Source organism: Colossoma macropomum, unplaced genomic scaffold, assembly GCF_904425465.1.
Source record: "Colossoma macropomum unplaced genomic scaffold, Colossoma_macropomum, whole genome shotgun sequence".
NCBI lineage: Eukaryota > Metazoa > Chordata > Actinopteri > Characiformes > Serrasalmidae > Colossoma > Colossoma macropomum.
This window is the reverse complement of record NW_023494806.1, coordinates 26,676,651-26,820,829: the sequence shown is the minus strand read 5'-3', so window position 1 is coordinate 26,820,829 and position 144,179 is coordinate 26,676,651. Positions and strand designations below refer to the sequence as shown.

Below are 144,179 nucleotides of genomic sequence, written 5' to 3'. Positions count from 1 at the left end.
TGAGATCCCATATGCATCACACCATAAATGAAACTCATGATGTATGATGAAAGAGCTGACAGTGATTATTGATTGATCTTTTCTAATATGTCTGCCTTTGGAAGGTGCCAGATTCCTTATGAAGTCTGCCTTAAAGCTTTTCTCTGAAGTGATGTCCCAACCTCCTTTGTTAATTTAAGCATAAGCTCTCATTGGGAAGCTTAAGGGGGTATATGATAAAGTTTCATGGGGTTGGAAAGAGCAGCATCTGGTGTACAGCCAGATCATCAAATGACATTGTAGATGTAAAGTGGGTTTGTGAGTCATACCCTTGTATTAAGGAATGCTGTATTTAGGAAAGTACCCTAGGAAAGTTGAGCTAGCAACCGGAAGGCTACAGGTTCAAGTCCCAGGGCTGACTGGGTATTTCTGGTTGTGCCCTTGTGCAAGACAATTAATCCTCCGCCACCCCAGGTGGCGCTGCTGCTTTGCTGGCAATGCTGTGACGCTCCCAGGCTGGCCATAGATAGGACGAAAAATGGCATGTTTTCCTTGTAGGATCAATAAAAAGTATAACATGACAGTGCCATTTATTTAGCCCATATGGAAGGCTCATATATGACCAGATATGTACATATATCTTAAAGGGTCAGGCATATATTTCAAAATATGTTATCTACACACACATACACACACACACACACACACACACAAACACACACACACATATAAGTATCAGAGATGTAATAATATATGGACCACACATATACACCGATAAGGCATAACATTATGACCACCTCCTTGTTTCTGCACTCATTGTCCATTTTATCATCACTTACTATATAGGTGCACTTTGTAGTTCTACAATTACAGACTGTAGTCCATCTGTTTCTCTGTATACTTTGTTAACCCCTTTTACCCTGTTCTTCAGTGGTCAGGACCCCCATGGACCCTCACAGAGCAGGTACTATTTGGGTGGTGGATCATTCTCAGCACTGCAGTAAGACTGACGTGGTGGTGGTGTGTTAGTGTGTGTTGCGCTGGTCTGAGTGGATCAGACGCTGCAGTGCTGCTGGAGTTTTTAAACACCTCAGTGTTACTGCTGGACTGAGAATAGCCCACCAACCAAAAATATCCAGCCAACAGCATCCTGTGACCACTGATGAAGGACTAGAGGATGACCAACACAAACTGTGCAGCAGCAGATGAGCTACCGTCTCTGACTTTACATCTACAAGGTGGACTGACAAGGTAGGTGTGTCTAATAGAGTAGACAGTGAGTGGACACAGTGTTTAAAAACTCCAGCAGTGTTACTGCAGTGCTGAGAATGATCCACCACCCAAATAGTACCTGACCACTGAAGAACAGGGTAAAAGGGGGCTAACAAAGTATTCAGAGAAACAGATGAACTACAAGCTGTAATTGTAAAACTACAAAGTGCACCTATATAGTAAGTGGAGCTGATAAAATGGACAATGAGTGTAGAAACAAGGAGGTGGTCTATATATCAGATCTTGGACGTATATGTGTAATATATGGACCACACATAACACATATGTCTGATATGCCTTATATGTAGATCACATATATTCTATCTGTCTGATATATGTCTGTCATGTAAGGACTTTTCTGTGAGGTCAACTTTTTTGAATTTTCCATTTTCAAATATGGGACATACTTATACATATGTAAACATATTTGTAAACATATTTGTTAACAAAATATGTGATAGAAAGCATTAATATATAGGTGGCGTATTTTATTTATATATTCTAGCTGCATGTTATACAAGGTTTTTTATTGCACGTATGTTCATGGTGTATTTTATTTTTTGCTTTAAAAAGTATTTTGGTGTTTGTATCAAATGCAAATGATGCATGTATGATCCATGTATCAGACATATGTCTCAGACATATATCAGACAGACAGTATATATTTGATCTATATACTATGCATATTGTTGCTGTCCAAAGAAAACCAGGTATCTCCATTTTTGTTGATTTTTATTTTTCTAAATCATTTCAACACACCAGCTGTGCTTTACGTCATGTGAAAATTTTATGATAAATGGACCAATAGAAACACTCTAAAATCACTTGGAATAAAATCTCTTTACATTAACTTACATTGAAAGGTACGTGTTTTTGCCTTCTCTTCTAAAGTTACTATTTTGGAGATACTTGTTCTCCTTTGACAGCGACGATATGTGTTCACCCACCTATCAGACATTTATTACGCATATAAGTCCAAGATCTAATACTTATACAAGTACAAATATGACATATTAGTACATATTTATTTCACTTCTATCTATGTATGCTAATATATGTCATATATTTTAATCCATATATTGCCATATATCCTAGATTTCTGTATGGGTAGTAGTGCTTAAACAGCTTGGATTTTATCAATTTGTCTCCTCTTCATGTCAAAGACTTTTTTGAAGAATATTTTTTTTAAGAATATTTGGTCCAGTAGAATTAGATTGTGACCAGGTAGTGTGGTCACATGGCCAACGTAGGTTCAACATTCAGATGTGATTAGATTATAATGACCACATAATAATTGTGATTAATTCATGGAAGAAAACCTATGGTTTATTTACTTAAACAAGTACATATTATACATATAATAACACCAATTTTGTTAAAGATAAATGTATAAATTGGTGGAGTCCTGTGCAACCTAACAGATGTTATCATTACTAGAAAGCTAGAAGAAAAAAAAAGAAAATTTTAGAATGAACAGTCATACATGCCACATGCACATTTTAGAATCTTGAATTTATACACATACATGTATAAATTCAAGATTCTAAAATGACTAAAATGACAAAGCTGTATAACATCAGCAATAAAATTATAATTCATAAATGAATATCCATCATCTGACCAGCAGTGTTCAAACTTGTGCATGTGACTGTATTATTGTATATAAAATGACAATGATTTGACAGGAATATGACAGGTTATTCCAAACAGTAGTGTATCACTGGTCAAGAGCCCTAATTCATGAGTTGAGGGCAACAGAGGCAAAAGAAACTCCATAAGAGCATAAAGAAGAAACACTGAGACTACTGAGGAACCCACACTCAAAACAGTCCATCCTTCCCTAGTCGACACATGATTGTGAGTTATGATTCAAGTTTATCTAAGTATTTCAGAGAATAATGAAACCAAGACCAGTACTGAAGAGTCCAGAACATAACAGATAGTTTAGCATGCCAGATAGTTGTTTATTTTCAGACCTTTTATGACTTACTAAGACATGGCAGTGGATTTAATGGAAAGTCCCGGTGACTTCCTCAATCATAGCTATTGATGGAAGCAGGCACCCACGTCAGAAAGGTTATCTTCCATGCAGATATGCTGAAACAGGTGGCTAGTTGCCCAAATATTTACAACAGGAAAGACCCAATTTTTAAAGATAGCAACGTGTCAGTCATGACCTCATTTAGGAAATGTAGTAACATAGCTGTGATGATAGAGCTGCACCTGTTAGGTCTCCTCTTCTCGTTCAAGGGCTGTGATGGCTGTTTTCTTCAGCCCTCTGCTTCAAGAAAAAGCATGGAGGAGTATGGAAGCTTGTTTCCACCACTGGAAAAAAATATATAGACATTTAGACATTATTATCTCATAATAATGACTCACTATATCATATGGCATGCAATCTCATAAATACGATTTACTATATCATAATTATGACTTAGCATTTCACTAATGACTGTCATAATTATGACTTGGTATCTCATAATCTTGACTTTCTCATTATTATGAAATAGTAAGTCATATTTATGAGATATGAGATAGTAAGTCATAATAATGAGATGCTTTGCTATGATTATAGGTTAGTAAGTTATAATTGTGAAAAACTTTGTCTTTATGACTTAGTAAATGGCTGTATATTTTTTCTCCAGTGGTGGAAACAGGCTTTCATAGAGGAGTGTAGTCTTGTACAAAAATTTTATATTGATGACAACAAATACGTAAGTGTCACTTCCTAGTAACATTTCAGTGCTTGAAACTGTATGGTCTGATTTTGTGAAATCTTGTAAAAGGTATGCTTCATAATCAGGATTGGATATCATGCTAACTTTTTATCTCCTGGTTGTTACTGAAAGAAAAATGACATCTTCACTACCTCCTTTTTCTCTGCGAGGCACCGGACTCATTATGCAAACTTCACACTGGGGGAAGAGCTTCATTTGTGTGAAAAATGATGCCCATAAAATGATAGAATTTCCCCAGTGTAAATTATAATCAGTTTTATTTCCGTGATCAAACGTATCGCATTACTGTGTACACAGTTTCAGAACTGCCTGAGGATCTCAAATGTGCAGCGGTTTGTTTTTCGAAAGGAGCATATTTTAACGGAATAGTTCAGCAAAACATCAGAAGTACACAGTTTTCCTCTTACCTCAAATGTGCTTGATCTGCCAATAGTATTTGCACACTTTAACCATCTGAGCATTGGTAAATGTTAATGAAGTTCTTTAGGCTGCTTCATAACTTGAAACAATTGACGTTGTGGGGCTGGGTTTTTTTCTTACAATGGCGGGGAGCTCATGCTCATTGATGGGATCAAGAACTCAGAAGTGTGCAAAGTCATTTTGGATGCAAACCTGGAGACATCTGCAAAGAAACTGCTAAAACGATAATGATCTGAAACACACCAGCTGCCTTTCGAAAGAACAGAAAGTGAATCTCGGAAAAGTCTGTTTAAAATACTGCTTAGTTTGACAATTTTTTTACAAACACAATTAACTAAGTACATTTCTATTTAGGGCACAAATGTCCAAATTTGGTCATCCTTCTTGTTGGAGTACTAAGCGTGCCGAGCTGGAAGGTATTGTTGTAGCTAGATTCGCACAAGAAATCATGTGACCACAAGCTAACAAGAACTCCGCCTACTTTTGTGGTTCAAGAAAAAGAACACAGCACTCAACCAGGATATGGATAGTTCTGGGTTCAGGCTTGTAACTAATCCCACAGCCTTAAGCAGAATTTTGTGGGGGCCCTAAGCAGGATTTCTGGGGGACATCCATCTCGCTAGCTGATGTTCTGTAATATTGGATGCTTTTTTTTGTTCTCCCTTTTTCAGCTCCAGATGTGTACGTTCCTTTTGGGGACATGACTAACCAGTTGCTTTTTTCCTTCATTCTGGAATCTTAGACAGCATCGTGGTGGAGTAAAAGTTGTTAGGGGGCCCCCTGGTGGCAGGGGGGCTCTAAGCAACTGTCTCGCTTATTAGGTAGGTAAGTACACTAAGTATCCTAGTTAACCTCATAAGAGTTAAGCTGTGCTGTTGTCCCCCATGAGAAAATGACATTATTAGCATCATACAAACTGCAGGCCTAAATCATGACTAGCTTCCCTCTAGCGACTTATGACATTTCTGACTTTGTAAGATATGCTGTCCCTCTATGGAAATTGACAAAATACAGCAGCCATCTAAAAGCCTGAATTTTATGATGATGATTTAGACATGTAGTTTGCACAATGTTAACTGGTGGAGCTACTTATTAGCTACATTAGCCTTGTAGCTCTTGTACAAAACTAAAAAATCAAACTACAAAGACCGAGCATGTCTTGGCAAGGAGAAAGCTGTTTAAATTAAACATTTCCACAAACTATTCTGTAATATCCACATGAAGGCCTTTTACTGGTTATGCTTTAAAGAGCTATAGTGTAATATAACTGTTCCCTCAGAATGACGTGCAGTGATCGTTAGTGGAAAATGTCACCAGAGGGAGTGTGTAGTTCAAGCATGTTATTGGTGTTAAGGGCGATTAAATCTAGACGGCATCTGTTGAGAGTACTCCAGTCTGTCCCCATGTTCTGTCGTCATGGCTACCGTCATGTGGTTCTCTGTTTGGGCTGCATTTCATTGCTAGCTCTCACATTGCTCACTTTGCTAATTTTGTGACCTGCCACCTCTCTGCCCCCTTTCTGTCTTTCTTTTCCTCTCTCGCTCAGTTTCTCTCTGTCCCCCTCCACGCAGGATGACAGTCTCCTAATTGTCTGTGATTGCTGAATAGATGTTAGGTAATGGTACTGGGATAAAACTATTGGCATTCTTTCCTCCATATCTTGTTTATGTGATTCATTGTGACTGGCTGATGTTTCTGAACTATTTACATGTTTTTAGCATTTCTACAGCATGGATGGATGCTGGATAACCCCTCTTTACTTTTGGAACCAGTCAAGTTATATTAAGAACAGGATTCTAGACTATTACCACTATAGACACAACAGTCTCAGTTTATTTGATAGTCACTGGAGCTTTTCTACCATTGCTCACATTGTTAACTACCTATTTTTTTTAAGAAATAATTTTATCACTAAGATGTGAGCAAAGTCATACAGAGTGGTTTGGTCCTAGAGAAACATACCGAATCAGAATTGTTCACAGCGATGGTGGTAGGAACCAGAGGCCTGAAGCATTTAATGCCTCTAAAAGCTGCCTCACAGAAAGTTATACATGAACTGGATACAAATAAATAAAACTTTGTTTTATTATATGTTTTTGAGAAAACATATTTTTCAATCTACATTTATAGTTGAATGGTGCATGTGATGTAAGGCAATGAAACTTATTTGTTCAGATCTACCACTGTTGTATCATTATTAACACTACATATAACAACTCAGAAGACTTTGCAGGTTCTTCGTAGGTTTTGCACAGTAAATAAAATGGCTATATTGGAGTTCTAGACATTGCAATTCCCCTTTAAATTTAAGGGTTAGAGTGAGCATTTCATTTGGGATTAAGGAAAGGTTGAATGGAATTCAATAGATTTTAATATTTCATAGATAAGAACTAAATATATTTTTAGTTTAATGAAAGATAAAGACAATGTGAGCATCTTTAATGGACCATACAGTGGTATTTTACCTGCTAGGCTAATTCAGTCTCTCACTGTCAGGGAATGCTGGTGTTAAGTGAAGCAGTGCTCCTTTTCTCTGCCTCCATTAGAGGAAGCTCCCTGTTTACCATCCCTACATACCCCCACACACTGCCACTCAGGTCACTGTCTCAGACATGTGAGTGGGATGGTTTGGGGAGCTGAACGAGTGGATGGGCTGCCAAGGTACGCTCTGTAAGGCCTGTTACCATAGCGAGGCCCATCCATTCGTAGGCTGGGTATTTCTGGAGTGAGCTGTATGTGCCTGCAGGGAAATTCTGAGAGGGAAAAAGAGAGCGAGAGAGAGTGAGAGAAAACGAGAAAGGGGAGGAACATTGAGCAGATCTCATACGCCTACTGTCTGCCATGAAGAGGTTCTCTGGTGAATACAATGAGAAATGCTTCCATCATTTCTCACAAAGGTAGAACATTTTTGGAAACCACGGATGCCTTGTCCTGCAGACTCAAAAGGAGTGGGACCATCCAGCTTGTTATCAGTGCACAGTTCAAAAGCCTGCATTTCTGATGGTATCGGGTTGCACTGGTGCCTATGGCATGGGCAGCTTACACATCTGGAAAGGCACGATCAATGCTGAACAGTGTATAGAGGTTTTAGAACAACATATGTTCCCATCCAGACAACGTCTCTTGCAGGGAAGGCCTTGCATATTTCAGCAAGACAATGCTAAACCACATACTGTATCCATCACAACAACATGGCTTCGCAGAAGAAGAGACTGGGTGCTGAACTGGCCTGCCTGCCGTCCAGATCTTTCACCAATAGAAAACATTTGGCACATCATAAAAATGTAAAATCCAGCAAAGAAGACCCAGGACTGTGGAGCAGCTAGAATCCTACATCAGACAAGAACGGAACAACATTCCTCTCCCAAAACTCCAGCAATTGGTCTTCTCACTTCCCAGACTGTTTAAAGACTGTTGTTAAAAGAAGAGGGGCTTCTACACAATGATAGATACGGCCCTGTTCCAACATTTTTGAGATGTGTTGCTGCCATCAAGTTCTAAATGAGTTAATATTTTTCATGAAATGGTAAAATGTTTCACTTTCAACATCTGATATGTGCTATATGTTCTATTGTGAATAAAATATGGGTCTATGAGATTTGCAAATCATTGCAAATGATTTTACACAACACTGTTGTACACTTTCTTAGTGTTTGTCCCTGTTTTGTTTTAACTAACCCCCCTTTAGCTTTTCACCAACTGTGACAAAAGGCATCTAATGAGTCAGATCCACCTGAGAGTCTGAATCTGAACATGAGCTTCAATAGAAGAGATAGGGCCTTTACAAATCTGACCTTTTTGTAGAAAGGTCTCAACAATGACAATATCACAAATTTACTTAAATTTGAATAGTGACCAAGGTTGATAAGTTATGCTACAGCGGTGCAACTATTAAAGGGGCAGGGTTAGAACTAAGCTCCACCTTCATTATCAAAATCCTGTGCAAGAAGGATTTGCTTCCAAATTGTCTGTGCAATATGGAAGCATATCATAAATATATAAGCTAAATATATAAGTGACCCCAAGTGATAACACTCCAGGACCAGAGTTAGAGGACAAAATTACAGAGCATGTTTGTGTGTTTTTAAATGCTAATTTAATGAGCATTTACAAACTCAGTGAAGGCCTGTGACTGGATATCAGGGATCATTTTTTGAGCTGTAAAGTAGGACCATACCTGCACTATTCTAAGTCTGAAGATGAATAGCAATATGTGGATGAAAACACAGCACTGCTTTCTTTAACATATAATTCATAATGGTGTGTATGGAAAAGGCCATCAGAGACACAAACATTTAAGTGCACAGAGGGGCAGTTAGCCTAGCTTTTTGAGAGCTAAAAGCATGTACTCTTCTCTATTAGTCACTGTTTTTTTCCCACCTCCCCGCCACCCTCGTGTGATGGGAGGATGACTCAGGCCACACTCATCTGTAGAAGTCCACCACTTCCATCCCTCCCTTGGTTTGCCTTTTATTCTGGTTCACTAAAAGAGAGCTTGCTAACATTATATAAAGAAACTACCACTGCAGGATCATGAAATGGGTTTTCATGAATATACATGAATAATGGAGCTCTAACATTGCAAGTTTAGCACCAAGACCTGTAGGAGTTTGTCCACAATTGTTTGACACAAAGATCAACACTAAAACTCCAGAAATGTTTTACCTATAGTGTAACTCCAGAGAGAAGTGTAAATCTTGGACTTCAGTGCATCATGAAATCTTAAATTTCACCATTACTCTATTTAAACTGGTTATTTTGATTCATTTTTAAAACTTTTTTAAAATGTGACTCAAGAAACTACTTACATAGAAGTGGTGTCACAATATATGGTGCTGTAGAGACACCATTTGGACCTGCCCAGTCTGGAATGGCTCATTCCAACTCCTGCTCGCTGGCTCCTTACTTAATCACACACACTTGCAGATAGTATATGGACGTTATCACTCCCATATAGACCCCTTTGTTTGGCCTTGAGCCTTGTAATGTCTCTGTGTTCCTTACCTAAGAGCACAGTCATGTTGCTTTGGATTTTGTTTTATTGTGTTTTGAACTTAGTTTTGTTGCCAGGTTTTCATATCATGGATTTGCCTGTGATCTGCATGTGATGACTATGAGTCTTGGATTATCTATATAAGCTACTGTGCACATGCAGCCTGCCTACCAATCCCAGTTGTTACAAGTGGAACATAGACAATAAAAACCATATGACCAATTTGGGGGGACTTTTATACTTGAGAATAGCATATGAACCTTATTTTGGCCAAAAAAAGAGTGCATTCTTTATAATATTATAATCAGCTATGATCGTTTCTGTCATACCAAAATTAATACAGTTGAATGACCACATTCAAACCAATGTATTTTTACACCCCTACTAGAAACCTAACTAACCTACGATGCAGTGGTGTCTTCGATACAATTTTTAGTACATCAAAAATAAGAAGTGGCTGAAAATGTGCATTGCATTAATGTTAATGTTTCCATTTTCAGTTTATTAAAGTATTCATCATTATAAATAGACAGTTTTTGAAACAAAAGCAGTGCTTTATAGCAGGGTTCCTCAGACACGGGCCCTTGGACCACTGCAAAGCCCCTTTTTCGGTCCTTCAGCCAATACTGAGGAGGGCCAGTGATCTGTAGTGGGACAGTGAAGGCACTTTGTCATAAAAATCGATGAAAAAGTAATGTAATGTTGTGCTTTCTAGTGAAACATAGGAGGGCCTTGAGGTAGAAAAGTTTGCATCCTGATCGATTGCTCTAGCCACTGACACAAATACGACATGCAATTAGATTAAAATGCTGTGTTATATTGTTACATCAATACTAGCTAAAACTGCTCACATACATTCTGAAAGCTCGAGTTTAAAACCATGGCAACCCCACCACTGAAAACCTAAAACACTGAAGAAAGAGGTTGAGGGCATGCTGTCTTCTTCAGATTCACACACTGAGCTCAGAATGCAACAACTGACACTAAACAACACGAAGGAACACATGTCAAGGACACCTACACAACCCTGACTGTAGCTGAAGTTTCCTAATGGTCTCTGTAATGGTGGCCAATTCTAAGCCCACAGGGCTACACTGCCTAGTGATGTTTTTGTGCTGTGACATGTATGATTCAACTCATCAGGGTCTTGATAATTAGCTGAGGAGCTGAATCACATGCATTACAGTGGAGCTGTCAATCCCTGCTCTAGCTGTGTGGTTATATTGTTATTTGTAAAGGGCTGAATGAAAGCTGTAGTATTTTGGCCAATGATAGGTGATGTGAAAAGTGTCATTTTCGGTAGTGAATCAGTATGCAGCCAGTGGGAAACTCTCAGGACCTTCAAAGTTATGGGAAAGGCCTAAAGAATTCTGCGAATTAAAAAAATACATGTCTGAATTATTTTTGTTTAATTAATGGTGGTCTCTGCCCTTTCTGTATTTTTGAAAAAATACAGATTAGGGGGTGGATCGCACGTGTGTGTATGTGTGTGTATGTGGATTGTGGCACTGTCAGAGACCAATGTAGGGGGAGGGAGAAAGAAAGAGAGAGAGGAAAAATCCTTACTATTTCATCATGCATCATGCAGATTTATCCCTATGGACCATTTAAACTCTGGCAGAGTGCAAATTGTGATTTGACTGGTAAAAAGCTGTTTATTGACAGCTTGAATGTGTTTAGAGCTCAAATATTTAAATTTCTATTTGATTTCCTCTTTAATAGAATAACTATGCTTGTTGTATTCAAATTCTGCATGCATTGTAGTAGTACATATATTTTAATGTTGAGTTTAAGTTGGAAACCAAAAGGTTGGTTTGAAACTGACAATGAAATATTATCCAACCATTTTTTTCTGTGGTATCTAGGTAAATACAAACAAGAAGAAGAAGTTGTTAGAAATGGAAAACAATAGCGCTAACTCTATGTTAGCCCTCTTCACTGAAGGAGTCACTGTGAACTGCTACTTTCAAGGAAAAACAAATGTTAATGTCCATATACGTAGGGGTGGGCAATATGGCAAAAATATCATATTGTGATACTGAAAGACATTTTCAGGACACACAATACATATTATGATATTTTGAAACACAGCCAATAGTAGTGTCACGTTTGAAAACAGCCATGAAGAAAATTTGGGCACAATGTTTTTCATACAACCTTTCACATTCTGTGCTACACTTAAACCAGTTAAACATGACTAATGACTCTCTTTGTAATTAAACATGCAGTTGGTCAGTGTTCTTTAAGTACTGACGATCTCTACAATAAGCTCAGTAAAGAATATTGTGTATCACGATAATAAAATTCATTACGATAACAATAGAATATCGCCATATTGTCCACATCTAGTTATAAGCTCAAAATAAAACATGGCCAAAAGTATGCTAACATACAACAATGTTAGCTTAGCACTAACATACTACTAGAAATCTCATAGATGTCGTGCAGACATTACAAGTTTTTTTTTATTGTTATGTTTTGGCATTTATGGCTTAGCTCTAACAGTCACAGTTCACCACAGTTTTAGCATCAGTGAAAAACATCTCTGAATCTGGTTGGATAAAGATTTTAAAAAGGTCTGTGATCGTCTTATTGATGTATAAATGGTAAAAATGTAAATGCTGAGTATCTATATTAAGCTTTTATCAGTGTGTATGTTTGAACTGAGGTCTGAATAACAATGCTCATTATAAACAGCCACCAATGGCACTGTCTGTTGGCACTAAGCAAGAATTATCGCTGTTCAGAGCAAAGTGTCTGACTATAACTCAGGGAAAGCATTTTGGAACCTGTTCAAGTGTGAAAAAGACAAAAGAGAAGTAGCACATCTTGGCACAGAATTAAAGACTTTTCTGTGATGGTTTATAGAAGTTAGCCCACATCCATATGTTTCATGAAAAACTCCAAATCTCTTTCCATTTTGATTCATTTGAAAGACATACACAGAGCTCCAACTGGCCTGTGGTCAAGTCGGTGTTGGCCAGAAGGCAGACAAAGGCCAGAATACTCTTCCAGCACACTTAGTCAAGTGTTTCCCTATTCTAAGCGAAGCTTAAGCTTTATCCTTCAAATTGCATATCAATCTTTTTTATATGTGCTGTTTTATGGAATATATATGAGTATTAAGTTTGCAATTTATGTTACTATTAAAATGGACCCTATTCATGTTTGAGGAAGGAAAATACAAAAAATCTGCAGATCTACAGAACAGGGACTGAGAAACAATGCAGAATGATGAGCTAATATGTAGCTGGTTAATGTCTGCCTAGCGAATGGGCCACATACAAGAATGAGATGCAATGAACCACAGTCAGAAAGTCCACTAAGAGATTAAATATGTTCTCATATTCATGTGTTTGATGAGCATTTCTGCTCTAGAAAACTTTACCTTTAACTGAATGTTGTCTATGGATCATTCTACCAAATTTGTTCAAAATCAGAGTTGAAAACACATTTCAGACTTTAACTGACTTTGACTTTAGACTAAACTTTTTATGGAGTGACCTTACACCTTAATTATGTTTATTATTATTAAAATAAATGATCACTTTGTTGAGTCTTGTAATATATCCTAAGTGTTAGCAAATAGCAGTTTAAAGCATTGCTTTGCTAAACTGATTGCCTTTATCAAACTAATAATGTGACATGGAAGGCTTTCACAAATGTCTCTGAGCACAATGGCCAGTGCCAGAACTGAGACAAACTTTTCACCAGCATTAATAATGCACAATCAGAATAGGTGATTCATTATAATAATCTCAACCTAGTATTTTGCACTTTGAGAAGGAAACTCTTATTATGGGCGCTGAAGCACCATTACGCCTATTTAGTAAATTGCAACAGTCACTTTTTAATGGCGAAATAGGGGCTGCGATGGTGCGAAGTTTAAACTTTCTGAAGTTTTCAAAACTTCTTAAACAGTCATATTCACAACACTGATATTCTTTTTTATGCATTTCTGCATAATAAACTGTCCCCCAGCTCGAGATGATGCATACAGTAAAATTAACGTTAATCGCATTTTCCCTCTGTGCAGTGACATACTGGCAAGTCAAACACAGTATTGAGGAGGGTCTCTGAGCTAGCTAAGTGTTTTGTCTCAATATTAGGTGGGGGTGGCAGGAAAGGGAGTTGAAACATGTACCAATAGTATTATTGGTTACTATTATTTTTCCACGCCCGCTGGTTCATCATGACACAGCGAAGCCAAGTTAGAAAATGTTTTGAGGCGGGTAAAAGTCATAGCACTTAAATCAAAGATGACAGAAAAACAGCAATTTCATCTGTAAACAATATGATATGATATATGATGATATTGTGGTGTCAGGTGTAGAAGAAGACACAGGAAACATTTCAAATGAGTGCTCTTTTATTGAACATGCAGCAGAGGAGACCTGCTGCCAGCACTGACCCTAACACAGAACACAGTGGGGCATGACACATGTAGAGTGGACAGCTCACATACACAATGCCAACGCTCCACAGATACAATTACTCCAACACTAAAGTCCACACAGTTCAACTATTTACAATTTAAAGTCTCTTGCTTACCACGACCACAGCACTCCCGTGCATCCACAGCCAGTATCAGGTCGCTACACTATGATACAATATTGTAGTATGTTAAAAAATGTTTTTGACATGTTATTGTAGGTTATTTGTTCTACAGCTTTTATTTGCTAGATTATTATATAAGGATTCTTATTGTGAAGGTGGGACTAGCCCACTGGGTTTATATGTAGATCAGGAGAGAGAGAGAGGGTAAGATGAAGCAAGGCTAGAGCAAACAGTTAAAGTGTTAAATATTATATTTTTCTGCACATTTTACTGCACAGTGTGTACTTATTTGCAGAGTTTAACTTACTGGCAAAAAATAAAACATAAAATATAAATCATGCCATAACTTTTAGGCCACATTTTATGCTTTATTTTTTCCTGTGTTCATTTCAGCAAATAAAGAGTACTTTTTCTTTTTGTTTACTTGGAAAATTGACAAAACCTGTTATTTGACTTTTGCATACGACATACACATCACAGCATAACAAGCACAAAACTGCTACTTTTTATGAACATTGCTTCGGTTGGACACCATAATATCTGCTTTTATTCCAGAACTGTAAATCAGCCACCTAATGGGCTAAAGATTACAGAGAAAAAGCATGAGGGCTTACATAATGTCTTTCAGGACTTCTGTCAGGACTGGTATCTCTAAACTACAGCAATTGACTGAAGGCAGCAACTACATACTTTTTTCAAGTACTTTGTATTTCAAAAGCATAAGTGACCTTGAAAAAGCCAGATCTGAGGCATCAGCAGGGAGCCTCGTTCCCAGGAGCTTTAAAGAAGGAGGAATAGGCAGCCAAGAGTGCTATGGCTTCCTTTGAACAACAAGGGACTGGTGGGCAGTGGAGAAGGTGAAAGAAATGGAGGGTTATTAAATGTTCTCCAGCAAAACAAGATCTGTCGCCACTCTGTCCTTTCCTCTTTACCTCTGAATGTCCTTTAACAACTCTTTAACACCTAACAGTAATTATAATTCTGACCATACATATACTGCATTACTCAATCTTAATGCTGCAGATGAGAGGTTTAAAGCAAGGTCCATTGGATTTCACAGTAGGTAGTCTATTTTTATTTTTTTGAAATGGTACCCCCTCTGACAATTGTAGGGACCATTTACTAGCTCAATACACCACTCTCACCCACCCTCTCTCTTTTTCCTCTTGTCTAGGTTGAGTCATTGTGGCCTTTTGGTGTGAAAGGATAAATGCTGCTTTACTCACAGCGCTGACAGGGACACAGTCACACTGACAATAATCATCAACTGCATAAGCAGGAAGCAGGATTTGGAGGAACGTTAGATGTTTCTTATTTTTTTTGCGTTGTTCCTTCAAGGCTTGATTATTTATGTGGTAGACTGCACTGCAGTGTAGACTAACTCCAGTGGACTATCTAAACAAGTGTGGATGCTAACAGTGTGTACGTGTTTGCAGTATGTGATATATCTACCACACTGTTCATCAAGGCTCTCGTTAGTCCTTGGTTAGCATGACTGTGAACTGTGGAAACAGGCATAAAAGAAAAGGAACAGGGGCATAATAAGTAGCATAGAAGACGTTAGTATCGACACACTGAGCCAAGGCCGAGGCCTGAAGTGGCCAAGGCTGAGACACGACTGAGGCCAGATTAAGATTTTTTCAAAATATATATATAAAAAAAGAAGTTTGTAGTTTGTTTGTGTTCATTGTACATTAATGATCATTCATTATACATGATACACACACACATCGAGCACTTTATTAGGAACACCTGTAGATCTGTGGCATGATTGTTGGTGCCAGACAAACTGGTTTGAGTATCTTATAACTGCTGATCCCCTGGGATTTTCATGCACAACAGCCTCTAGAGTTTACTCAGAATGGTAGAATAAACAAAAAACATCCAGTGAGCAACTCTTCTGTGGATGGAAATGCCTTGTTGATGAGAGAGGTCAGTGGAGGATGGCCAGACTGGTCTGAGCTGGCGGAAAGGCTACGGTAACTCAGATAACCACTCTGCACAATTGTGGTGAGCAGTAAAGCATCTCAGAGTGCACAACATGTCAAACCTGGAAGCAGATGAGGCACAGCAGAAGACCAACTCGGGTTCCAGCCAAGAGCAGAAAGCTGAGGTTGCAGTGGGCACAGACTCACCAAAACTGGACAGTTGACGTAGGCTAGTCTGATGAATCTCGATTTTTTGCCGAGGCACACAGATTGTAGGGTCAGAATTTGGCACCAACAGCTTGAATCCATGGATGCAATCTGCCTTGTGTCAACAGTCCAGGCTGGTGGAGGAGGTAAAATGGTGTGGGGAAGGTGTTCTTAGCACACATTGGGCTAAAAATACCAATCAATCATCACTTGAACACATCCTCTTCAAGTATTCATAGCCACAATTTACCACCTTCTAATGGCTACTTCCAGCATGATAATGCACCAAGTCACAGAGCAAGAGTCATCTCAAACTGGTTTCATGAGCATGACAGCAGGGTTGGGATAGCTACTGAAAAATTAGTAGTTAGCTACTTTGTAGCTACTTTCAAAATTTGTAGCTAACTACAATTTAGCTACTTTTCCAGAAAAAGTAGTGCACTACTTTTTAGCTACTTTCAAGGCACGACTGTCAGAATGTTTGTGAATCTCCACCTGACACACCAAACAAGCCCAACTGAAAGTGCGAACAAGACACTGCATTTAGTCATGTGCCAGAAAGAAACATACAATTGAAAAGCTGAAAATATACAAAAAGATCACCAAAAAGTGAGTTTAAGTCTAACCAACAATCAAACTTACACAACCAAAGGCATGATATCCAACAAAAATGTAGACTGAGGGCAAAGTCAATCATTCCAGGTTTTTCCTAATAAAAATCAACCCAAATAATTGTATACAAACCAAACAATTTTGTGCAAAGCACTGTCAACTGTTGAAATAAAACTGCTCCAATTTAAACATTTCCGCAAGATGTACAGACATTCAGAGTCCTTTGTTAAACTTCAGCAACACATTAGCCTCAAAATTCTCATCAGTGACTCTGGTTCTGTTTGGGGGTGAAAATCAGGCCTGAATAATCTCTCCACTGCTACAGAGCTGTTGCGGCTCCACAGCAGAACTAGATTTTTAGGTAAAATAACATAATCCTCCTTTGCTGTAAAATCGTTCTAACAGTTCTAACACAGTTTTCACAATAAATGGTCTTAAACGCTGGAGTTAACGCATAACTGCTAATTCACCAGCCTGAAGCACTGAAGACTGACGCGCAGACTGCTGGTCACACAGCAACGCAGACAACGAAAAGGCAAAGAGAAAGATTTAAGATGAACATCAATAATTTGGACATGAATGGACTTATTTGCATTTATAATCACTCAGCTGGTTTCCTGATACGTTTAATCTGCAACAACTCGCAAAGCTGAAGTCAGCTTCTCATTCTCCAGCTTCTTGTTTTCCTGTTCCACCTTAAATGGCGTAGCAGTACAATGTGGCGCCTCAGGCACCATTTAAGGTGGAACGGAACAATTCGAACAAGAAGCAGGAGAATGAGAAGAGACTTCAGCTTTGTAAAAAGTCAAACATTGAGAGACATTTTACAAGAAACTCGAGGAGAAGTTTCCTGACTGAGATGCGAGAGAAGTGGCTACTCTAAAGCTTAAAGCAGAGCAAAGTAAGTCTGCATTTTCATTTATATTTGTTAGCCAATACTAGGACATCAGCACATACTGAGACTTATTCACATTCAAGATGGTAAAACACACATAAAATGTTGTGCCTCCCAAGGTGGTTTCATTTTTGTTGAAAGGAAAAAATGGCTCTTCTTAACATTTCGGTTGCCGACCCATGAGCTAAGCCTACTCGTTGGGGTGATCAGTGCGTGACCGTTTGCTCGAACTGTCCGCAGCTCAGTCAGGATTGCACAGTCGCCACCAGCACAGTTAACGACTGTGTTCTATGATTCAGATATGCGTGGATTGCCTGAAGCCTGTAGCAAAATTGTAGCAAAAATTTTTGCTATAGCTACACAAAAAATTGTAGGCGCTAAAGCTATTAGCTACATTTCATAAAACTGTAGCGGCTACAGCTATTAGCTACAAAGATTTGTCGTTAGCTACAAAAAGTATCGTGCTACTTAGCTACTCCCCCTGCGTGACAGTGAGTTCAGTGTTCTTCAGTGGCTTCCCAGTCACCAGATCTGAATCCAAAAGAACACTTTTGGGAAGTGGTAGGGCAGGAGATTTGCAAGGTGAAACTTCACCTGAAAAATCTGCAGGAATTGCATAATGCAGTCATATTAACATGGACCAGAATCTCAGAGAAATGTTTCCAACATCTTGTGGAATCCATACCACAGAGAATTGAGGCTGTTTTGAGAGCAAAGTGAGGCACTACAAAGAATTAGTATAGTGTTTGTAATAAAGTGCTAGGTGAGTGTTTATTAATACATACTTTATATTTTAAAATATATTTTGTTAAACATAATACAAATAGTATTAATTATTATTATATTATAATTTTAGTCCTGCATTGTAATTTTTGGAAGCAGATGATGATGAGGTTATTCTGTCCCTTCTTCTCTGAATCTTTATCAGAATCACCACCTAAAGTCAACCGAATGTAAACTAAACAACTTACATGCATTGTTAATATTTATAGAAAATAATCACACTTAAAATTGCAATATTGTTCCAAAAATCGCAACAAGGTATTTTGCTCAAATCGTTCAGCCTTGGTTTACGATAGCAATTTGTATTTGGCCAAAATGCAATGTCCATTAGCCACTTTGCAGATTTGTATGTCTGAAGATTGCAACAGCAGGCTGGTGGATTGTGCTACTTAACTTCTCTGAGACATCCTCATTCTGAGCAGCCTGTCCTCCTCAATAATTGATCCCGTTCTCAGGGAGGTGTCTACACTGGGTGAACAAGTGGATCTGGGCATCAACAGCATTATTGACGTCTACAAGCAAAAGGCTTCTCCTCTGGGTAGGGCCAGCTGTAGTATGATTTTTTGGGGGACCCCATCTTGCTAGCTGATGTACTGTACAGTTAGAGGCTAACTTATAACAATGATTATCACAAGTTGTCTAAATTATGTTCATTCATAACTCTAATTTGTGTATTGCTGATGATTGGATGCTCATTTGGGGTTAAAAATAAGTTGCAGTTTAAATTATTGATAATCCAGGGGTCCATCATGCAGGATTTCATGCTTAACCAGCTGACTTTATACTTAATTGGATCTAACTGTGGTGACTGTGGTGACAGTGGTGGCAGCGTTGATTCTTTACTGTTATAAATTCTAAACTTTCTACATATTTAGATTATATGATATCACTCATCTCTGGTGACTCATGTTTGATGGGACTGGTTGTTTATAATAAACATCTGGCTTTCATGTGCATGTCCCTGACAGTTAATCACAGCCTGAGTATCTAAACCTGGATTAACAGAGAAAGTTGTTAAGTGCTATTGTAAAACAAGTTAACCGCAGCTCTTTGTCAGAAAAATTCTGTCTAAGTTAAACCTTCTTTATTAGACAGACCACAGATCCACTACCTCTTGTTGTCCAACTGCAAGCCAGAACAAATTACATAATGTTAACATGTTATCACAAATAAAACATATATTGATATCTTTAAGCTTTCCTCCTCACCCTTTGCTCTTTTCAGGTTTTCATGTCTAGATGCATAAGTTCTTTTATGAGACATGATTATCTAGTTGCTTTTCTCCCTCACTCAAGCATCTTAGACAATATAAAGGTTCAGTAACAGCACAGTAGATTAGAGGACCCCGTGGTGGCCCTGGGTCCTAAGCAGCTGCTTGTGTTAATTATTAGGTAGAGCCAACATTGCCTTCAGGTAATTCTTCCAGTTCTCCAGAGTTCATACTACTGCTAAATGCTCATGCTTTGTAGTAGTTTCTCTCAGCTTGGTTAAATGTCCAGCATGAGCTGGAATTAGAGTGGGTGATCCAAGGCAGCACCTAGTGGATCATTCAGTTTCTCTTGAGAACTTTTAGGGGCTCTGGAAAGAACACATGGTAATAAGCCTAGAACGAATGAGGAAAGTACTTGTGCTCTTTGTGTTTTTTTTGGTGTAGTAAAGCTTTACATGGCATCTGGCTGGTTTTGGTTGGACAAGTTTACGACATGCTCATGTCAAAGTGGCTTAGGAAGATAAAATAATACCCAGTTACACTGAGCAGTACTTTACAAGGCAGAGTATCAAGTTCACATCAATCACATGGGAGTGTATGAGTTCATTTACAGACACAAACATGAACCATTAAATCTTAAAAAAAAATCTGAACTGCAACAATAAGGATTGTAATGTTAACAAAAGGTGATTCAGTTCATTTTTTGACTACATTTCTGGCTTTTATGTACCTTCATCTTTAAGAGGGATGGACTCCATAATCCCATCAAAAAAGGTACAGTAGACACAGTCACACCTACACACTTCTAGTAAACAGCACCAAAAAGGGTTCTGCTATTGTTATGTTGTCAAGCTTGTAACAAAAGAACAACCCTCTTTGGTTCTATTTAGAACCATTTTCAAAAAGGTTTGATATAGAACCATCTACAACAAATTTTCCATGAATCTGAAGAACACTTTTACATTGCAAAGAACCACTATGCAGTTAGTGCTTTGAGTGTTTATGGTTCTATATAGAACCATGGTCTTTACTGTAGAATCATTGCAGAACCATCTTTTTTAAGAGCATATTGTTTATGTGATGGTGACGGTCTGGTAGTCTGCTGGCTCTCGCATGGTTGTAAATAGTCTCAATTTCTTTTTATTGTTCCTTTCTTTATACACATGGATTTTGTATCTAATCTTCTCAGAAATATCTCCTTTAGCCTTTTTAAATGCACATGAGAAAGAAATGTGAAGGCAGCTGAGGTGTATTTGTGTAGTTGCTTGTGTGAATGTTAGTGCCTCTTCAAAGGAGAACATAATGTAAGTGAGTTCTTTGGGAACGGCCTAAAATTAAACAATAAACAAAATAAATACTGATAAGCTTGATATTATACTTTGTGTTGGAGGCTTTTGTGTAATGTTCTTTTAAATATAAGTTTCCTGCTGTTTTTCTAACACTGAAATATAACTTATACTTAATGACCGTTTGACTAGAAGTTAAATAAAGAGTGGTCTTTAACTTTTGCACAGTACTGTTTAATAGTGCCTGGTTGGTTGTGATGGCTGTCAATGCTTGTCTGTCCACAGAAGGTCCAGACTAATGTTTATGACCACCCGAACCGAGTGCCCCTCAATTAGGCCCCTGTAGGAAATATGTGAAATAATTACTACACTGTTCTTCATGGCTCTATTTTTAGTCCTTGATTAGAATCAGATATAGTTTGCTGGGTGTTTAGTAGTCACAGTAAAGTGCAGACATATGTTCTAGTCAATATTGAGACAGTAATGGATATTAAAGAGTAAATTTGACTTTGTCCTTTCCAAGGTATGTCAGATTCATTTGATTATCTCAACAAGAGATTTTGTTGTCGAAGCTGCTGACTTCCAAATAAGGATAAGGCTTTTGACATGTTTGCCAGGGTTTTACAGTGAAGGGTAAATGTTTGATTTATCGGACAGGGTTACCCATAGGGAGCCATTCACATGAATCCCTGCTCAAATTCCCACTTCACTTTTCTCACCATGCACTGTATGATTCTGTGGCTGTAATTCTGTAGTAAATAAAAAGAACCATTGTTCTTCAGAAAAGAGGGCTGATTTCACAGCAGTGAGTGTATGAATGCAGGTTAAATTGTGCTGTCTGAATTTTGAGGTGAACGCACTTGTAAACTTTGGCTTTTTCCAGCGTGGCCAAAAGCCAAGCAGATCAAATTTAAGACCCAGTTCTGGCAGAGAAGAGGACTGAATCATGAGAACATGTCCACAGGGATGGGCAAAAATACATCAAAATGACTGCTTAACCAAAATATGAAATACCCTAAATGTAAAGGTATCAAATTACACTACAGCAATACTGCAAAACATATCACTGAGAACTTCCAGTGTTCTGAAAAAGATCAAATATTTGGTGCAGCTGGAATCCCAAGGACAGCTACAAGAACTACAGCTTTAAATTTTAGTATATAGACCATTGTATTGAATTAGCAGCCTATAGTTAAAAAAAAAAAAGAAAAAGAAATAAAAATAAATATTCAGAGCTTAGATATTTACAGTGATTATGTTATGATCTGTTTAAACACATCGCTTTAATTATAAATCATCATTTATAGGACACTTTGTAGTGGGAGGTGTCTGTCCCAAACTCTAACAGTAGTAGTAACATAAACTCTATTTATATAAACCAAAACTTTTAACTTGTGAAACTAAATACTTTTTTTGCATTTTGTAAAATTCAGTGCTGTTTTTTAAAGATCTTTTTAATTTCATTTAATGTGAAGCTGAAGAAAAATGCTGTGCCATGTTTTAATGTCATTACTGAAACACAAAGAGTTTTAGTCCATAGGCGGGGCCTTATTTTAGCTACACCCCTGTGTTTTAGAGCAGGAGGTGAGACTGCATCCTTGTCTCTCATGGGCACATGATGAGCAGTTATTGAAGTACATGTGTCACAAATTCTGAAAATCAGTGCGTAACATTGAATTGTCACTCCTGACACTAATTTTCTGCAATTAAGTAACTTTTTTTCTGTTTTAATGAAAAATATTATGATTTTATGTGTGTACAAATGTTCAAAGTTCAGTGTATTTCAAACATTTTCACACCTTTTCTTTGGGGTAGCAAACTTTTCAAGATTTCAGGCCCCGCTGTTCCTTCCAGCAAATAATCATGAGGACAATATGACTGTGAACAAAGAAATTTAAAGGGGTAGTCTGGCCTAAAACTAAAGTTCAGTATGTTATTAGTCACGTTACTGCAATATTCTGTAGTGCAGCATTTTATCCCTCAGTCTCTGGAGTTTGACAGAATTCCAAATTTTATATTATATTGATGTTTTCATTCAATGTTCTCTCACTACAGAAGCCTGCATACGTTACACAAATACACAATACAGCCATTAGAAATCCCTGTGGTGGGATCCTGACATCTAGTCTTGCCACTGATCAAAAGTATAATAAATACAACCAAGCAAGCATTACTCTAAATCTTACCATAGAATCAAAGACTCTACTATTCAGCACAAAATGGACACCAGAGACACATTTACCTTTAGAAAGATAAAGAAAAAGCCAAACTAATGTTAGTTATTTAAAAAGCCAGCTACCTTTAGCTTTTAGCTTGTTTTCCTCCTCATCTGGCAACTAATTTCAGGCATTGGATTATTCCACTTTCTCCACAGTACTGACAATTTATCCAACAATTTATAAGATATTCTGCTACCTAGATATTTGCAGCCTTCACTGAAGGGAAAAATAAAGAATTCAAAACAGCCCACCACTCAAAAATCACACTTGAAGCAGTTTAGTTTTTAAACGCTCTCCCACCGTCAAGATCCATCATCAGAATGGGGTTTTCCCAGCCTTTAAACCGGAAAATCTCTCTCTATAAACTACTGCAGCGCTGCTGTAGGATGTAAGTAAGCATGTTTGCAACAGATGTAGCAATGGTTACATTTGTAATTTTGGCCAGAGCGCCCCTTTAATGAGTGGATTTTGTTGCAAGGATGACAGCTGCCTTCTTTGATCTTCCAAAAGGCACTAGGTCTCTAGCTCTGCCTGGAATAAGCAAGCTTTTCCAAAATGTTCTCTTCCAAAAGGACAAAGAATCATCCTCTGCATTAACCTGTATTACTCTCTGCATTACTCTACACTGTGAAGGCAGCCTCTGCATTGTGATGTAAACAGAGATCAGAACTATAAAGTTTACTTAGTTGATTTCTGGTCTAACATCTGCAAAGTTACTGAATCGGTTTTGAAAACCATCAACTGATGAAAGCAGAATTGCAGTTTGAGGCTTCAGATTTGGTCTTGAATAAGCATGATGGGTGTGAGTCCGTGTAATTAATCAATGACCGGTGTAGTGGGCCTCAAGTGTTTGGTATACTCATCCAAGTAGTCCATCTCTGCATCATTAAATGTGAGAAGATGCTGTTTTCCTCTCACAGCAGTCAGTCAGTTCAAAGTGTTGCTGTCTTGTGCAGAGGCATTATATAAGGCAGAGCATTAGCACACTGCAGCGAGGCTGAAATGGGAAGAATGTTCCTCCATTGCTTTATTGGTATCTGTGGTGGCCGTTAAACTTTAAAGGGCCCATATCCTACATTTTTCTTGTAGTATATTTTTTCCCTGGGGTCTGCTTATGATGATTGTGTAGGTATATGTTCAAAAATCAGTCATAGTTCACTTTTAGGCACTTTACAGTAAGCTGACCCTTATAAAGCATTTATGAATGGTTTAAAATGAGTTGAATCGTTATTACTTAGGTCATAAAAATCATTAGTAAGCAATTACAATGCATTAATAAAAAGGGCAACAGTGACTTTTTATATCTGACAAATATATATATAAAATATATTTGATGAAGCTGACAGGTAAGTAAGATACGTTACCAGCAAGATCTGAGGCTTAACAGTATAGACTGTTCACTATTGGGCTCAATATTTGGCAAGCAACAGGTCTCTGTTGCCCTTTTTGTTTATGTATTATAAAATCAATTCCAAAAAGGTTGGGACAGTGTGTGATGCTTGTAAAAACAGTGATTAGTAAATTCTGTTGAACTGAAAATAGTGCAAGGGCAAGATATTTATGTCTGACCTTATAAATGTCATTGTGTTTTGTAAATATACACTCATTCTAAATTTGATGACTGCAATACGTTCCAAAAAAGTTGAGACGGGAGTATGTTTACCTCTGTGTTAGGTCATTTTTCTTTTAAACAATGAATCCAGTTTTGAAAGCACAAGTTTTGCCATTCTTCTGTTATTCAGCTGTACAACAGTACAGAGCCTTTGTTATACTGCTTTGAGCTTAATAAGGGACACGTTTTCAATGAGAGACAGGTCTGGACCGCAGACAGGCCAGTCTATCACCCGCACTCTCTGATTACGCAGCCACGCTGTTGTAACACATGCAGAATGTGGCTTGGCGTTGTCATGTTGAAATAATGCATGGGTGTCCCTGAAAAAGATGGGGTATACAAGGCAGCATATGTTGCCCCATGTGTTCAGCATTAATGGTGCTTTCACAGATGTGCAAGTTACCCACTACCCCCCCGACCCCATACCATGACAGATGTTGGCTTTTGAACTTTACGCTGGTAACAATTTGGATGGCCCTTTACTTCTTTGGCTCTCAGAACACGACATCCATCATTTCCATAAACAATCTGAAAGAACACAAAGCACATTTTCACTGTGCAACAGTCCATTTCAAATGAGATCAAGCGCAGAGATGTCAACAGCATTTCTGGACATTGTTGACATATGGCTTCCAAAGTGTATAGTACAGTCTTAACTTGCATTTGTGGATGTAGTGATGGATGGTGTTTACTGACAATGGTGTGTCAAAGCATTCCTGAACCCATCACAGAAACATGCTGGGTTTTAATGCAGTGCCCTCTGAGGTGTCGAAGGTCATGGGCATTCATTTGTAGTAGATTTATAAATCACTATTTTCTGTTTTATTTGCATTTTACCTACTGTCCCAACTTTTTTGGATTTGGGTTTGTCCAACTGGGTATCCAAATCTAATACTTTTATAGTACTGAATTATTTCAGCACTACCTAATCATTCAGTACTGAATATTAGTGCCAATATTGTTGGTCTTAGCATCCAAAAGCTTAATAAGCAAGCTTGTTTTTAAATCGAGACTGCTGAGTTTTGTTGATTTTCTAAGTGAAAATAAGTTAACTTACTTAAATCTGGTATTTTTCTGCAAATTTTAGTGCAGAAAAACACCAGATTTAAGTGTGTTTATTTGCTGAGTTTAACATAATGGAAAACATTAAAATGTAACATTTTGTAACTTTTGCACAGGCAAAATTTGTTGTTTTATTTTACCCCCAGTATGTTAAATTCAATAAATAAACAGTGATGAGCATTAAGTTTGTTCTCTGTAGAGGATGTGTTCACTTCTTTTTACTTAGAAGATCAACATAACATGTTATTTAACTGGGGGTGCCTAAACTTTTGCATACAATTGTATATCTGGTTTTATCCAGTGTATTCTGACCCTGGGAAACCCATATAACTCTAATAGACCAGACATTAGCTGTGTTTCTCACATGTCCGGGTTTCTTTGAAGCCATTCACTTTTAATACAGTCATTGTCAATTCTTCTCCACAGCATTACAGATGTGCATTGGCTCAGCTCCTGATTCAAATCAGTAAATTACTTCTTCTCAACAGTTAGTTGATGCATCTCTTGAATTACATATGAGTAGTAGAGTTGGCACCTGCCAGTGACTGAAGGCCCATCTCTTTGTAAAAAATTTAAGTAACACTTATCTAGCACTTATTAAAATGTATTGTACTGCACTTATGCTATGTCTTAATTCTGTATTTTGTATTTTTTTTCTAGGCAGTATCTTTGCTCAAGGGTAGTTTGGACTTTAACCTACTAGCTGGAGTAGCATGATTGCCTCCTTTTAGATGTTTGTCTTGAAGAGAAATTCCAATGATTCTTCAAAATCTCTGAATAATTAATTATACTATTGAGATGTAAACAAAGTTATTCAGAGTGGTTTGATGTGAATGGTTCATTGTATAGAATCTTACAGACTCAGATTTCTTTACAATGGTGATGATAGGAACCAGAGGTCACAATGTCAATGTCTAAAATATTATATATATATATATCAAGCCAAAAGCTGATCCCAAAACCATCGGAAAACAATGTCTCAGACATCAGGCAGCGCATTTATAACCAGTTCACTTAAATGCTTTCTATAAGGAACCCTTTAAAGACATTAAACACTTTAGACATCTGGTTCCTATCACCCCTCTGTGAACAAATCTGACTCGGTAAGTGTCTCCAGGATGGAACAAACCACTCTGGATGGCTTTGATTACATCTCAACCATTTAACTAGGCAGAAATCTAAAAAAAAAATGTGGAATTCCCCTTTAAGTGAAGTGCTTCAATTAAAAATAACTTATTTTAAAGCTTCAGATTAAGGAGCAGATTTCATCATTTCATATAATAAATATAGTTTTTGGTGAGTATTAACACCTTCAGAATCCAGAGGAAGCTGACAGGCCTAAAGCTTTATTACACACTTCAATAAGATTGAAGTCCCTGTAGTTACTGAATAATTAGCCTTAGTATGTAATAAGCCTAGATTTTAAGGGGTTTGACTGTCATAATTCTGATGTATTAAGTCTTGAGACAATTAAATCATTATTTCTTTCTATACCTCGAATAGGGATCTGGGCAGGAACAGAGTTTGTGTAGACTTTAAACCTATGCAAAGTACTGGAGTCAGACTGTAACCTCACAGGAGTCTCACGACAACAAGGATTACGGTTTAAAGTTACCAGTCACCCTGACATGATCATGGGACCAAGCAAAGTTAGCTACAATTACTAATTGAAAAGGTTCAACATATGGAGAGGTCATACATGGTAATCTGGACACTAAATCTTGTGTGGTTAAAATAGCCTAATCTTTGGTGGACACTTGAGAAGTCTGCAAAAACAATACAGGCTTCATGCTTTAGTCCAATTTGTCTCACTTCTAATGTTCCCCAAGTCCCTCTGTTGGCAAACTGCTGCTATGGTGATATCATACTTACTGTACATTGGTCTGGATAAGTTTCCTACCACACTGTGCCAAATAGGACTGTGATTAAGCCCATTTAAATGAAGGACCACAGCAGATGTTCAGAGCTTCATTTGCTATTGCCATTAGATACTGTATGTTTACACAAAACATCTACAGTCATACTGACTTCAAAACACATTGTGGCTTTGCAAATGTTGTGATCTCTACTAACATAGAGTGCAATATTCGCATGTAGACAAGTGTGACAAAGAAAAAACTTCCAGACAGGTGTACTACATTGGACAATCAATGTGTGAAATACATGGGATCCTGGGGTAGTCCAGGACCTACTAAATAACCCCTCAGTGTCTCAAAATGAAACTTCTGGGGGGTCCCTGAAAAAAAGCTCATTATAATGTTATGTAACCCATTTGGGTAAAACAGATGCTCAAATACAAATTCAGGGAAAGCTCATTATTTAGCTGCTTCACCCACAACCAGCGAGCCTCTATCTTTGGTATTCTTAACTAACAAGAGCTGCAGCACTGGTCTGCCTCAGGGTGGCGCTATAGCAGATGCACATATCTATAAATTTGAAAACGTACCCAATTTCTAAAGAGTTTAGTGTAAAGAGCTGCTACACATTTCTCAACCTGAGGACAAAAGAGGAAAAATGCAAGATTGCAGTTAATGTGTGGAAGAGCGCATTACCAAACTAGAAAAGAGCATTTCCAGAAGAAGAATTGTTAAAACAAACATTTTCTTGCAATTGAGGCATCAGTGCGCTGTGGTGAGTGAGTTAGCAGCTAGCTAATGCTGGAGTAGTCAGCCAAAATGGGAATTTTGTGCACTGTTAAGCAGTTAACATCTTATCATGCTCTGTGGCATGTTTGAAAATACTGAACAGGCCCAGTTGACCATAATTTTGGAACAAGATGGCAGTCACAAAGACGGCTCAACTAGCTAGTGTTTCAATAGGAACCATGAGCACAGTGTTTTTAGATCTATCAATAAAGAAAAACATCCTATGACAAAGCGTTTTGAGGTCTCTACGAAGAGTGGTCTCTTCTAAGATGACAATGCCCCCTTCACCAGACAGAAGGGGTCACTGAATGGTTTGATGAGTATAAAAATGATGTGATCATATTGTATGGCCTTCACTGTCACCAGATTTCAACCCAACTTAGCAACTTTGGGAGATTTGGGACCCACGTGTTATACAGTGCTCTCCACCACCTTCATCAAAACACCAGTTGAGGGAATATCTTTTAAAAGAACAGTGTTTCATCCTCAGTACAGTTCCAAAGGCTTGTAGATCCTATGCCAAAGTGCAATAAAGCTGTTCTGGTAGCTCATGGTGGTCAGACACCTTTCTAAGACACTTCATGTTGGGTTTTATTTCATTTGTTACCCTTATGTATTGTAGCATGGTAACATCCCAAATTATGGCACTTCATTTTAAAAATGTTCATAGGTTAAACAGTTGATACGTAATCGATCATTGCTTTCTATTTGAAAATAATGCTTCTAGCTCATTCTATCTGTCTTTGTGCATATGAGATATTGATGCTGTGAGAATATCGTTGGTTTAATAGTGACAGAGTTTTGTAAAGTCATGTCACTTTAGTCTGGAAGAAATCTCCTCAAAGAAGCTACAATCTCTGTGGTACTCTTTGTTCCTTTGTATTCCCTTCTTCCTCTCTGCAGTGATCCCTGTGACGTGGAAGATAATCGAACCCAACCAAATTTGTCTTCATTTCCTCCTCGCCACAGGGTTTCCTTGACTGCACTATACAGTGGGTAGAAGAGCCAGGAAGCATAGCCATGTTTGTCACTAAAAACCTTCATTCAGCTTTGTGAGGAAATGAAGGAAATGAATGAAAGTCAGGGTTAGTGTTATGTGCACTAAAACTGCATATATATATATATATATATATATATATATATATATATATATATATATATACATATACATACATACACTTAAAAAAGATGGTTCTTCAAGGGTTCTTTAGTAAAAGCAATGGTTATATGGTCTGTATAGAACCATTTTATGCTTAAACGGTTCTCTGCATGGTGAAATAATTCTTCAGATTGATGGGGAATGTGTTGTATATGGTTCTAATGCACCAAAAAGGGTTATTGTATTTTTACAAGCATGGCATTGTAACAATATATGGTGCAATGTAGAAACACATACAACACATTCTCCATCCTTTTTACGTGTGTACATAACGAGATATCAGACTTCACTTTTACAGCCTCTGCATGGGGGGATCTCTGGGCTTCTTCTGGCTGTACTCAGCACCCCTCGATTAAATATGACATGCCCCGAGATTTGGGGGCGGGGCCTGGGACGCTCAGTGGGCGGGGCCAAGTGAGTGGAGCTGGACGGCAGGCAAACTGCAAGCGCCAGTCAGCGGGGAGAAACTCAGACACGGTAAGCTTATAGATTCCTCTACAGTAGCAATATGAATGCTAACCAGTGGGTTTGGACACATTTTTGCCTGGAAGCCCCTCGTTCTGAAACATGAGGTGCGTGTAGTAAGTGGTGTTTTGGTCCTGAGGGTGAGGTTTCAGGTAGGCTATATCTTTCTTGTAGCCCCTTTTCAGTTGACACTTCGAATTTCATTCAAATTAACTCGTCGATATTTAGGCGACCCCGGTCCGTTTTACTGAGCTCTGTTTACTTCCAGTCGGTTTGAACGGACACATTGACCTTTTTTTCAGAGAATTCAGCGACATTATGAATATAATGAGCTTCTGGAGACACTGGACACAAGTTAGTAACTTCATGTCGCTGACTGACTGAAATATGTTAAGTCTGCTCTAATTGTGTTCCAGGCTGCGGTGCGAGGCGGGGGCGACTATTAACACTTCAGCTATTATTACAGCTTCAGCTATTATTACAGGCGGTGTTTTATCTAGACTATCGATAACGGCGGGCGGTGACTTTAAGAAGGCTGTGCTGACATTTTTGAAATCTGGTTTTCGAGCTTTTTGCTGTATATACTGAGGAAAGGTTCACAGTGTACAACTCCATCATTCCCCTTTTCTCTCTCGAGACTGACCGACTGTGTTGTATCCGTCTTCTCCGCTGCTGTGGGGGGAATCCTTTGTCATAACGACACTGTGGGTGAATATATAGCTATATATACTCATGTATAGGGCGGAATGCCAGGAGACCACCGTAGTCTCTGTTTTAGGCGACCGTGACGTCAGACATTTCGATGTCACCGAGCGAATTCCCCTCTAATATTTATTTTTTATCAACATTACTGCTCGCCATGACATCATTAAGTGCAGCAGTGGAGGAGAGTGAGGTGGGAAAAACAGCGCTGGCTGCGGCAAACCGGCTCCGTTCTGCAGAGCATCACGAGGCTGAGGCTGGGTTTAGCTTCCCATTCGCCAGCCTCTTAATCGAATGTTCCGTTCCACCTTAAATGGAGTAGCAGTCAAAGGGGAACTCCACCGATTTAAAGAAAATTACGTAATTAAATGGATGTAAGCCAGACAGAGTGATTTGGTGGTGATAGGAACCAGACGTCTGAAGATTTAATGCCTCTGAAATCCTCCTCACAGAAAGCTATTACATGAAATGGTTATATATATGCGGCCTGATGTCTGACACATTGTTTTAGAACAGCTTTGTGATAAAGTTTTTGTTTAAAATGGACTTTAATCCATTTATTTTAATCCACTCATGGCTATATTTTTGTTGTAGACATTGTGACCCCTGGTTCCTATCAGCACCACTGTACAGAAATCTGAGTCTGTAAGTTTCTCAACAGTGAACCATTTTTACCTCAAACAGTCCAATGACTGAAACTGGTGGATTTCCCCTTTAAGTGGTGTGCCTGTACAGGCGCCTGGCAGTAACTGCTGCACCGTTTAAGGTGGAACGGAACATTCGATTAAGAAGGTAACTTCAGAGGGTTTTCTAGGCCCTAATTCTTTTCTGTGGAGTTCATTAAACATTCAGAAACGAGTTCATCATTCGTAGCAAAGCGTCTACTACAGAAAATGTATTGCAGTCGGTTTTGTTGAGCTTTAGTCACACTCTGAGAGCGTTACAGGGGAACTCCACCGATTTTTCAAAATTGCTGTATAATTCAGTGGTTGAGATGTAAACAAAAGTCAATCAGAGTGGTTCGGTTCATTTGTAGAGAAACTTACCAACTCAGATTTCTTTTTAGTGGTAGTAATGGGAACCAGGGGTCACCGATGTGTACATTGCAAATACAGCCATTTCATTTACTATCCAAAACCACCAGTGAACCTACACGAGTCTTCTGAGTTTTTATATGTAATGTTGATGATGGTAAAATAGTGGAAAATATGTTTTCTTTGGGGACTATTTTGCCTTCGAACACTTAATGTATCCTTCCACCATGTATGGATTAAAATAAATTGAATAAAATTAGTTTTTAATCACAAGGCTACTGTGAACAATGTCTCAAAGTTAGGAAGTGTATCCATAAACATTTCATGTAATATCTTTATGTGAGGGAGCTTTTAGAGGCACTATACTCCTTAGACGTCTGGTTCCTATCACCACCACTGTGAACAATTCTGACTTGGTACGCTTCTCTAGAACAAAGCATTTCACGCCACACCACTCTGAATGACTTTGTTAAAATGTTAGCCATTTAATCATACAGAAATTTTAAAAATGGGTGTAGTTCCCCTTTAAGGAGGACCAGTGGTTTGAGCAACAGCCCCATTTGGGGAGAGATTCTGAGTAACCTAGTTTCCAGTTTAGACTGGCAGCTTGAAATTAAAACACATTGAATGATGAGATCACTTCTATTTAGGCTACAGGTAGCACATATGGTGAAATAAACTTGTTTGAAAAATGATGACTGAGATTGACTGAGTAAGAAGCATAAATATTGGCACAGTAAAAATTGTCAATTTGTTCCATGTTCATGGCATTTGTACTTCACATTAAAAGATGAACGTAAAGCTGAATAAAATGGCAGCTTTTGTATTATTAATCATAATTTTTCATACAAGTTCATACAGTTTAGCATAAATACTGGGACAAATACATTTGACCCCTTAAAATCCTAGACTGATTATTCAGTAACTAGCCTACATGGAAAGTAATGCAAGATATTCTTAATTTATAGCAGTAAGAAATAGAAGCTTGGAGCCACCAGCAGGTCCTGGCCATTTAAGGGATTAAAGCCAACTATATTTATGTAAAGTTAGTATTTAGTTGGATTCCTCTTAGATTTAATAGCTGTTTTAAGTATAGGACATACTGGCATCTTTTCATGTAGTCTTTGGAGATGCTCTGCCAAGCCTCAACTCCAGCCTCCTTCAGCTGTTTGGATTTTTATTACTTCAGATTCCTGTCTGATTTTCTATTTAACAACTGAAATGAATGTTCAACTACAGGAGACTTGGTCAGTTGAGAGCACTGACACGTCTTCCCCATCTAACATAGACTTGGCCAAAGCAGTTATAGCTTTGTGCAAATTCTATGTAAAATAGACAATTAATATTAATATCATATACAATTACTGATTCATCATTACAAATTAAAACTTACAATACCATCATCACTTGCTTGGATTGGTTCAGAAACATAACTAAACACAGTGTCATTGGTAAGATTTAGTCAACAAAGACAGTGTCAATCATGAGCATCTCAGTGAGACTCAAGGCCTTGAAGGATCAAAGTTCATGAAGGTCACCTTTCATCCAGTTATATGATGATGGAAAAACCCAGTTCCAACTCCTGTACCATCAGCTGCTGCCATTTCTGGTAGGATCAACAAGAGTTGGGCAAGAACAAGTCCTTATCTCATGTCACAACGTCCTTCTCAAAGAACATAACAAGCCTCACGGAGACACAAAAGACAAAGAGCTATTATTCCTAGGTGTAAGAAATATATTCTTAAGGAAAATGTTCTGTTGTAAAGAGATTCAGATTTGATTGTGGGATATAATCTACTTCCCTTCACACTTGGTTCAGTGTGCACCAGTTTTTCTGCCTGATGGGTTTGGAGGCATTTTTATGGTCATGTTGAATAGATGTTTTTAGTACCATACCATTTAGTACTGCTAGTACCATCATCATTTTTGCATAATCATTGAAGATCAGCTAGCCAGTTCCAAACGCTGCTGTACACACCCAGGATACAATACGGCCTTGTGCGCTTAAAGGGGAATTCCACAGATTTCCAGTTCATTTGTTAAGATGTAAGCAAAGTTTTTCAGAGTGGTTTGATGTAAAATACTTAATTTTAGAGAAACTTAGAGTCAGAATTGTTTACAGCAGTGGTGATAGGAACCACTACCACTATCTTACCATGATCAACATTTAATATAAAACTCAAGACACATGTAGGTTCACTGGTGGTTTTGGGTAGTAAATAAAATGGCTATATTTGCATTGTAGAATTGCAACCCCTGGTTCCCATCAGCACCACTGAAAAGAAATCTGGGTCGGTAAGTTTCTTATTTCACATCAAAACACTGAATGACTTAGTTTACATCTCAGCCATTGAGTTACGAAGAAATTTGAGAAGATATATAAACCCTGTCTTTCCCAACACTATTCTGTTTCCATTTTGATCTGGTTTATCTTCACATCATTTGTCCATGAAACGATATTGAAGAAGTCCCCTGGAACTCGTCTGCTGCTGTAGCCTTTCTTTGAATGAGTTGGCCATTGCAAATTGCTTTCTCCTCCAGGATTTTCTATTTCAAGTTGCTCCATACTGTTGATTATGTGATGGCCAATTGCTCAGTAATGGTTCTCCTTGGCTTGCTTTTCCATCACAATTAATTTCTAGTTTTTTCATCTTGCTGTATGCCTTTTAGCTCAAAGCCAGACTCACAAGCCTCACTTGAGGGCTGAAGTCTAGCACAGCTAGGTGTTTTTCCTGCTCTGACACTCTAACTAAAGCTGGCAGTGAGTTCAATCATGAAAATCACCAAACTGTGCAAGAATCTGGCCCTCCAGGCCTGGAGTCCCCTGCCTCTGCTCTCTGAAAATCCTCACCCAGAAATAGTTGGTATTCTGTGCTTTACAGATTCTGACACATTTTTAAAAATAACCAACAAAATAATCAGTTTTACTACACTAAGCTAATAAATTTCCACAAAGCCAATACTGCTAAAGTTTATGCATAAAAGACAATTGTATCCACTCATTTCCATGACGCTGAAGCTGTCATTGCTGTTCAAGATAGAGGGATACTGTCAAATAGTTGCTCACTTCCTAATCCAAAGCTGCAGTATTCACCGCAGTCTAATTTAACCCACACTTCTTTATCCACATTGTCATCTTGTATGTTCTGAAATTGCTCTCTAAATTTACTTTGCTGTTTAGTCACCGGCATGTTTTTATTCTTATAATTTATTCAAGCACTTCATTTCATCGTTAGTGGTGTAACCATGTCTTTTCTTTCCCCAGATAATGGCTCTCTTTTGAATAGTCTGCTTAGCTGTCAGTCATTCATGTTCAGCATGGGCTTTCTTTGGTGTAAGGCTAACCTATGTTCTCCATTGTCTCCCAGAAAGAAAGGGTGGTTCCGGAAGGACGCTATCAGTCAGCACCATGGGAAAGGATTATTACAAGATCCTGGGCATTCAGTCTGGCGCCAATGAGGACGAGATCAAAAAGGCCTACAGGAGGATGGCTCTCAAATTCCATCCAGATAAAAACAAGGATCCTAATGCTGAGGAAAAGTTCAAAGAGATAGCAGAGGCATATGAAGTCCTGAGTGATCCAAAGAAGAGGGTCATATATGACCAGTATGGAGAAGATGGTAAGTGGAATAAGAGCTAGTATGTTCTGTTCAGGACAGCAGTCATTATAATCTTGGTAAATAGCATTAGACAAAAAGGAGATAAATCTGGACCAGATAAAAATTATAATAGTTGTTCACAGCATCAAAACTGTGAAGGCTCTTAGTCTTGGATGAGAAATAGTTGAGTTCCTGTCTTTAGTTCAGTTGCAGATGAATGTGATCGTTATTATCTTGGCAAATCTCAGCACACTGTATGGCTTTAGTGAGATCTGTACTAAAACTGAAGAGGACACACTTGTGAGATTACTGTAGTCTTTTGCTCTGGAGAAATATCTGAGCAGCAGGAGACTTAAGCAGAAGTATTCTTGGTCTTTCTATCTGATCTTATTGTTGTCCAGGAGCAACTACAGAGATGTTTTTTAGTTTTCTGTCCTATGAGAAAAGTAGTTCAACTCTAAATTATAGTCATGTTTTTAAGTGTCTTTGTGGAATATAGTTATTCTTAAAACCTTGAAAGCGATTTAAACATTGGAACTTGATGTTTAGGACTGGGTAGTGTGCTTTTAGGTCTGCATATCTATCTGCAGTGGCTTAAAAGAATAGGTCTGTGGAAAGAAATCTAATTCGCACAGTCTTCTCGTTTACCTCAAATGTAGTCGATCAGCCCAAGATATGTTTGGTGTCTGAAGTTCACTGCTTTAGTTTTGCACGGGAGCTAAAAAGGCTAAAAAGTAACTGAACAAAAAGTCTTTTCAGTGACATAGATCTCTATTACTTGTTAGGTACATTAGCCTCATAGCTCCAGTGCAAAGCTAAAGAAGGAAACTTCAGACGCCAAACGCATCTTGGCTCATCAGCTACATTTTGGGTAAGGGGGAGAATAAATTTGATTTTTAGATCAAATTAGATTGAAAATGAGATTTTTCACTGAATCATCATTTTAAAATGCCATATCCCTGTTGTTTGTACATCTTTGTCTATGTAATGGATGGAACATCCAGAGCACTAACAGGAGTCTGCACACTGTTTCATGGACCAAAACACAGCAGTGTATTTACATAAGCACAAGACATGATGTCTCAGTCCATAAAAGGATCATCTTCTTCTTCATGTGACTCCACAGCTGATTTTTACACTCTGTACACATATTTAAAGCCAATCCAATTGCTCCTTAGAGATCTCTGGCACTTCATGCTGAAGTGATAGACATGCCAATGTTTTAAAATGAAAAGCAAAATATGTCTGTGGCAACAAAAGGATTTCAGCTGATTCCATACCCATATACATAACAGGCCACGTGCCAGCATGACTCATCTGTCTTTAGACATCTGCATTTTCTTGGTTTTCAGATGTGAGCTGTGAGTTAGGGATATGTGAGGAATGCTTTGATGTTTTTTCTACAGGATCCTATATGCTATACCTTTTTACAGATTCCACGAAACTGTCAGAAAGCCCACAGACCGTTCCAAGAAGTAGTGGCTGCAGCTTGCAGATTTGACCGTAGTGAAACAGATTCTCTTTGAGGGCAGCCTTGCTTTAAACCTCTCCAGCCATAACGCCATGCAAATCCTTCAGGCACTGAGAGTTTGATACAGAGCTACAGAATAAGTAACATAGTGCATAGCAGCAGTTTGATAGGGTATAGCTCTCCAAGGATCCAGCACTGGCTCAGAAGCTCCTTCAACTCTGCATATCAGTTAAAAAGTCAACCGTCAGATTCACACTGCTGAGAATCTGTTCTGAATGCATCCAATGTCAAATATCATCTTAAAAACACCAGGTCTGTTTCTAAACAGATGGGAATATGGTTATTCCCATATGACCCACTTGCAGTTCTAATGATGGTTTCTCATTTTTTGTTTTGGCCAGAGGAGCTAACGACTGTTTTCAAGGTAATCCGCGAAGCGCGAGGAAGATGCATATTTAATGACGAAGCCGTATTAAGTATTCAGAGTGGCCTATATTTTATATGAGAAGATGCAAACTTGGATGACTCAGCCGTAGTCCCAGCAGGGTGTGCCTTTATCCTTTATTACAAGCCATCAGTCATCCAGCTTAGCAAATGGATGTTAATTTTACAGGACTCTACAGAGGAACTTTCAGTGCTGTCTTAATAGACTTGTAATCCCAATTGTTAAAGACGAAACATGCTACTTAGCTGTACTTTAATCTCTTCTGAGGAAGATATTATCGATGTCAAAACTTAAAACTTATATCTTGAAAAAAGGAAATTTACAGGAAGAGGGAAAAAATATTCCTAATTTATAGTGGAAGTTAAAGACTTTTTGCAAGTAATTATGGACCATTTCTACTGGCCCATTTATTATGTCATTTTCACACAATGTAGGGGGCAGCAGGTGTTTACATTTTTAGTGAAAAAAGTAAGATATATGGTTTTGTCCCAACAGCAATGACATGTATTAACCCTGTTCAGATCATGTTACTGAGGGAACCCTTGTTCAGTCCATCATCCGCACTGGATGAAGCTATTTTCCTTTAACTTCCTTTACATGTTCTTTCATTTATGTTCCACACGGCAACAGTAAGTTCTAGGCTTATTATTCAGTTGTTAGTCATTATACTATAAAATAGGTTTGGGCCATATGGCAAAAATAAAAAAAAATACTAAATATCACAATTTTAAAAGAAGAGAAAAAAACTTTCTTAACTTAATCATTTTGTTGTAAAACAAAAATCCCAAGTAATTATGGACCATTTCTATTGGGTCATTCCTTAAGAATCACAGAATGTAAAGGGATGTTAGAGGTTGCAAATTATGTAAAAATAAAATGAAAAGCCTTGGAAATAGAAGGTTTGTGTCCTGTCAGTGACAGTATGGCTTAACACTGTTTAGATCCCGTTGCCGAAGGAACCCTAGTTCAGACCATCATCCATATTGAATGAGGCAGTTTTTCTTTAATTTCCTTTCATTTCAGTTACATACATTACATAAGTTGCAACAGACAAAAAGCACTAATATTGCCACATTTTACAAAGACATTTTACAAAAAAAACTAGTACAGTGATTTTTGTTCTAAATGTGCTCTCTTTGTAATAAAACATGCAGTTAGTCAGTGTTCTTTAATTACTTACGGTAATCCACAAAGAGCATGCTCAGAAAAGCATATTGTGATGTAATTCATCACAATACTGATTAAATATCGTCACATTGCCCACTCCCACTATGAAACCTCTATGTACCGAATGTCATTAAAAGTGTGACGGATGGAAGTCTGCAGACAGGTTCTTACAGCATAAAGGGTTAAGCTTGCGAAGGGGCAAGAATAGAAGTGAGGTGGGCTGTTTGTGTAGGAGAATGTCTGTGTACTGTACCCATCTGTCTGAATTTATGTTGTCTTCTTTCAGTATCTAAATACAGAAAGAGAGCAAGAGAGACACATTTGGCAGGCTGCCTGGCAAGCTTTACACTTCAAAATGGCGAAGTGTGAGCAGTTGCAATGAAATTAAATTCACTGCGTGTCATGAACTCACCCCTGCTAACTGGTGTCCTTAAAAAACTGCCCATGAAATTATCATCTCAGTGGGCAGCTGCAGTTGGTTTGCAGTGTCTGTCATTAATATAGCATTATATTGCTGGGTGACCCTGCTTTTTCCTCTTTACAGAGGTAGAGCTTAATTGTGATGCAAACTTGATTTGCTTCTGTCTAAACTGCATTCATATGGACATTTCAGGTGTAAGGTCATGTAATCGTGTGAGTCCAGCAGTAATTGCCCTTGCCCTATTTTTGACTATTTCAGTGGGAGAATATTCATTTTTTTAATCGGCATGACAAAGGTACTGTTCTGCAAGCAATCTAGTACGAGGATGATATGTTGAATATATGATGAGGCTGGCCTTCGGAAGCCTTGTGTCATAACAAGAACCAAGTTTTGTAGTACCAGGTTTCATGTATCAATCTGTTCACATCAGAAAAAAATAATTTAAACTCGTAAACCCCCAAGGTAGTTAGCGCAGAAGAAGTACTGTCTTTTTCTCATTCAAGGAAAATGTCCCTGAGCTGGTATAGGCATTCTGCAGTTTCCTGCAGGCAAACAATTTTTCATTAATTACTAGGGATGCATCGATATAGGAATTGTGTGCCAATGCTGATTTATCATTTGCATACACTACTGACCAAAAATTACAAACTACCCTTTCATTTATTTAATTTCCAATCATTAAGTATGTAATAAGGTTTTTATTCTGGAAAAAAGCACAATAACATTACACAGAACCACAATCAATACTTTATTTAGTTTGTCCATCCTTTGCCTTTATTACTGCTTCTGTTCTTTGTGGGAGACTCACTTTCAGTTTTTCAAGGAAATTTGCAGGATATTTTGCAACATCTCCGAAGTTTAGTCTTAGAAACTGGGTGCATTTTCTACTTCTTCTGATCCAAATAATCCCAATTACAAATTTAGACTCATCCATCCATAAAACCTTACTCCACATCTCAGATGTCCAGTTTCTGTGTTCTAGTGCAGATTTTTCAATTGTAGAGCTACAGATGCAGTGAAATGTGTAATATGCAAATATTTTAACATGGTAGCCCAGTGTCACCTAAACTTTTAGCTCTTTTACAGTACAATAAATACATCATTAAAGATTGGTTTGAAATGTTGGTTAAATATAAACATCTGTCTGATGCCAACAATGTTTTTAAACAAATATATGCTGATTCCGATATCGTTGTGCAACCCTAATGATTACATTATCATACAAGTCATTAACTGCACAAAGTAACCCTGCAGGAATAGAACTGGCCTTTCCCATTTGCAGACTATGCAAGTTGACTAGGGATAACACTGCCAAACCTTTATTTTTGGATGAACAGTCTGAGAAGAGCTCTCATCTGGTTTAGCATAGAATGACCACCTTAATTAAAATAAGCTTACAAGGGTATTTGAAGAACTTGAGGGGTAGAATAACCACTCAAAATGGATTCTGTTCAACTCTTTAAATTAACTACAAAGATAAAAGTAAGCAGAATACACATAGATAGAGGAGAAAGAAATTTGGCTGACTTGTTGGGGTGAAGCAAACTTTACATATTTCGACATGCATTAGAGGTTCTCCTGGTGTCTTTTGTCAGTACTGCATATTTTAGAATGAGTGATGTTTTACAGTTATAATGGAGCTGTTCTGAAACCTGTTTGATATTTTTAGTAAATGATAGTAAGAGATTCTTATTCTATTTGAAGTATTAACTCATTTCATTTGTTTTCTCAGGACTCAAAACTGGGGGATCTGGCTCATCAAGTGGACAGGGGACTACATATCACTACACCTTCCATGGAGACCCACATGCCACTTTTGCCTCTTTCTTTGGAGGTTCTAACCCCTTTGATATTTTTTTCGGCTCTGGACGTCACAGGGGAAGCAGCAACGGCTTTGCAGACCATGGGGATCATGACATGGACATTGACATGGATGGAGATGATGACCCTTTCAGCTCCTTCAGCCACTTTGGCTTCAATGGCATCAATGGTTTTCATCATGGCAGACGGCACCGCAACGAGCCTTTGCACAGTGGCAGAAGGAAGGTCCAGGACCCTCCTGTGGTGCACGAGCTGCGTGTGTCTCTTGAGGAGATCTACCATGGATGTACCAAACGCATGCGCATCACTCGCCGCCGACTCAACCCAGATGGAAGGACAATGCGGACAGAAGACAAGATCCTTAATATTGTCATCAAGAGAGGCTGGAAAGAAGGGACCAAGATCACCTTCCCCAAGGAGGGTGACGAGACGCCTGAGAACATTCCAGCTGACATCGCATTCGTGCTCAAAGACAAGGGGCACCCGCACTTCAAGAGGGATGGCTCCAACATCATATACACTGCCAAAATCAGTCTTAAGGAGGTATGTGCTCTGTTTCACTTGCTTGTCGATGTATTTTAATTTCACATATGAGTACATTTAGTACATAGCAGTACGTTTAAGTTTTACCTCACACCCAGGACTCAGAAAGGGCTTGTTAATTAGCTGATAAGTTGGGTTATGTTTCTCCAAGCAGGGAAAACCCTAGAATATGCAGGGCAGGGGGTACTCCAGGGCCAGGGTTCAGGACCATGCTTGTGTATAATATGTTTCAGGGCATGCTTGGTGAGGAGTGTATCAAGACTGACTAATTCTTATCTTGTTAGTTCATGTCTCTGATCATATTAAGCATGATTCAAGCATATCATATCATTTAAAACAGGAGGACCCCATATTTTTGCTCTGTCTCTGTGTTTCCAGTTGTGTTGGAGCAAAGTCTGGACCGCCTGGATCACTGATTTAAAAGACAATTTTATAAAGTCTTGTTGTCCTGTAATCCTCCATCAAAATGTCATGATTTTCACCTGCCTCTAAAACAAACTCTCATTTTTGATCATTTCACCATGCGCCAACAGGCAGGAAAAATAATATTAACCATTAATATCATGTTTACCCTCCCCCTCTCACCACCCAAACCTACAATCTTAAAAAAGATGGGTCTTCAAGGGTTCTTTAGTAAAGACAGTGGTTCTAGGTAGAACCAAGAACACTCAAAGAACCATGTGCAGCAGGTTATTTGCATCGTGCAAGGTTCTGCAGATTGATGGAGAATGTGTTGTACATGTTTCTGTATAGAATATTTTAAAAACTTGTCAAGCTTGTAACAATAAAAGAACCCTTTTGGTGCTATATAGAATCATTGTCTTTACTACAGAACCATTGAAGAACCATCTTTTTGAAGAGTACATCATTGAGCAAAAAAACACTCAGCTAGCTCAGACTGTTCCTAAAGACCTCTGAAGTCAGGTCGTCGTTCTGTGGTCGGCATCATGCCTATATTAGGAATTCCGAATCTAAACAGTTTTTCTCTAAGGGGAAAAATGAAAGGCGAAAATCGCTGCTATCACCCACTGTGGTAAACACAAATGTTCCAGACCCAATATGTTTTGCCCCCTGAATGTCACTGGATCCTTATGGGGGTCATTAAAGAGTCAGTACATCACTATTCCTACATGCAGCCTAACACTGTTGTGCATCGAATTCACATCATCAGACTGGAAGCGTCACCAAAGGTATGCCATACTGTTAAATTTCAATACTATTAGAAAAACTCGAGCTACTCAAACTGTGGGCTGCTATAGGCAAAGAAACTTAAATAACACTTTTGACAAACCTGGTTGTCAAAGCAACCAGCTTTGTTGAATGTGATATTTTGAATGTGGTGAGTTGCTTTGGCAGTAGTAGCCCACAGTTTGATTAGCTAGTGTTGTTCTGTAATAGTACTGAATTTTAATAGTAGACTTATTTTTTTTATTTGTTGTCATACAACAAATAAAATAATACACAAGAGTGCTAGTGCGCTTGTAGCATGCGTGTGGCATTATTTGTATTTTGACTGCTAAATGACCTTGTAATTTAGAGGATCCAGTGAAACGTTTCATGTTTGGAACATTTTTGCTTACCACACAGCAGCGATTTTTAAAAACGCAATTCCGTTTTCCCATTGAAAGTAAGTGGCTTAGACATGGAGTTCCTAATATGGGCATGATTGCACAACTTTAGAGTTCTGTACTGTGTTTCATTTGGAAATATGTCATGGTACGGATGGAAAATGTGTTACGATTTCTGATTCATGCTGACTTTTAATAATATTATGCATATATTCAGTGCACAAAAGCCGTTGCACCTCGAGTTAGCATTTCACCATGCCAGCTATGATTCTGGACCTTTGTATTTAAAAGTAGGTGTCCACAGAGGGTATTCCAGTAACTCAATCAAGAATTATAATTGTCCATGTTCTAATGGTTTTTCTATAGCCTGCTCTTTTTTGCTGCTGTAGTGCAAGAGAGAGACTCAATAAGCATTCAGAAGGAAAAGAGTGGGGAGAGGTCATGAGACATACATGCCATCAGACATTAGAGCTGCAGTATTTGAAGCTATTCATAGTGGGGCATCCCCAAAACAGCCAAGTTCTCCTGTATCACTACAGCCCTAAATGTGGAAGCAAGGTTCTGCTTGTCAAGGATCAATTTAATCTGAGGGGCATTAATAAGTTGAAGATTTAAAAAATATGTTGAACAATACCTTATTATTAGGTGGAACAACCAAAAAAGACCTTAGTACTTTCCACATTAGAGTAATACTAGGCTTCTTAGGTACCTAGGAGATTAATCTGTAAAATGAGATACTAAACCTTTTGTACTAACGTCATTATCTCCAGAGGGAATTTAGGAAGCATTCAGAGATATCTTGCAAAGAAGGATGACAATGTGAATAGATAGGATGAAAGATGTTGATAATGTTCAGGGTTTCAGCTAACTGTATGCATCGCTTTAGTCAACCTTTATGAGGGTATGGCTGAATGGGGCCTGGAGAAATGCAGGATTGTGGTATACAGAACATGAAAAACCGTTCACGCTTATGCTTGCTTTCCTTCATGGGAGTTTCCTCCATAGTTTGAAGTGATTCACAATGTTGAACTCCTTAAATGGAGGCTAAGGGAATTCCAACAATAAGTTCTGCAAAATTGAGTTGTAAACAAAGTAATTCAGAGTGGTTTGATGGGAAGTGTTCTGTTCTAGAGAAACTTGCAGAGTAAGAATTGTTTACAGTGGTAGTGACAGGAACCAGATTTAGCATTTAATGCATCTAAAACCTACCTTTTGAATGAATACATTGTTTTGCAATAGTTTTGAGAACGTTTTGGCTAAAATATATTTTTAATTATTTTAGTACACTAACAGTGGAGAGGTACATGAAGGGTATTGTGAGGCAAAGTAGTACCCAAAGAAAATTAGTAGTATTTTAGCAGCATCAACATTATGTATAAAAACTCAGAAGATGTGTAGATTTAGCCTACTTGTCATTTTGGAAGTTAAATAAATCTGATGTGTTTTCATTGTAGACTTCATGACCCCATCACTGTAAAAAAAAAATCTAAGCTGGTAAGTTTCTCTAAAACGCACCAATGAATCACATTGAATAATATTGTTTACCTCTCAACAATTGAACTGTACAGAATTTTTTAAAAAGTTTGATGGAATTCCTCTTTAACACCAACACATTTGACATGGTACATAACTGTCATCTCACTTCCATAAACTTTGGCATACCAATGGCTCATCCTATGTATTGTGAATAGAGATCTGTACTGTACCTTGTTTAAATTTTATATTGGATTATGGGATCATGCATGCCTTGCAAAGCTTGAATATCAGCATGCTCAGAAATTCCATGATCTGCCTTTCACACTTTGGTTCTTCTGAGCCAATGAGTTTCCACCATTCATTCATTCTCATTAGCAGACAGACAAAGTGAGCGTGGTTGTTTTATCAGTTGGCTGCTGCAGTCCTGTGAATCAATGAGGCGCAGACATAGATTAGACAGGTTTACTGCAGTCCTGTCACTGGACCACCATTTGACAACAGTCTTTTCATTTGCATGGACTTGCAGGGTGAAACGGAGGGCTTAGCTGGCACCAGCCCATTGTGTCCAAAATAACTTCTGACCTTGTTAACCTCCATAGTCACTAAATTTACCCAGAGTGTGGCCTTATTTTCCACAAGCAGGGCATTGCTGCTTTATTTTCTGTACACTTGTGGCTTAAAAGCATTTAGAATTGATTTCTAAAAAACTCAAATTACCAAATGTGCAAAGAAGTAAAAAATGCCTTATATTTCAGTGCAAAACAGTGATTTTGCACCATTTGTCTGAGCCTGCTGTACTCTATTTTGTCCTCAAGACAAAGGGTATATATTTAAGTTATGAGGCCTGTAATGGTTTTAAATAATAGCATTGTATCAAACATCTTAACGCTGATGTATTGTGACACCAGTAACATGCACATAAAGAAATTAAGGCTATTACATTTCACTCAAACATTACTCTACAAATATCACCATTTAGGAAGATTGCAAATGCAAAATAGACAATGCACTGACAAAATTCAGACTTCAGGATAGCTGCTAATACTATTTTAGCTATGCAATGTACTTTAGTCTATGAAATTACCTGATGCAGAAGTGTGCAATGATTTAGAGCGGTTAGCACTATGCTAAGGGGGCTATAAACTTCATGATGTGTTTACTACATTAGTCTTATAGCTCATATGTCTAGGCTAATCATCATAATTTTGCAAAAGAAAAGTATGTAAATTAAATTTATTTTCTTCAAATTTTCACCTTAAAGACTTCCAGAGATGGGTACTTGAGTCAGATGCACCCTTTACTGGCTCAACACTTAAGACTTAGGACAAAATTTCAGCCAAATAAACTGTAGTCACTGCTGTGATGTAAAATGCTCTGTTTTTGTTGTTTCTTCTTGGTGTCACTTTCTCTTTTTTTAATAAGTGAACTATCGGCAATAAATGCCAACATGCTGACATTTCAGTCCAGTTTATCCTTGTGGAAAATGAAAAATGGTAAAAGAGTGACAGGAAAGGTAAACTTGCTTTGGCCCTGGAGCTAGTTATGGGAAAACCACAAGCTGCATCCATGGCCTGGAGGCAGAAATCAGGAAAAGTGAAAAGCATGAATTACCGTAATGTCGTTCTTCTCGCAGAGTGTAACAGCATCACGTTCAATACAGCATCACATAACGAGTCTTTCATTAAAGAAAAACCTTCAGTAAAGCAGCAAATGCAAGGAGGCAAAACTAGCAATAGCTAATTAACCCTTAGTTGTCAGCTAATGTAGTTTAAATTTTAGTAATCTACAGATCACATTCCTTTAATACTTATTAAAACTTTAGCTGGATTAACTATTATGCCAAATAGCAAGCATACTTACAAACTACAGACAAAACAACAATTTCAAGTTTCAAAGTCCCTTAATTTACTGCATGTAGCTGTTCAGCTCTGTTCTTCAGACTGAAGGTTTTTCTGTTATGAAAGGCTTGCTATTTAAAGCCATGTTAAATCTGACAGGTGCAGCTAATAACAAGAATGATACTGTCTAAAAAAGTCTCAAGACCCGGACTCACACCTCTGGGACTCAAGACTTGGCTTGGGCTCGCAAGAAGCCATTTGTGAACATCTCTGCTTGATATTAGGGCTGAAATTACATGGACGTTTTGTATTTTTACGGTACCGACGCAATTACTTAAATACTACAGAGTATCAAAAAATGTAGTCATTCAGTACTTTAATTCAGTACGAAGTGGTCAGTTTTAGTAACCATAAGCCAGTAAACATGCTTGTTCCAAAATCTAGACTGCTAACCCCTGCCTAAATTACATTCTGAATGCATGTTATTAATGAAAGTGCTTATGGTTAGTCTGAAATCCATTACAGTACCAATACCCACTTCTAAAACCTCACACTAATTTCTAGTTTAAGCCACACCCACTTTCTATTTGTAATTTACAAGATGCTTTCAAAAAAAAGTGTCGCCCAGGAATCAGTATTGAATTAAGGTATCGATATCAATATCAGTATCTGAATTTCTTTTATGATACCCAGCCCTACTGGACACTATAGTAGTGAGCATTAATTGCCCTTTCCTGTTCTGCGCTGTGATTCTTAGGTTAAGTCCAAATGTATGGGGCATATCATGGCTTTGAGCCGTTTAAAATGCAGTCCATTCTTTGCCTGGTCAAGCTTAACGCATGATTTACCCTCTCCCACTACAGTGTGAGCACCCAAGAATGTCGTGGTACGGTGTCATGTGCCGGGGCACACAGTCCTTGCTCTGAAAAGGCAAAGCCAGCAAAGCCAAGCGGTGCCGATAGAATTGTCATGCAAGTGCAGCAACAGCCAAACGCTGTGTATTTTTGGTTGCAGGTTTAATTGCGAATGCTATTTTAGAGCGAGCATTCTGCATTCTGAAACAGCAGGAAAGCCAATGTAGAAGATACATAGTGCCAATAAAGAAAGAAAAGTTAGCAGGCATGGAACAGAAGAAATTGAATGGATGAATTGGAATTAGTTTGTTATTTCGAGAAGCAAGGTATGCTGGTCCAGAGTATCTACTCCTTAAAAACCTATGCAAAACCACACATAGTCATCCAGCTTGCATTCAGCTCAATAGGACTACATATATTAATTGATAGATTTTTCCACAATATTGGCCTTCTCAAAACTGATATTTTAGAAGGCAGCAGTATACAAACACACCCTCTAACCAGTGAGAACATTTGTCACAAGTTTGTTTTTTAATACAGAGTAATTAAAAAAGATTCATGCGATATTAAAGCGCCATAATTTTACAACCGTGAGGCACCTAGGAACCAATCACATACCGGTTGAAAGAGAGGGTTTCTGTCACCAGAAGATGGCTCCCTTCAGTCTGTGAGGAGATGGTGACTCCTGAGCAGAAAGCGTTTTGCATTCTCCACTTCAATAAGAGTGAATCTGAAATAACTACAACATGATCGTTGGCAGTGAACCTCCAACAGCTCAGAGCCTTCGTTGTTGGTTCCACAACACTAGATGATCTCCAAAATCGCTTTGAAAGAGCTGTGAGTACAGTGACACCTGACATGCTCATTTGAGTATGAGATGAATTTGACTATCGCGTTGATGTCTGTACAGCTGGAGGAGGCCATATTGAGCACTTTATGCTCACTTAAACCATTTAGAATTTACAGCACTGTTCTGTAATGATTTACAAGTGAAATAAATCATTTGGAAATCAGATGAATCTTTTTGAATCACCCTGTATATTGCAAGGCGTATCACAATAATAATATGTAGCAATATAATTGCAGTACTGGTATCATGTCCATATTGTGCAGCCCCAGTTCACATTCATCTGCAGACATAGATCTGTTCATACAGTGTCATATGACCTTTTACCTCCATACAACCCAGTAGAGTGACAAGCTACTGTTTATTGGTGCAATGCAGACCAGTGCTGAGTCTATCCAGTAAGCTCAAGCTTGCCGCCAACTAATCCCAAGATCTTTGTAAACGCAATAAGGAAAGATGTTACTGACTGAGCTTATTTGACTGAAATCTAATCTGTCTGAAGTATGCTCCTGACCTAGAAAACAAATCAGATATCCCTCACAGCCTCTCAATGAACCCCAAAATAGCCATAATCCGCATCCTGAGTCACCTTGATGCGTTTCATAGCCTCGCCATCAGCGTTTAAAGGGATAATAAAAAAGTGGAGAGTTTTCCTCGCCTGGCTGTTTCAAAGCTTAATAATTTGCTGTAGTCAAGGGAAATATGACTGGGTCAGCTCAGTCAAGCTAGCTGATCTCCTGGGCTATCTAATTTACAGAAATGTCCGCAGGGCTGCTGTTTTACCTAAAATAGATTCACATTTAGTTTAGCTCTGATGTGGTCTTCAGAACCAGAGTGCAGTGAAAACATGTTTTCATTTTGTGGAGCCACTAATCTGGGACAGTGTTTAATAACTTTCCAGAGGATGGCATAGATATGCTGTTCCTGCTCATCATACTCATTAGATGCCCACATTGAAACTTGATGAGAAGCTAGTGCTGCTGTAATATCACAGAGGCAATAAAGTGTTCTGCCATCTGCTGCTCTCTCATGGGCATGCCAACTCACCTCATAAATCTTTGTCTGCCCGTTTGTCGTAAACACAAATTTGGAGAGAAAGACTGGAGGTAGGCTACACTTGTTTCAGGAACACATCGCCTCCAAATGAAACTCAGCATTTTACATTTAAAGAGAGCTTCTTCGGTTTACTTTCGATCGAAATCATAGAGAAGCCTTAACTTGGTGCTAATTTCATCTCGATAAGCTCAGGCTGATTGTGGTTCTATACATTGTAATCTTATAGCTTAAATCACACTTTGTCATAATTGTAATTAAACCAAATCTGTGTCGAAGCTGATTCATTTTAGCAGCTTGCCTAGTTGCTGTTTGGCGCTGTTTGGGAAACCTTCACTCTTCAGCCATTGTTCCACATTAGGTCAGCCATGGAGATGCCTGGCATGCGGTCAAGGCCAAATGTTTGTGTTAGCCTCAGCCACAGCCTTCTTTCCATGAATCCCCCGCTTGTTGCTGCTGCCTGAAGAAAGGAGCTGATGTCATTGCCAACACATCTCCTCGTCTCTTGGGGCAGCTGCTAAGTAGCCTTCCGAGGCTGTATGCTTCATCATTAAGAAAGCTGATGATAAGCTGTGCCTCCATAAGCTGAGATGAATTAATGGTTAAAGAATGCAGACTCTTGGAAACTGGAATTGCATTGAGTGCTGCCACAGATTGAACTTCTTGGATTAGCCAATATACCTTCCATATCCTGAGTTAGGAAGACAGTTGAGATGGCAACTAATGCTCGAGGGTTTGATTTAGTGTGCTGCAGGGGAGATCTTGGATTTAAACTGAAAATCCCAGAAAAAGTTAGCCTGTCTTCTTAAAGTCAGTCGCTTTAAACATTATTAGCTCTGTTTTTCAAGACTTCAGCCAGGTAATGATTTGAGTCACACTCCACAATTGCGCCTCCATTTTAAACTGTACCTTCTGTTGACTGTCCTAAATGTAGTTCATTATGTGCCTGCCATCGATTAAGGGAAATGCCAGGAGTCCAACCGAGGAAAATTCTTTGTAGTCATGGATCGGTTTAAACCTCTCTGACAAACTTGCCAACTATTTACGACCTCTGCTGAATCTTCAGTTACTCCATCAGTGCAGCAAAACGAGAGCAGCAGCTAAAATTAGCTTTCAGTACGCACCATTAGCTCCCCCTCTACCACCAACCGACACACTCACTTAGATAGCAGACATCAGACAGTCACTTATCCACATTTACGTAAGCTTAAACTTGCTCATAGACATCAAGAGTCCCCCTCTAGTGAGTCATACTTAATTACCTTCTACTTCTGTACTTTAATGTTTCTCGTCTTGCTCAGACTGTGCTGTTTTAGCCACAGTCTTACCTTCACAACAGTGTTTCAGCCTTCTGGACAAATCTTGAGGTGATAAAAAGTCATATGCTGTGGCAGAGATGAATGATTGATGGAGTCCTAAAAGTAATAAGGAAGTTTCCATCAAATGAGATTATTAGCCATCACATGTCAGTGCAGTTCGCAGTTCCTGGTACATTTGTTTGTTCATTACCTGCATTTAGCTTGAAAAGAAAAAGGAAAATACATTCTCTTTAACAGTAATGACCAGGTCAAGGGGTTTGGCCTAACCAAGCCAGCAGCACTTTGATCAAGTTGTTCTAGATAGGATTTTCATTTCAAAGGCTAAAATTTTGAGTCCTTCCTGGCTCTTGTTCTTAACATTAAGCTTGTATGATCAAGATAGATGGTAGATTATGGCAATACCCTTTATAATATCTAACATCTGCACAAAAATACTACCGAAGCTAGAAGTTTGCCTAGGTTTTGAAGGCAGACATGATACAAAAGGCTATTATTGACTCCACATTTGTAAGTATCAGCAACAAATATTTTTGACACCAGCTACACAGTACAGTCTAACATATCATTGGCTCATGTCATGTGTGACGAAACGGTTGACAACACTAAAAGACACTAGACCTAGTATCTGCTGTCTTCAAGCAAAGCACCTAGGGCAGTTTAATAATTAGCGGGGGTTATGCCTGGCCCACTCTACTGGATTTCTAAAATCCTTACTGATGCTGAAAATGTTAGAGACCCCACATATAATGACTGTTTTCACAGACTTTTTGTCCTTCATTCATTAAAGCCCTGAACAAAAATTGCCCAGAGCAAAACACCATCCTCTTTTACATCACGCTGACCAGTTAGAGTTCACTCTGGCCAGTGGCCCTCAGACTCTCAGAGCCTGATCTCTAAGAATTTCTTGTGAAAAACACGACACATTTTGATCAAAACATGCATGGTGGACAAAAGCGAGGCACAGAATGAAGTGCTAGTTGAATGCATTTTGCAGGTAAAATCAAAAGAAAGTTTATTTAGTTATAAAACTATTGTTGAAGATACATTTTATCCTTTGTTCAATGCTCTCCTTGATTACTAGTCATTTCTTGCTTGCTGTCAAGATGGTGTTTCATATGAGACAGGTGCCATTCCCCCCTCACTAAAGAATGCAGAGCCGTAAATATTGAACATGTTTAATGAAAGCAGAAAGTGACTTTATGTTGTTCAATCTAGTGTCACGAACTAGCATTTTGAGAAGGAAACGCATAAATAGGAATATGCTTAAATAAGTGGTTGCTGATCCGAACTCTGTTCTGAATCTGTGGGCACGTCATTTAGAAACATTCGCAAAAGCTCAATAGCAGTGCATCCAACAATAAAGGCAGGATTGTGCTCTTTTTAGTAATAGAAAACACGGTACAAAACAAAAAGCTGTAATTCCACACACTGATGCATTTTACCATGCTGACTGTGGATATGACATGTTGTAACTACACTGGTGGCAGTTTTTAACTAGATAAAGGCCAAAGTTAGGTTTGATAGGGTTTATAATTACAACAGATAGGAGATATTAAGATTCATTGTAACCCACTCCACAGTATAATTGTTTAAGACCAGGTCCGAGTATTGGCAATTTTTGGGAGGGGTGAACTATCAGGTCATCCTGTAGTGTGGGTCAGGCATAAGTCACTTAATATCTAGATAAAACAACACCTTATGAAACATCTTAAAAATAAACATTTGGGTACATAGAGTTATTTTTTTTCTGATTTTGTAACAGTCAGTTCTACTGTTATCTGACAACACTCCCCCATTCTCCTCTTTTTCCAGGCTCTGTGTGGTTGCACAGTGAACATTCCTACTATGGAGAACCGAGTGATCTCGCTGCCCTGCAATGACATCATCAAACCAGGCACCATCAAAAGACTTAGGGGTGAGGGCTTGCCTTTCCCCAAGAATCCTTCCCAACGCGGGGACATGATAGTGGAATTCCAGGTGCGCTTTCCTGACCGGATACCTCCTCAGTCCAAAGAGATCATCAAGCAGCACTTACCCCAGTCTTAAAGGAATTTCGTTGGATCTTTTCACAAACACTAATGCAGAGGAACGCAGAATGTCCAGGACTGTTTTAATTTATTTTTTTCCCTTTTGTAAGCAGGTGGAATTTTTTTTTGGGGAATTTCAAAGCAGTTTGATACCCTGAAACCCAAGGCTTTCATCTGGGATTTTCATTTTTAGGAATAGCCCAAGCTTTCTTTTTCATTTCCCCCCCCAAGTATTTTTTTCTTAAGGATGACTTGCTTGAAGGCAAAAGGGAAATAATACAAGAAGAGGAATCAAACTACTAGAAGAATTCCTCCTTAATATTAAATGACAGCTTCACATGGATGCTATGCTGATTTTAAAGACAGTATTGCTTATTTATTGCACCATTTTCATGTGTCCCCCTATTTAAAACCATGTGAACATGCTCAAATTAGAATTTTGAATAAAGCAGAACTTAGGATATGCCTTTGGGTCCTTTAGAGTGATGGGCTGCCATAGCACCAGCAAGTTGGATAGTAATCATTTGATACATTTGTATGCTCAGACCCAACCCAGCAGTCTAAAGGTGCTTTGTTCTCTGTGACCAGATTATTAGGTGCTGTCATTTATTACATGTCTTTACTGACGTGTTTACCACATTTGCTAATCACAGAATCTTTGAGTGCCTTAACATGGCTCAAACTAACGGTTCTTTTTTCACCAGATTTTAGTGTACTGTTACAACAGTTGTTGTAATCAAAGGACTGTAGTATTTTCACCTCAACAAAGGCCTATTATGGTACTGTATGCTCCACTGAATAAGCAAAAATTGTTGCAAAGATTACGTCAGTGCAGTTTCAGCATGCTTCTGCATTAACTACCCCATCTCTGCTCCCCACGTAGTTCAAGGGGAGCACCTATTTCCCAAATTATGTTTGTCATGTCCAGTAGTGTATTTGTTCATATTCAGATGCCCTACGAGAGGGGTTTCTGATCATGTACTGTAATTGGGAGGAAGTTTTGACATTGATGTTCTGCATTGGCTGCAATTAGACCAGTGGTCACTAACCTTCATTCTGGAGATCTACTTTCTTGCAGAGTTTAATTCCAGTCTGCATCTAGACTCAGCCTCAGACATTCCGTGTACATGTTATATATAGTAAGTTAAGCTGGCCATAACTATCTGTTTTTTTCAGTTGCATTCTGATTGGCTGTCTGCATGTCAGTGTGCGTACACAAGAGCCTTTTAGAGATATAGCCACTGGCAGTTCATGGAAGCACATTTTTAAAAGTTATTTGAGAGTTATGTTTGGAGCTCTTAAGCAAGATATCTTTGCGTGTTTACTGATACTTATACCCATTTGTTTCCTCACAGATGTGTTTTTGTTGCAGACCAGTTTTGCCAAGTCACACAAAAACAATACTGTGGTTGATTATTTTGCATGTCAGTCTAACAATGGTTCTTGGCCATGCTAAGCTATGAAGTGCACCATACTCACTGGCTTTGTTCAAGATGGGACACTGTGAACTGTGTACTGCAGATGGCACCAGTATATTCTGCATACTGCTGGCTACTCCTCATATGCAGTATATGTGGTATGTGGTATGCAGCATAGTATCCAGTATACCCCATTTACCATTTGGTACCATGTGCCTAGTCTCACAAGCCAGACTTCTGCCTACTTTTCACCACATAACGTGGCCAAGAACTGCCTGCTTTGTCAAAAGAGGTTGTTTGAATGCCATGCCAAGCTACCAATCACAGCCCGCTTTTTTGACACATTGTGTAGAGGGTGACAAGTGTGATATATGTCTTGCTCTGAAAAGCTTGATTTTTGTCAGGTAGTCCACTGAAGTATGAACTATTGCTGATTAGAATTTAGCTGGTAAAACTTTGTTTCATGTCTGAATGCTTATGCACGGATGTGCGGATAGAAAATCAGAATGCAACTGGCAAAATCCATTAGTTAAGGCCAGCTTTGTGTGCAAAAGATAAACACTTCGTTACCATGTGGGCTAAAACCACCATATACTTTACTACAGTGTGTGACTAAACTCTACCAACATTTAGAGGCTGAGACGATCAGAGCGAACATAATATCTGCCTCCTTTTCTTAGCCATCTAATCACTGTTGCTTTTCTGCATTGCAGGGTTGGTCATTTCTGATCTTGGAAGGCCAGTGTCCAGGATGGTTTGATGATGCTTTCTCAGACATATCTATTAAAGATGGAAAATAACAGATTAGTTACATCAAGTATGTTTGATCAGATTAATCACCTGGACACCAGCCCTACAGGACAGGAGTTGAACATTCCTGCATTATGGGATGCACTATATCATGAAGATACCAGAGTAGTACACCATCCAGGTATCTTTGTTGTACTGGATATACTCCTTCCAGTCACATACTTCATTTTGGTCACATACTCCATACCCAAAAAACTAGTGCTTTTGGGCACGGTCAGTATGTGAGCAGGCCTTTTCAAACATAGCCTGTGACTTCATGCAGAAGTCTGCCTTGTGAGACTAACCTGTATCTAGCATGCTGTTTCCCCTCCTTTCTTGACACTAATGCATCTGATTTAACCAATCAAGGACTTTAATTAAATTAATTCGCTGGAGCAGGTGTGGCAGATGGTGGTTGGTACTAGACTCTGCAGTAAGTTAGATCTCCAGGACCAGAGCTGGTCACCACTGCATTAGAATATATTTAGGAATTGCTTCAATATTCCTTTATCAGTGTTAATTTTTTTTTTTAAATGGAGGCTTATTAAAATGCTCCAGAGCAGGAGTTTTATTTAAAGTATATCCTCAACATGGACTTTATCAGACAATCATGCATCTTTGTCATATTGGGTTGAAGAGAGATTTGAATGTCAACATATAGCAGTGTATATAGTCAACATATAGCAGTGAAATTTACCTTCATTAGGATTCATTTTAGCTATATATAAAGGCTTGTCTGAAACTTGTCTAAGCACTTTTAGAGTGTCTATTTCAGAAAACTGTGAAGTCAGAAGATGAAGGTTAGAGTAAGTTGTAAACATGTATCGCTCTACATGTGTTAAATGCGCACAGTGGTTCGAATATACCAGTGTTCGTTGCAAAACGGCCATGCACAAGAGGAAAGAGATGTGTCAGAGACATTTCTACTTTTTAGTTTTAGTATGACTGTTGATACACGACATTTTACGGTTTTAGATGTGCAAAGTCTATATTAATTAGCTACAGCTTTGAGTTTAAACAAAACAAAGATTTATATACATTTGTATCCCTTGCAAAGGATTTATGAGATATCGCCTTTTTTGCAATATAGACTGCATTTGAGTGGAAGTTTTTTCTATGGACAATCAAGCTCGAGCCCACATTTCCAACCTTTTAGGTTGTCTCTAATACAATCAGAATTTATCCTCAGCACATGTAATATCAGATATGTGCCCACACAGTTGCGCCTGTCTAAACCGGAGCATGAACGCAAAGCCTGTTTGTTGCCCCAGAACGCTGCCTCATATGGGTTTGGCGCTAGGATTCCTGTTAATTTTGTATCATTTTTACACATTATTTATGTGTTCCGCAATATAATGTGATCATTTGGGATGCTGAACCTTCTGATACTTGGTTTTGGTTCTTGTGTCTCAGATCAAAAGTCTTTGGATATGTCAATTTTTGTAATATCACCTTTGAGCTCGTATTGAGATAAATCCAGCTTTGTAACTGGGTTAAAAAATGTGTGGAATTTGCTAAGCAAGTGATGTTCAGTAGGGATGAAGCAGTGTGTCAGTTCACTGTGATTTCAGTGTTGAGGCCTTTTGGACTAGTGCTTTGGCGGGGCTAAAGCTTGTTCTGAATGTGTTGGTTTTTTTTTTCATTTTTAGTAATTAGGCTATATTATGACCCTTTTTGGTGTTAAGGAAAATTGTTTTACAAAGACAAGAAATAAACCAAAAATCTTCACTACATGGGCTTTTGTGTGGTACATTTCATATGTCAGCTTTTCTGGGTAAACTAAGCCAAATGATATTAGAGCACAATTTTGCTGCCAAGGTTGGGATGTAACGGAATACAAGTATCGTGAATACATATTCAGAGTCCAGATATTAAGTATCTGTATTCAGTCCAAGTTACATTTTGTAAAGACAATATTCAGAATACAGTTGCTTTGTATGTTTTTAGGAGAATACTTTTAGAATACTTACTCACTAAAATAAAAAAACAGTCTTCAAAAGAAATACCATCAATGTTTGTTTAGTAACTATTTTAAAAAGAGCACAGGGCATGTAGCAATTATGCTCGTTAGACGAATTCTAAAGACTATCTCAATTAACAGCTTTACAAACACTGAAGTTCCTATTAAAGACTGAGTAGAATGATAAATCAATGTGATGAGGCAGTTATTTATCTCAGCATTACTGAGCTCTTTAGAGGTATGATCAAACTAATAATCTCAGTTGTGGATGTGTTTGTGAGTGTGAGTTTAGCATCTGTGTTATACTGGAACTCCTGCTTGGGGGATTATGGGAGTAGCAGTGGATTGAAGCAGGCAGGAAAAAAAAACAGAATTTTGCATAACTTTTATTAAATGATACCTACTAACAGAAATGTATTTATAAAACATACTAACAGAATAATAACAGAAACTAGCATTCAGTAACAGCGAGGAACAGGGTGGAAAAAAGATTTACCCATCTGTCTTACCAAGATGTATTATAAATGTATTATAAATATATTCTAAATACATTACTGTTTTATGTATTGTAACAGAATATTTTATATATATATTTAGTATTCAGCCATCATTACTTTTTCAAAATATTTTGCCCAACCATGGTTCTTGTCCCTTGTGCTGAAATAACAGTCCATAACAGGGCCTACACAATTACTTTATTTAAAAAAATATTACAGTTGACATGCTTGATGAATCACCTTAGTGATCACTTCACAATTTTAACGGTAAATGGGGTATCTGCAGATTATAAAGCTGTGTTCAGCAGTCTAAACATTCCCCACGAGGAGTAGCTAGCACTCAAATAGCTTTTGTGTGCATCATTGAAAAAGAAAAACCCACACCAGCAGGATCTCTCTGTTTGCAGTTACAGATTGCTTGTATGTGAATTAAAAGTAATCTGTTTTATTTAATCATGTCTAGTCTGGACAGTTCAGCAGACAGCTAACAGGCTAATAGCTACTCAAGCAATGCAATTTCAACATACAAACTAAAGAATATGCCATTTGAATATAACAGTTACAAGTTTCAAGTTCAAGTAGAGCTGACTCATTTAATGAGATGGCTGACCTTGTTTGGCAGCTACCGAGAGCTGGATGCTGTGGAGAGGAAAACTACAAACAGAGTTCTGGGTGAAGGTGAAGGTGTAAATTGTTGGGTTTCAAAGCTTTATTTGAAAAGATGTCTGAGCGAACAGCACAGAGCTGTAGTTACTTGTTTTCAGTACCCACGCACGTGAAGCCTAGCAATACTGTATTTTCACACATGCTACTCACTGCTGTACTTTCTTCTTTTCAGTTTATGCTTGATTTTCTCAGTCTGAGATACAGTGGTCAATACACTTGTAGATGGCCCTGCCGCTTTCTTTTACAAAGACCCTTTTTATCATTTATCCATGATGTGAAACTTTATTAGATTGACTTGCACTGAAAACATAAACTAGCTAGCATTTTGCCAGAACAAAGAATGAGCTTGATAAAAATATGATGTTTTATTTTTTCAAACAATCAACAATATTTCTCATTTTTACAACAACGTTTGGCCCTGCGATGGACTGGCGACCTGTCCAGGGTGTATCCTGCCTTCCGCCCAATGACAGCTGGGATAGGCTCCAGCACCCCACCGCGACCCAGAAGGATAAGCGGTTTAGATGATGTATGTATGTATGTATGTATGTACATACAACTACGTTTGGTCAACGTCTACACTGTAACTAATTTTTAGCAATTAAGAAAAACTGATGGCCCAGGGCCCCCTGCCACTACTTCCACAGTCCATTGAGGGGACTGCGGCCCACAGGTTAAAAACTACTGGTCTAGTCAAACTACCGTTACGCACAAATTTCTGAAGATGACTAGATATGTTTGCGAAACAAGTGTCTCGATCGTTGGCTGCAGCGTATGCAATAGAAAGACTTGAACCTTTTATTATCACAGTAGAGCAGTTTTGACAGCCTTCTGTCAGCTGTACACGGCAACTTTTTTTTTAATGATGTTTAGACATCTTAAATTTCTGGCTTTTCCATCCAGGTGGATGGAAAACCCAGAACTGGTGAACGATTGATGTGATGTGCTTGTATATTGACAATTCTGGCTAAAATTATTTAAATTTGTTGTGTCATGTGATACCTTGATTCATCAAACCACCCACAAAACATTCACCCATTCAAAAGGGGGACCCATCCTCCACTTCCACCTACTGAATGTGTTAGATATATGCAGAATGTAACATATGATAGGTAGGTAAGAAGTTCAGCATGAGTGTCAGGCAGCTTTATAGCTTCCAGATGTAAGGTAGGAGTTCATGCAGGGGTCGGCTGTCATGACGTTCATTACAAATCATGACATATGTTTGAGAGGAAATGTGATCAACTGTTCACTGAAATGTTTCTATATTGTAATACAGCATTATAAACGCCCTTTGAGATTTACATATAGATATGTAACTGATGAATGTGACACACATTTTGTGCCTTTTGGATTTCCTTTTTAATGTTTAACTGTCCAGTCTGTAACACACATGGACGTTGCTTCATTATGTTGGTATGTATGACAAATGGCAAGAATAACCAATGATTCAGGAACTACTCTTTCAGTGGAACAAGACGGAACAAGCGTTCACTGCTGTAACTTTCTTTCAGTGAAGTTTAGATAAAGAAATCTAATAATTGAACAGAGTGGGCTCTTTATGTGATGTTTTCTAAGTCAGCACATATGTATGTAACATGTTAGTTACATACATATTCAGAATATAAGAGACTATTTCACTTTAATCAAGCTTCTCTTGATTAATCCAGTTCGATCTCAGTCACAGAGTCACACGTGTGGGATCTATTCCTATAAGTGCTTCACATGCCATTTAACATGTGCTGATAACTGTAAGTGGGGCAGCCTAAGAAACTGACAGTGATAACAATGTACTGTACTATCCTTTAAAATCCCAAACAGACTACACTCTCAAAAAGAGGCTTTAAAGGTTCTTTATTAAAGCAGTGGTTATATATAGAACCATCACAACTCAAAGAACCATTTAAAGGGCCCATATCATGGAAAACTGAATTTTCCTTACTGAACAATAGACATTATTAAAGTTTTCTTTCTTCCTCAAATGGAAACTAAGCTGCACAAATGGCCCATTTTGAATTCCTTATTTCTGTGATATCACAAAATCTATCACATTTTCATATCTCCAACAACATCTTCCGATGCAGCTACAGCATTTTAGTTCCGCCCATTCATACTGAAGTTATAAGGAGTGTTTCAGCGCAGACTGTTGTTTGAATGAGACTCAATACAGGAGAACCAATCATAACAGAGCTCAATTACATACATCAGTCACAGCTTTCACAATTCTAATGGATAAAGAGAGGTTGGAAAATGCTAATGGGACAAAATCATATGGCTGTTTTTTGGTACACAGAATCACACAAATGGTACAAGAAAAAAAAAACCAAGTCAAATGTAGGATCTGGGTCAGTTAAATGTGTAAATGTTTCCTTGCATGGTTACCATGAGAAAGTATTTAGACACTTCTCTTTTTAATATTAATATTGACTTCCAGTGAATATTTCCACTTCAAATCTTCAAGTCTTTCGACTTTGTTTGTACTAATATGAACAAAAAAGTTATAAAATAAAAAATAAAGATGTTAAAGTATTCATGACACCATGAAGAAACGATCACATCTGCCAATGAATATTTATAAATCTAATGACAAAGCAAACCAATTCCAAAACACTTTTCACGAAAGCAAGGTAGAAATTGTTTTGTATGCAACATTGCCCTGCAACACTATTGTGGACCACAAATTAAAAGTCCTCAATTTGTTCAGATGCTCGGTTCAGAGACTAGCTCAGTAGAATACTGCCCATGACTGAAAAGTTACTTTAAACGTCAATAATTGTTGGGAAACAGAATTGAGAACTAGAGAGGACAATTCTACCTAACTGATAACCCTTATTTTTAAACAAGAAAATATTGTGCTAATTATTTTCAGATATTACCCAGGCCTAGTTTAGAGTCACAAAAAACAAGTTTAAGAGCACTTAAGAGCATCTGTCCTAAATATATGACTGTAGAAATATGGTGCTTATTTTGTATACAAGTAGCTTTGTTACACCATTTCAGTATTAAATATTAAAAATTCTATTTCCAAAATGATGTATATTCATTTGTAAGAATTTTGGATATAACAAGTTTTTGAAGAGAAGAATAGCTGACGTATAATGAAAAACAATTTTAATTCTCTAATAAAGGTGATATAACACTGATTTTTCTTGTGTATGTAAGGCCCACTCCCAACAACATATAAAAAAGAAAATTCCAGAAAGTGCTCTATATTGTGTTTTTAAACAAAAACCTTCAATATTTTGAAGTCTACGCCCGCATCTCCAGTTTATTTCTCCTTTTGGTTTCATCAGGAAACAAAAAAAAAAAAACAAGTTGAATAAATAGATCAGGCCACAATCAACACAAATGTCTTGTACAGTGTTATTGGAAATACCCCAAAACAACCAATAATGAGAAAGCCACTGCGAAATCAAGCTCTTTAGCCCACAACAGTCACAAAAAAGGCCTTAAGATCCTGGTGAGATTGGCAAATAGATCTGAACACCCTGCTAAGAAAAACAGCTTAAACCAGCATAAATTCCTGGTCTATGCTGGTCTTTTGCTGGCTTAGCTGCTCACCCAGCATTGTCATGCTGGTTGACCAGCATACCAGCATCTAAAACACAACGTATGCTGATTTTGGTAATGATCAGCATAACAGCTTTCATTGCTGCTGACCAGCTTACAAGCATCCAAAACACAACATATCATCGCTGTCAAAAAGAAAAAAGAAAAAAAAAAAAACTCTAAATCTCAAAAATTGCAACTTTACAGGAGAACACAAAAACTTTAATTCTTTAAATTTAATGCAAGTTAATGTAAAGATTTTGTTTTCTATTTTCCATTCATCATAAGGGCAGCTGCTGTGCTCAAATGATGTGTAAATAAAAAAAAATATATTAAAAATTTAGATACTTGTTTTTTGCTTTTTTTTTAGCAATAATATGCTGCTTTTTGCTGGTGACCAGCTATGGTCTATGTTGGTCTCTCTAGTGGGGCATTACAGCATCATCAAAAATGTACCGTGACAATAGAATAAGCATGAAACAATACCATAGCAAACCCAACTTTTTTCTGGAGATCTTTCTAAGCATGGCTGGTCACCAGCAAAACCAGCATATGTTGTGTTTTGGATGCTGATGGTATGCAAGCCAACCATCATGACCATGTTGGGTGACCAGCTAAACCAGACCAACATAAACCAGCATAAACCAGCTTAGACCGGCATGGAAGTCATTCTGGTCTGTGCTGGTTTCATCAGCAGAGAAATATGAAAAAACGTCATGATTTTTTGCTACTCAAACAGCCTAAAAAGGAATCTGTTCCCAAAACATGATTAATGGGGCTGTTAGGAATGTGTGAATGGTATGCATGATGTCATGCCTTCCATTAGGACCCTGAGATCCTGAGATGGGGGATTACGTAGATTTCCAGCAAACACTTTCAGTGACTTTCAGAGAAGACGCAACTTCAGAGAGAACTTGAACTGAGAGTTTGTTTACTGACCACTGTGCGAAGCACATTTAGAAGCAGGAACTTAGAAGCTTGCAGCAAACCTGCGATTACAATAACACAGAGCTGCAGGCCTGTGTCTTTGACAGTGAATCAGCTCTGCTCTGGGCATAGTCCAATTCCTAAAGGCCAGTCCACTGTGGGTGCCAAGTTCCAGAACATTCTCTCTACTCGTTGCTGATACCCTGCAGTGAAAAAAAAGCAGTGTGCTGGAATCCGCTGGTAAACCTGCTGACAGCTTCTATTAAACTGCATGACAGTTCACAATAGCACACCGTTATGTGGTAGAGGGTATGGTAATGCTGTGGCTTCAGAGCTTTACTGCCATTTCTTGTGACTGCGATTTGATTGAGCTGTTTAAGTTGGTGATTATCAAAGAGCCTTTAATTACAACTCAAGTTGTCATAATGAATTTTTGCTCGAGTGCAGTTTGAACTGGGCTGAAATCAGAGGGCACGTTTTCACCAGCACACGTGCACTGCTCTCCTTGTGCTCACATACTGCACTGGCTTTAGAAATTTAATAAATCAGAATCTTGACTGCCATCTTGTGATGAAATTCATTGCATTAAAGGGGAAATGGACAGATTTTTTAAAACAAGCATAAGATGTAAACCAAATGGTTTGATGTGAAATACTTTGTTCTAGAGAAACTTAATGGAGTCATAATTGTTCATAGTGGTGGTGATAGGAACCAGACGTCTGAAGACTTTAATGCCTTTAAAAGCTACATCACAAAGTCATTACATGAAATGGACTGAAATGCATCGACATTGTTTTACCATAGTTTTACAAGTGGATCACCTCAGTGTCACTGCTGGACTGAGAATAGTCCACCAACCAAAAATATCTAGCCAACAGTGTCCTGTGACCCCTGATGAAGAACTAGAGGATGACCAACACAAACTGTGAAGCAACAGATGAGCTACTGTCTCTGACTTTACATCCACAAGTTTGACCAACAAGGTAGGTATGTGTAATAGAGTGGACAGTGTGTAGACACAGTGTTCAAAAACTCCAGCAGCACTGCTGTGTCGGATCTACTTGTACCAGCACAACACACACTAACACACCGCCACCACATCAGTGTCACTTCAGTGCTGAGAATGATCCACCACCCAAATGATACCTGCTCTGTGGTGGTCCTGTGGGGGCCGTGACCATTGAAGAACAGGGTAAAAGGGGGCTAACAAAGTATACAAAATAACAGTCTGTAATTGTAGAACCATAAAGTGCATCTATATGGTAAGTGGAGCTGACAAAATGAGGGTAGAAACAAGGAGGTGGTTTTAATGTTATGGCTTGTCAGTGTGTTTGTGAGTTTATACATTAGCTCACAGTAAGCAGACCAAAGTGCTACCGACCCTTGAAGAACTGGTATAGGTTCTCTGGTTATTTTGGATACCGATTAAATTGACTGTATTTGTGCTGAAGACATTGAGACCCCTGGTTCCTATCACCATCACTGTAAAGAAATCTGAGCCAGTTATTATCTCTATAATGCCCCACTGGACATCAAACCACATTAAATGCCTTTGTTCACATTCCAGTAATTTAACTATGCAGAGATTTTGAAAAATCACTGCAATTCCCCTTTAAAATGATTCATGAGTCTGCTTTTAAGTGAGCATTGCAACTGGGATAAATATGTAGGTGGAATATATTATCATATATTCATAATATGTTCATAATATAGTGTCTATATGAGTTTACGTTATTTAGGAATATAATATAGCTTTATCATAGGCATAACTGACGATACAAACATAACAGTGCTGTGGAAGTAAAAGGTGAAATCGCTAGACAGTCATATAAACTCAAACCGTTCTCTAGAATGTTCCTGCAGGGTGTTTTTCCCCATGAGGGATGACTAAGACAGTGAGCTTGCCTGACCACATAAGGGAAGTCAAGCGGGCCTTGTGTACAGCTCACTGTCATGTCACAGCACTTGGAGCAGTTATGGAAAGCCAGCCTCTCTATTTGTTTGGCAGGAGAGACCTGGAGAGGTATGAGTGCTGGACCTGAGTGTCTACGAATGCACCTCAGGCTCTATTGCGCTACACAGAATTATGCTGGCAATATGGCTGAGTGATAGAGGTGCTGAGCTATTAAACGCTTAAAACAGCATAAATCAGCAGCTGTTCTTCGCAATGTCTTGAACAGTGTGAAGAACATTTGTGGATGGGGCTTAAAGAATAGGTCCACACTGATATTTCAAAATGTCAGTGTACTGAAATCATTAAGATGTAAACAAAGTCATTCAGAGTGGTTTGACAAGAAATCTGTTCTAAAGAAACTTACCAAGTCAGAATTGTTCACAATGGTGGTGATAGGAACAAGACGTCTGAAGAATTTAAAGCCTTTGAAAGCTTTAAGTTATTACATGAAATACGCTGCCTGATGCTGAGACACTGTTGTACGGTATTGTATAGGTACGTTTTTGGACTAAAAAATATTTTTAAATCCATTCATGGTAGAGAGGTATATGTAAGGTATTGTAAGTCAAAATAGTTTCCAAAGAAAACTTTATTTCCAGATTTACCACTTTTTTACCATCAGCATTACAAATAGATACATGTAGGTTCACTGGTGATTTTATATAGTGGATAAAATGGCTATATTTGCACTGTAAACATTGCAACTCCCAGTTGGTTATTTTCTCTACAGTCAAATATTTCACGTCAAACCACTCTGAATGACTTCTTTCACAGTTTACATTTCAGTGAGTAAACTGTATATACATTTTGAGTGAAATTCCCCTTTAAATAAAGTGTTTAAGCAGAACACTGCGCTTTTTTGATACGCGCATATTACAATAACACACTACTGAGTTCATGATTAGTTGGAATATCTGCGGTATGTTGACCTAAAACAGCGTTCACCGAACAAAGGGCCGGTGTTGCAGCAGGTTTCTATTCCAATCAATTCCAATTCCACTTGTTTAATCAGTTGGTCTCAGTCTTCAAACGTTTGGTCAGTTGTGTGCTCCAGCTTAGTTGGAATGCTGCCGCACTGGCCCTTTGCAGATAAGATTGGTGACCCCTGACCTAGTAAGATGACCTGTGCTCATCAGCAGATGATCCATTATAAATCCTGTAGACCTTCTACATGCGTATGTGTACAGTCACGGTTATCAGAATGTAGATAGCGCTACACTACTCTACAACACATATAAAAATATAAAATTGATTTCTTTCATGTGTAAGTTGTAACTAGACCCAGCTCTATTGAGCACCCTCTGCAGGCTTGTTGTATTATTCTCAGTGTTTCTAAGAATAATACAACAAGCCTGATCGATGTGATGGTCAGTTACTAATCTCAGTGTTATTGAGCTTTGCTAAAGCCTGAGTAAACTGATAAATCAATGTGATCATCAGTTATGTAGGTGATATTTTCAGGAGTAATAAGATTAGCATTAGTGCTGTGCAGGACTCGTGCTTGTGTTTCATGGCAAGTTACATACATCACTAACTGAAAATCACACAGGTGCCCACTTTATAGTCAAATTTACCAAGTTACTGGATTATGGCAAACTGTTTGTTTAGTTCATCAGACGGCAGTGGGAATTATGGGAGCAGCAGTGGACTGATGCAGGCATTGAGAGCTAAAATAATGTTGAGAATTTTGCAACTTTATTTAAATAAGTGATTTTTTAATGAAACATTACCAGAAGAATCGCATTAAGAAAACTACTGGCAGTAACAGCAAAAAGCAGTGCGAATTAAATAAAATTTCAACAGCAGAGCCCAGTGCAACCAGTGCAACTTTAGCATGGAAAGTAAAAAATAAAGAAGACATGAATTGCATTCAGAGAGTGTCCCTATCTATATCTTTATGTAGGCTATGCTGCTGCCCACTAGCTATATCTGTTCTATTCTGGATATTTCCCTTCCCTTCGGGTAATGAATAAAGGAAGACTTTGACCTCTGTTACGTTATGCTTTGTGTGCTAAAGAGAATCATTTTGAAACAGGAGCAACTCAGAAGGTAAGCAATACATGATTATATGCAACGCATAAATGTATGTCAGCAAACCAAAACTGAAGATGTTTAACCTAAGAAAATAAGCCTGTGCCCTCTAAAAATACACTATTTGTTTATGCCTGTAGGGATAAGTGCATCATGTCTTTGTATGTGTGGTAGCCTAAAGCCATATCTTTGAAATGTGCTTAGCTGTAGCATGAAATTATGTCCTACTTACAAAGTCAGGCAAAAATGACCCACATCACTTAATTCAGTGATATGAAGGCAGCGTGAAAACCTATTTTCTATATGATGAGTCAGCTGTGTCATTACTCTGATATGGATGGTCATATCCTGAGGTACCCAATGTTGGCTCTTAACCAGTACACAGTCGCTGTGTATTTACTGTGTTTTAATCAATATTAGGCCTTTATGCATAAAACCTTTGTTAGTTAGCAACAAGGTAGCTGTATAACGTGCCGAGTTGTAATATTAGCCACAGCTAACCCTGACCAAGCTTGTCAAATTGTTCAAATTAATTGCACATCCATCTGAACATATGAAGTCGCTTATCGACCATTAAGACGCAATTTCTACAAGCTAATTTTAGAAGGTCAATCAGCAATCTGTCTGTCAGGATGTCCATCAAATATCTTTCCTTCCTTTCTTGCACGATGTTTCTATGGTAGGTGGCCGTTTAATTCACACATCAAGCAATGAATTGATGGTCTCCAAAGGAGACACTAGTGTGCACTGTTAAACCTAAATGCTTGTCTAAGATTTCAATTATCATACTGTGCTAAAGTCTGAGACAACCCTTTTGCTTATTTAATTATTTATCAGTCAAAACTGCCATTAAGAACAAGATACTCATTTTTCAGCTTCAGGAAAAAAGCTAAAAACATATATTTACACTTGAAAAAAATAGTATCTTGGTGAGCGATATCGTCTTAAGTCTAGTCGATATAGCTAATAATTCTTATTTTGTGATTGTTGTAAGCTTTTTATAATATCATTTAACTTATTTCTAGACATTTTCTACTTGTTTTAAATTTTATTGAGTGAACTTCTCATTATATTTACAGATAATTTTGTTTATTTTAGGAAATATGCTTGAGTCAAGCTAAATTATCTGTCTAGAGGCTTGCGATTATTCAGTCTTAGAAGCTGGTTACAATTTCTGCTTCTCTCAATCCAAGTAGTCCCAAACATATTCAGTGATGAGGTCCGTGCTCTGGGGTGGCCAGTCTATGGATTTGAGAACACCAGCATCTTTGTTTTCTGAAAAAATAACTTATACTTAATGACTGTTTTGATTAGAAATTAAATGAAGGTCAGTCTCTGACCTTTGCGCAGTTCTGTATACTAAGTTAATGAATCATAACGCAATGTAATGCTGTAGACACAGTGTTAGTTCATAAGTAAAGAGAATGTCAATATGTAACTGGTGACAAAGTCATTATGAGTAAGCACCCTGTGTCATTCACACCAATAGAAATCCCTCCAAAAAATACTATTTGATTTTATAGAAACTTCTGAAATAGTCTCAGGACTAGTTTTACACCCTAGCTCTAAATTCAGGACCAGCTTTACACAGCATAAACAATATTTTAGGGCAGGTGGTTTTTTCAAGATGTCTCATTTTTTTGCAGCAGAAGGTACTTCACTCAATTTCCTGACCAAGAGAAAAGAACAATGGCTTCAACCACCATGACGCTCAACAATGGTCTGCAGATGCCGGTTGTGGGCTTGGGAACGTGGAAAAGTGCACCAGGACAGGTGTGTGTGTGTGTGTGTGTGTGTGTACATACAGTCTCACTATCACAAGACTACCAGAATTAGAGGTTCCAGAATCAACCATTAACAGATTAACCAGATCTAGTTACAAATTTATGTCCTGCAATGATGTCTTGAGACCATGCAAGTCTTTACTTTTTATAAGCAGAATTAAAAAAGAGAGCTTTTGGAAATGTGGCTGATTGTGGAAAATCTAACAACAGAAACATTTAACCTTTTACACATACACTTAGCGGTTGGCATTATGATATCATCATCATAAATATATATACTTTTCTAAGATTATTACATCTTTAGTAGACCAACTCATGTTTCATTACAAAGAGAGCATATTTTATCCTTGTTAATTTGATTTAGTGCAGGAAAATGGAAAAATGCACAATAAAAACCACTGTAAATCATAGGTTTTGACACAGTACATTTACATCTGCAGCATTCAGCAGAGGCTCTTATTCAGAGTGACTTCTCGGTGCTCAGTAACACAGATTAATAACAGATCATCACATTGATTTATCAGTCTACTCAGGCTTTAGCAGAGCTCAGTAACACAGATTAATAACTGATCATCACTGATTTATCAGTCTACTCAGGTTTTAGCAGAGCTCAGTAATACTGAGACTAATAACTGATCATCACATTGATTGATCAGTCTACTCAGACTTCAGCAGGAACTTCAGTGTTCGTAAAGAAGCTGTTAATTGAGATCCTCTAGAGTTGGTCTAGTCAGCTATGTTATGCGCTGATTTTAACACAGTTGATGAACAGGCATTGGTTTGTTTCTTTTTTATATTGTACTTTTTTTGTTTAGTTGGTAAGTATTCTAAAAGCATTGTCCCAATGTTTTTTTTTTTTTAGGTGAAGCAGGCTGTGCTAGCTGCACTGGACTCTGGCTACAGGCACATTGATTGTGCTGCGGCCTACAGTAATGAGCATGAGGTTGGCCAGGCCATAGCTGAGCGGGTTGGGCCAGGAAAGGTAAATTGCTGTTGTCAGTGATGTGCATTCTTGCCGGTATAGACGATTGCCAAGGTAAAGCATAGTGAATTAGACTATTTGGAAAAAAAAATACAGATTTATTTTCTTGGTTTTGGTCTATTTTAATTTTCTAATACCCATCAAAACTGCATAATTACTCTGTATTTTATGTTTTATCTCCAGCTGCTGAGACGAGAAGATGTGTTTGTGACCTCTAAGTTGTGGAACACCAAGCACCACCCTGATGATGTGGAGGCAGCTTGTAAGAAGACTTTATCTGATCTCAAGCTTAACTACCTGGACCTGTATCTCATGCACTGGCCAATGGCATTCGAGTAAGTTTCTCGAATATATTCAAATGAACGTAAGATAAATGCCCTTAAAGATTTACTGTTTCCATCACTTGGGAGTAGAAGATAAGTACTTTTTTCATATTAAAACCAATATTATGCCTCTCGTCACTAGCCTACAACTTAACATGCACTTTGGCTCTGGGCAGCTAAACTTACTTGCATTATCAACACACCAAAAACGACCAATTGTTGGCGAGAAAATCCTGTTGAACTTTCATGTGTTTATAATGTGGTCAGCATACAGCCATTGTGGCAGTGCAGTAATCGCTGTATAGTGTTATTTTGCTGTCCCTATCTGCATATTAACAAGTGCATTATTAATAAAGCACACCTTCTTACATCTCATGTTTTTTTAATTAAATTGATGCTGCTAAAGTTTCCCAGAGATGGATAATGACATGCTTTTTGGTGCAGTTTTTAATAGTAGTTAACACAACTATTACAGGCATGAAGAGCATGGGGAACGTGACACTTCATATGCTGGACTACTACTTTAATGAGGCCTAAAGTGATTGATATGTAACCTAATGACAATGCTTAAAAGGCAAGAACTACTGTGCTGGGAAACTGTAGGCACAATAGACACCGTAATGCTAGCTTTACCTACCACACAGCTGTCCCCCCTTCTACTTACATTTTCAAGTTTAACTTGAGTACATGGAACCAAGAATAAATGCTGATGTGCTTTGGAACTTCAGCTTGTGACAGTGTGAGTGCAGTTGCAGTACAACAACCCAGCTAAAGTGACTAGGTTTTACCCTAGACCAGCTAAGTTAGGTCTAGCCGTGGAGCTCTGGAAGTAGAGAAAATTCCTCTGATTGGGAAACAGGATCAGAAAATAGTAACAAATATTATTAAATAATATTAAATATGGCCTTTAAAAGCCGTTAATTTTTTTTTCCAGGTAGAATAAATTCAGCACTGTCCCTGCTGCACGTTTCCCAGTGTGATTTACCATCTGAGAAACATCTGCAGGATTTTCCATACATGAAGAATCCTGGTGGTTTCAAAAAGTTAAATTATGGAAATTGTAATTTTATAATACCAGTGACTTGGCTAGACCGATAGAAAACACTTAGGCCCAATCCCATTCACCCCTTGCCCCTACCACTTAGCCCTTAGCCCTCTGTTTTGCGCGTTCACGTCTAGGGTTAAGGTGTCCCAATTTTAGTTGAGATAGAAGGCGAAGGGGTAGGGCGAAGTGTTAGGGCTACATGGCCCTACAAACGGAGATTTTTCAGAGGCACACTCCAAACGGAGTGTTATGAAAAAAGAATAACCGGCAAGATGGCTGCGCGAGCGACCGAAGAAACCCACAAATGTGAGAATTTTCTCCGTTAAAAAATTACGATAACTATTGTATTATCTTAGCTTAATGTCGTTTCAATGTATTATGGTCGTTTTCTTCATAACAAGCACAAAAAATCGCTAATAGCATGCTAATTTCTCAGTAGCTAGCTAACTTTCCAATTCCACCTTAAATAGTCCGGCAGTATTGACGCCAGGAGCGCCAGAATGTAACTGCTGCACCATTTAAGGTGGAATGGGAAAATTCGAACAAGAAGCTAGCGAATAGATGACTTCAGCTTCGTATCAGCAAATAATTGGAGTGGGTGATAATAAATGATTGTCTTATTCCCTCTCTTTGAAAGCATTTGATAGCCTAAATGTAACTAAAGCCCAGCGGTGATGTTGCTGAACTTCTCCCTTCTCTGCTATCACTGAAGACACGCTGGGTCGCCTGCAGAGCAGTGCTAGTAGCCTGTTAATGAAGCGATGTTTTTTGTTTATTTTTTTGAGGGTTGTCCCATTTCGTAGGGCAAGATTTTAACCACTACCCCTTGTAACTCAGTTCCAAGGGGTTAGGGTGACACTCAAACAAGGGGTAGGGGTAAAAGAAGATATGGGATTGGGCCTTAATCTTTTACTAAGTGAGCAGTGTAATATGTGCGGATAGTCATGGCTTTAGAAATCGCTTGCAGTCTGAAGTTTCTCCAGTAGGGAGTGCTATTAGGACGCAAGTCGCCAAGAAGCTACACTAGAAGGAACTCTCTATCGCATGTTTACAGTAACTTTGATTAAAACCACAGGTGAATACTCAGCATTATATTACTGAATATGTGATTTTATAATGACTTTCATTAAATGAGCTGATGTTTAAAAAAAGCATAGAAACTATGAGAATATATATATATATATATATATATATATATATATATATTACTTGCCATTAAAGTATTAGATACCAACCAGGCATTTAAGACATGCCCACTCATTACCATATACGTGGAAAATGTAAATGGGAAAAGTAAAAAGTTGAAAAATAAATATCCAGTAAATGATAAATAATTGAATAATGCAGAGTAATTTTTTTTATTTATTTTATCGACTGTTTGCACATTTTAGGAAATATTTTTAAAAATTAAATTTTCACTCACTGTATCTTCATTCGTCTCTGTATTCAGTCCTACTTTATTATTACATTTTGTTATTATTTATCTTCATTATTTTTGGGTTTCCACAGTTCAAACCCTAAAATTAAACAATTTGTTAAAATATATCCTGATTCCTGGGTGAGCTATAGGAACGTTCATTTTTAGATCAGGAAATTCTTATGTGTCTTCTTTGAGGCCTGTTGTGTCTCTCCAACTCTTTCAATAGGCTGCAGTGCCTCTACTGGCACTACTTGTTTGCTAAGAGATTTACTCTACAATTTCATCCTTAAAGCCATAAATGTTGTGCAATAACGTGGAGGCTCCTGTCCTCTGTTGCTTTCAGAAGAGGAGCTGAGTTAATGCCCAGGAGAGCTGATGGCACTATCCGCTATGCAGATACCCATTACAGGGACACATGGGCAGTGATGGAGAAACTGGTGGACCAGGGGCTGGTCAGAGCCATCGGCCTGTCTAATTTTAACGCCAGACAGATTGATGACATTCTCAGCTTTGGAAAGCACAGACCAGTGGTTAACCAGGTATTGTTAATACAGTCTAGCTTTGAGCATGAGAGTGGCTGGGCTGAGGGCATGTGCATCTTGATGGAAATGAAGTCACTGCAGTTTCATTCATTACTTTCAAACAGGACGCACCTGCAAACATTTACAACAAATATGTCCTCTAAATCTGAATACAGAAACCAGTGGGGTTTGCCTTAGATCCATCTTTTTTTGTAACAAACTGAAGGCATCCACTTGTAAACTTTCTTTGAGCCATAGTTTCCTCTAAAAACTGATTAACTTTTTATACTTAATTTCACCATGTTTAGCCAACAACATCCAAATAGCTAGATGGCTGGTTACATCTCTCCCTTTTAAGCATGATCAGTTCTATTGTAGTTAAAGGGACTGCAGATCTACTGCCCTGAACAGTTTAGCTCCGGTCCTTATCAAACACACCTGATCCAGGTAATAAAGGCCTTCAAGAGCATCTGAGTATTAGAGCCAGGTGTGTTGGATCTGCACTGTCCAGGATGGTATATCTCAGGTCCAGGACTCAGCACCGCTGCACTAGAGTGAGGTTTTCCAGTTTAAAGATTAGGAAAGCTCCTTTCTTATGACTGATCTTGAAGGTGGGTGGAAATTTAGAAAAAATGCAACTGCTTTTGGGGTGGATGGACTTGCACGTGCATTTTGTGCTGAATAAAGATAGAATCCTTGTTTCTTTACGACTTTGTTCGAGGACCGAGGTATGAGTTTATTGATTAGACTACAGATCAGTAGCTAGGCTAGCAGCCAGGATTCTTGACAACACATGGATTCCCAATGCCTGTGTGATGTATTTGCATAATGCATGCTGGGTACTGTAGTGAGAGAACACTGACAAACTTTTTGAAAATTTAAAGAAATTGTGAATTCTGTCAAACCAATGAGGCTCAGGGATGCTACGCTGTGCTACAGAGCACTGCATAAACAAGACAAATAACCTACCAAACTCTAGTTGTAGGCCAGAAGGTCCATTTAAGAAAGTTATATTCAGACACTGAAGTCCACCTAAGCCAGGGCTTTGTTAAAGAAACAGTTACCTGAGCACAGTTTCCCACTTCTCCCCCTCTGCCCATCCAAAACTGTTAATATTTTTCCCCTCTTTCAAAGGTGGAATGCCATCCGTACCTAACCCAGTCTCAGCTGCTGTCTCACTGTCAGAGTCGGGGGCTGGTCCTGACGGCTTACAGTCCGCTGGGTTCTCCTGACCGGCCCTGGGCTTCTCCCGGCGAACCACTGCTACTGGATGACCCAAGAGTGGTGGCTATGGCCGACCGCTACAAGAAGACACCAGCCCAGATTATCATCAGGTGAAAGGAAGTTTGCAAAACATTAACCTTTATATGTTTTGATGAAAACAATATCAAACATAAAAATACTGGTGACAATATTTATGACACTCATCAGCTTTTTTAAATCAAAGAGATTAATGTAACATGTATACATTGCTAAAGCTTCAAAACAACCTGTACACTCTCCAGTCCATATATGGAAACCGAGCTGAAAAAACAGTCCAGTTTGAATTCGTTTCTTTGATGTCATCAAAAATCAAAACACTGACATTTACATATATCTGCATATTCTGACTACAGCAGTTTAGCCCCACCCATTCACCCTGAAGTTGTCAGCAGTGTTTCACCACTGAGTGCTTTTTGAACGAGACGCCATACAGCCAATCAGGACAGGTCTCATTTACATATATGTACACATCTAATGTATAAAAAGAGGTGGGAAAATTGTCATTTTAGCAGAAATACAGACAAAAGCAGCAGAACAAATTACTCTGTTTACCTTTCTAACCTGCAAACAAAGTAAGACTCTCCAACAGTGCTGCTAAGACTGTTCAGCGTCATCAGGTTTTCATATTTACGTAGTTTTATAAAAACATGCTAAGCTGTTTTTATGTTGTCTAGATGGCACGTGCAGAGAGGCGTCACCTGCATCCCTAAAAGCGTCACTCCATCCAGGATTAAACAGAACATTGAGGTGAGCGATGGACTAAATACGGTGATGATAGTTTGGAGGATCTTTTTATTACAGTAATAGGATTATTGTTTATACATGATTCCTCACATTATACGTCAAAACCGCCTCTCAAAACTGTAAACACAAATCACCTTCATTTCCTGCCGGTCAGAATTCCATTTCCGTTTGGTTCAGTCATCTCGCCCCCTTGTGGTCATTGACGGTATTTCATCTCTGCTGCCGACTTTCTCTCTTGCCTGCAGAGACAGATGGCTTTGTTTTTTTTTTTTATTACGAAATTCATATATTTAGTAAATTTGATCAGAAATGGAGATGTTAGTGTTCATTCAACATTTGCTTTTTAGACATCGGTGTGCTTCTTTGGTGTTAAACCTAACTTGGGCATGTATGAACAAATATCACAAAGGGTCAGGCATATATTTGTGCACATATATTTAAGTATCAGATATTGAACATACATGCATAATTAATGCATATTAATCATAGCCCACATAAATGTCTGATGCATGGTTGTATACATACCAATACGGTTTTAATTGTTACTATGTTTGCCCTTAAATATTACATTATTTTAATGTATCAGCAACAATATGTCCATTATTTTAATGCTTTAATGCTTTTAGTGCATAGCATATAATGTGCATCTATTTAGAGTTTAGTTATGTAGTGAGTTCATTTCATTAGCAAGTGTGTGGAAGAAACAAAGATGCATAAAAACTTTTTATTATATAACATGTAGAGTAATATATGCCTTCCATATATGAATAATGTTGTCTATCATGTATTATTATAAATATGCCCCATATCTGAAAATTTCAACTTCAAATAAGTTGGCATATATGTCCATATGTGACAAAAATAAGCTGGCAGTGTTGGGCAGAATAGTTTGAAAATGTAGTGATGACTGAACACACTGTCCTAAATGTATTCAATAATGTATTCTACTACGATATATAAATAATGACATATTCAGAATACATCTAGAATACATATTGATAAGGCAGATGAGGAAAACTCTGCTGTTGTAATTTTATTTAACTTGCATTGTTTTTCACTGTTACTGCTGACAGTTTTCTTTTGTGTAATTCTTCTGTTAATATGGCTCATAAAAAATCACTTATTTAAATGAAGTTACAAAATTCTCAACATTATTTTAGCTGTCATTGCCTGCTTCAGTCCACTGGTGCTCCTATAATCCCACTACTGTCTGATGAACCAGCAAACCCACATCCTAATAACAAAGCCTTGCAAACTTGACTATAAAGTGGGTAGCTGTGTGATTTTCAGTTAATGATATGTAGGTAACTTACGTCACAAAACACATGCACGAATCCAGTACAACACCGATGCTGAGCTTCTTACTCATGAAGTTCTGTCATGTTTTAAAAACGTTTAGTAATGCTGAGATTAATAACTGATCATCACATTGGTTTATCAGTCTACTCAGGCTTTAGCTGAAGCTTCACACACTGCGCTGATTGTAAAGTAGTTAATAAACAAGCATTAATGGTGTTTCTTTTAAAGATGGTATATATTTTTTCAATATAGTTTGTAGGTAATCTAAACGTATTCTTAAAATGTAAAAAGTAACTGTATTCTAATTACTGCCTTTATAAAATGTAACCTGGACAGAATACGGATACTTTGTTTCTGTATTCTGATATGTACTCCCAATATTTGTATTATGATAAATCCCAACCCTGTAAGACCTTGTAAGTCCATATATGCTAAAATATGTCATATATTTAAAACCCATGTATTGCCATATTTCAGATTTCTGTATAGAGTATCTTAACTTTCTTTAACATATCTGAAAAAAGGGAACTTACTTTAGGTCTGAAAATGCAGAGTTAGTGCCAGAGATGTTTGGGTGGTGGGGAGGCAGGGTAGGGGTGTTGCTTGGCTACAGGTTGAGGGGGGATAGCCAGGACACATTATGTCCTAGAGACATCACTATAGTAAGGGTTGACTACCAACTGGCCTCCCACATTGCAGCTACCATAACCTGACACAAAACACTGAAATTTTAAAGCTAAAAATGTAAACAAACAAACAAAAACATTTAAAACACTATAACTGTGCAAGTTTAAACCTGCACTAGAAACTAGCACAGCTCAGTCACACGAGGATGCGAGATACTCAGCACCTTTGGGTTCATGCTATTATAAGAGCGAGATTCTTTTTTTAACGTTTTCATTGGTGTCATTGGTGGACAATTATTTTTTCTTTAGTGGTCAGAAATCTAGGGGTTTCTAGTTCCATAGTGAGGTGGCCTAGGCATCCCCAGCCCCCCCACCCATAGCAACATCATTGGTTCTCAATCCTGTTCATGGAGGCCCTCTGCTCTGAACCTTTTAGGCACTGTCCTAAAAGGCACCCTAGGTCTTGCAGTTCGCCTCCACACTTTGGTGACATTAACAGCATATGAAATGTAGACGGCATGCATTTGGGACAGACTCATGCATGGCACACATTATACGTGTACTTTTCCCACTAAAGGTAAATCAGTCGTAATCGATATTTTTTTCAATAAACTCATCTGCTGATCTACATTCACTCAGTATAGATTACAAGCATAATGCAGCTCAAAGACAAGGTAAATTAATAAACAAATGCATTTTAACTCACCAGAGTATCTTCTTTTCCATCATGTTAGTCGGGCAGCTGTACAGAAACCCCTCCACTCTGACTGATGCTAGCTTTTATCTCAAAGGATTTTGAGTAGCATGCCACCACAGAGTTGCCGAAGGCCACACAAAGGGAGCATAGAGGGGGCTCGTGAGCCCCTTTGAACAGCAAAAGAAAGAGAAATGGAACACCCTATGGCCGATCCCAGTCCTGGCAACCCTGTGCTTTGCACCTTTTTGTGTTTTTCTTTCTCCACACACCTGACCCAACCCACGAGGAGCTGGTTTAGTTAATGAGTTGAATCAGGTAAGCTAGATGATATAAGGCACAAAAATGTGCATAGTGGGGGGGTTGCTACCCCAAGTGTGTCCAATCTTATCCAGAAAGGGCTGATGTGGCTGCAGGTCTTTATTCTAAAGAAGATGGAGCATTCTTGATTTTACTTGTTTAATCAGTCGCTCTCAGTTTTCAAATAACATCATGTGAGCTTGTGAGGTCCTGTTTTGTTGGAATGAAAATCTGCAGCCACAGTGGCCCTTTGTGGATAAAACTGGACACCCCTGTCCTGCTCTGTGTCCTTGTGGGCATGCGCAAATGAGGACCACAGGCCTGCAAGTGCACCAGAGGGGGGTGTTAATGTTATCCCTCCTCTAACACACCTGATCCAACTTACGAGCTCATTAACAGCCTTCCTGAGTTGAAGTGAGTGTGTTAGAGCAGGAAAAACACTAAAATGTGGAGGACAGCGGTGGCTACCTTAGGGTCAGAGTATGAGCTCACACTGACAAAGATACAGTTATATGCAAAAGTTTGGTTGGCATTTTGTTTATTTTCTAAGTGAAAATAAGTTAACACATCCTCTACCCCCTTAAAATCCCAGGCTTATTACATATTAAGACTTATTATTCAGTAACTACAGGAACTTCAATGCAAACTGGCTGAGCTACTCTTAAGAAGTGTGTAATAAAACTTTGGGCCCATTGGTAAGCCATGGCCATTCAAGGGGTTAATGCACAATTACGGTTTATTTGCTGAATTTAACATATTTGGAGGAAAATAAGCATTGAATGTGGCCTGTGCAATTACACTCACACACACACATCATCTAAACCGCTTATCCTTCTGGGTCACGGTGGGGTGCTGGAGCCTATCCCAGCTGTCATCGGGCGGAAGGCAGGAGTGTGCAATTACAATATATTGTAATTGCTCAGACCTGTCCAGGGTGTATCATGCCTTCTGCCCAATGATAGCTGGGATAGGCTCCAGCACCCCACCGCGACCCAGAAGGATAAGCAGTTTAGTGTGTGTGTGTGTGTGTGTGTGTGTAATTGCTCAGATATGTTAAACCAAGCAGAAATTAGAAATTGTGCACTGAAATGATCAGAAAAACACCCCATTTATTTTGGTTCATTGTAGAGGATGTCTTAACTTTTCACTTAAAAATATAACAAAACATGCAGTTTGACCAGGGATGTTCAAACATTTGCATATGACTGTATAACAGTACTCCAGAGCCTGTCATTTTCAAGAGGGCTGAATCCTTTCATGCGTTCTGAATACATTATATAAACAGGCCTTCAGCTCTGAGTTATGAGTAGTGTTATCAGAAGTCTAGCTTATCATTGCCCTCTGTATTGTATACATTTATGCCTTGTTACTGCTTATTGGCTGAATCAGTGTGTCTGCATTCTCTATGATGGGTTATGATTATGAGAAAACTATTTTGAATGCTCCAAGCATATTCCATTGCAATCCATCTGTAACGGAATATGCTCACACTTTAAAAGTATATTTTTTTATATATATATATATAATTTATATTCCTGTGTGTTGGGTTATACTATTAATATACTATTAATTGCAAGTAGCACTTCTTTCCTTCCTCCAACCCAGGTGTTCAATTTTAAGTTATCTGATGAAGACATGAAGCAAATTGAGTCCTTTAACAGGAATGAGCGACTCATCATTCCAACTATAGAGGTGAGTTTTGTATCATTTTTAGTTAAATATGAATGCTAAAAAAGATTCTGGGCACCAAATGTAAACAGTGACACTGTTCTCTCTACAGAAGGATGGACAGAAGGTATGGAGAGATGCCAGCCATCCTCATTTTCCTTTTCATGATGTGTACTGATTAAAGCCAGACCTCTTGAAACATTACTGCGCAACAGCCCACACAATAACAGGATTTTCAGATCATGTCCATCATCTATTTTAGCCCTTCTCTCACTGAAAAGAACTGTTGATAAACTCCTGTGGACAGTGCACTATTCTAAGGCAAGAACACAAAGACATGTATATTATGATTCTGTCCATGGATGATCACCACGATGGATTACAGGGGGGAGATAACAAAATGAAACTTTGATTACAGACTGATTTACAAGGGAAGATGTGAGTTTAAAAGACTGTAGTAACTACTGTGATGGTTAAAATAAATGAATAAATAAATAAATAAATAAATAAATAAATAAAGCTGTTTAACAAAAACTACATTCTGTTCAAAGGTTATTAGAGCTACATCATTGGTTTGACTGACCAGGGCCAACTGTGCATCTTATTAACAAATAAAAGTGAGACTTTTCACACTACAATACTTAATGACCATTTTTTTCCTGAGGTTTGATAAGCTAGAAGCATCAAAATGCATCAAAAAGCTAATCAACAACTACGAGTACAATGATTTTAATTGTTTCATGTACTGTGCTACAGTAAAACCTACTCATACACATCTAATTATGCTTTTTTTTAAATGAAAACATGCAGTTGGTCGCTGTTTAAAGTACTGACGATATTCACGATATCCTCAAAAGAGCATATCGTAACGTAATTTATCATAATTACGATAACACATCACCGCATTGCCCACTCTTTCTTTAGATAACACATTTTGAAATCTGTTACAACCCACCCAACCAATAGCTTAACAAGGCTAGAACATAAACTAGAGATCTGACAGACACAGTTAAAGTTGGGCCCATTTTGTGAACTTTATTTTAACATTTTTCAAACTTGTAATACATTATATGCTACATTCATAAAAAATGAAGTCATTAGCATTTTTTTTCCTTTTTTTTTTTATTCTTTCAACAGGCTAGCATTAAATCCCGCCACTAAAGCTGCTTGTAGAGGTTGTGAAAAGTTAAGAATGAAGCCACTCTACCGTGTATTTATTCACTTAAACGCACCCCCACCCACATTACGTTAAGATCAAGGTTCTGCAGTAATCACAAACCAGAGCAAAATACAAGCAGCTACATGCTTTTCTCCAACAATGGGGGGGAAGAGAGGAGGAAAAGAGGATAATAATAATAATAATAAAAAAACGGAAAAAGAAAGAAAAAAAAAGAAAAAAAAACCATCAAAGAAGCACAGAGTCCTAAAAATGTGGAATTTTCATCGGTTGGTTTTCTGTTTTGTACATGGTGGCCTGTATTTGGGTAGATCAGCCATGTGGTCACATTTAACCATAGAGGTCATCATCGTTGTCCTCATTGAAGATGGTCCCTCCACTGCCGCCAGCAGAGCCCTGGCTTGGTCCACTTCCTCCCTGGTTACTGGAGGGGAATCTAGAACAGGAGATTTCATAATTAATAAGCAACCAAAGAAAATGCCTTATAGTCACAATTTAGCAACAGCAGTTGCTGTGCCATATTACTTAAATTCCAGAGTCCTTAAAAAGTATCAATAAGATGTTTAAACAAACAAACAAACAACTTTTCTTAGTCTTTACCTGAAGCTGCCAAAGCCTCTGCTTTGCTGCAGGGTCTGTGCGAACATCTCGTATTTGCGGATGTCGTTATCGCTGACGGAGCGGCGGGCGAAGCGCATAGCTTCTTCAAAGTGGTCCTTCCTGATCTCAGGAACGGGGTCATCCTCCTCCACCTCCTGAATATAAAGAAGAAAACTGAAGGATCAGCCATTGATATCTGCTGGATCGAACAAGTCCTCTACAATTACTATTTACGATAAGAGTTCTGAAAACAAACAAACAAACAAACCATTGCTGAGGGGTTGGTCTGTCTCTCACGTTCCCTCCTGATCTCATTCTCAATGGACTCACGGATGGCCAGCTTACAGGCTCTCTGGCAAATCTCTGTCAAATCAGCACCGGAGAACCCATTGGTCATCTTGGCCAGGAAGTCCAGGTCCACGTCCTTGAGTGACAGAAAGCAAAGTTACTAACGCACACTTCTTCCAGTACACATGCAAAATGTCAATATTGCTTCCCAAACAACCCCAATGGCCCAACAAAAACAGAGCCAAATTCTTTGCGTCTGAATTTCTACAATGCTTTAAATGACAGCCCCCCCCCCTAATTTTTCATCCCATCTTAAATGGAACAACAGTTACATTCTGTACCTGTACAGCAGCCTGAATGTAGCTGCTTCCCATTTCCAGTGGAATGGGACATGCAAATAAGCCAACTTCAGCTTGTCAAATTTCTCAAGTCATTTGTCTAATGTATGTCAGACACACTCGTCCTCTGATCATCAGACACTGCTGATATTTTGAAAATATTACAGGTCACCCATGCTATTAGTAACAGCTAGACCAGTGTCTGTTGCGCAGACAAAGCCCTAACACTAAGACTGCAGAGTCATCTGATGTAGCTGACCAAGTAAGCTGCTGCCACTAAGCTAATCCCAAAAGACTGGCCATTCCTTGCGTCTCCTGCTTTGAAAACAAAGTGAACTACTTCATATACAATGGACCAGACAGTGGGAAATGCTCAAGGGCAAACATCCATGACTCAGCCACTCAGCTAAACAGGCTAGCTGTAGTGTTTTTTTACTGTTTGTATATCATGTTATTAATACTTATTTGTAGCATACAGGTATAACGGTTATGACAAAACTCAAATATCCGAGGAAGGATACAAACCGGTGTACCACCCACTACTAACTTCTAGTCAAATTTACCTTGGCAATGGGGGACTTCCTGAGGTTAGCCTTAAGAATGGCCATGCGAGACTTCTCATCGGGCAGTGGGATGTAGATGAGCTGGTCCAAACGACCGGGCCTGAGGATGGCAGGGTCAATAATGTCTGGTCTGTTGGTGGCTCCGATGATGAAGACGTTCTTCTTGCTGGACATGCCATCCATTTCGGTCAGGATCTGGTTAATGACACGGTCAGCGGCTCCACCACCATCACCCACACTTCCACCACGGGCCTTTGCAATGGAGTCCAACTCATCAAAGAAGAGCACACAGGGGGCAGCTTGACGGGCCTGCAGAATAAAGAATCAGCCATGTTCATCATACAGTATAAATTCTATTTTCACCTTCAAATAATCGAAACTTCTTAAAAGGAAATTACACGGTTTTTAACTTCTGCATTATTTAAATGTTGAGGTGTTAAATCATTCAAAGTGACTAAACTTTATAACAGTAGTTATTATAGGAACCATGTGTTGTACCATCTACAATGCAAATATTGCCATTTTATTTATCATCCAAAACGACCAGAAAACCTACAGGTACAAGTTTTTAATGTGTCATGTTGACGACTATTGTAAAGCAATGTATTTTCTTTCTATTTTGTGTAATGTTCGGTGAGGTAGCTTTTAAAGACACTGAATGCTTCAGATGTCTGGTTTTCATCACCACCACATATACAATTGTGACTTAAGTGTCTCCAGAATGAAGCAGCTGACATCAAAACATTCAGCATAACTCAGTTTACATCTTATCAACTGAATTATGCAGAAAGTTTGCTATTCTCCTGGCATTCTCCTTCTGTGTATATTAAAAAGGTGAAGGAGGCTAAGGGGTGTTAAGGGATTAGATTTTGAAGTGTTTAGATTTTCAGGTCTCTCTTACCTTATCAAAGATCTCACGGACATTGGCCTCAGACTCCCCAAACCACATGGTGAGCAGTTCAGGTCCTTTGATAGAAATGAAGTTGGCCTGGCACTCATTGGCAATAGCTTTAGCCAGGAGAGTTTTACCACAACCAGGTGGTCCATAGAATAACACACCCTTGGATGGGGTCATACCAAACTTAAGGAATTTGTCTGGATGTTCCACTGGGTACTACAAGGAAGAGGAGAAAGAAAGTGCACATCAAGACAAACCAGAACATCAAAGATCCCAAGAATCTAAAAGGATAACAAGAGAAGAGGATAAGCTGGTTACCTGCACAAGCTCCTGAAGTTCTCTCTTGACATCATCAAGGCCTCCGATGTCCTCCCAGGTGATATTGGGCACCTCAACCACTGTCTCACGAAGAGCAGATGGGTTGCTCTGGCTCAGGGCCCACTGCGAAGCAGAACAAAAGAATTACTTACTGGCAACATGCATAACTACACTGAACCATAAGCTCCAACTTCCATCTAAGTTCTTGTTTTCTCTGAAAAGGGAACTTACAGTACATGACTTTCATTGTACTGAATTACACATTCAGAAGTTAAGCTAACATTCATACCCTGAAGTCATCCATGGTGACAGCCAGAGAGTTCATGACTTCTGCATCAATTGTCTCATCCTCCAAGTCGATGAGGTCCATCTTCTTGCGGATGGCCTGCAGTGCAGCCTCTGAGCACAGGGCAGCGAGATCAGCGCCCACATGGCCATGAGTCTCGTTGGCAACCTGAAATGTCAAACATCATTGATCAGCAAGGAGAGTTTAAACTATTCAAGCGTTGGTACTGTAACATATACAGCGCTAATGAACAAACGACTCAAGCTGGCAGTGAAGGACACGCTGCTCACAGAGAAGCGCTACTGACTCTCAAGGCCGGACACAAAGTCACTGGTCACTTTAAACATATGGCATAGCAGTGGCATATTCCCCACAAGGAATACATTGATTTTAAACACACACAATCACAACTGCTTCCCCAATACAGGGTGGAGAAATATAGGCTAACAAACAGGAGCACTGCTACCACAGTCCCTATATGCGGACTTGACTGTTTGACTGAGTAGAATTGCAAGGTGTAAACGTGTACATCACATGAACTACTGTGTACATCACCGCCTGCTTTCAGTTTCACAGCACAGTGTTAGCAGTGCTGCTCAGATTCTCTTTGCTCAGTAATCGGCACAAAAAAAAAAAAAAGTTATTTTGAATGAAACAGCTTTATTCGAAATTGGTCATGGACAGAGCTGTCTGTAGGAGCTGCATTTCATGAAGCATGGACCAAGTATTTTCGTACAGTGCGTGTACATAAATCATAGGCTTTGTCCACACTATTCAAACGTACAGCGCAAGTTAACAAAGAAAAGATTTCCAAAAATCACAGTGTATGTCTGGCCGTAGAGGACATTCAGCTACAGCTCAACCAGCCAAACAAAACAAAATACTTCAGACATAAAACTCTACAAGTGAGCTCCTCAGATGCATCAGCCTGTGATTCCTGCTGTCACTGTGCTACAGAGACTGTTGTTGAAAGAGACAGTAGCAAAACTATGAAACAGTTAACCTACAGCTGAACAGAAGTGCTTTTCTGACATGGAACAAAACTCACTCTTCTCAACTGCAGCACTACTCGTTCAAAGGTATCTAAAGTAGTCAGCATTGCTAGCTAATGCACATCATTTAAAAACAGCTAGATTTTAGTGCTTTGATGGTAATTCTTTATTGTATTGGCAAGTATTATTAAAAAAAAATAAAAAAGAAAAACTCCTTAAAAAAAGTTTTATAAATGTTTTATTCCATCTCCTTCAAAAACAAGCCTCATTCTAAAATGCCCTCCCCAACTTGGCCTTATGATTACCCTCTTGGGGGAATAACTGATGCCTTATTAAGGGCCAAGTGAAGTTAACCCTAGTGAGGCAAAGGGATTGAGCCAGCATGTGTGTTGACTTCAGAAACAAGTCACTTCAAACCAATGGAATTCCCCCCCTTACATTCACAATACTCAAAAAATGTTCTGCATTACAAAGGTTACATAACTACCTAATTAACTCACTGAGGCAAATTTAGCAAAGACGAAGTGAATCTGATTAGAAAATCCATTCCTCGCTGTCCCCTCCTCTATGTGCGCTCCGAGTGCCCACTTTTAAAACCCAGGTGCTACACAATTTTGAGTGAAAGCAAAGTTGGCAGGGGCATGGTTTTTTGAGGTATTGAAACTGGGCTTTACTAAAACCCACTCATCTTTTTTTTTCAAAATTAAAAGTGCATAAATGAAAATTATGCTTACAGCTGCCTATAACGGAACTGCAGAAATGACCAACACCAACAACACTTCTTACACAAAAGGGGGGCATTTCTTTAAACAGCTGGATTCACCAAAAATGTATCAAAGAAATATTCAAGTATTTATTTCAAAGGCTCAACAAAAACAAAGCAATGACATTTCAAGGGATGTGAAGAAATGCCATCCTCCTCCTCCATGCCAACCTCTTAACCTGTTTGACAACATAACTTGCCAGGCATGCAATAAACCTACCAATGAGTGTTTACCCTAGCAAACACAAAGACAAAGACAACAAACCTGCTCCAGGTCCACATCGTCAGCCAGCTTCATGTTCTTGGTGTGGATCTGCAGGATCTCCAGTCTTCCTGTCGCATCAGGAATGCCAATGTCCACCTCTCTATCAAAGCGTCCTGTAAGAAGAGTGAATAAGTAATTATTGTAATGTGACTGACCAGAGCACAAGAAAGTAAATTTCAAGACGGCATGAAATCCATGAGCCCAGTCTAGTTCAAAGCCTTTACAACACAGGGCAGGCTTGATACTCCAAGCTTACACTGTACTTGCCAGCATTGAAGAATGAACAGTTTGTTCATACTGAACTCCTTAGGACATTTCCTTCCACTTATAATGTTACAAGTCATTTCTCAAAAGAAATCGATGAACAAAGTACAATAATACAGTGCAAGAGAGAATTTCAGCATCTTTAGGTGAGAATAAAGTTACTAAAGACATTCATCTGGGGCTCGTTACTGTGACACTGTCAGTATTTGTAGAACACTTAAGTATCTTGATATAATATTTTGCTATTTCGCCCACCTCTACATTTATCTATTCTAGACTTTGCCTCCATGGGTTACTGAGTGACTCCAAGCTGCTGTTGAGCCTATATTCCAGTAATCAAATTTAAGACCCCTATCTTTCACCACAAAAATTCAATTCAGGACGTCATCAACAATCTACAACAGAAAGCCATAATAAAATGTTCAATAATGACCCAACACTTCATACAGCAATCAATACTGAGATATTAGAAATATACTGTTGGATATGAAATTGACTACATTTCAAAAAAAGTGTATACCTAATTACTAGTCTAACTGTCTGATGACTTAAGATGGCCATTTACCAGTAATGCAGTTTGTGAGAACTGACATTCTGCCACAGCGTTTGAGCCTCAAGTGTGAAAAACACAGTACTGGTGTGTGTATAATTTTTTTTTTTTTTCCTGTACAGAGTTGTAAGTGCAGCAAAATACATGAAATGCATAGATTTTAGCACAGTAATCCTGTGTTGCTTAACTTTCTGCTCCGCCAGAGTACAACAATACAATAAATCTGTCTGAAATGATATAATTGTGATATTGTGCATCTCCACCATAGACTTCACCACTTAGTCAAAATCAAAATTTAGAAGACGTTTCAAGTATTACTTAAAACCTATTCAACCTTTTTTAGTGCAGTATGTCTGTTGCATTAAATACTTTAATTCACTGTGTGTCAGTGTAAGAATATAACAAGGAATTTACTCTTTTTATACAGATGAAAACTGGTTGCTGATTTAACAGCTGTTCACAGATGTGCAGATATTTAGAATCTTATGACTGCCATTAAAAATGTTCTCCTCATGTTTTACAGGTATTCAGTGTAGAAATGACCAAAGTCTCAATTCAACACTAAAATTTAAATGTTTAATTTCTGTTTTCTCTAAAGCAGTTCTGGTACAGAATTAGTAGTAGTAGTAGTATTAGAAAAGAATGCAATAGCCTATGGAAATACCTTAGCAAGGTAATACAGTGGCCCTGAAAATTCAATCTGCAAACAGTGCTACCAAATATTCAGCTTTAGAATATTTCTAGCCTAGGGTTTATTGGTTTAGCATCAACTGGTTAGTCACTGAGGCATTAAACGATACACAAAAATAAAGACTTGAAGTCAAAACTTTCATTACGTTAAGAAGACAATGAAAAATTAAGTGCACCCTGGTTACATTCAATGGGCCTCAGTCACCAACCATTCTTAAGAAAAAACCCACTTATGCAGTTTTTATGAAGATTGACATTCACCAATGTTTTCCTTTTGGGATTTGTCTTGAGTAAGAAGAGAATCTACACACACCCACATCCACACTCAAGAGCACAAAGGTGCGAATACTTCTGCAGTTTAAGAACACATGAATTTGACAGACATTTTCTTGTGGCATTTCTGAAGAACAATTTAAAATAAAAAACACAACAAAAAAAATTAAACCCTTAAGAAGATATTGGTAAACGAGGCCCAGTGTGTTCGGCAATCAAGAAAAACTGAAAACTGCAGTCTGATATCAGTAATGTTGTACTGTCCCTTAAAGTTTGACTGGATTATTGAAATGTTCCTCCTTACTCGATTATAAATGGTCATCAAAAAACACAAATTTAAATGTCTACACGTTTCAAAACTGAGGTGCAGCAAGCTCACCAAATCGCCTGAGAGCTGGGTCAATGCTGTTGGGTCTGTTGGTGGCTGCCATGACGATTACGTGAGCCCTCTGCTTCAGGCCGTCCATCAGGGTGAGCAGCTGAGACACGATGCGCCTCTCCACTTCACCGTGTGTCTGTTGAGGTAGAAACAGATCAGCTTACTGCACCACAGGAACTCATTCCAGAATACATTACAGAAGACACACCAAAGTCTTTACAATAATCCACATCAAAGAGAACGAAACCGGACCACTAGAAGCAAATGTTCAATATTCAGACTAAATGTTAATTTGTTTATCCATGTTCCAGTGGTGGAATTAAGAAAAAAAAAAAGTATAATCACCCAAAGATAATGTAAAAGTAATACATACCCACAAACACTGCAATGATTAAGATGTGAATTGTTTCTCACCTTCTCTCTCTTGGGTGCAATAGCATCCAGTTCATCAATAAAGATGATGGCAGGGGCGTTCTTCTCAGCTTCTTCAAAAGCTTTACGCAGGTTGCTCTCAGACTCTCCAGCCAGTTTACTCATGATTTCAGGACCTGTGGAATTGAGAACATGCATCAATAATATTTCTACAACTACAAGTTCCCAAGCAGTACTACTGGGGGGAAGGAAAAAAAAATAATAAAAAAAAGTCAACATTCATAAAACAAATAAACCTTAAACTACAGATTATAAATATATATGTTTGCCTCACCGTTGATTAGGAAAAAGAATGCTCCAGTTTCATTTGCAACAGCACGAGCAATGAGAGTTTTTCCAGTTCCAGGGGGTCCGTACAGCAGAATGCCACGGGGAGGCTTAACAGTAAAGCAAGGTTACACCATTAGTATCTCTTAACAAGCCTGTAATTTTGTGCTCCACGTCTTCCAATGAGCAAGTCTTACCTTCACTCCGATGGCTTTAAAGAGTGCTGGGTGCCTGAGTGGGAGCTCCACCATCTCTTTGATCTGAGCCAGCTGCTTCCTGACACCTCCAATGTCATCATAGCCCACCTCGTTGAGCGATTCCTCCTCATCCTGGCAACAGGAATCACATTTGGGTTACATGAGAACAAAACAGAGCTGCATAGTATATATAGTGCTGCAGCATTATATGCTTATCACTGAATGTTTTGTTCATCTTGACCAATTACAAATGTTTCTATGGTAGTTTAGATTATTCAGAGCATTCAGATGATCCAAGAAACAAATAATTTCAGTTCAAAAACAACACAAGCCGATCTTTAAGCACATCACGCTAAGGGCTCACCAATGTGTAGCAATGTAGCTGTGGTTGTTGGTCTATATCACCCAGTCCTAGTACAAAGGAATACTCAGAATCTCTCGATTCAAAGACTTAAATTTCAACAGGAACCATGTAACTTAATACCACTACAAAAGACACATAATACCACTTTTGACATCAAATACAGAGCTCAATGTTGTGACAAAATACATTCTCATTGGTGCAATGAGATCTGCACACACTTACCAAGATGTTTTATGATAAATGTAAATAATTAGGATTATCATTCAGCTTGAAAGTGAACCGAAGGAGGGTGCAATAAGCAAAACAGACCTGCCACAAATTAAGCATGCTGCTAAAAATGCTGGTGTTTGGGAGCAGTTTTTAGGGGTCAGTAGCACTAAAACAATATATCTGAAGCAAACACCTACAAGAACTAGTAAAGAGTGGTAAATAACTAGATTATAAAACTATTAATAGCGCATCATTATATTCCAGTCACTTCATCCATGTTTTAGTTTCTGGTCATGCAATGATAAAGTTGTCAGCCCTGGGTTTAAACAAAACTGGGTTCTTATGTAGGCTAAAATGGTTTCGGGCCCCATTTACTTCATACACGTGATTATGATTGGCCCTTATATCTTTAATAATATCTCAATGCATAACTTCAGAATTCAATTGATATGTGCACTCGTACGTGCTAGGGTTAGGGCAGAAGCTTCAAACCCTGCTCAGCCAATCAGATTTCAGATTAATCCATTTCTTTTATTTTGTTGAGTCATGTCATTGATTTCAGGCTTGTTGATTAATCATTAATCACCAACTAATGATGGCTGGTTAACAGTCAACAGAATTAAAAAAAAATTGCATACTTCAAATTTTAATCACTGTTTTATAGAACAAAACCCAGAGACAAATTTCCTCCACTCATCTGCTATTAAAGCTCTCAAGCATCCAAGGGAACTCCCAGAAGAATAACTTTCTTACTAAGTAATACTCAGTGGAGCAAGGTTAAGGCAACTAAGGTGAAATGTAGTGTGTGACTACACTGGTCAATTTCAGTTATTTAGTGGCTGCTCTCACAGGTTAGTCACTGCACACACATTAAAAGTATGTTCATTTACACATGGATGTTTACTAATGTCACATTATTAAAAAAATGAATAAATTTCACATTATGAACATACCTCGCGCTTGATAGGTTCCCCTTCACAGTGAATGACTGTGTCTGGAGCCACTATACAGTAAGGGCTTGGGTCAGTCTCCACCACTTTAAACTCTACAGCACGCATGCCTCCTCTCACCAGGAAGATATCACCTACGGGGGCATGTCAGCAATGTTATAGTCTAGACAATACAAAAGGTATTATTATTATTATTAAAATGAAAGTTAAATAAAACCTTCATTTTTAATATTTTTTGGAATAATACCCAAAAGTCCTACAGAAACAAACTGAACATGTTGGAAAGGTTTAGCGGTTACCTTTGCGGATTGGCCTATAAGCCTCCAGGAAATACGGCTTGAGGTACACCTCAAATAAGTTGCCAGTGATCCCTTCCACTGTGTCATCTATGGGCAGAACATGGATGCGTTTCCCATACTTCACATCTGGACATGGCTGAATGCTACAAACAAAACAAAATTATTTAGAAAAAGTGTTTAATGTAATATATTTTAAGAGCAGTTATCAAGGCTTAAACTTTTTTCCCTTTTTTAAACAGTTCATTAAAAGAAAAAAGATAAACATATGGTCACCTGATGACATCTCCAAGGCGCACCCTAAGGTTGTTGCGGACCACCCTGTTCATGCGCACCTTCTCGTCAGAGCATGTATCATCAGACAGCACGATGCAGACAGTTTCTCTTCTCTTCTTACCCTTCAGCAACACAGTGTCCCCCCTAAAAAGCTGAAGCTCATCCATCTTGGCCTGCAAACATGCCAGGCACATGAATTATATGACCTGGGTGTCTCAAAATCAGAGCTTCTATATAGATCTTCAGAATGGAAAAGACATTCTGACTATGCAGATGAATCACACCCAGCACAGTACCTTTTTAAAGTGCTCCCTCCTGGCAAAACGTTTCAAAGTACCTCATGCAGAAAATCTCAGTTTCATAACAGCACTTACCCCTCTGTTATCAAACTACTGAACTCCACCCCTTATATTTGTGATTACTTATAATTTTATTTTAGTCTATTGTAGTTAATTGGGGAAATTAATGTTAAATGAATGTTACAGGCAATATTGAAGTTGTATGTTTTGTTTTTTTTTAGCCTAATTAAAACACAAATAAAATAAATAATAAAAAAATAATAAAAATCAACCACTTACTAATAAGGCAATAAAGCACTGAAACACATTCATCAAGGAGCAGTGCATGAAGGACACACCTGAGAGAGGGAGACCACACTGTTGTCTTCATTGATGGATTCATCAACAATCAACCTGTTAGGTCTGTTCTTTTGCTTCAGAATGGCAGTAGAAAGATCATCATTTTTGGATCTGAGTGAAAATGGTTCAGAAAAAAGGGGGGAAAAAAAGACTTCAGTGACTAAATAAATAATTCAAGCATAAAGACTCGGCAGTATTGCGTAGAGGAAATCAAGTTACATTTCAGTGAAGTCGAAAGTGAAAGGTAACTTTTAAAAACACTTCACCGACATGGGTTCGCAATTCTTCAGAACTCACAGATCCCGAGTTAAAGCACTGCTAGGTTACCTAACCAGTGTTGCTCTATCGTTAGACTCTAGATCCTTCTACAAAACACGGTCAACTCCGGAACGACTAACGGAGCTCGCTAGCTCTTCCTCACCGGGGCTGACAAACAATAAACACACATTTGAAAAAATGTCGAAAAAAAAATGTTTCATTTGGCAGCTTGTGGACAAAATTATTCGGAGAAAATGGTTTCGTATGTTTCGAAAGGCCAACATCTGCATATGTGAGGCAAAGCTAGCGCAGTCCTGTCAACATTAATAGCCAGAGAGCTAACGTTAAGTAAATAGAATTAGCTGGCTAACCTGCGTTGGTGCATAAATTAATGTTAGCTAGCAGTTACAGCTACAAAAGTGCTTCCTGTTGTTCCCCAAGTAATTTCCTTTGAGCTTCCCCTCAACCTGTAAATAGGAGTCATTTGTCCAGTTAGCTAGAACTCAGTTAGATCAGTAACGTTACATTAGCCTTGTCAGATGTCCGAATGACACAGCAAATGCTTCGACATCGCGCTAGCTAAAACGCTAACACAATAACGGGCTAGCAAGCAGTGAAATCGTCTGAAACTGATTCGACGTGAGCTATTCTTTGGAGAACCATTCTTGGAGTTTACTGAAAATGAAACCCGTTTATATTTGGCCTATTCCGACACAAAACTAGCTGTGACCACGAAGGCGAGTTTCTTATACACTGAAATGTCAGCCTGGAAGATGCTAGTTAGCCAGCTAGTGTTAGCTAACACACAGTCATCGGTCTGCCGGACCTCACGAGCACTACCTATACACAGCTAACACAGTAAACGCAGTCCAACTTTATTCACCCAAATGCCATGACATGTTCAGCTAATAGCTTGCTAGCAAGTTTGGCGATCGGACAATGACTCCGAGGTTATAAACATGCCTGATGCCGGTAGGCCAAAGCCAGAGAATGACTCAGTATGGTCTGTTAGCTGGGACAAACCAGCCGAGCAGCTAGTGAGCTAATAATACTAGTCAGCTATCAATAGTTCTCAGCTAGTTAGCCACGTTTACATAAAAAGGAGATAGCAAACGCAAAAGAGAACATGTTAAATTATATATATATCGCATTAGTCGAGGCCATGTCGTGTGTAAATTCGTTATTTTCGCCAAGAGCGTGCCATACTGGCCGAAAGCTAGCTAACCTGCGACGGTGGCTAACGTTAGTAAACTTGCTAACTTCTGAGTAAATAAGAGAAATATATTAGTATGTGAACATTTGTACACAATTGCTACAGAATGGCTTAGTTTTACTTACTCTCCACCCGAAGCCATGTTGCTTCCCCCGTGAAACGATATAAATAACGTATAAGATTAGCTTTCTTGACCGACAGACTCCAACCTTCCCGATAGCACTTTTCCTCCGCACTGAGTTTCAAAACCACAGCTTAGCTCGCTAACATCTTCTGCGGAGAAGCGATTCGACCGCCCACCGACTGATCAACCAATCAGAGCGAGCAACGGAGCCCTTCGTGGATTTCAGCCAATCAGAGGCCGCGCGACTCATCACTGGGCCAAGTCAGAGTCTAAGCACGGCTCTGGTAAGTCCCCGTTTGAGGCTGAAGATTATCAGGCCTGGCCTCCTCTCAGGGTCAGGCTTTAACATATTAGAATAGCTGATGCTGAAAGACAATTTCCTTCTATTTGTACTAATTTTCGTTTAACCCTGAAGAGCATACTAGTCGACTAAAACTTTAAATAGCTGGGCACAACACGTACAAGTGAAACAAAGAGAGCCTCAGAAAATTTGGCAAAAGAAAGGAATTCTGTGTTGTCGTTTTGTTCCAAAAAGGCTATAAATGAACATAAAATAACACTAATTCTAATACTACAGTTACTAAAAATAATAACTTGCATGTAGCAGCTCAAAGTGCTTTACATTTAAAAGCAAAAGCACACGAAAAATAGTAATGAAATAGAGTGAAGCACAGTAACAGAAGTGAAAAAGTAAATCAAATCCAGATTAAAAAGATGCTTTTAAATGTGTTTTTAACTGTCTAATTGTAAAAGGTAAGTGAGTTCCACAGTTTAGCATAATAACAGAAAGAGGCCTCTCTACAGTTACGTATTTTACAGAAAGTTTCTGCAGAAAGCCAGAATCTGCACATCTAAGATCATGTGCTGGAACATAGAGTAAGTGAGGTACACCATCTAGAGTTTTAAACACAGGTGAAAAACTAGAAAATCTATCCTGAAAGATACAGGTAGCAAGAGCAGTTCTTTCAAAACCAGGACGCTATGCTCTCTCTTTCATGTTTTTAAGATCCATGCTGCTGCATTTTGTACAAGTTGTAACGGTTGTATTGTTTTCTTGGAAAGCCCACTAAGCATTATGATAATCAATCCTGCTTGCAACAAATGGATGAACCATTTTTTTCTGCATCAGCCTGGAATAGAAAAGGACTCCACCAATATTTCTTAAACGGTAGAGTACAACCTTAGGTACATTTCATTGAGAGATAAAACAGAGAACTGATAGTACATCCAGGAATCTTCAGATTTGACATGTGATGGAAAAGAGCCTAGTTTCTCACAAACTAGTTTTTCTCAGTTTTTATGAACGTATTTATTTCTTAGACATACACAGACGTATATAAATAATGGGGAAAAATGCATCAACCAAAAGGAGAGAACAAGAGAACATTCATACATGAAATATGAAATTGTTTTATCTTTATTTCATGTCATAGTTATGTCACCACAGCTATGGATGAATTTCTCCATTTTCTCATTCAGGTTGCTGTGGTCAAGATGTGTAGCATTCTCTTGCCATGTTTGCAGATACAGGGGCAGGTCTCTGAAACATACATCAAAACAGTAATTCATCTCTAAAACAACAACATTTATAGCTTGATATACGTACTGCATGCCCAAACCACAGATTCGGTAGCTTACACTGGAGTAGGTGAATCTGTGGAATTATAATTCTGTTTCCACATAGCTGCTGCCTCCTTCTTGCGGTCCAGCCTCCATAAAGTCTCAACCAGCCACATCTCTGTGTTCCTACACCCTGGTAACATAAAAATCCAGGTATGATTTGCTTTAGATTAACAAGCTTGAGGACAGAGCAGTTGAGCTCAGAGTGGCAGAACACAATATTTTAGCACTGATACAAATCTAAGTCGAACAATCTGTTACTTAATAGTTGCTTTCCTAAAACAAAACTAAACGTTACACATCTAGACTGCAATGGAACATCACAGGAGTCATATTACAGAGGAGTGTTAGGTGTATGTTACAATGGTGAAAGAAAGGCCAACTACTTCTTTCACACCTGAGGAGGCCTGAAGACTGAGCTGGAAGTCCCTCAAAGCCTCCTTCAACTGGCCTCTCTCTACAAAGCACATGCCTCTGCCTGCAAGCGTCTGTCCTTTCAGAGCCTCCAGTGTCGCCACTTTATTGTCGGAATCTCCTGTCTGTCCTAGATTGTTCACTGTCCAGTCTGAAAGGCACAATTTAAGGCAGAGTGCACAATTAAACTGAATAAGTGAACGATCAGTTGACACAAATCCCAGAAAAAAATCTTAATCAAGATGTGTAATACTTGTACATTATGACAAATCAGTTTAAGAGGAATTCTACAGATTTTTAATCATTTATTCCACATAATTAAATCATTAGAACGTGAACAGTCTGATTTGTTCACAGTGGTGGTGATAGGAACCAGATGTCCAAAGCTGGACATTTAGTGGCTCTAAAAGCTCCCTCACAGTGCATCTGAATGCTGCCGCTAAATCTACACTAAAATGCTGTAGCATAATTATACATGACTCGTTGTGCTAAAGAACCTACATACATTACCTCATACGTTCAATGTAGCACTTCATTTGATCCATGTTATTTAAATAGGCTACTTTTTATTTTGAATGGAAAATGCTAGTTTGGCCCATTAAAGAGCAAATAATGTTATTTATGTTATGACTTGGGCTAACCGAAAGAACTGGATATGTGCTAGTGTGTTTGTGTGTGTTTGTGTCCCCAGTGTGAGCTTCGGGATTAAAAATAGAGGGTAATAAAAATATGCCAATCTGGCTGTAAAGAAACTGGAACCAGAATCAGCTATAAAAATTCTTGATCAGTGCAAGCTTAGTTCTGAATACACTGCCTGATGCCTGAGAGAAACAGAGAGAGAACTAATTTCTCCTGGTTTATCACCATATTACCGTCAACATTATATATAACAATTGTGAAGGCATGTGTATTTTCACAAATATTTTTGGATAGATGGCTAGTTAGTTAAATGGCTATGTTCACGCTGTAGACTTTGTGACCCCTGGTCACACCACTGTAAAGAAATCAGAATAGATAAGTTTCTCTATAATGAACCATTTAATGTCAAAACTTTCTGAATGACTTTGTTCACATCTCAATGAATGAGTATACAAAAAGTTTGTGGAATTCCCCTTTAAATCAAGTTATTCAATTTAAGAAGTGAAAAGAGTGTTTCTAATAGTTCTGCACAATATGGTCACAGTACTGATATTGCAATTCTTTTGCAACATACTGCGACTGTGATATAATAGAACATTCAAAAACGGCACTGGTGAATAAATAATGTGACAAGGAAAAACTGCAAAGATAATTTCATATATCCACAAGTAATCCGACTTGCTCTGAATCAGGTGATACTTTTTTTAATTCCATCTACATGAACTGTACTCCAAAGGTTTTTTTTGGTAAATTCTACATATTTTATTGAAAAATTAATGTTGTGTTCATCCAAATTTGATTGTTTCTCATTGTTAGAAATTTTATGAGAAATTTTTACATTGCAATGAACACAACATAATTTTTTTTTAAAGTACATTTTAAAAAAACTGGACCAAAGACTAAAAAAGTAGTACTGTAAGTAAAAATGTCACTGTAACCAAACTGTTTGACTGCTGTAGTAAAGAAAAATTTAATTCCAATATGGACATATTCTGCGATATCAGTGCTGCAAAACCTAATATTACAATAACAATAAACAAACTACATATGTGCAGCCATAGCTTTAGCAGCTGATTCTAAATTGTAAAAGCAGGTTGCAAAAGCAAACAGGAGAGAATAAAGGCTTACATTTCTGTTTAACACACACTTTCACGAGTTGATTGATGGCTCTGCAAAGGTAGTACAAAACAACAAAGCACCAGGTGAGATCACTGAGGTAAATGGTCTGCAAACTCAAGCCCATTCAAACAGCTACATGATAAACTGTACCTGGTAAAGCTGGTTAGTGCTTCTTTTGTATCCTTGAGCTGCAAATATGCGTGTCCTTGAAGGAAGTAAGCTGCCCCAGACCAGAGAACACAGTCTAATTTCTCTTCTACAGCTTCAGATTCCACACCTACAGCTGCCAGTTCTGTGGGGCCAGCTGAATGGTGATGTGGCTCAAGCAGCAGTCTCTCTGGGATGAGGTCCGCAGTCTTGGCAATGACTTCCTCGCAAATGGCAATAGCATCCCAAAACCTTTTGGCTTTCAACACTGCAAATGCTGCTTCAAGATAGATAACGGGGATTCTTGGGACAGGCAGGGCATCGCTCATGGGTACCTGCATTGTGTAAACAAACACATCATTCAGATTTGCAAGTTAGAATCATAATTAGAACTGATTTTATTGGCCAGGAAGACATCACTCACAAAGAATTTGTCCTGGCAGTAGCTCATGTAGAGACAGAGCAAGTGACACAGTAACAAGTAAATCAAGAAAATATTAAAGGGAAGGAAAAATTGCTTAAGAACGTAAAACACGCTCGTTTTGAAGACGTATAATGTTTACTGATTTCTGATGTATGTATGAACATACTGATCAGTACTGAGTGTACAGATTTAATGATACATAAAGAATGTTGTACGAGGGTGTTTTAAACTTCTAGAGGAAGACTGAATTTGACAGTGAGTGACAGGTCCTGTGTAAATATGTGCTTGTGCGTTGGCGTATTCCAGCAGTAGCAGTACTAAAGGGGAATTCCACTGATTTTTAAAAATTTCTACATAATTCAGTCACTGAGATTCAGAGGAGTGTGATGTGTAATGGTGGAGTGTAGAGATATCTATATAGATAGGTGAATAGATAGGTTGATAGACATCTCTTTAAACAATGACAATAAAGATCCATCCATCCATCTATCCATCCACAATGGTGGTGATAAGAACCAGAGCTTGTGATGTCTACAACAGTGAACCTACATATGTCTTCTGAGTTTTTATTTTTGATAATGGTAAAATAGCAATAGCAATAGTGAATCTTTTGAAAATAATGTTTCTTTGGGTACTACTTTGCCTTACGACCTACATATATCTTTCAAGCTTAAATGGATTTGAATGTGAATGTGAATAACTTTGACTCTCAATTTACTTTTAAATGGAGCATTTCACATCAAACCACTCCGAAATACTTAATTTCCCTTTATGTACAGTTATAAAACTCCTTATAAACATTCATCAATATTCAGTATTAATTATTCAACATTCCAACCTACATGTAGTCTGGAGTCTGACTGTAAGGAGGCCAAGAGGTCAAGATAGAACTCAGCACCTTCTGAATTTCTGTTTAAAGAAAAAAAATACATATAAGAACAACCATATGTGCAGTTCAACGGTAAATACTCCTAATATCAAAAAAGTATATCACTCGGTCTTCATGTTGGTACACTTGCCTGTCACTGAGCACACATCTATGTGCCAGAGTGTGCAATATTAGAACAGGAGAAGGTACTTGGCTAATAAAAGCCATTTGTTCACTCCCAAGCAGCATATCAGGGGATATGAGGGCGGCTGGTGTACTTGATGAGTCTCTTTCTGTATGCAACAATACAGCCTATGGACAGTGTACAGAAATACAGACTGTAATTTCTTTTTATACTAAATAAGGAAATGACAAAAAAAATAGTAGAGGACAATTCAGTATATTATAAATAAGCAAAGCTAAGAAACTATGCAGCTTAGATAAAATACAATCAGAAGTTAAAACACTTACAGAGTGAAGAAGATGCAGAGCCTCTATTTCAGCATGACTGTTGCCCAACTGCCTGTACACCAGTGAGCTCTGATACAGTGGCCTCTGGTAGCTGAAGTCCACCTCTAAAGCCTTTCTGTAACATTGGAGGGCACTCTGGGGCTGTCCCTGGAAAAATAATGGCAATAAGTAAGTTAGCCTTTGTGAATAGTGAGATAGACTGTATTTGTGAAACATTTGATCAAGTCTAAAGTCACAAAGGTCCATTTGTGTAGAAACCACATTTTAGAGCAAAAACGCTGGAATGGCATGGAGTTTTAATGGTTTTGATCAAATAATGTCCCATTTTTCATACTACATTAATATTATTGTAAAATTTTAACAATACACATATATTTACATCTTGCTACATTTGGCTAGCTATGCTCTCTTTACTACTAGTTGTAGTAAAAATCCTTGGATACAGTACAATTAGATGAAAAGTCATCTCTCTTGATTTCAGCTGATCAATTGTTTCGCCCACAGGATAAAGAAATAACTAGTTTCTTTAACATGTTTGAGCGAATGCACACATGCCTACTATTCATCTTTACTGAAAAAAGTTCAGTGCCGCCTTTATGCTTATAAATATTCTGATTTGATTATTGTCTGTAAATTTTTGCTAGGTGACAGTTGATGACAGTTTTTATGACCATATTCCATCCAATATATAAAGCAAATGTTGTCTACCAGAGAGCTAAGACTTTCAACTTTATAGCTTTGTATATAACTTACAATGTGGTTTTGGTTCAAAAGTGCCTCAAAACAGTGGCGAACCATTCAGCTAGGTCAGCTTGGGCCATGAATGTCAAAACTCAGTTAAAAAAAAAAATCAAGGAAAAAAAAAAACAGCGCTACAATAAAGCTAACTTCTGCTAGCACTGCTATGATGTTCTAGTAGCATGTTATTGCTAAACTAACAGCAATTCACATTAACATCTTTAAACATGTTTAAATTAAAGCTTGTAATATATTAACATATATTTTGGCATAACATAACATACATTTGGTCACAGAACTGTTGCTGCAATTTTCCATTTCTAACAAACTGAGTGACTAAAGTGACATTTTTTTCTCTCAAAAATTGGTCCCACCCATTGTAAATCAAAACGTGATTGGCTGAATCCACTGTCACTTCCTAGTTATGTTAGTGGCTAATGTGTCACTTTAGGCCTTCTTTTGAGCTCCTGAAGTCCTAACCAATAAGAGAGCTAGCTTGACTTTATTTATCAAGATACCACTGAGAAAAAAATCCTGACCAGATAATTTTCTACTAAGTGTTTCAAGATCTTAATCCTTAAGAATATCATTACAATACTTGCAGAGTTTAAAAACAAGCATGACAGTCTACCATTATATCATAAAAATGAACTAAAAATTACAGAAATGTTTTTTCCCCAAAGAAATCATTAAGCCTTCTCTGAAGGCTTACAGCAGGGGTGTCCAATTTTATCCACAAAGGGCTGGTGTGCCTGCAGGTTTTCATTTCAGAAAAGCAGGAGCACACATAATCAGTTGTTGAAGACTGAGACCAACTGAATAAACAAGTGAAATCAAGTGTGCTCCTGCTTGAATGGAATAAAATCTGCAGCCACAACAGCCCATTAGAGATAAGATGTGAGTATCCCTGGTCTAGAAGGTCCTATGGGTTCCCCATTGCCTCAAAGTGAAGTAGCTAAGGCTGTCTGTATTGATTATGTTAAGTAATGTACAAACTATTTTGACAATTAATCAAGTGAGTAAATAGAATTTCTTTTAAAAACAGGTAAACAATAAAAATGGACAATTCAAAAACGCATAACCTTACATTATTAAAAAAATAAGGAAAATGTAAACTAGAAAACCTTTTTAAAAGAACTGATCAAAAACACTTTCTAAGGAAAAACACCTAAAAATGTGTGTCTATCAAGCTCTGTTCCTTACTGTAAGACAGACCAGAAATCAGTGCCAATTCACAGAGAAGGTATATTTTAGCAGGTCCGTTTTTTTACAAACATAAAAAATGCCAGTTGAGATTTAATGAAGTAGAGTGGACATGAGATTTCAGCAGTCCCAGTTCTTCTTACCAGCTTTGTGAAGCAAAGGCCTGTGAGGGTGTGGATGTGAGCCAAAAGAGCTCTGGGAGAAGAGAGAGTTGCGGCTTCTTGAAAAGCCACAAGAGCCTCAGTATAATTCTCCTTCCTCATCTGCTCCACTCCTAAGACAAAACATTTTTTCTATATTTTTCTATTTTTCTTCAGACTTCACATTTCTCATGGCAGTTTTTTTTAATAATTTCATCATGTCCACAAAGCACTCCAGATACCTTTGGAAACAAAAGTGCAGATATGCAAAAGGTCCTTGAGATCTTTGGCTGCCATAGCAACAAGCAGGAAGGGGTCTTCTTGGATAGAAAAGGTGAGGTTTTGGATTTCTGCAAGTAGATCCCCTGATGGTGTGATCTTTTTCTGTGGAGAAGTAAAAGAATACCAAAGATCACAATAAATCAACTCAACTTCTCATTGTTCAGTGTAAGGTTTATCAATAATAAAAAATTGTACATTATAATATTAGACTGTAAGCTATTGGACAGTGACAGCTGTTTTGTCTCTGTACTCAAGAACATTAAAATCCAGGTTACCGTCAGCTTTAATTCAAGGTTATTTACATAAACACTGAGTGAACCACATAGTAATCAAAATGCTTTTACATATGTAAACGCAGGTGTTTCTCGGCCAACTGTGTTGCGCATCATCTACATGAGCTGATTGTAGATATGGCAATTTGTACCTGGAGTCTGTTGCTCCTCAAAATTAAGACTGAATAAGTAAAGCATCAGTAAAGCAGGCAGTTATGATGCTGAATAATCAGAATAAATCAATCAAAGATATTTACAAATCATTAGGTATGTCCAAACTCACCTATCTGATATGCTGTTAAGAAGGTAAAAATGCAGCAGGGAGCTCAGAAATAGCAAATGACCTAGCAGCAGTAGTGGGTGACCAAAATATTTTAAGCATACTTTAAGAAAAAGCCTAACTGTTTAATAGATCAAGTAAACCATACCGTAATTAATAAGCATTGTGCAAAAAAAACGACCATAAAGAGAAGAATATACCAGCATGACCTGAAATTTTCATACAAGATGCAAACCACTGCTGAAGGTACGGCTTGCTAAAAAGGTACATAAAAAGCAGAGGCATAACCACTGGTAGGCCTGGGCCTACCCAATCAAGTGGGGAAAGAATACTTATTAAGGCCAATTTTTTAAGATAATGATATTTGATTTGACTTTGATTTGAGTGCTGTCACTGCTGTAGCTCAATCTCTGTCTTATTTTCTCAGCCCTCCAACCTCTGTGTAGCAACTGTTGTTATATGCCACTGCCTCAAGCCTTCAACACACTAATGTTTGAATATGAAACTCCAGTGGTTAAAAGCTGTAACTAGGGAATTTTAAACATGAGATTCTGCCCTGTAGAGTATTTCTTTTTTACTCATCCAAAGCCAGAAAACAAACATCAGTTTCCTGTGAATTTGGTACTTAATGCTCTTTTACTACAAAGGCTGAAATAGGCTTTGTGAAAACATCAAAACAAACATTTAATGTTACTTCAATGCATTTAGTCATCAAGGGTGAGATGTCAATGGATCACAAACATTTTGATGCCTGCTGTGCCAGTGTGTTTTAGCCTAAGATGATTAAGTCTAGGTCTTTAAGTTTGCTGTGTTTTCTCACCCCTGTACATCTCAGCTGTCTGCCTTTAACTTCACTGTAAATCTCCACTGGAGAAAAAGAATGCTGACTTGATTCGAATGTGATTATACACTGTTTCCACAAACATAAAACAAATTACTTAATTCTTGCCAAAAATAAGTAAACTGGAACAAAAAAAACTGTGTTGATGTCACATATTGTATTCATGTGGAACCGATGTACAAATCTGAATCAAGTCAGTGCCTACCTGCTGTTTTACAGGCCTAACCAAAAATGTGTTTCTGCCTACGCCACTGATAAAAGGCCTCTAGAATTCTGTGTCTGGTGGGCAGATTACATAAAGATTAACCTGTATCAGCATAATAGAAAGTGTGCTGAACAAAAGAAGACACTGCTCATGAGCCAAAGTATACCAGTTCATCAAACATAACCGACTCCCTTGTCTTTATTGATGATATAACTGCTGGTGGCATCAGTAGTTTGTATGCTGAACAGAAACCTTATAACTGTTCAGATCTGAATGTCTTAAAACATGCTACTTGCACTACTATAGAGTAACATGACCAAAAAGTAGAATGTTTGTGAATGGCCGATCAAATTAAAATGCACTGAGAATACTTTTCTTTTTCATTTTACATTTTTTCACTTGTAGACAAAACAGGCAGCAAAAAGCCCCCAGAAACAAGCAGAAACTGAAAGTGGCTGATTTACAGGCCTGGAAGAGCATCACCAGCGAAACTACCCAGTGTCTGAGAATGTATATAGGGCTTCGAAGGATTTATGAACAAGTAGCCTACTTAATCTGACATACGTTTAAATTCCTTATATCCCCTAAACAAGTGAGGGACAGTGTGATTCCTATATGGTTCACCCACCTTAACCTTATAGTCATTTCAAATCCAATGTGTGTACACAGCTAAGCCAACAAAAAACTGTCCACTTACTTACAGACTGAACTGTACATACAATTATGCACTGGCGCTTGCAAAAGGGATTTTCATACTGTCCTTATTTGCCCTTGTGAATGTGCCTTTGTTTCTTGGCCTAATTTCTTATTAAGTCTTAATGCCCATAAAATCCCCTGTTGTTACAACACTTACTCAACTCTCTGACTTCCATTACGTTATAGTAAAGATAATCAAATGTGCATTCACATTATTGCAGAAATAATTTGGCACAAAACATGAAATTTACACAATTTTCTCCTTACGCTAAAGACAAGGTGTAACAAGTATGTTACATAGCTTAAAAAGCTGTAGTGACCATTGTGAGGCCTGAATTTTATCTGCACTTTTGTGTGTTTTTGTAAAGAACAAAACATCATACCACAAACCACATAAACAAGGATTTTTGAGATCGACGTTGTGATGCAGTCTGCACAATACTAATTGGTGGGGGATATTTTGCCATTACTCATTAGCTACACTAGTCTTGTAGCTCCTCTGCAAAACTAAAGATGCAAATTTCAGACAGACAACATTTCTTGGATGATTGAGTATGTTTGGGTTAACAGGAAGATAAATGTGTAAATGTTTGTGTATAATTGATTTATCACGAAACTATTCCTCTTTCAGTTATTGTGCTTTTAAACTATTGAACTCAATTCCACTTTTTATTAGACAGTTGAGCTCAGTGCACACTTTTAAGAAACATTTAAAAACATCTCTTTAACTTAGCATTCATTAAAATTCTACGTCTCTTGGTACTTATCTTTATATTTGTGTCTCTATATCTGTGTCATTGTAATATATGATTTTAAATTAATATTTTTAACAACTTCTGTTACTGTTAAGCATTACAACCAGTCTGTAAAGCACTTTGAGCTGCCACCGGCATGGAAAGTGCTACATAGATTATTATTATTATTATTAATACTATTATTATTATCATAAAGACATTAACCTCTAGCTCAGGGTTTCCTTAAAGTGTGGCACCAAGGCCAAAGCTGACCCACGAGGATGTTTGGTTTGGCCCACCAGAAAGTTACCGTAACTTCACTTCCTTATGTAATGAAAGAACATATTTTATACTACATGTATTCTATTACATTTTTATTTTCCTTTTTAGTAGTTTTAGTACGAGCATTTTAATAACAAAATATAGTATAATGTTATAAAAGACATTTCTAAAAACTCTACACTGTAATTTTTGTATTTTGCCTTTTTGCCCCTTGTTCCACCATAAACGTTAAACTTTTTTTTACTAAAAGTTTGAGCGCCCCTGTTCTAATTTTTATGTCTTACTTTGGGGTTAATCTGCTGAATCAGATGAAGGATGCTTTCAAACTGCCCCTCTGAGAGCCAGATCGCCCACTGAATCAGCAGCAGCTTGTGGATGCAGGGCTGATACACTGTACCACCAAAAGTCTTCAGCACTGCTTGCAATAATGTATCCAGATCAGTTTTGGACACCTGAGCACCAACAGCTTCTAATGCTAAAAAAAACACAAAAGAAAGAAATGCATCACGCAAGCATCACATACACCTGCACTTTTATTGCTCTTCTAGATGAAATTGGACATTTACCTCTTACTAGGCTGTTGGTGAGGTGATGCTGTGTCTCTTTTGGTTTGGAGTAACTCAGTGATAATATCAAGGTGTTGTATGAAGTGGTGATTTCAAGTTTAAGTTGTTCTGTAGTGGCTGGCAGACCTGTGTGGGTTGGAAAGTGAAGAGAAAGACGACATACGTCTGGAATTAACGACCATTTACGTTTACATTTAGCATTGAGGTCAGCTTCTTGTTTGAATTTTCCGTTCCACCTTAAATAGTGCAGCCGTTACATTCTTGCGCCTCTCAGAGTGTAACTGCTGCACCATTTAAGGTGGAACGGGAAAGGTCAAACAATTAGCTCGCGAATAGGAAGCCAACTTCAGCCTCGCCTGTTGTTGACCTGACAACAAAAGAACTAAATAAAAAATCTCGCACCTTGAATTTTTTGCTGCAGTTTGAGACACTCCGCATAACAATGCTTTCGTACGTCTTGAAGTGGCTGGCGACGGTTCTCATATTCCTAAAATCAAAGATAAATGCGCTGAGTAAGATTATGTGTGCAGATAGCGGGTGAATGAGTTTGTATACGTTAGCTGAAGCTAACGCTACCTTCCACTTTCTGACGATGTTGTTATTCTCCTCAGCCCATCTGTCCACCAAACACGGAGTAACAGACATGTTGAGAATTCGGATAACAGGCGCAAATAGACCTACATCAAACTATAAACCACAAAGACAAGACATAAAATAATAAAAATGCGACAATGACATACAGATCCAGCCCAGGGAAAACATTTTAGCTCGTGATTTGAACTTTCCCTCCATCTCTTGTAAACACTGCTATTTAGCGCCCTCTGCTGTTTTGGATGCGCGGAATAAAAACTCTCATAAAAGTCCTCAAGTCGTCGCTGTGTACCCAGACTCATTTATTTGGTCATTGAAATGACTACGAAACTTTCCATATATTTTTATTTTGTCAAAAAGTTTACGTATGCTAACTAAGTAGCTTCTTGAAGCTAGTCGAGCCGAGGGCAAGAGCATTCCTATCAAACAGTTTGCTCCTCGTTGACCCTTGAATTGCCTTTGGTGACCCCAGGACCCTAACCATGACTTTGAAAGGGAGCTCCGCCAATGTTTCAAAACTTCTACATTATTAAATGGTTAAGACGTAAACAAAGTCATTCAGAGTGGTTTGATGTGAAATGCTTCCAACCAACCAGACCAGACGTCTAAGGAGTTTGACGCCTCTAAAAGCTCCTTCACAAAAAATTACTACACAAATTGTTACGAATACACTGCCTGATGCATGAGTTTTGCGATCAGGTTTTGGCCTAAAACGTCTTGTTAATATATATTTTTTTATCTTTTCATAGAGAAGGGGTACATGCAGGGGGTTAAAAGGCAAAACAGTCCCACCAAAACCTTATTTTTTCAGATTTTATACACTTTTACCATCGTTCTTACATATTAAGTATTAATTATAAGTTAAGTATTACATATAAAAACTTAGAAGACACGTATAGGTTCACTGGAAACCTTTGGATAGTAAATAAAATGGCTATATTTGTGTTGTAGAATTCTCCTTTAAGAATCCTTTCATCTCTTAAGGTATCATTTTGAGTTAAGAGGCATTATATTAAGAGCTGATGGAATATATGGCCCTGAGAACTATAGGTAGGCACCCCTCTATTCTTATGTAAAAATTGACTAATTTATCATGTCTAATTTACCTTTTCACTGAGTTAAATTATGTGTTGAAAGAAAAAAAACAATAAATTGAGCAGTGCTTTCTATTTCAGAATGAGGGTCACAACCAAACTGTATGTCCTTTGCTATTTATAAAGTCCTGAGTTACCACACCTATTTCAGCTCACAAAACTGTGTAGGTCAGAGGGCCTCCAAGACCAAGCTTGTAAGCGTTTCTCAGCTATTACACAGATGAAACATTGGACAACTGCCTCTGACAAAATCCCACTCTAACTGACCTCTTTCCTTTATATTAGCCCTACCCCTGGATAGCTAATATACAGAGCTCGAGACCGTATATAAAAACCACAGCAGGTTAGTCTACAAATAAATACCATGTTACTTCTCCCTGAGGACGCACAACAAGACAAACAATAACCCACATTTAAACCTTGACAGAATATAAACACTTCAGTTTGATGTCATTGTTCTCTGAACTGTGTCAGGCTTTTTACACTGGTCTCTTGCACAGTGTGTATATGTAAATATGTGTAATTATGTGTGTTTATTATGTGTACATAACAGTGTCTAGTGTTCTTCTTTTACTGCACCACTGAAATTCCCTCCTTGGGATCATATGTGTGTGTCATGCTCAGAACAACAAAACCATTCTTATATTCCTCTATGTTTCCCACTATAAATAAATATACACATCAGCTTCAACTAATGCTGGAATAAATAAGAGTTTCTTGAAATCACTTCCATTACTTGACCTTTCTTGCTTCCCAGATGAGGAATCAGTGCTGTGTCAGCAAGGCAGAGAAGAAGGGCAAACATATCCTTTTTGATGCAGGATGACTCTACTTATACATACATGCATATATGCACATACACACACACACACACACACACACACACACACACACACACGTATATATATATACATATAAAACGGCAAAGAAAGGATTTCCAATGTTTTCACTGACCAACTACTTTATAAACAAATTTAGAATTTGATGTCTACAACACAATCAAAAGTTGGGACAGAAACATGTTCACCACTTTGTTACATCACCTTTCCTTTTAGTTACCCTTTTTAATCGTTTGGGAACTGAGGATACTAGTTTTGGAATTTTACCCATTCTTGTTTTTGTTACAGTACTTTTAAGACTGATACATTATATAACCAAAAGTATGTTCGTATCTGACCATCACACCTATATGAGCTTGCTGGGCAATGTAAATGATCTCTGTTCTGATGATCTACCTTGTTTTGTGCTCCTTTCAAAAAGCAGTCCGGGCTGAAACACTCTTTATAACCTCAGTGTGAATGGGCGGGGCTGTAGGCCGAATATACGTAAATATTTTGATTTTCGTGACCTCACAAAAACAATGAATTTAAAACTGTTCAGTTTTCAGTACATGGACTGTATGGACTGGAGAGTGAAAGGTGCGTTTTGAAACTCAACCAATGTTTACGTATCAAGTTCTTTTATTTCCAAAAAAAGTGAGTAAAATGTAGTTTTTCCGTGATCTTTGCCCTTTACAGTATTCTCTCTTATTTGAAAGACTACACATGTATGTATTCGCTGTAATTAGAATTTCTAACTGTGTTTATCAGAATTGTCATTAACACTATCAGAAGTAGATGAAGGCAGCGTTTCTGACTCTTGTCTGGTGCTTTTGCTCTCCTCTGTCTCGCTGATTTGGTGGCCATTTCTTATCTTATTATTGCAGTTCTCGTCTGATTTTTTCTTCTCTCAGCAAACCCCTATTTCTCCACAGCCTCAGGTAGCCTGTCCGGCTCGGTGGGACCCATATGACTCCTTCCACATGACTCCACAGTGCTGCCTGTCGCAGCATAAACTAAGACTCGACGTCACTCTCTCCCTCTTTCCCCCCAAAGTCCTCCAGCAGAGCGGAGCAGCAGCAGCAGAGGAGCCGCAGAGAGGCCGCGTCTCACAGCCGGAGAAAACTCGCCAACATGGTGAGACATTTCACTGCACGAACGAGCCACGACATGACGCCAACCACCCCCCCTAAAAACGACGGAATAATAATCTTAATAACACTGCTATGTGCTGTGTTTAGCGGCGCCGCGGACTGACAGGATTTACCGGCGTTATTTATTTTCTAGTTTGATTTTATGTCAGTGACGTAATGACAACCTGCTTGAGAGATTTGTCTCGTTTTCAACTTGAACCTGACATTTTGAGGAAGATGGGGTCTGCTTATTATTCGCCAGCTTCTTGTTCGAATGTTGCCGTTCCACCTTAAATGGTGCGGTGGTTAAATTCTGAGGAACCAGACTGTAACTGCTGCACCATTTAAGGTGGAACGGCAAAATTCGAATAAGAAACTGGCCATATAGGCAGAGAACTTGAGCCTGATATTTTGCCGAGTGCCGCAGCACTGAGGACTGTGACGCACAGATATTAAGAGATGTGTCTCTGCCGTGTTTTCAGGCTAATAAAGGCTAATAACCGTGTCTGTCGAATGGGTAACACATTTAGCTTCATCATGACTGAGCTGTGGTAACGCAGAGAGACCTGCGTTCGGGCGAAAGCTGAACGCTTCCTTTAAGTACAAGTGCTGCGTTATTTTCGGGAGACACAGAAATTGGAATAACGCCCCCCCCTCCCCTCCCCAGCTCCTCCGTTATAAATAGCACCGTGATCACGCCCACCGTGTTCATTAAACTTTCATGGCCTTAGATTGAGCAAGAGGAGCTTATTGTTGAGTAGTTTGATGTGTGCTAGTGGTAAAATAAGTCTTCTTACATGTGTTTGTGTTTCTGCAAGGGGGCAAAACTGTTCATCACCTCATATCGCCCCCCACCAAGTCTGTTGGCACAGCCTCTGTGTGCATGGCCGAGCTAGATACGGCGCTGTTTTTTCCCACCTGTATTCCGACTAACCCCGCCTCCTTGGACGAGATTGGCTGGCTAGGAACTAGCTTTGCGCAAGGATTGGTTAGAGGCTGGAGCTTAAACGGCCTCGTGCGCGATGCTAGTAGTTTGTTTCCACACAGTCCATCTGTCACGGGCCAATCATAGCGCAGAAGGCGAGGCATGTCGCAATACAGGTGGGGAACAAATAACGCAGAAATTCTGCGGCTACACTGTGCAGTCGTGGGATATGATATAATAATGTGACAAAAATGGGAGCTATTAAAAAGCTGACTGAAGCAAATAGCATATAGCGGCATGTAGCAGGATAAATACTGCTGGTTCATCATTCAGGACTGCAGGATCTAATGAAGCCATTTTTAGAAGCAAAGCAACTCATGAACTTGAAACTCACCCACTCACGTTTTCCTGGCTCATGTGCGTTGATTTAAGGGGAGGGGGTGGGGGTGAGGGTACCAACCCTCCTAAAAAAACAATAGTCAAATCAGAACTGGCTAATAGTGGCCTCCTCCTAAGTATGTTTGCTTGAAAAATACAGTACTGTGCAAAAATCTGAGAGTGCACTTACATTATTTAATTTTCCAATAGGTACAAGTTATAATACACTTGCATAAGGAAAGGCAAAGTCAATGGAAAATAACTATTTTTTCTTAATTATTTCTTCAGCATTCATTCACAGAGTTTTTCTGCTAAGGACTCTTATTGTGAAGGGGTGAGGCTAGGTCCACCCAGGGGGATATGTGTGGGAGCGGAAAAAGCAAGAGAGTCAGACGTGAGCTGAGTAGTAAAGAGTGAACTCCACTTGTGTACAGCGTAGCTGTGGCCAACAACAGCTGGAGAATAAAGCACCATGACTTGTGTGAATGCTGTGTCTAATCGTGGGGAACGCTACAGTACTTTCATCTTTGAAAGAGAGCAGAAAATCAAGCTCCACTCTTGCTTAAGATCTGAAAAAATCCACGTGTTTCTGTCCATCCTTCTGATGTGAGAGAACAACTAAGCGCTGTGGGTCTGAAAGAATGTCCAGCTGTCAAGAAGCTGTTACTGAGAAAAGGAAATGGACAATGGATGTATGAGTCTTTTTGTAAGTTGTAGTTGTGATTATTTGGATCATGAGAATCAGAAAATGCAACCAATTTCTAAGACTGAACTTTGGAGGTGTGGAAAAACATCCCTGCAGATTTCTTTGAAAAACTGAAAGCGAGTCTCCCAAAAAATAGAAGCTGGGGGTGAACTCACTAAAACTGAAAAAATTGAAGTTATATTTAGTTGTAATATCTGTGTAATAATAAGGAAATAGATATAAATTTTTTTACCTCAACACAATTGTCTATTAGACGTTCCCACTTTTTATGGCTTATGGTTTTGCCCTCAAGGTCTGGCGCCGAGTCAGGGGGCGCTGTGAACTTATAAGCAAATGAATGTGGTTAGGTAATTCTACCTTTTGATTAAAGTTAGTTTTAAAGTGTTGCTGGTTTGTCACTTCTGAATTGCTTCTGGCTAACAATAACATGCTAGCTGACTAGCTGTTACGCTGTCCAACTGGTTCAAAAGCAAACTCAGCAATACAGCCAAATCAGATGTACAGTGTCAATGTTAAAAGTTAAATAAGGATATATAAAAATTATATAGTGTTTGCTAATTAATTGTGAAAGTGACTGTCACTGTCTAAGCTTTCTGGATCTGCTTTGTAAGAGTGGGCCTTCATTCATGATATTGCCTTGTATTCACTCTGTTTTCGCCCTTTAGCTACAGTTACAGATGCCTTTGGTAGTGTAGTGTTGTTGCCCCTTATATCCAGCTCTTAAGACTTATTTTATTTATATAGTACGTTTTCACACTGAAGTTTCTAATGGAAATTAAAATAATATAAATATATATTTTAAATTTGTACTCATGTTTGAACCATGTACCCAGTGTTTCCTCAGCCATACAACAGTGTTTTTATTGATTTGGAAATATAAGAAATATAATACCGTCTGAAATCTACATAGTACTTGATGTCATGATGAATTCCTTGAGTTTTGCCACTGTGAACCTAACAGAATCTAAATACAAGCTGCTCTCCTTTTCCCAGGTGAACTTTACAGTAGACCAGATCAGGGAGATCATGGACAAGAAGTCCAACATCAGGAACATGTCCGTGATCGCCCATGTGGACCACGGAAAATCGACTCTCACTGACTCCCTTGTGTGCAAGGCAGGTATCATTGCTTCTGCACGAGCTGGTGAGACCAGGTTCACCGACACAAGAAAAGATGAACAGGAAAGGTGCATCACCATCAAGTCAACGTAAGTATTCATACTGGTTTTAAAGTCAACACTGTTCATTCAGTTTTACAATATCTGCTTTCTTTGGGGCAGATTTACTAAAATAGGGACTAATTGCAGACAGTCTGCCAGCACTTTGTGCTGATGGCGGTGGTCAGTTTAGCAGGTTTTCTATGAAGAGTGTCAATGCAAATGAACACAGGCCCACTATATACTTAACATATGACCAGCGGAATATAAGAAAATAAGAGAAAATAAAAGGAAATAGGAGAAAATAAGCAATTATGTGGACTTTCTGTTTCTGTGTCTGGAACTTGAATGCCTTTGGAAACTGTTTGATATTGTAAAATCCATGTTTAATTTCACAGCGTGCATCCTGGTTGTTTGGGAACGTCTTAGCTATGTGTAGCGCATCAAAGGCTGTTACATCTCTGCTACAGCATGCAGAGCAAATTACAGAGCCAAGACAAGAAGACTGACAAATCATTATTTAGGCAAAACCTGCTTTCAAGGCACTTTGATATTGTTGTAAAACATATCAGAAGTATAAGGAAATAGCAGTTTAAAACATGGTTTTACTAAAATTATTTCATTAAGAATAATATGACATGATAGGCATTCTCGATTCTCTTTTCTCTGACCAGAAACAATGGCAGCCATGTAAGTGCCAGAAATAAGACACACTTTCAACAGGCGTTAAACAATGCATTAATTGGAGCTGGTGATTCATTATAATAATCTCCTCCCAGTATTTTGCACTTTCAGAGGGAAATTCCTATAAATGCATATGCAGTGAGACAAAAGCACAAGAGAGCAGCAACTATCCTTCTTATTATGGGTGCTAAAATGTTGATGTGCCTATTTAGTAAATCATGACAGTCACTTTTTAATGCCAAAATGGAATTTGCGACAGCACAGAACTTTAGTAAATCTGCCCCTTATCTATTTAATGATGTCATGAAAAATAGTCTCACATTGTATTTTAGTCTTAGTGAAGTTCCCAGGAGGATTCCTAATAGCATTTCCCCTCAAATGTCAGCAAAAATAACCTACTTTTTAAAAACAGTCATCTCATGTTTTTTGGCTGGTAGCTTGGTGGTGCTTCCAGTGTCTCCACGACATATTTGAATGTCCAAGTCATTAAAAAAAAAGGTAGAATCCATATATTTTAAAAGCCGTTATGTATTATCTTCAATGCAGAGCTATCTCTCTGTACTACGAGCTCAGCGAGAATGACTTGGCCTTCATCAAGCAATGCAAGGATGGGTGTGGTTTTCTCATAAACCTGATCGACTCTCCTGGTCACGTGGACTTCTCGTCCGAGGTGACGGCAGCTCTGAGAGTTACAGATGGGGCTCTCGTAGTAGTAGACTGTGTTTCAGGTATGACAGTGCATGCCTTCAGCAGGTTGAAGTTAAAAGGGTCACCCAAAGTCACACAGGAATGTATCTTAAAGGGCCCATATCATGGAAAAAAATTATCCTTGCTTTTTTTTTTGAAATAGGATTTGTATGCATATGCATTTTTTCAAGCTTCAACTTCAACAGTTTATGTAGATAGGTCCTGAGAGTTAATTCTTTCCACAGTCAAGTGGTTGATATGACATGGAAGGCATAAATGTATAATACATTTTCAGAACACAACCATACAACATGCAGAGTGAACTGTAACATGAACAAGATAATTAACAAGATAACACGATTATTTCCACAACCTTACACTCTAAAGACAGCAAGAACAGGAAATCATAGCATGTTTTTCTTCCATACCATGATGTATTTCTTAGTCAAATAGTTTAAACTCATCATTGGTTGCAATGTCACAACCACAAATCAGCAGTTCACTCTGCCCATTTACACTGCAGTAATAAGGAATGTTGTTACTGCAACGCTCAAGTGCTGAGTAGACATTTTATAGAACTGGCTCTTGCAAGAACTACAACTCATGTTACATCCAGGGGTCAGGAAACACCTCAGCAGAGTTGACATACCCAGAAAATACAGAAAATCAGGGCCCAAACACAGGCTATGACAGCAAGGACAGAACCAAGAGCAAGACCAGGGCATGACAAAAAGCCAGAAAATACCACAAACTAGATCATGGAAATACAGTATAAGGAATGGGAAGACCTTGCAAACAACTAGACACAAATAGAGGAGAACAAATACACAGACAAATGAGACTACCAATTACAAACAGGTTTACATAGTTAGTGAAATGAGGCTCTAGATCAAAGCTGGAAGTAGAGAGGAACAATCCCTTCAGTGTTGCCCAGTAGTTATGATTGCCAAAGTGAGAGGGTTATTGGCAAGGTCGGCCAGAGGAGCAAGTGGAGGAGCAAGTGAATCTTCTAGAACAGGGACCATGAAATGGGACATCCACAGACGGTTCTAACAGTAAGAACTTGAGGCTTGACAGGGACACAGTAAAGACAGAAGTGATGGAGGAGAGGTGCTGGGAGTCTCTGGACAACTGAGTCAAAGCTGGGGCTGGAAAACTGTTTGAAGATGAGTCTGAGATCAGTGCTGCAACAGAATCAGAGGAACCATCTGAGGCCAGCAACAATGTGGAATTGTTCTCTAAAGTGCTGTAGCTGGGCCAGGACTCAACACAGACATAGTATCAGGGATAACAGTAGGGAAGACAACAGAAACAGTAGCTTGCAACTTGATGGGGTAGTGAGGGCTGGAGACTGGATAGGAGCAATCCAAGGCAAAGAACAAGAGTGCTGGGTTGGCTTGAGGTCTGGAATAGGGTCGTGAGACAAAACTAAGATGCTTGCACTGGACAGTTTCAGATACCTTGACTTACTTGCCATTAGGTCAGGAAACTGGCCTTAGGCCTTGACTAAATTTTGTAGGACCCGACCAGGACGACCATCTCAGAAGGTCAGATATTTCATTAAGACTGTAGGGGACAGAGGTCACGATCACCAGATTGTGAGACTTGGGGGGCATACCAGAGGCTTATGATTCGGGGAGCCTGGCGTTGACCTCAGTCTACAGAACAAGCTAGACGAGCCACAGTAAAGAAAAATCAAAAATAGATTTCCTTAATATCTTTTGCTGCTCAGATATTACCCTGAGCAAAACACCCCAGTAATATCACCTGTGTAGTTGGGTTTTAGTAGAGATCTCAGCAAAGCCTGTGCTCAGATTGTCTGTAGGATAGACAGCAGGACCTCACAAATGCTAGACACAAACAAATGGGTTATAAACACACAAACAACTGAGACTACTAACAACAGGTGTATATAGGAAGTACAATGAGACTCCATGAGACGTGGAACCAAACTAGACCAATCCATTTCTCTTAGAAGGGAGGACATTGTGACAAACAATTTGATCTGTACATTTGAGCCTGGACTTCTTTCTTAGCGAGGTACAACACAGTGCAACCAATCAAAACTGAGATAATTTACATACAGTACCCTGCAAAAGTATTCAACTCCCTTACAAGTTATCAGATCGGTTTGGATTACAAATGATTGATATTTTGTGCTGTCATATTTTATTTTAAATTATTGACCCTCAAAATGAATGAATTTAAAGTGATATTGGTTTTATGTAAGGAAATATTCTGGGACAGAATTACTAACTGAAAAAAAGGCACTGCCCGGATGAGGCCGTCCTTCAAAACTCAAGAAGGAGACATTAGGGAAGCCACAGAGAGGCCAACAATCACTTTGAAGGAGCTACAGAGTTCAGTGGCTGAGACTGGAGTGAAGGTGCACCAGTCAACAATATTAAGAGCTCTGCTAAAACTGGCCTGTATGGCAGGGTGGCTAGAAAGCCACCATTACTGTAGAAAAAAAACACATCAAAGTGTTTGAAAATCAAAAAGGTGAATGTTCTGTTATGGCCAAGCTACAGCCCAGATCTCAGGTTAATTAAGAACCTGTTGCCTGTCCACAAGCATCATCCAGCAAACCTGAACTTGAATTTGTGGGGTTAAAGTTCACCTTGATGAACTTGGTGCAAAGCAAAATTTAATGCCATTGGAAATTGCAAATTGATTTTTTGAGCTTTCACGTTCTTTCCCATTCAAGTGAACTGGCCTTTTTTCGCCAGTCAGATTGTACTTGCATTCGTTGTGAGCATGGCTTAGTTTTCAGTTGTAATCCAGATGATTCTGATTATTTTTAAGAGAATTGAATACTTTTGCAAGGCAGTGTACGTCAGCCTTAAAAGCACAGTGACAAAAACAGCCTGTTTTATTGTAAGTGATAAAGAGAGATTGGAAATTGGTCATGTATAAATGAATTCCTAGTTTTGGTTTGTAGTACATAAAGCAACATATATGTAAGATGTGGAATACCAGAAAAAAGTTCAATATGGGCCCTTTAATACAATGTCTATTGCCTTGACTGTTTCATAATCACAACATAACTTTCTGACAAATCTTTTGTCCTATTACTTCCACTAAAATATTCTTTCAGAACTATATGTTAAACTTATTTATTGGTTTATTTATGTTACGTAAGTTGCGTGTTTAAATGTGTTCTACAGGTGTGTGTGTGCAGACTGAAACCGTTTTGAGGCAGGCCATTGCAGAACGCATCAAACCCGTCTTAATGATGAACAAGATGGATCGTGCCTTGCTTGAGTTGCAGCTGGAACCAGATGAGCTGTTCCAGACCTTCCAGCGCATCGTGGAGAATGTCAACGTCATCATTTCAACCTATGGAGAAGGAGAGCATGGACCAATGGGCAATATTATGGTAAAAATCAACTTGATCTGAAGCCTGGGTTTAAACTACTTGCAGCAGAGCTGCCCGCAAATAAGATGCTATCAGTCCAATAATTGTATTGGTTCTTTCATGTGATTCATTTATGTAAAACTGTCACTCTGAAATTTGTAAAGATGATTCCAATATAGTGGAAAGTAAACTCAATAATGTACTACTTAAATAATTTACTAAATTTAAAGGTAAAAACAGATCTTAGAACATAATATAAGCAAGCTTTATACTGTATTATATTTCCAGGTGGATCCTGTTGTTGGTACAGTAGGATTTGGTTCAGGCCTCCATGGCTGGGCTTTCACCTGAAGCAGTTCGCTGAGATGTATGTGGCCAAGTTTGCTGCCAAAGGTGAAAAGAAAAAAGCAGAAACCAGCCCTGCAGAGCGTTCTAAGAAGGTGGAGGAGATGATGAAGAAGCTTTGGGGAGACAAGTAAGTGCAGCAGAGGGATTCCACTGAACATATGAAATCAAATTATTAAAGTTTAATATTTGGTGCACTAGCTTTTAAAAAATACATTAAGGCTTTTTTCTGTGTAATCCAATTTTTTGTCTTCAACTTCTCAGGTATTTTGACCCTTCCAATGGAAAATTTAGTAAAACAGCAACTAATGCAGAGGGCAAAAAGCTCCCTCGCACTTTCTGCCAACTTGTCCTGGATCCAATTTTCAAGGTGTGCATTACAGCAGCTGTGCCAACCTTATATCCCACAATTGCAGTCACTTCAAAATAAAAAGTCATTTGTACAGTAATTTCATTAAAAAACTTGATTGACAGGTGACTAGGCTGTGCTTCAAGTACTGTAAACATGTATCTACCCCCATTTGTTGCATATTCATTCCATGTATATAACCCTGAAACTACATGGAATACCAGCACATAACACATTTATAACACTTATTTAATGTATAGAGCCATCCACAAATATTGGCACTCTTGGTAAACATGAGCAAAACAGGCTGTAAAAAACATTCTTTATTGCTTATCGATTTGATCTTTCAATCAAAATATTAACAAAACAAACAGTTTTTGAAGTACAATGATTGAAAACAAAAAACTAAATTGTACCAGAAAACAAATATTTTTCTCAAATCAATGTGTGCCACAGTTATTAGCACCCCTTCATTTAATACTATGTGCAGCCTCCCTTTGCACCAGCTCTGAGTCATCTCATACACTGCTTAATGAGACTGGAGAACACATGGAAAAGGATCTGAGACTATTCCTCCATACACTCTCCTCTTCAGCTCAGCCCACAGGTTTTCTATGGGGTTTAGGTCAGCGGACTGGGGTGGTCATGGCAAAACCTTAATTTTGTGGTCAGTGAACGGTGTTGATTTTAAGATTTTAGATCATTGTCCTGCTGGAAGATCCAAACTCTAGCCCAGTTTAGTTTTTGATTTTATCTCTGCTGGTACTTAATGGAGTCTGTGATATCATGTATCTGAATAAATTGTCCAGAGCCTTTGGAAGAAAAACAGCCCCACACTATCACAGATCAATCACCATACTTCACAGTGGAGATGAGGGACTTTTCTGCATGGCTATCTTTGTGTTTGTTGTGTTTGTTGCCAAAAACCTCTATTTTGGTATCATCTGACCAAAGAACACGGTCTCACTGAAAGCTCCACTGTCCAACTGTAGGAGCTTGAGTTTGTAGGGCCCTGACAGCAGAGACCTTCTTCTGGCGTAATAATGCTAATCCCTGTCCATCAAAAGCACCTACAATGTGCATTTGAGTGTCGGAACTGTACCTTGGAACAATGGAGAAGGTCGCCTGGTCCAATGAGGCCCTTTTTCTTTTGTGTCACATGGATGAACGGTCTGTTAGTGCTGTTTACCTGGGCCAGTGATGGCACCAGGATGCACTGTGAGAAGAAGACAAGCCAGTGGAGGAATGTGATGCTTTAGACAATGTTATGCTGGGTCTGGACATTCATGTGAATGTCAATTTTACAAGTGCCACTTACCCAAACATTGCTGTGGACCAGGTACACCATCAGGGAACAGAACTACCTTTATGGCAATGGTATTTTCCAATGGCAGTGGCCTCTTTCAGGAAAATGCACCCTGCCATGCTCCACACATTGTTTAGGAATGGTTTGAGGAACCTGACAAAGAGTTGAAGGTTCTTCCTTGGCCTACAAATTCTCCAGACCTCTATCTGATTGATCTGTGGGATGTGTTGGAACAACAAATCCAATCCATGGCAGCTCCTCCTAGCATCTTACAGGACTTAAATGATCTGCACCTAACGTCTTTGTGCCAGATACCACAGGAGACCTTCAGAGGTCTTGTAGAGTCCATGCCTCAGTGGTTAGAGCTTTTGTGGTGGCCCGTGGAGAACCAACAGCTCATTAGACAGTTGGTCCTAATGTTCATCAGTGTAATTACATACTACACAGATTCATTTGGCTTAGATAAATAAAAGCTGTCAAGTAGAGCTTTTTCAATGCCTGCTGGTAAGCTCCAAAACAGCCACTAAGACTCATAAGAGACTTTAGGAAAATACAGTAATTTGAGCATGAATGTGTGCATAGCTTAAGCCTTGCCCCCTCTCCACCCACTTTACTCTGACTAGATGCACCCAGATGACTAATTTTGATTGCTGACAACGATTTCCGTCAAGGATGGCAAATAGAGCCCCTCAGAAGAGAGCGAGGGTGTACACTGTTCGATCTGGGCTTTGTCTAGACCAGTCATACGATCATTGTCTTACTATTCCACTAAAACAAATAGGTCTTTACAATACTCATAACGCTTACTGTAACAATGCTTACATCACAGTACTTGCACAGAAAAACAGCAGAAACAGAGGTAGAACAACTAGAAAGTTGAAAATTTATTTAGACATAAATCGTGGAGGAACTGTCTTGAAAATTGAATATTACATTAATGACCTCAGATGAAAAACAAATCTTCATTAAGACACATTACAAGCATTTACTCCTGCAAAATCAACATTATTAATATTTTTGAAAAGGTTTTCGATGCCATCATGAACTTCAAGAAAGAGGAGACCCAGAAACTGATTGACAAACTGAACGTAAAGCTTGATGCTGAGGACAAGGAGAAGGAAGGGAAACCATTGCTTAAGGTGAACTGACTTAATCCTTTTAGTCCTCCATTACTTATGATAAGCAATAGCACATGGAGGCTTTTGAATAATTTGCACCTGTACAGTTATAATTATATGTGTTGCTTTTTTATGTGTCCAGGCTGTGATGCGCCGCTGGTTGCCTGCAGGTGATGCTTTGCTTCAGATGATTACCATCCATCTACCTTCACCTGTAACAGCCCAGAGGTACCGCTGTGAGCTGCTGTATGAAGGCCCAGGAGATGACGAGTCAGCCATGGGTTAGTTACAATATTATGAGAATTAAAACCACTATACAACCCTAAAACTGAATGGTGTACATGTTATTTCACTAATAATTAATTATATTTAGCCCCTTAAAATTCCAGGCTCAGCAAATCCTGAGGCTCAGTAATTTTGGGGGCTACAGTGCAGAAAGTACTAGTTTCAATGATCAATGAGTGAGATGGGGCGCTCTGGCCAAAATGAAAAATGTAACCATTGCCCCATCTGTTGTAAACATGCCTGCTCACTTCCTTAGCAGTGCTGCAGTATTATCTCGAGTGAGATTTTCTAGTTTAAAGATTTGGAAAACTTCCTTTTGATGACATATCTTAAAGCTGGTGGGAACCTTTCAAAAACTATTACTGCCTTAGGGTGGATTTTTGGGGGCCCAGTTGTTTGGAAATGTTGTTTTGTTTCTTTTCTTAGCAGGTAAATGCGGAAGGAAGGTAGATATTTAAAGTTACTGCTAGGAAGCTGAACAGCTTATTGCAACTGTATAACTGTAGTAACTGTCACTATGTTGGCAAGAATGCATTACTCCAACAATAGAAATGACCCACCAGATGAGGAGGCGAACAAGCTAAAAGCTTAAGTTAGCAAGGTAGCTGTCTATCTGGATACATTACCTCAGTCTGGCTTCTTTTCTCTGGCTGAAAGGGTAAAAAACTTGGCTCTGGCAGCCATTTTATATTGAATAAAGACACTATTGCAAGACACTTTTGCTAGTTTTAGGCCAGAATGCTTCTTTAATATAAATTTACTATAGGGTTTTGTTATCATTGTAGAAAACTGTGAATTCTAATAGTTAAATGGTGCAACATATTATTATGCATTTCATTTTAAAGGTGATATCAATTTAAGAATTTGTTGAAAACTCACTTCGCAACGTATCAGCTAAATCTGAAACAATGTGTAAACTTTCTCTGACATGTGACCTTCACAGGCATCAAGAACTGTGACCCTAAAGCTCCACTGATGATGTATGTCTCCAAAATGGTACCAACTAGTGACAAGGGTAGATTCTACGCCTTTGGTCGTGTTTTCTCTGGTGTTGTGGCCACTGGGCAGAAGGTGCGTATCATGGGCCCAAACTATACGCCAGGGAAGAAGGAGGACTTATACTTGAAGCCAATTCAAAGGTCTGTTACATTCCATTGCATATAGCACAGTATCTTGAAAATACAAAAAAAGATATATATTTTATATATTTTTTTTTATTACGTCTCTCCAGAACTATCCTTATGATGGGCCGCTATGTTGAACCCATTGAAGATGTGCCCTGTGGGAACATCGTTGGACTGGTTGGGGTTGATCAGTTTTTGGTGAAGACTGGTACCATCACCACCTATGAGCAAGCTCACAACATGCGAGTGATGAAGTTCAGTGTTAGCCCTGTAGTGAGAGTGGCTGTGGAGGCCAAAAACCCAGCTGATCTTCCAAAGCTGGTAGAAGGCCTTAAACGCTTGGCCAAGTCTGACCCCATGGTTCAGGTAAGCACTGACAGCTGTGATTGGATTGATAAATTGTGATTGACCTAAACTTACTTGTTTACTTGCAACTAAAACTAATATGGTTGTTTAGCCATTAATGTATGAGTTTCTTTATGTTTCGCCAGTGCATCATTGAAGAGTCAGGTGAGCACATTGTGGCTGGGGCAGGAGAGCTGCATCTGGAAATCTGCCTAAAAGATCTTGAAGAAGATCATGCTTGTATTCCCCTGAAGGTAAAGCTGATAAATTCAGTTTTATTATTATTAGGTCCCAAACAAATGAACATTTTGTCACTGATACCACTAATTTTAAGGAGCCACTGATATCATCCAGTATAATTTTATATTATGCAATAGTTTTAAATGATTGTGCTTTACTGACTGTCATATTTGATGGTTAGTTCTCAATTGTCAGATTCTATAAAGTCAAATAATTAAAAGCAGAAACTGTGTTAAAGTGTTAAATATAATTAAGTCAATGTTTTAAGTTAAACAAAACAATACATTGGTCAGCTTGTTTATTATACACATATAATCTTGAGAAAACATGCATCATAACTGTGTCCGCATGGCTAGTGCCTTGGTACCACTCTATTTTAACATAGCCAGTTATCCTTTTTGTTTATGCTTTGAAAAGCCAAGTCTGGTTAATTATCATCACTTGCACTTGTATTTATGTGTTGGCATCTAGGGTAGATTAGGTTTAGTTATTGCCTTAAAGCAGTGGTCACCAAACCTCTTCCTGAAGATCTACGTTCCTGTAGTTCCAACCTGCCCCTAACATGCTGTTCTCCCTCACTGAACACTAATGCATCTAATCCAGCCAAAGTAAATCAGTTAGAGCAGGTGTGGCACATTGTGTTTGGAACTACACTTTGCAGGGAGGTAGATCTCCAAGACCAGGGTTGGCGACCACTGCCCTAAAGGGACACTCTGGCCAAAACGAAAAATTTGATCATTGCTACATTCGTTGTAAACATGACTACTAGCCTCTTGTAGTGGTACCGTAATATTCTTTGGAGCAAATTTCCCAGCTTAAAGACAAAAAAAAATGCTTTCTGACAATGAATATTAAAGTGGAAGGAACTTCAGAAAAACTACAAGCTTTTTCGGGGTAATAATTGGGGGCTGTTTGAATATTTTTTCACGATAATTGTCCAATTCAGACGGAAACCAGATTGCTAATGGTAAAAAGTTCGTCAATGTCCAATGTGAATTGTTAAAAAAAATGATCTCTTGGTTAATAACCTACAGGGAATTCTGAATTATGCTTTGAGTCACAAAAGTTTCTGTTTTTTTTTATTATCTGTGTGGTAATACCCCATAGAATACAGATGGGGCAGATAAGCATTTGGTTGACAAATGCTAGAGTATTCTTTTAAGACCAAAAGGTTTTAAACATATTAAAAAACATTTAATAGTGGTTTAGGTGTCAACAGCTATAGCAATGACATACCCTATATGTCCAAAAGCTTTGTGGACACCCCTTCTTATTAGTGAATTCAGCTGCATTAAGGTGTGCTCACTGGAGCACAGGAGTGCAAATGCGCACACAGCTTGTATAGTCTTCATAGAAAAGCACTGACAATAGAACAGGACGCTCTGGAGCAGCAGCACAAGAGCCTAAGGTCATCATGTCCAATGCCAAGCATAGGCTAAAGGGGTATGAAGCCCCCCAGCACTAAACCGTAACTAATCATCCAACACCAATACCTGATCTCACTAGTGCTCCCACTGCTGAATGCAATCAAATCCTCACAGAAATGTTTCAACAATTAATGTAAATTCTTCCCCGAAGAGGAGAAGGGGACAAACTCCTTTTTAATACTCCTGACATTGGAAGAAACGTTGGATGAGCAGGTGTCCACAAACATTTGGCCACATAGTATATTTCCAAACAGTGAATAACTGTTCTTGACTGCTTAATAACTTTGTTCACAGAAATCAGATCCAGTGGTGTCATATCGTGAAACAGTGAGCGATGATTCGGATCAAGTCTGCTTGTCCAAGTCTCCCAACAAGCACAACCGTCTGTACATGAAGGCTCGGCCCCTCCCAGATGGCTTGGCCGAGGACGTTGATAAGGGTGATGTTACTGCTAGGCAGGAGCTTAAACAAAGAGCTCGCTACCTGGCTGAGAAGTATGAGTGGGAGGTTGCTGAGGCCCGTAAAATATGGTGCTTCGGACCAGATGGAACGGGACCCAACATCCTTGTGGATATCACAAAGGGAGTGCAGTATCTGAATGAGATCAAGGACAGTGTGGTAGCTGGTTTCCAGTGGGCAACCAAGGAGGTGAATAAAATACTTGAAAATGTTGGGGGAAAACCCTTAGACCTCACCATGTTACGTATAACATGATTTCAGTAATTCAGTATTGTGTGATACTTAAATTTCGACATACAATCAAAATTTCTATTTGTAAAAATTCTGAGATGAACTCATCTTAAAAAGATCATTAAGCATCTGTAATCTTTCAGCTTTGCCCACATAAATGTGGGAAAAGGGGATTTCTTTTCCCCAAACTGCTCTGAAAACAAAACAAAATTTATATTTCACAATATGCATCAATGCATGTGTGTTAGATAAATAGAATCACATCACAGCCTTTAGAATTGATGCATTTGATGAATTGATGGCCCAAATTGATGTGGTGATAGACTCATAGCAAAAATGTACAGATGTCTGAACTGCCCACACTTTACAAGCATCAGTGACGGGTGTGATTAGAGGTTGCAGATCTCGTGTGTATTGGACTGGATTATCAGAACTAAAATGGAGTAGTGTGCACTCAGCTTAAGGTAGACTAGGGTTTAGCATTGGTGTGCACAGTAGTTGGGTTAGTGCCTGCATACGCAACTGCACATAGTTTGCATTTTAGTGATTTCACAATTTGGATCATGTGCATCTCCTTGGAGCTTTTGCAAATATTACGAAACGTTTAGGTCATATCATAATGATTGAAATAACCAGAAAGACTTAAAACACAGTTCCGTTTACCTCTTTAGGGAGCACTTTGCGAGGAGAACATGAGGGCAGTGCGATTTGACATCCATGATGTCACCCTGCATGCTGATGCCATTCACAGAGGAGGCGGTCAGATCATTCCTACAGCCCGAAGGGTTCTGTACGCTTCTGTGCTGACCGCACAGCCCAGACTGATGGAACCCATTTACCTGGTGGAGATTCAAGTAAGTTTAGCATCCTCAGTGATTGACATGACTAAGTCTATGGTCAACTCTTTTGCTATAACAACACTAAGCTGCCCGTTTATTAGCTACATCTGCCTTGTAGCTACAGTTATTAAGACCATTTTATTACATACGCCGACAATACAGATGCACTTTTTAAGTACAATGACTGACTGTAGTCCATCCGTTGCTATTCTCAGCACAGCAATGATGCCAACACGTTAGTGGCATTGTGGCAATGGCCTACTGTGTTGGGCTGGCATTAGTGTACTAGTCCAGCAGTGTCACTGCTGTTTTGAGAACGGACCACCAGCCAGTCAGCACTGATCTTGTGGTCAGAGTCTGACCACTGATAACAGACAAGATGACTAACTATTGCACCTACAAGGTAAAACAACAAAGTATGTTTCTAATAAAGTAGCCAGTAAATGTACACAGTGTTTACACACCCCAGCAACGTAGCTATACCTGATACACTCATACCAACGACACACTAACATGCCTATAAAATGCTGGTGTCACTGCTGTGCTGAGAAGGTTCCCCACCCAAATAATATCTGGTCATTGGTGGTCCCATGGTTGTCCCTTTCCACTGATGTATGGGGTAGAGGATGGCTGACAAACTGTGTAGTAATAGATGGGGAACAGTGCACCTATAGGATAGGTGTTTCTGATAAAATGGCCAATGAGTGTAGGTCCAAGGTAGCTGTACCTAATAAACTTTCTACTCAAACTTGAATCTAAAACATTTCCTCACCTGTGTACGCCCTAGTGTCCAGAGCAGGTTGTGGGTGGTATCTATGGTGTCCTGAACAGGAAAAGAGGCCATGTCTTTGAGGAGTCTCAAGTGGCAGGGACGCCTATCTTTGTCGTGAAGGCATATCTCCCTGTAAATGAATCATTTGGTAAGTTCATCTTTTAAATAAAAATAAATTCATTATTAAAATGTACTGCAATTGCTAATGAACAGGGAAAACACTAAAATGTGCCATGTAGAGGTAATTCCAGACTAGCAGGGGGCATTCTTGAAGCAGCTATGTGGTGTAGCATTGGCAATTCCAGACTATGGTTAATACTTGACTCCTCTGTCCAGGTTTCACAGCTGACCTGAGGTCCAATACAGGTGGCCAGGCCTTTCCTCAGTGTGTGTTTGACCACTGGCAGATTCTGCCTGGAGACCCCTACGATGCCAACAGCAGGCCTGCCCAGGTCGTGGCCGAGACCCGTAAGCGTAAAGGCCTGAAGGAGGGAATCCCAGCTTTAGACAACTTCCTGGACAAATTATAATCTTCCTGGACTGCCAAAAGTACATTTAAGCAATCGGTAGCTCTTACACACTTGCAGTGTTATTTACCTACATTGTGATGGAAATGTATGTTTACATTAAAAATAAAGCCTGAGCTTGACTTGAGTTTTCCATTTTGCTCAATCTTCAAAGCAAATAAAAACTGAGCACCTTAAGTTATATGAAGTGTCCATGACTGAGGCTGAATTTTTACATTCGGTGTTTGTCATCTAGTAGCATTAGAAATGACTGGCTTTATAGCATGTAGTTTTTCAGATAAAGACATCATTTACTACTTTTTGCTTTTATGTGTTTGGATAGAATGCTTTGGATCTAAATTAAACATTGAAAGTATAATTAAAATTTTTAAATCGTTAAATAATATTGTTATAAATGGATGTGCACTCATCTGTTCCATAAACTGGGAGGCGTGCCACAAAGCAGGATTTCTTAATTTGCCAGACAACTTTAGCCCAAAGATGAGGACTGTGAAATAAGAATGCCCCTCAGCACTTTTCCCATTAGGACAGGCTTGACTTTGGGCTTAGGTTATCTGGCTAAACTGAGAAATCCTGCTTTGCGAAACACCCCCTGATCTTACGCACCATTTCAAAACAGCCATCTTTTTTGTCACGTTTACTACAAATATCATTTACTGTGGTCTGAAATTAAATAAGGAACAAAGATTAAAGATCACTTAAGTGATCAGAAGGGGAAAAAAATAACTTAAGTTATTCATTTGAGGGATTTGTGGCCTATGTTGAGCAGAAAAACACCATTCACATGCCACAGACATAATTAAACTACTGTATGGGTCAAATTCATTCTGTAAAATAGTTTTTCATAAAAATAAACTTCACCAGATCTACAGACTTTTGTTTGAAGGTACTACAATCTTTCCCAGTCTTTATTCTCAGAGCAAACTTATGGATGTTTGATTTTTTGCTAATGCTGAATTGGACCAAAGTTAAACTATATATACTGAATCACATGGAAAATATCCCCTGTTCCAAGTACATGGAGTATTTTTAACTCAACATATTTCAACACATCAAAACATCACCTTTAGCACCATTTCAGTAATCCATGACAGCAGTGGGCTTGTTGAGTTAAAGAGGTTATTTTGGTGAAGAAAACAAACAAACAAACAAAAAAGAAACCAACAACAAAAGGGTGCGAGTCTGTAAAGCTTTCCAAAGAAGAAAGCTTTTAGTTTGCAAATACATGTTAATCTTAGTTTATGGGGAAATTTTAAAATATTTAACAAAAATATAATGATACTTACTACAGTTGTGCTTATTTTACAGTTTATATGTTTTACAGTTCAGTGCGTCAGAGTGGGTTAAAAGTCGGCATTTATGCAAATATAGATGTTTGGTCTTAAGGCATGACAACTTGAGGCACAACATCCACAGCCCGATGAGAAGTTGAAAAATGTGCCAAATGCTGTGTATTTACGGCAATGAGGGCTCAACTGCAGGTTTTAGTGAGTGCAAACTAAGCAGAAAAAGGAGACAGAAACATCCCATTTTTAAAACACTGTTAAGACATGAGATGTGGTGGAAATGATATGGCCCTTTGTGGTCAACAGACTTCAAAGCCTAAGATTACTTAAAAGAAAAAATAATAATAATAATATAGAGTATTACTCACTGTTCTGAATGGGCGTGCTACCCACCAGTATGGCAGGACCACTAGTAATGTAGAGCATAGTGCTGCCACTTCTATTTAAGAACATCTAAACCGTCAAGCAGCCCTAAAGCAGACATCACTCTTGTACAACTTTTAAAGATTTTCTGAAAGTGCAGTGAAAACTATTAAAAGCTGATCGCTGTGAACATGTAGCAGTTCCACAGAACCCTGAAAAAGTGAACAGTGTGCTTCATTGCATCCTTGAAACCGTAGATATATCAGAACAAATGTAAGCTGTGAACATAAACGTTGTTATCCATTACTATCAGAGGTTAACGCATGTAGCCACTACTCAACATAATTATGGTATCATGAACATACAGAATTCAATAGGGCTTTCTGAAGCCAAAAGCTAGTTATGATATTACCGAGCTGGCTTCAAAAATCTGTATCTTTATTGAGAACCAGATGATTAGCCCCTGAGAACTGCTCTTTTAGCATTTTCCAACTTCTGCATTTGGGTCTGGTGTTTCAGTAAAACCAGCATCTGCAGCACCTTTGATATGCAAGAATGTCAGATTTCTGAAAGCTTTACAAAATAAGACGACAGAAATGGTATGAAAATTTCACAATATGCAAGACTAGACAAAGGTCCAAAGAGGCATTTTGTCATGAGAAATCAGCCACCTGAACAGCATTAAACTCCAAAATGCAGCCAACATCATAGCTTTAAATAGAGAAGTACACAATTTGCAGGATAGGATTTCAAATTTACAGATAATGAAATCTGACGCAAATCATTTTAAGGACAATCCTGATTTTTTCTTTTTAATTATAAACGTGATCTGGGGTCAGAGGTTTTGAGGTGAATATTCAAAAACACAGTTTAAATAGTAAAAAGAGGACAAAGTTCCCACATACAAATACAACGCAGGTCCACAAACAAGCTTGTTATTTAACAAAATTTTAGCTAATCACTTGACGGACCCTAAAAAAAAAGCACAACGTGCAAAATCATCATAAATGATAAAAAAAAAAACCCAAACAATAAAAAAAAAACAAATGGAAAAAAAACAAAAAAAACAAAACAAAACAAAACAAAAACAGAGCTGGCTTGCTGCAATCTGACATTCTTCTTTGCCGAAACCAGATTACAACCTATTTTTACCATCCTACGTAATGTGCAACAGAACACAAAGATCATTTTTATTGCTAAACACTAAATTAGGACCTTTGAGATGAAGTAAAATTGCACTGCAGAATTTGGTTAGTACTACAATAAAAACCGAGCTGCCCCAGAGTGCTTTCACTTCCTTTCCAACGGAACACAGCTCCCACTCCGTTTTCACATCATGCCACTGTGAACTCAACGCTCACCGGGAGCCCAGTGTTCCCAGTCCACACTTTTATTGACTGTTTTGCTTGTTCAGTCCATTCAATCAAAAAAGGCAATGGGTATGAGTCACTATTATAATGCTAAAAAGATAAAAACATCTTCAGCGGGACAGTGAGAGTGAGCACAAGTCAGGGCTAGGTTTCTCAAAACCATCAGGTGCTACCGACATCTACACGCAACGACAAACATGCCGTTTCCCCACTGTCGAGAGAACCTGTGTCCATTTCAGCTACCATAATCGTAAATATGATGTTTAACTGTAATTAAAGCATAATATCAGTTTTTGGAAATGTGGCCCATGGCAGTTTGCTTGGTGATTGTGTAGTGCTGGCCTGTGGAGACAGAAACCTTGATTCAGTCCAGAGAGATAATGTCTGACAGACTTGAGGATCCTCCGGTGATGACCCCCGTTTCGTGACTAGAGCTCCCTCCATGTGGGGCTGCTTCATATGGGACTGATGAAGACACAAGGCCAGCGCTAGTAGTAGCACTCTGGATACTGCTGGAGAGGCTGTCGAGGAACACAGGGCTCCGGTAATGCTGCTGGAAAACAGTAAACACATTGCTAAACTTTGGGGCAGTTTGCTCTACCTCAGTTCAACAAGCCTTTCTCTATTCTCATAACAGCTCTATTGTCCTCACAAGTGAACCGTAACACAATGAAGGACCCCTGTGTTCGTCCCTTGCTTCATCTGCCAGGCATTTTCAGAAGAGAGCTTTTATACATATGTATGTGTGTGTCTGAGTGCTGACAATGATCCGCCACCCAAATGATACCTGCTCTGTGGGGGATCCTGAACACTGAAGAACAGAGTAAAAGGGGGCTAACAAACTATGCAGGGAAACAGATGGACTACAGTCTGTAATTGTAGAACTAAAGTGCACCTATATAGTAAGTGGAGCTGATAAAATGGACAAAGTGTAGCTACAAAGTAGATGTACTTAATTAAGTGGCCAGTCAGTGTATATAGTGCAAATAACAAGTTCCCCACCGTGGCTTCTATACTGGCAATTTGCTTTTGCTTGGCATTAGTGGCTTTTTCTAGGACTCCACTACTGTTTAAAACTATTCTACAGTCACAATGAAAAGTGTGAACACCCTGCATCAAATTAGATGTTCTGTTGATTTTTGAAGCACAAGTAAGTTAACATCCTCTAACAGGAACAAACTTAAATATAGCATTTACTATACATTTTAGTGCACAATTTCTATTTATGCTCTAAGTTACATAATTGGAATAAAATAACACATTGGAATAAAATAAAACAATGTTCCATCACGTTTACACAGACCACGTTGTATTTTCCAATTAAAGAGCAGGAATGAGCACTCTGTAGAGGATGTGTTTTTTTTCTCAACACCATATGTAATTTGATCAGGGACGCCACACTTTTGAATACAAATGTAAATAACTATAGCCTATTCCAAAACCTTGTGGCTCAGAGTACATGAAATGTCCTGCCAACATTCAAAACAGCAAAGTTTCTGCAAATGTCAACATACATATATGGAACACATACCTGAGGGTCTGCTTGAAGTAATGAAAATAAATCAAGACCTGTATGAAAAAAAATACAGTCAGTGAGATCACTGCAAATTACTCATTAGGACCATATGGACAATTAGCTAATAGATCACAGAAACAGTGGCATACTTTGCATATCGGTGGGAATAGTGGATAACGTCGAATGGTGGAATGGAACATAGTCCGCTATGGGGGACGTTAGATATGAGGCGTCCAGTGCCTGGACATTTGGCACCCGAACCGTTGATGGCTGATAGGTCAACACCCTGTAGGAAGACAAAAATTAGAGGTACCCTATTAAAAGAAGTTTTTCCTGACATGTCCAGGCAGGGACAGATATACATACACAGATGCTGCATTGTTTGTTTACAATCTGCGTGTCTTCCATGGAGTGGTCAATACGCATATATGGAAATACAAGTAGTTTTCATTTAATCGGCCATAATTTGCTTATTACTCAACTGATTTTGACCACATTTATTTTATAATCCTCAGAAATTTCTGCATGTTGATTATTTAAATTTGATTTACATGGGGCTATATTGGTAATGGCTATACGAGACCTGTCAAAATTTAAGTAAGGAAGTTGAAGATACATAAGAAGCATTAGAGTGAAATAATATTTGGATTTACATTTATCTGATGTTCACAGGCAGTGACGGGACCTCTTTTGAGCAGAGAGACAGCAGATCAAATGACAAACATGCTTATACACTAGATTTTAAAAATCTGAAACTAGATGTCATAAAAATTCACACTCAATGTAAATATGTCTATTCACAGTCTAATAAGAATCACAAAGTGCAAGTCAGATTTCATTTTACAATTTGCTTACACTTGTGTACATACAGAGTGCAAAAAATAAATTAAAAATAATACATACGTTGCTAGGTTGCACATCTTGCAAGGTGTCTGTGCTTCACCACATGGTTGAATCCATACATACATACATACATATATACAGCACAAACTTGAGTGTCGACATCTGCATTTTCTTTGTTATTTAATCCTATCCAACTTTCTGAGTGCAAAGTTCATGAAACATAATTTTGGACGGTACCTTTCTTAAAATGTCGCCCTGAAATTGTACTAAATGCAGTCCAGCAGCTGGGCTGACCACCACAAAGCAATGGTGCCATTGATGCACCTGGCTGAACCCAACATGGCATTTTTGTATGTACATCTATGTTCAAAGATCTCAGAAAGATGAAAGCTACCACTGACCCTTTGCTATGCATCTCCTCAGGTTTGGACAGATAGACACAGCGTTTTTTCAAAGGAGGGTCTGGCTCTGCTTCATCATCTGAAGAGCTTTCAAGCGTCAGGTCGATCACATCGGCCTTCTTTGTGCTGCTTGGGTTCTGTGTGAGGAACCACTGCACTCTGCCGGACAGGGGCAGCACCTGAAAGGTCAAGGAGAAAGATTAGTCTACAGGTCATACAGACCTAGCGTCATACTAAGGCTGTGTCTAAAAAAAAATATGTAAAAATGCTGTCTATTCTGAGGCAGGAAGGCACCCAGGCATGTCTGAGTTTAATGTTTATATAAAACGCTGCCTGCTAATGTTTCTCCATTTGGCAGTTTATAAAGTTAGTATGATGAGGGATTTAAAGAAAAAAAAAAAGGGAGAAGACACCAGCACTGACACAGTGGAGGAGAGAGACCAGTTTGTGTACATCTATGTTTAATGTTTGTTTTCTTTACTTCTTCTTTACTTAATTCCAAAAAAGTATTCAACTTGACTACTGAAAATTTTATTTACTGCAGGTGTGAAAAAGCCTGTTTTTCACAACTCGGCTTCACGTGGTTGTCTAATTGTACTAATCTTAGTTAAACAGCTCTGTTCTTTAAGTACTAGCCATACGTACAGCAGCTTTTACTATTTCTGATTTTTTCCTTATGTCCTACTGTAAGAGTCTGTCCGCTAATTTAGCTAATGTTCAAGGTAAGCTAATGCTAAGGTCGGCTAGCCAATAAACCCAGTGAAACACTGATACGTTTCTGAGCAATAGAGCTTCTTTAATTTTTCTGCATGGCTATTTTCGGTGTCTATGTCAAACCCACCTCTGGTGTATGTTGCCAAAAAGCTATATTTTAGTCTCATCTGGCCATAGAAAACAGTCCCACTGAAAGTTTCAGTAATGTCTGCCAAATTGCAGACACTTGGTTTGTTGGTTTGGACAGTCAAGACTTTCTTCAGGCAACCCTCCAAAGAGCCAGTGGTTATGTAGGTGCTGTCTAACTGTAGTTTGGGAGATGTTCTGACCCCAAAAACTAACTAATATCTGCAACTCACCAGCTGTGATCCTTGGAGATTCTTTGGCCACTCCTCTGTGCATGGGGTCAATACAGACATATGTCCTCTTCCCAGCAGGTTCTCAACATCTCTAATTGTTATAAAAACTTCTTAATTGTTGCCCTGATGGTGGAAATGGGAATTTTCAACTGTTTTGCTATTTTCTTGTATCCATTTCCTGACTTGTGCAGCTCAACAGCCTTTTGTTGCAAATCACTGCTGTATTCTCTGGACTTTCTCATAGTGCTGGATGACAGAATAAAACCTGTGTGTCACTTATAACACAGAGGAACAGGAAGTCATGGCTGAGCACATGTTCCTCATCGGCAAACTCCAAAATATAAAATAGGCGTGGGAATATACTATAGTTACGAGTTGACTCATGTGAATTTCTAGAGCTGCCAACAACTGTGGCACACATGGATTTAAGAAAAGCATATATTTTTTTGGTGCCAATATTTGTTTAGGGAACTGTAAGGATAGCTAACAAGTATACTTAAGGTTGATGTCAAATGTATGGTATATTTCCAGTTTTAGACAAACATGACCTGTGGAAGTTTCTTTTCTTTACACATGTACTGTGGTAAAAATGTGGTAAAAATAAGTTCCTAAAATGACTTACACTCAATTTTGGGTATACATGGAGATGATACTTTTAGCGCCTCCTTCTTTGGTCTCATTGGACACCATGTCCCGTCCTCTTGGAACTTGATTTCATCAACGTCCGTGCAGTCATTTAAAATTTCCATGAACAGCCTAACAAAGAAAGAGTGGAATTAATAAGTCGCACACTTCATATTTACAACCTGGTCCACCACAGCGAAGAAGTTCTCACCCATCTATGATCAGACTCTCGTATGTGGCTTTCTTGTCGCACACGGGGCAGATCCAGGTCGGCTTCTTCTCATTCATCTGCAGGTACAGAGCAGCATCGAAACACTGCAGATGAGAGCAGGTAACTGCCCGACAGGGAACCGTAAGACGCATCTTTCCAAGCTGAGTGGAACAAGAACAAATGATTGAAATTAGTAGTATTAATGAAATTCAGATTGAGCAGATGTATAACGCTGAGACAAATAACATGGAAGGTTCTCGGAACCTACTGGGCAAATTAGGGACACTCGTAAACTGGTTGTGGCTATTTCACTGTCAGGGTCAGCTGTGAGCTTTTCTTTTACTGAAAAACATGGTAGAGAAGAACGAAACTGAGAAGTCTTTTTAGATAATAATACATCTTACCCAAAATTAATTTACACATAAAAACTACCAAAGAAAATGAACTGTGCAAAACTGGTTACAATAATTCGTTAAAAGACCAAGACATCTAAATTTCTCAACACATTAGTTGTCATCTTACTTAATGCTCTAGAGTGGTCAGGGTTTCTGATCCCTTTCATTCTTAACCTCTGCAGTAACAACGGTGATGTCAGCTGCCGTACCAAGTAAACGGACATTGAATATGTCTGGAAAAAAGATCGAAAAGTTAAAGTACAGTAAGAATATCAACACAAAAAGATGAACCAAATTTTTGTTTCTTCAGCTGAGGAGGATGGTCTACCTTCCCAATTTCAGGTGCCCACGTGACTGATATTTGATTGGGTACTGCAGATGATAATCTGACGAGAGACGTAATGTTCAAAGGCCTCCCTGGTCTCTTCTGTTCTACACCATTCTTAGGAGGCGGTGCATAGCCCTAGCACAAAAGCAAGAACCTTAATTAAAGCTGACCACAACCACTTTCACATACAGATTACTCAATACAATACAACATTCTATTTTGTCTATATACTTTGAATGTTACAGTGCAGACATATCTATTAATATTTTTTTTGACAAATGCAAGTCTATACATCATAATTACTTACTGGTAAAGGAAAGAGCTTCCCATTGACTTTGATGCAAAGACTATTAGGATAATTGTCCTCTTGAGGGCAACTGGTCTCTGAAAGGCAGAACCTGTCAACGAAAAACAAAACAAACAAACAAACAAAAAGATCAATAAAGACATGCACAAGCAGCACAGCAAACTGAGCTTCACTGAAGGTATGAAAAGAAATAATGTTAAACTGACACTCCTTCTTACCGTAGTTGTATTTGAACCATATAGTCTCTTCTGCCACCAGGAAGGAAATCCCTTTTAAAAATAAATGAAAGATAAGAAACTAACATATGACTTGCACACCAACACAGAGCCAAAAAACAGTGCATGGTGAACAATGAGCATAAGGGACTAAGTTATCCCGCATTCTTACCGTGAAATGCAAACTTCTCTCACTTGCTGTGGAGTCAAGGCAAAGATGAAGTACTTTTCCTGATGAAATCTCTGAACAGCGCTGGGCCCTGTGTGCAAAAAATATATGCAAGAAAACAATATGATTAAAATACAGAACAGATTCCAGGCCAGCAACACCTGTTTTTCTTTTCACTGGTTTATAGCAGAGGCCTCCAAATCCAGACCAGTTTCCTTTTCTGGATTTTGTAATCGGTGGTAATTAACTGAACTGTTGATGTAATGAACTGTCACATTTCTCAGCCATTACATCAATGAAGGCTGTCCAGTTTTGCTGGATCCTTTGAATTTGTCTGAGAAACATGTTTGTTTTGAGAAATTAAACGATTTAACTAGTGTACCTAATATCATTCATGTGCAGCGCAAACCTGTTAGAAAAATGGTGGAAACAGCCGCAAATGGCAAGATACTGTGGTGCCAGACTTTGTTATGAAATGCTAAACTTATTTTGAAGTTTTGCACGAGTGCTAAAGAGGAACCTATATGTACCAGTGTTAACAAGGTCTCTCCTACCTCATCTGCAGCCTTCATTTTAAGACAAGCCTGCTGACAGGCCATCTAGTTTTACACCTACAAGCGATTACAAAATAGATGACCAGAAACTGGATTCAAGGTCCGAATTTGAACACCTTAAAAATGTAATTTTAATTTACGACTACAGAAAATACATTTGAAAAGAATTTATTTAACAAATATCAGTTAGCCATGCAAAATAGCTCCCAACCCCTACAATAAAAACAGACAACCATCACTACCCAAACTTGATGGCTTGATCAAAACATCCAACACGTCATAAAATGGAAGGGGTTTCATCTGGACATCTGGGTGGACGGGGGGCATGAGTGGGCTTGGCTGCTGCATGTTCATCCTGGGTTTTGAGTCATGAAACACCGGTGAATCACAGGTCACCAAGTGCGGATGCACCAAGTCTGAGGGACTAGCACCAAGAGAAAGGTCTGGACTCACAACCGCCGATCTGTCCTCTGTCTGAAAGTAGGACTTTATGTTTGACAACTCCGTCAGACTCTCGAACGTCCTAGGATATCTCCGACGATACAGTTCCTTGATTTTAATCTGCACGGCAGGACTACAGTCACTCTTTAGCAAATGCAAGGCCCTCAGAAGAAGTTCATGCTTGCGGCCGCTCTTGTTCCTTCCAGCAAAACCTAGCAGTACCTGGAGCTCTGAGACACGGAAACTTGATACCATATTCTGCAAAATAAATACAAACAGCCACAAAGACAAAAGGCTGAAAAGCGCAACAAGGAAAAGGTAAAGGCTTGATAAAGTAAATCTGAATCTTTACAACAGATGGATAAGGGAGGTCAGAAGTCAGTTCCTGTCACATTTTGTCAGTTTGAAACAAACAATATAGAACTAATTACTATAAACATGAAAGTAACTCAATAAAGTGAAATTAGCAAACTTTAAGTAAAATTAAGTTGCTTTATCAAATTAATTTATACAAAATTGACTAAAGCTTCTTAAAGAAATCAAAATTTTATTTGTATATTAACAGATAAATGTCTACCCCAGTGTAATACAGAATTCATAGTAAATAAACCAAGTCTGTGAACTGAGTTGAAATCCCGCCCAAACACAACCCTTCCACAATTCCCCAGAGAAGTAAGAAAATCTCAACTGACCCTTCAACATACGGTCCATGCTTGATTGTTCTTACTTGTTAATCCTTTTTTCTTTAAAAATCCGTTACAAATGTGAGCGAAATGCATCTAAAATGTTGAGAATAATTCCAAAACCCATTAGATAAACATTGTAAACAAGACACAGAACATGTTTGACATTCAACCTAATATAGCTATATGTTTTAGGAAAAAGAAATGATAAACAGATAAAATAATGAGAAAATAACGTTACTCTTTAAGACGGGGTTTATTTATCTAACTAGATAGAAATTAAGGATAAGAGGCTTGAAACATCAAGGACAAAGGAAAAGTCTTCTGCTTTACAACTCGCACATATAATGAGCTATTTCACATGTTTATACTTCCAGCATTCATCCTAACTAGGTATTAGAAAATCATTTTAATTTGAAGCCACATCAAACAGAAACACTGAGGCACATAACCAGGTATCAACACTAGCTACTCCCTGCAGGAATGACAGCCTAGCGAGCTAACCTAGGTAACGCTAGCTTTCAGCAACTGTTAACAGTAGCTATACTATGTTAGCTGACGAAGCTGAAGTCAGCTTCATATTCGAATTTTCCCGTTCCACCTTAAATCCTGCAGAAACCACATGTAACTGCTGCACCATTTAAGGTGGGACGCAAAAATTCAAACAAGAAGCTGCGAATAGGAAGCCAATTTCAGCCTCGTTGTTAGCTATTGGTTAAGCTAACATGCATTTACAGAACAAAATTAAGTCTCCATTTCGTATAAAAGTACTACCCTCTCATCTTAACGTCGGAGGTGGAATTTGTGCAAATGTACTTTTGCTAGGTAACTAATGTTTGCGTTGCTAAAGCTAGCTTGCTAGCTTAAGTTATGATGCTAACAGGCAACAACAAAAGAACAGCCAAAACATTCGCGAAGAGACTTAAATTTTTACCTGTTTCTGGATGTGCAAAGCTATTAAACAGTATTTTACAGAATTCTCATGCAGTGTATAGTGAGAATTGGGCAATAAATCCCAAGGCATAAAGGTGATGAAATGTAGCTGAAGCCCAAGCACCTTGATAAGCTAACGCAGCAGGTCTCTGCTGGCTCTGTAGCAGCAGCTCTCCGGCCTACGACCGTCAAACATGTCGGTGTTAACTAACTACAAAACCCTCGCAGGCCGAGAATCGGCCGTCAAGTTTAGCTAGTGAACAAGAATAAAATTTCTTTCAAGCTGTGAGAAGTGCAAAGTGGCTGCCAGCTATCATAACGCTTTCGCCTACCCGTAACTGCTCAATATCCGCCATTTTCTGGCTCGGTTCATCCTGCCGATGAACCGGTCAAGGTTGAGCTCGGCTTGCAGCTGTAGCCGCCGGACCACTGATAGTGATTCAGTTTACTGAACCGATTCTTTCGAACTGTGTGTTTCAAAGGATTGAACGTCTGATTCAACCGATTCCTTTTCATTCGCACAACTGAAAAGGTGGTGAAGAGTTAAAACATGAACGCATTATAAAATCATTAAATAACATACATAATTACATTTTCTCTCTATAGGCTGTTGTTGTCTCTTATTGTTAATGTTGTTTATGTTTGAGCATTTTGGTTCTGACTCCATTAGTAAGTAGCAAGATTAGACTGACCCCAATGTACAGAATGAAGTTGACCAGACATGTGAATCAGTGAATCATTCACACTACATCTGCACAGTTCTAAAGCAAAGACAACGAGCAGTTTACAGACGGAGAATATTAGCACATTTAAAGAAAGTTTTTAATTTGGTGCTATTTAATATTCATGTCAATACTTACTCTCCTAATGTTGAATTATGAAAAGTTGTACTCCTTATTACAAGTCTTTTTAGCAGACTACGGAGGTAAACAAAAAAGTTTGGTTACTGCCTTATGGACTAATGAATCGGTTCAAAAGAACGATTCGTTCGTGTGTCCTTAGCTGCACTGACGCTTGCTCTTAGGAAAAATAAGTATGAGTTGGAAGATGAATAGACTTTCACACAGAAAATTAGTCACGTTTAACCCCAATTGAAGCAAATGACTTAGCCTACAACAATGCAGGTAGCGTAACAAACTCGTCAGCAAAGAAAACAGCAGCGACGGGTGAAAGCCGAGTAGACCGCAGTCACGTTTCAGCCATGTGGTCGCGTTCAGGCTACAGGTGGCCGTCTGCTATGAATAGAGTGGAAGTCTAATCCCACATAACAGTAGCTGCCAGATGGAAAGTTATGGATTACTGAAGGTAACTAGATAAACACACTCTTTTCTGAACCTATTTTCAGAAAGATATCACACAGAGTGTGTGAAGAGGTTAGGTTTGCAGTTTAATTTACAGATTGAGTAAAAATTAATCTTTCTGATGGAAAAATCATCATAAGGTGTGTTTTGGATGTGGGTTTGCTGGTCAGCAGCAATGGAAGTTAATATAATGTTGACCAACAAATCCAGCTTATGTTGTTTTTTAGATGCTGGTATACTTGTCAACCAGCTTGACCATGCTGGGTGACCATCTAAACCAGCACCAGGCCAGTACTAGACCAGCACAAGATAGGGCAGATTAGTTTACCATTATCATGAAATGTATGCTGGTCTGTGCTGGATTTTTCAGCAGGGCTGTTTGAGAATTCCACCATTTTCTTTTTCAAAATGTCTACATAAATCACTTTTTGAGATGTAAACAAAAGTGTTTTGACAAAACAGCACAGGCCAGCATGCATTCCTCGCTGGTCTAAGATGGGTTATGCTGGTCTCGTGCACCCTGCGAGGTTATGCTAGCTGAGCTGATCATGGAAAAATAGTGATAAAAATCTCTTTCCTTTGGAGACTATTTTGCCTCACAACGCCCTGCATGCACTCCTCTACCACAAATGAATAATAAAAAACAAGTTTTAGACCAAAAACATCTCAATACCGGCCATCAGGTAACATAGTCATACTGTTCCATGTAATAAATTCCTGTGAAGTAGCTTTTAGAGCAATTAAATGCTTCAGACGTCCGGTTCTTCTTATCACCACTGTGAACAATTCTGACAGAACAGTGTATTTTACATCAAACCACTCTGTATGGACTACACTCACTTCTAAACACTAGCTTAAAACTGTTTACAAATTAATATGGTGAAGACAGTCCAAGTGGATGGAATGAAAAATATAATAATTTATGTAACACTATAGTATGGAAGCCCATTCCCTCCAAGTAGAAGAGAAAAAATCCCTTCTGTTTTTATCTGTTTGTAGCAGCAGGACCAGTACCACATTGACTAGTATTGGGAAATAATGACTTATTTTCTTTTAATTTTGTCAAACAAATTATTATTACTAATATTATTATGTTTTTGAGATTTTAATTTACCATGTCTGAATAATTACTTGCTTTTTCAATTTTTTACTGACTATGTAGAACAATTTACTTATTTTGTCAAAAAAATGATATATTACATTGAAGTAATCACTTTTTTTCTAGAAATTTCTGCTACTGTATAGAAATAATGACTTTTTTAATTTTTGACTTACTATGCCAGAATAATGACTTATTTTGACCTAGTATGGAAATGAAGTTATTTTTTCAAAATAATTACTTTCTGAAAATATAATAAATTAAAAAAAAGTCCCTATAAGGAAAAGAAATAAATGTGTATTTATCATAAACATTTGAAAATGGAGATTTTATATGGAGAAAATTTATACTGATATTAAAATCCTGTATGTCTGTTGGTTAATCTGCCAAAAACGTCCCTGTCAGGATTGAGTGCGAGTGCCTCTTTCGTCCAGCAGAGGGCGCTATCAGAACGCGTCTCTTCACTTTGTTTACATCTGACATTCCGTAACACAGGTCTCGCAGCAGTACGGCCAACACCATTACTTCTGAAAAATTACTGCTATTCCCACACTGGTCAGTTTAAAATCCTTATTAACTACACGACGGTATAGAGTAGGAGTATAACTATGTCTTAGATATTACTCACAGGTGGATGAAGTGGAGAGGCTTAGCTAACTGCTTATTCACTTCTACGATATATGTGGAAGCTAACAACACTATTTCAAGGCCGTAAAACCATTATGCGTGAATTCTTTCAGATTTTGTTGCACGCTTTTCTTGCACGTTTATCAAGCCTATTGTCTCCCCTGGTTTATAATCTCTGTCTATTTATCACCACAGGGTCTTGTTTTTGTAGTGGTCAAAGGGCAAAAACCCCTCATCCATCTCTGTACAGTGACCTCGAAAGGTCTGGCAGCAGAAACAAGAGCTCTAACTGCACACAGGTTAGTGGGAAGAGGGTTTTACATTATATTTATTTGTACTTATTTAGATGGATTTTTTTATTTTAAAAAGAAAGAAAGCCTGATATTTTTTTCAATAATTCTTCAATAGGTCTGAAAGCAAGCAGCAATGTTGGGGCCAAAGCACCACACAGTGATTTTGCATGATTGCCATACCAAGAATGAAGGATATAAACTATGAGCTATGTTACTCAAAAGCACTAATGCTCAGCCTAGGATATTGAGCAAAACAAGTAAATAGTAAGTTTATACTACTATAGCCTACTAATTTGAAACATGACCTTGTAGGTGGGAGTGGTGCTGTTCCTCAGGGCCGGCTCTAGCCTTGTAGGTGCCATAAGCAGGACCAGAAATGAGTGTGCAAGTGGGTGTATTTACTGACCACAACAGATTACAGACCAATCAAGAAACATTGACTTTAATAACATGCATATGAAAAGTAATTTAGAGAGCCATTCAGCAGTCTAGAGTTCAGAACAGTCATGCTTTATGGGCAAACAGACAGTCAAGACCAACTTAGGTATTAAATTTGACATTGAATAACAGAATTTTTTCAATGCTCTGTAGTAACTGAAGTAATTTTGATATCCAGCAGTAGTGAGAATGTTAATTCACGAGGTAGGAAAAGCTATCAGATGTAAGGGTTATCAGTAAAGGAGGTCTCTCTTGGTCTACAAAATGCAGAGAAATACAGTGTGGGTGTATTATTCAGTTATTTATCTTAAGATGTATTATGCAGTACCTACTATGAACTATTTGCTAAATATTATGAAGACATGTCCACAAGGGTCCTTACAGTTTGAGGGGTTACATAATTGCTTACTTTTCCTAAATGGACCATTGCATTGAATTAGTTCAAACTATGGTCCCACAGTAAAAGAACTATTTATAAAACCATTAAGTATTCTGACCTAGAAATATTATGTTATTATCTGTTTAAACCCAAGGCATTAATAGAGATAGTAATAAGCTAAATATATACAAAATCATCATTTATAGGGTTCTTTCCATTTCCAAGTGACTTTTAGATTTATCATGAGTTACATACTTAATTCAGAAAATGCTGTCCCATGTTTTCATGTCACTACACCAAGAGCTTTAGTCTATAGGCGGGGCTTTATTTTAGCCCCACCCCTGCATTTTAGAGCAGGAAGTGAGACTGCATCCCTGTCCCTCATGGCCACATGGTGAGCAGTTAAATCCCATTGTTTTGAAGAAAGAATGTGTCCCAAAGTCTGAAAATTAAAAAACATTATCCCTGTCGAAACATATTTTCTGTAATTAAGTAAACGTTTCATGTTTTCATTAAAATATTATGATTTTTAGCAAGGCTGCTTTTCCTAGTCATATTCTGGCTACTGTTTTTGAGTTCTGCTCAAAATGAGCTAAACTGTCACTACCAAAACAGTCATTACTGAAACTTTACCAAATGTTTCAGCAGTGACTGTTTCAGTAGTGATATAATTAAGGTATGGGATCATTCAAACCAAAAGGATTTTAGTCTAAAGTCCCAAATGTGTTTTTTAACTTTGACTTTGAACCAGTTCAGTAGAACGATCTGTAAATCAACCCCTAACTTGTCCGTTTTTATCATGGGAAGCAAATCTCTGCCTTTTAAAAATACACTGTTCAATCCAGTTCCCTATTCAGCACTGTAAAACAAATGCAGCATAAATGTATGAAGTCAGATAAAGACGTGTTTGGAAAAGCACACATGGCAAAGAGCACTAACTTTCTTCCAAATGAATATCGTGCAGTAGAAGTGTGATGACAGTGACAGTACAATTGACTTATCATTTGCAGGTGATTTGAGAGCAAAACTGGAAGACTGCCTTCATTAATGTTTAAACATTGTATCTGTCTTCCTTTTGGGGAACACTCTAACAAGTGTGATTGCCTAATGAACTGGCTGTATGTAAGTGTGGAGGCTTGCTTCATGATTAAACTTGGATTTTGTCCACAAATTTTATGTTTTGCAGTTTCTGTTTGTGCAGATGATGTTTGAGCAGTTTCTTTAGCGTGGAATGTCAAAACAGATGGTTTATCAAGGTACGTTTCGCAAATCTGTTTCTACTGAGTTGGAACCCTGTACAGACATGTTACAGCTGTGAGGAAAGTGGCCAAAATTGAGTTTCTCATTATTGGAATGTTGCTCTGTTTGTGGCTGTTTTTAATGTGGGATGTACACAGATACACTTCATTAAGTACCCCCTTGTTTCTACACTCTTTGGCTATTTTATCAGCTCCACTTACCATACAGGTGCACTTTGTAGTTCTACAATTATAGACTGTAGTCCATCTGTTTCTCTGCATACTTTTAGCCTCTTTACCCTGTTCTTCAATGGTCAGTCGATCATTCTCAGCACTGCAGTGCAGTGTGTGTTGCGCTGGTACGAGTGGATCAGACACAGCAGTGCTGCTGGACTTTTTAAACACCTCAGTGTCACTGCTGGACTGAGAATAGTCCACCAACCAAAAATCCGCAGCCAACAGTGTCCTGTGGGCAGCGTCCTGTGACCACTGATGAAGGACTATAGGATGACCAACACAAACTGTGCAGCAACAGATGAGCTACTGTCTCTGACTTAACATCTACAAGGTGGACCAACAGGATAGGTGTGTCTAGAGTGGACAGTAAGTGGACACAGTAGTGAAAAAGTCCAGCAGAACTGCTGTGTCTGATCCACACGTACCAGCACAACACACACTAACACACCACCACGTCAGTGTCACTGTAGTGCTGAGAATGATCCACCACCCAAATGATACCTGCTCTGTGGGGGTCCACTGAAGAACAGGGTGAAAGAGGGCTAACAAAGTATGCAGTGAAACAGATGGACTACAGTCTGTAATTGTAGAACTACAAAGTGCACCTTTATAGAAAGTGGAGCTGATAAAATGGACAGTGAGTGTAGAAACAAGGTGTATGTAATAAAGTGATCAGTCAGTGTATGCATGTGGGATATGAGTGTGTGCAGATTTGAGAGCAAATAGAAGAAGCAACAGGATGCTATCAAATAAAATATACAGATAGATGTAACATTTCATCTTGTGTTCTGTGGTGGAAAACTGTCCAAGGACTTTACTCTTATATATATATATTCCTATTTGAAAGCTAATTGTATATTGTAAGTATCATATTAAGTCATTTAGAGCGGTTTGGTTACAAAATGGTTCATTATAGAGAAACTTACTGACTTGTTTACCGTGGTGGTAATAGGAACCAGGGGTCTCCATGTCTACAACACTAATATTGCCATTTTATTACTATCCAAAATGACTAGTGAACGTACACGTGTCTTCTGAGCTTTTCTATGTAATGTTGATAATAGTACAGTAGGGATAAATAAAAAAAACATTTTTTGCCTTACAATGCCTGCATGTATCTCTCTGCCATGAATGTGATTTAAAAAGGTCAAAACCTTATTAATATTGTTAAAACATTTCTCAAGCATCAGGCATCATTTCACTTTTAACGATTTTGTGTACTAATCTTCTGTGAGGTTTTTGAGGCATTAAAAGCTTCGGATGTCTGGTTCCTCTCACCACCTGACTCTGTAAGGTTCTCTAGAATGGAACATTCCACAATAAATAACTCAGAATGACTTTGCTTACATCCTAATGAGTGTTTATAATTTAATTATGCAGACATTTTCTGTGAATTTTTTTCTATTTTTCAGGTTTTCAGTTTTTCAGCGTGGAATGTCAAAACAGGTGGTTATCAAGGT

The 144,179-nt window shown here is 38.5% G+C and overlaps 6 protein-coding genes across 10 annotated transcripts; 3 read left to right on the top strand and 3 right to left on the bottom strand.

Annotated features, from left to right (window-relative positions):
- The first annotated feature begins 30,015 nt into the window (after window positions 1-30,015).
- Window positions 30,016-56,161, top strand: dnajb5 (DnaJ heat shock protein family (Hsp40) member B5). 4 transcript variants are annotated; one of them, XM_036598857.1, is made up of 4 exons: window positions 30,016-30,054; window positions 35,147-35,398; window positions 40,614-41,245; window positions 52,013-56,161. In XM_036598857.1, exons 2-4 carry the CDS (start codon window positions 35,188-35,190, stop codon window positions 52,244-52,246), a joined length of 1,077 nt encoding a protein of 358 aa, XP_036454750.1. In that variant the 5' UTR covers window positions 30,016-30,054; window positions 35,147-35,187; the 3' UTR covers window positions 52,247-56,161. The 4 variants fall into 4 exon arrangements, with proteins under 4 accessions (XP_036454750.1, XP_036454753.1, XP_036454752.1 ...); XM_036598860.1 differs by lacking the exon at window positions 30,016-30,054 and adding an exon at window positions 30,159-30,194; XM_036598859.1 differs by lacking the exon at window positions 30,016-30,054 and adding an exon at window positions 31,471-31,536.
- Window positions 56,162-65,909: 9,748 nt separating this feature from the next.
- akr1a1a (aldo-keto reductase family 1, member A1a (aldehyde reductase)) lies at window positions 65,910-79,224 on the top strand. 2 transcript variants are annotated; one of them, XM_036599050.1, is made up of 9 exons: window positions 65,910-66,036; window positions 67,665-67,791; window positions 68,665-68,784; window positions 68,968-69,119; window positions 71,916-72,111; window positions 73,228-73,427; window positions 74,031-74,103; window positions 78,625-78,711; window positions 78,800-79,224. In XM_036599050.1, the coding sequence occupies exons 1-9, from the start codon at window positions 65,987-65,989 to the stop codon at window positions 78,863-78,865; spliced, it is 1,071 nt and encodes a 356-aa protein (XP_036454943.1). In that variant the 5' UTR covers window positions 65,910-65,986; the 3' UTR covers window positions 78,866-79,224. The 2 variants fall into 2 exon arrangements, with proteins under 2 accessions (XP_036454943.1, XP_036454944.1); XM_036599051.1 differs by having other exon boundaries at window positions 65,940-66,036; window positions 67,668-67,791.
- A 472-nt stretch (window positions 79,225-79,696) lies between these two features.
- LOC118827618 (valosin containing protein) lies at window positions 79,697-92,695 on the bottom strand. Its single transcript, XM_036599049.1, has 17 exons — window positions 92,558-92,695; window positions 90,961-91,072; window positions 90,324-90,496; window positions 90,051-90,193; window positions 89,755-89,885; window positions 88,228-88,359; window positions 88,038-88,140; window positions 87,746-87,879; window positions 87,332-87,467; window positions 85,176-85,288; window positions 83,159-83,323; window positions 82,870-82,992; window positions 82,555-82,767; window positions 81,654-81,962; window positions 80,733-80,888; window positions 80,465-80,619; window positions 79,697-80,300 (listed from the first exon to the last, which is right to left on the bottom strand). The coding sequence occupies exons 1-17, from the start codon at window positions 92,572-92,574 to the stop codon at window positions 80,195-80,197; spliced, it is 2,421 nt and encodes an 806-aa protein (XP_036454942.1). The 5' UTR covers window positions 92,575-92,695; the 3' UTR covers window positions 79,697-80,194.
- A 1,260-nt stretch (window positions 92,696-93,955) lies between these two features.
- fancg (FA complementation group G) lies at window positions 93,956-105,288 on the bottom strand. The gene is made up of 14 exons (XM_036598612.1): window positions 105,074-105,288; window positions 104,900-104,984; window positions 104,498-104,623; window positions 104,216-104,406; window positions 100,582-100,723; window positions 100,343-100,473; window positions 98,259-98,405; window positions 97,939-98,099; window positions 97,762-97,828; window positions 96,499-96,830; window positions 96,358-96,398; window positions 94,574-94,741; window positions 94,195-94,309; window positions 93,956-94,096 (listed from the first exon to the last, which is right to left on the bottom strand). The coding sequence occupies exons 1-14, from the start codon at window positions 105,140-105,142 to the stop codon at window positions 93,979-93,981; spliced, it is 1,893 nt and encodes a 630-aa protein (XP_036454505.1). The 5' UTR covers window positions 105,143-105,288; the 3' UTR covers window positions 93,956-93,978.
- Window positions 105,289-108,036: 2,748 nt separating this feature from the next.
- On the top strand, window positions 108,037-125,522 carry eef2l2 (eukaryotic translation elongation factor 2, like 2). Its single transcript, XM_036599181.1, is given in 16 exon segments — window positions 108,037-108,137; window positions 111,136-111,350; window positions 112,530-112,711; window positions 115,838-116,049; window positions 116,317-116,374; window positions 116,377-116,503; window positions 116,638-116,743; window positions 119,054-119,167; window positions 119,289-119,427; window positions 120,375-120,570; window positions 120,663-120,921; window positions 121,047-121,154; window positions 122,862-123,215; window positions 123,929-124,111; window positions 124,884-125,016; window positions 125,205-125,522. Coding segments are annotated over 16 exon segments (2,583 nt in total). The 5' UTR covers window positions 108,037-108,134; the 3' UTR covers window positions 125,399-125,522.
- Window positions 125,523-127,828: 2,306 nt separating this feature from the next.
- On the bottom strand, window positions 127,829-137,545 carry pias2 (protein inhibitor of activated STAT, 2). The gene is given in 15 exon segments (XM_036599182.1): window positions 127,829-128,967; window positions 129,946-129,983; window positions 130,080-130,216; window positions 131,175-131,308; window positions 131,310-131,353; window positions 132,870-133,003; window positions 133,083-133,243; window positions 133,351-133,424; window positions 133,605-133,710; window positions 133,806-133,940; window positions 134,113-134,203; window positions 134,331-134,381; window positions 134,500-134,587; window positions 135,293-135,749; window positions 137,440-137,545. Coding segments are annotated over 15 exon segments (1,863 nt in total). The 5' UTR covers window positions 137,464-137,545; the 3' UTR covers window positions 127,829-128,778.
- Window positions 137,546-144,179: the final 6,634 nt, after the last annotated feature.

What these genes read in the sequence shown, in the direction of transcription:
- dnajb5 (XM_036598857.1), top strand. Translation starts at nt 35,188, where the DNA reads ATGGGAAAGGATTATTACAAGATCCTGGGCATTCAGTCTGGCGCCAAT. An exon ending in TGACCAGTATGGAGAAGATG is followed by an intron (nt 35,399 to 40,613) that starts GTAAGTGGAATA and finishes TTGTTTTCTCAG; the next exon opens with GACTCAAAACTGGGGGATCT. An exon ending in CCAAAATCAGTCTTAAGGAG is followed by an intron (nt 41,246 to 52,012) that starts GTATGTGCTCTG and finishes CTCTTTTTCCAG; the next exon opens with GCTCTGTGTGGTTGCACAGT.
- akr1a1a (XM_036599050.1), top strand. Translation starts at nt 65,987, where the DNA reads ATGCTTTGTGTGCTAAAGAGAATCATTTTGAAACAGGAGCAACTCAGA. An exon ending in GGAAAAGTGCACCAGGACAG is followed by an intron (nt 67,792 to 68,664) that starts GTGTGTGTGTGT and finishes TTTTTTTTTTAG; the next exon opens with GTGAAGCAGGCTGTGCTAGC. An exon ending in TCATCATTCCAACTATAGAG is followed by an intron (nt 78,712 to 78,799) that starts GTGAGTTTTGTA and finishes TTCTCTCTACAG; the next exon opens with AAGGATGGACAGAAGGTATG.
- LOC118827618 (XM_036599049.1), bottom strand. An exon ending in TTAAAGCCATCGGAGTGAAG is followed by an intron (nt 88,141 to 88,227) that starts GTAAGACTTGCT and finishes TTTACTGTTAAG; the next exon opens with CCTCCCCGTGGCATTCTGCT. An exon ending in CCCAGCTCTCAGGCGATTTG is followed by an intron (nt 85,289 to 87,331) that starts GTGAGCTTGCTG and finishes CTCTTCTTACAG; the next exon opens with GACGCTTTGATAGAGAGGTG.
- fancg (XM_036598612.1), bottom strand. Translation starts at nt 105,142, where the DNA reads ATGTCTGTTACTCCGTGTTTGGTGGACAGATGGGCTGAGGAGAATAAC. An exon ending in AGTGTGTGTTAAACAGAAAT is followed by an intron (nt 94,742 to 96,357) that starts GTAAGCCTTTAT and finishes TGTGCCTTTCAG; the next exon opens with ACTGGACAGTGAACAATCTA. An exon ending in ACAGATTCACCTACTCCAGT is followed by an intron (nt 94,097 to 94,194) that starts GTAAGCTACCGA and finishes TGTATGTTTCAG; the next exon opens with AGACCTGCCCCTGTATCTGC.